The sequence below is a fragment of the Oryctolagus cuniculus genome, chromosome 9 (genome assembly GCF_964237555.1).
Source record: "Oryctolagus cuniculus chromosome 9, mOryCun1.1, whole genome shotgun sequence".
Classification (NCBI taxonomy): Eukaryota; Metazoa; Chordata; class Mammalia; order Lagomorpha; family Leporidae; genus Oryctolagus; species Oryctolagus cuniculus.
Genome location: NC_091440.1, coordinates 58,937,467 through 59,079,410, shown reverse-complemented (window position 1 = coordinate 59,079,410; position 141,944 = coordinate 58,937,467). Strand labels below are relative to the sequence as shown.

The 141,944-nt window shown below is 36.7% G+C and overlaps 1 long non-coding RNA gene across 1 annotated transcript; it reads left to right on the top strand.

The window, feature by feature from the left end:
* Positions 1-59,322: 59,322 nt before the first annotated feature.
* LOC103349072 (uncharacterized) lies at positions 59,323-132,497 on the top strand. Its single transcript, XR_007920956.2, has 5 exons — positions 59,323-59,433; positions 69,578-69,683; positions 81,221-81,278; positions 104,891-104,980; positions 130,816-132,497. It is a non-coding gene; the product is annotated as an uncharacterized lncRNA (long non-coding RNA).
* The last annotated feature ends 9,447 nt before the right edge of the window (positions 132,498-141,944 follow it).

Below are 141,944 nucleotides of genomic sequence, written 5' to 3'. Positions count from 1 at the left end.
ATCTCTACCATCCCCAAAGACTACTTCATTCTTTTATGTCTCAAGTCAAAATTTATGTGGAACCACTGTGGAAACTCATAAGACACCATGGACCGCAGAGGCATTAATATGCTACTGACATCAGCTGTAAATCTTCGTCTCATCTACTGCTGACAGTGCTATCTCAGAGATTTCAAAGAGCCCCAAAGAAGTAGACTCCTGAGTAAAAAACAGCTGTCTTAGCATCAACCTAGGTGATGTAGAGGTAGCATGGCCCTGCAGGGAAGGCATTTTGAGAGCTTATCTACTGCTGATTTCAGTTCCAGGTGAAGTTTATGCTGTCTTACTTCCTACCAGATTTCCAGCACTTGTTTGTACTTTTAAGACTTATCACGATACATGATCTACTTGTTCTATTACAAAGGTCAGTCTAAAGCTACAACACTCTTGGGGGCACTTTGTTGTTGATTTTTAGATTGGGTATTTCCCCATAGTTACACTGAGATCATGGAGACTTTTCATCTGACAACAATTAGGACATGTCTGGAACCTTGAAGTAGAAGCCCAGAGAGCTGCAACTTGATCTCCAGTTCGTATCCCTAAAACCCCACCCTGATTGAGTTGGTCTCAATGTGTACCACAGTGAGATGCAATGATACAGGAAAGGTGGTGGGTGAATGCATCGCCCAATACAGCTGTTTCCCTCATGCAAGCTGATGTGGAGAAAATTTGTCTTAACCATATCCTCTGTAGTTTGATTTCCAAGAAGAAAAATATACTAGGTTCTAAAATAGGGCTATTTGGGGAAAATAATAGTATATTTAATTTTAGGAGGTTAAACAGGCTATTATAAGCCTGACTGAGTGCAACAACAAACAAGGAGCAATGGTCCTCCTTGCCCTATGGAAAGTCTGTGTGTCTGACTTCATTTACAAATCCCTCCCACACTTTACAGAATGTTCTAAAGGGGAACAGTCAGGATTATTTTTCTTGATTATGTGCTTTTGATGAGATTGCCACTCAAAGCATTCATCCAAACCACTTGACCAGTTGTGTGGTAGTTCTTTGAATGTCAAAGAGATCTGAAGGAGAGGAATTAGTATTCTTTAAAAAAATAATACTTTAATCAAATTAAATGAGAAAGACATTTTGGCAACTGTATCTACTTCTGAAATTTATATTTAAAGGGTGTACTGTGTAATCAGAATTCTAACAAGGAGTCAACATCATTCTCCCAGAGAAAAAATGACTTTTTAAAATTTGTTTGCTGAAGCTGAACAGTCTTGAAAGAAGATGAAAAGGTAGCCAATAAATTCAGTGTCTTTCTGAGAGACTCAGCAAATACTGAATATCACTATCCTAACAAATCTTAATGAAAAGCTAAATCTACCTGTGAACAGAGGGAATTGATTGGGAATAAATTTAACTTCATAAAGACTAAAATCAAGTGGTCATACAGTACTGTTTTGTCAAGTTTGGAAAAGCTTTCTCATTAACAAAGAAGAGAACTCTTTGAACTTTATCTTCACCGCTGCACCAGGTTTCTGAAAAGCTTTTGTTACCAGCCTCATGACCTGGTGACAACAACTAGACAAAAGGCAGGGGTAATTGAGGCTCTGAGCCAAACACATCTCACCTTTTGCACAGGAGCTGGTGGGATAAGTGAAAATGGTCCCAGGAGTCGTCCCTCACTAGCCGCCCTGGAAGAATTAATTATAGTGTCTGGCTTGAGGATGTCTTTGGGAAGGGAAAGTGCATTCTTTCATACCTTTGTGGTCTCAGAATCATATTAGTGCTTAAAATGCCACGTGGAGAACTTTGTAGTGCTCCATCTTAGAAAAAAATATGTGCACTGACCTACAAACATTTTTTAAACAAATAATTTAGCACCTTCTCTTGGCTTTAAGAGTAAATTGTTGTGATCCAGTGGTTGATGGGAAGCCACATGAAGTTCAGAGGCGTGTGTGTACTTCCGCATTCAAGCTACTGTGGAATTGAACTGTCTGCATTTATGTTTTGTCAATATCGTGATTGCCTTCAAAACAAGATAAATGCATTTTTATTGACCCACACTTCAAAAATAATTATCTGGGCATTAGGGTAATTCTTTTTACCTTTGTCACATATAACTTTATATTATCTGGGAGTTATCAAATGAAAATTAAATGGACAAAAATGAAAATCAGGAATGGGCATTTGGCATCATGGATAAGACACTGCTTGGTTACCTACATATGTTATTGGAGTGCCCAGGTTTAAATTCCAGCCGTGCTCTTGATTTCAGCCTTTCACTGATGTACACCCTGGGAGACAACAGTGGTGACTCATGTGGTTGGGTTCTTGCCATCCAGATGGGAAACTCAGATTGAGTTCCAAGCTCTTGGCTTTGGCCTAGCTATGAAAGGCAATTGGGGAGTGAACAGCCACCTGGGAAATCTTTGTCTCTCTCTGCCTTTCAAATCAATTAATGAGTATTTTTTTTCTTTAAAAAAATTTTTTTTTATAAAAATCAAGTGTAGCTTGCAAATAGCATAGCATGCATGGGCTAGCAAGTTGTATATCTGTCTTATGCTCAGCTTGTGGCAAGTTGAGAAATGAGAAATAAATAAGGATAAAATAACACATTTACTGAAAACAAGTTTGAGTCCATTAGCTAATGGATTTTTCCAGTAACAATCCCCAGGATTAGATATATCCCCATCCCACACTTCTAGATATCTGGAACAAAGCTTAGACACAAAGTATTTCTCCCTAAAGGATGAGAGGTAATTCTGAACTGAGATATTTCCTACATTGTTATTCTTTCCAAATATACATATCAAAAAGTCAGGCCACTTCTCTAGGAGTAGCTCCATTGCAGGGATTGAAAGAGGTCAAGGAAGTGCTTAGAGAAATGAACCTGAAGCAAAGTGGGTTCTTATTACAATTCATATTTTGAGTTATTATTTATATGTCAAAATATTTGTGGGAGTATGTTAATTTCTTTCTTAAGAGAGAACATTCCTCTGAGAACCTAAATTCAAATGAGGTTTCCCCAGGAAATGACATGAAGACAGTGACTGTATTTAAGGAGGTAAACTATGAAATCAATACATGTCAAATCAGAGTGGAAAGATGCAAATTTACCATAAGGAGACATAATTATAACATGAATCGAATATTTCAATACAAATAAGGAAGGAATGCATCTATGAGTAGGAGGCTCAGCTAAAGAAAGGGGAGGAAGGGGAGAGAGGGAGAAAGGGAGAGATCGAGAGAGGGAGAGGAAGGAACATGCCTGATCCTCTTTGCTGGGTTTATTGAAGCTCTGTCCTGGTTAAGGAAACAGCTGAATCAGAAACTCGGGTCTCCTTCATGAGGACTGTCTCTGGTTCTGTTAACTGCTTGATTTCTCTGACTTTCCTTGCCCTGATCCATTGCTTGTTGAGCCAACCTTACTGCAGTGTGGCTGCCTATGTCAGGCTGCTGAGGGACATAATGTTCTGTCCATGAAGTTTCGAAATTGTTCAGTACCTTTGCGAAGAATTTCTCTGTGCCATCTTTCCTACATAGGGTCAATCAATGTGATTCATGTTAATGCCAGAATCTGGATCTGTGTGTTGGTTACATTTTCCTTGGATATTATTAAGTTGTCACTCTAGCTTTCTAAATCAGTTCTTGTGAGCCTGGTGGAGGTGATTCTAACTCTGAGAGTTAGATTCACTATTGGTATGCTGGCCAAGTAAAACTTCCATACCTACAAGGCTCGAGGAGAAAATGATAGCAATATAAGTCACATGATTGGAACAGAGATTAGACCATGGAAAACGACATGTAAAATATTAAATTATACAATGATTGCAGGAATGTGTAATTACATGTGTAATTACATGAGCATAATTCTGTAAAATTTACTAAAACTTTTGAAACATTCACAAAATGTTGTTGCTATAACAAATAAGAGAAGCATAAGGAAGTACGATCTGGTCATGCAAATTGTGGAACACAAGAACATCAATTAAAAATTCAAAGACCTGGAGATCACTCCCAGGTGTCTCAGAATTATTGGGAAGCCTAAAAAGACATAACTCTATACTAATAGAAGTTTAATGCACAGCCACACTCTCTAATGATTTCAGTTTTTAAGAAAACATTCTAAATTTATTAGAGGATACTTCAGTTTTCTTCTGATTGGAAACAACTGTGAATAGAAAAGTATAAGGATAATTCAGAAAGTTCATGGAAAATGGAATTAAAGGATAACTTTATTTTAGTGCCAATTTTCTTTTGAAGATTTTATTTATTTTAGAGGTAGAATTACAGACAGAAAGAGGGAGAGACAGAGAGAAAGGTCTTCCATCGGCTGGTTCACTCCTCAATTGGCCACATTGACTGGAGTTTGGCTAATCTGAAGCCAGGAGCCAGGAGCTTCTTCTGGGTCTCCTATGCCTAAGTGCAGGAGCTGGAGCACTGGGCCATCTTTCACTGCTTTTGAGCTGGATCAGAAGAGGAGCAGCTGGGACACAAAAAAGCGTCCATATGGGATGCTGGCACCACAGGCAGAAGCTTAGCCTACTTCACCACAGCATTGGGCCCACCAATCTTTTTTTTAAAGCCATGAATAGAGAGGTCTTCAAAAGGTCACAGAAAATCCATGTTATGAAAAGACCATGTGGATTTGCATTTTTTCCACCAACAACCTTGTATTTTATTGGTTTTTAAAAAAGATTTGTTGGGGCCGGTGCTGTGGCCTAGCAGGTGAAGCTAGGCCACCTGCAGTGCTGGCATCCTATATGGGCTTCAGTTCGAGTCCCAGCTGCTCCACTTCTGATCCAGCTCTCTGCCATGGCCTGGGAAAGCTGTAGAAGATGGCCCAAGTCCTTTGGCCCATGTACTTTTGTGGGAGACCCAGAAGAATCTCCTGGCTTCAGTCTGTTCCAGCTCTGGCTGTTGTGGCTATCTGGGGAGTGAACCAGTGGATGGAAGAACTCTTTCCCTGTCTCTACCTCTGTAACTCTGCCTTTCAAATAAGTGAATAAATATTTAAAACAAACAACAACAACAAAAGATTTACTGATTTACTTGAACGGCAAAGTTAGAGGAAGACAAGGAGAGACACAGAGAGAGAAGTCCTTCATCTGCCTGTTCATTCCCCAAATGACAACAACACTGAAAGCTGGTTTGGTTGGAACCTAGGAGCCAGGAGTTTCTTTCAGGTCTGCCACAGGGGTGTAGGGGCTACGCTTTGGACCATTTTCTGCTGCTTTACCAGGCAAATTAGCAGGGAGTTGTATTGGAAGTGGAGTAGCCAGAACTCGAACCAGTACTTGTATGGGATCCCAGCTCCACAGCCCATCGGCTTTACCCACAATGCCCTAATACTGGCCACAACTCTTTTATTTTAATTCTGTTTTTTGATGAACTTTTAAAAGTATTCTCAAAGGCATGGCAACAAGGTAACAGTATCATTGAGAGATGATATCAGGTTATAGATTATAAAGAAGGCATAATAAGGAAGAAAAATTGTAGTGAGATTAAAATCCACAAATAATAAAATTTAGTTGTGATAGCAATTTTGTATATTTCTATAAATTGCACATAAATGATATTAATGAAGAACCTGATATTTATTGAACTGTTATGGCAGGCACCATAATTTTTAACGTTCTATATCTCATTTAATCTTAAGAACCTCATGAGTTAAATGTTATGACTAACTTTATAAACAAGGGAATGGAGGCAAAGAAATACTGTCATTTGACCAAAGTAACTAATAAATGGGGCTGTTATTTGGATCCAAGTCTCTAACTCAAGAATTTAGAAGTTGAGCATTATATTTTGTTAAAAATATTAATAAAGGTAACAAACCAATGTTTGTTCTTTTGTGGTAAAGTAACAAATTCACTTCTCATGGGAAAAATTTAACATAGAAGACAGATTAAAACCTGGATTTTAGGCCATGCTTTGAAACATAGAAGCTATGCAATTTAGTAGATAAAAGAAAATAGTATTTTCATTGTTTTGTAAAGTGCAGGCAATTTGTCAGAGTCTTTTCAAGAAAAAGCAAAATTTAGGAAATAAATTACACCAGATAATTTTAAGTCATAACTATCCTTGAAAACTCTACATAAAAGGTCACTAAGATGATGTAAAAGAATAAGCAAACAAAAATTGTAATAGTTTCTTACAATTCTGTAGTGCTTCATAGTTTTCAGTGTTTTTAAGTATGAATTACTTCAGAAAGGTCACGGAAAACAAAATTAAAATTAAAAGACAAGTTTATTTGGGCTTGAAGTATTTGAAATCCATGCAGAGGTCTTTACAAAGTTCATGGAAAATGTGTGTCAAAACACCATGCATGAATTTAAAAATATCATTCCATCTACATAAACTTGTCTTTTACTCTCATTTTCCATGTTTTTCTTTTAAAAATTTACTAGTGTGTATTTTCTAAGTACATTCTACTGAGGTCGATACTTGAATGTATTATTTCTATTTAATTCTGAGAACACTGATACTGAGAGAGATTAAATGACTTGTATAAGCTCATATAACCCTTAAGAGGCAGACTTAAGGCTATTGCTCATAGATCAATTTTCACATAAAAGTGATGAATTATTGAATCATTGCTTTTCAAAAATCCACATTCAGTGCAGGAAAAAAAGTTGGGCTTTGATGTGAAATGTCAGGCAAAATAATTATATCTGAACATATTAAATAGAAAGCATAGATAACTTCAAAAATGTTATTTTGTTTGAAAAGCAGGCACACATACACTTAGAAAGGGAGGGGAGGGAAGGCGATGTGGGGAGAGGGGGAGAGAGAAACAGAATATCTTTCATCCACTGCTTCATTCTCCAAATGCTCACATCAGTTAGGACTGGGCCAGGCCAAAGCCAAGGATCATAAACCCAATCCAGATATCTCACATGAATAGCAGGAATTCAAGTACTTCAACTACCACCACTGCCTCCCATGGTGTGCATGAATAGGGAGCTGCAATCCGGAGTGGAGCTGGGGCATGAACCCAGGCACTCCAATCCTGTATGTAGTCCTCCTAAATGATGTTTTAATGTCTAGCATAAATACCTCCTGCCCAAACATAGATAGTTGAGAGGACTTGGAAAAAGGTTAATTATCTCCTTTTATAAAAAAACTTTATTTAATAAACATAAATTTCAAAAGTACAACTTTTGGATTATAGTGGTTTTTCTCCCCATAACCACCCTCCCACCCGCAAACCATCCCATCTCTTACTCCCTCTCCGATCCCATTCTACATTAAGATTCATTTTCAATTATCTTTAAATGTAAAAGAACAACTTAGTATATAATAAGTAAAGATTTCAACAGTTTAAACCCACACAGACACACAAAGTATAAAGTACTGTTTGAGTAGTAGTTTTACCGTTAATTCGCATAATACAATACATTAAGGGCAGAGGTTCTACATGGGGAGCAGGTGCATAGTGACTCCTGTTGTTGATTTAATAATTGACACTCTTATTTATGACGTCAGTAATCACCTGAGGCTCTTGTCATGAGCTGCCAAGGTCTATGGAAGCCTCTTGAGTTCACAAACTCCAATCTTATTTAGACAAGGCCATATTAAAAGTAGAAATTCTCTCCTCCCTTCAGAGAAAGTTACCTCCTTCTTTGATAGCCTGTTTTTTTCTGCTGGGATCTCACTCACAGAGATCTTTCATTTAGGTCATTTTTTTTTTTTTTTTTTTTTTTTTTTTTTGCCACAGTGTCTTGGCTTTCCATGCCTGTGAAATTCTCATGGGCTTTTTAGCCAGATCCAAATGCTTTAAGGGCTGATTCTGTGGCCAGAGCACTGTGTAGGGCATTTGCCATTCTATGAGTCTGCTGTGTATCCCACTTCCCATGTTGGATCATTCTCTACTTTTTAATTCTATCAGTTATTATTTGCAGACACTGGTCTTATTTATGTGATCTCTTTGACACTTAATCCTATCTTTATCACCAATGATTAATTTAAACTGATCACTTTAACTAGCAAAATGGCATTGGTCCATGCCAACTCAATGGGATTTGGAGTCCCCTGGCATGTTTCTAGCTCTACCATCAGGGGTAAGTCCGAGTGAGCATGTGCTGAACTGTACACCTCCTCCCTCTTTTATTCCTACTGTTATTTTTAACAGGGATCAATTTTCAGTTGGATTAAAATTCCTAAGAATAATTGTGTGTTAATTAAAGAGTTCAACCAATGGTCTTAGGTAGAACAAGAAAATACTAAAAAGAATAAAATAGTAAGCTATTTTTCTTCGACAGACAGGACAAGGGCTGATCAAGTCATTGTTTTTCATAGTGTCAGTTTCGCTTCTACAGGTCTCCTTTTCAGGGAGAACATATGATATTTTTTCCCTTTGGGACTGGCTTATTTCATTCAGCATGATGTTTTCCAGATTCCTCCATTTAGTTGCAAAGGACAGGATTTCATTTTTTTTTAATGCTGTGTAGTATTCTATGGAGTACATATCCCATAATTTCTTTATCCAGTCTTCTGTTGATGGGCATTTAGGTTGATTCCATGTCTTAGCTATTGTGAATTGAACTGCAATAAACATTGAAGAACAGACAGCTATTTTATTTGCCAATTTAATTTCCTTTGGGTAAATTCCAAGGAGTGGTATGGCTGGGTTGAATGGTAGGGTTATATTCAGGTTTCTGAGGAATCTCCAGACTGACTTCCATAGTGGCTTTACCAATTTGCATTCCCACCAACAGTTGGTTAATGTCCCTCTTCCCCCACATCCTTGCCAGCATCTGCTGTTAGTTGATTTCTGTATGTAAGCCATTTTAACCAGGGTGAGATGAAACCTTATTGTGGTTTTGATTTACATTTCCATGATGGCTAGTGATCCTGAACATTTCTGCATTTGTCTGTTGGCCATTTGGATTTCCTCTTTTGAAAAATGTCTATTGAGGTCCTTGGCCCATCTCTTAAGTGGGTTGTTTGTTTTGTTGTTGTTGAGTTTCTTGATCTCTTGGTAGATTATGGGCATTAATCCTTTGTCAGTTTCATAATTTGCAAATATTTTTTCCCATTCTGTTGGTTGCTTCTTCACATTCCTGACTGTTTCTATTGCAGTACAGAAACTACTCAATTTGATGTAATCAATTGTTAATTTTGGCTTTGACTTCCTGTGCCTCTTGGGTCTATTCCAAGAAATCTTTGCCTGTTCCTATATCTTCCGGGGTTTCTCCAGTGTTCTCTAATAATTGGATGTTGTCGGGTCGTAGATTTGCCAAACTCATCTATGAGTTCCAGTAGTCTCTCAGTGGAGCTTTTGGATCCCCTAAATAAAGAATCACAGCATTTGCAAAGAGGGATAGTTTGACTTCTTCCTCCCAATTTGTGTCCCTTTAATTTCTTTTGCTTGCCTAACGGATCTGGCTAAAACTACTAGTAATATATTGAGTAGCAATGGTGAGAGTGCACATCCCTGTCTGGTACCGGATCTCATTGGAAATGCTTCCAACTTTTCCCCATTCAATAGGATGCTGGCCGTGGGTTCTTCATAAATTATTTTGATTGTATTGAGGAATGTTCCTACTATACTCAATTTGCTTAGAGTTTTCATCATGAAAGGGTGTTGTATTTTATCAAATGCTTTCTCTGCATCTATTGAGATAATCATATGGTTTTTCTCTTGCAGTTTGTTAATGTGTTATATCACATTGATTGATTTGCAAACACTGAACCATCCCTGCATACAAGGGATAAATCCCACTTGGTCTGGGTGGATGATCTTTCTGATGTGTTGTTGAATTGTATTGGCCAGAATTTTATGAGGATTTTTGTGTCCATGTTCATCAGGGAAATTGGTCTATAATTCCCTTTCTTTGCTGCATCTTTTTCAGGTTTGGTAGTTAAGGTGATGCTGGATTCATAGATAGAATTTGGGAGGGTTCCCTCTCTTTCAATTGTTTTGAATAGTTTGAGAATTGGAGTTAGTTCTTCTTTTAATGTCTGGTAGAATTCAGCAGTGAATCCATCTGGTCCTGGGCTTTTCTTTGTTGGGAGGGCCTTTATTACTGATTCAATTTCTGATTTGGTTATGTGTCTGTTTAGGTTTTCTATGTTTTCATGGTTCAATTTACGTAAATTGTGTGTGTGTGCCCAGGAATCTATCCATTTCTGATAGATTTCCCAGTTTGTTGGCATACAACTCTTTGTAGTAATTTCTGATGTCTCTTTTTATTTCTGTGGTGTCTGTTGTTACGTTTCCTTTTTCATCTCTAGTTTTATTGAATTGGGTCTTCTTTATTCTTTTTTAGTTAGTTGGGCCAATGGTGTGTCAATTTTGTTTATTTTTTCAAAAAACCAGCTCTTCGTTTGACTGATCTTTTGTAATTTTTTTTGGATTCAATTCTGTTGATTTCTTCTCTAATTTTAATTATTTCTCTTCTACTAGTTTTGGGTTTGGTTTGCTGTAGTTTTCCTAGATCCCTGAGATACACTGATAGCTCATTTATTTGGTACCTTCCCAATTTCTTGATGTAGGCAAAAGGCTGATTATCTTCTTAATGACTCAGACACTGGAGTCATCTCATTGTTACTGTATATTATGTTTTTTTTTATATTTTGAAGACAAGTTACTTCCTTAAGATCATTTTTTATTCATAAGCTCATGTGGTCTGTCCATGGGGAAAGTGAGGAATTCAGAGACACTTTACTTTTCTAGAAAACTTTTAATATATAGTGATATAGCATTGTATGGTCAGGAGTTTTGGCTTGTTAGATCCCAACTCCCCCACAAAGTATTGTATTTTGAAACAAATTACATAATTTCTCTGAGTCTCACATATGGTAACAGAGGTACAAAATACTAACATAGATTGCCATGGGGATTGGTTAGCACAATGTAAACAAAGTGCTTAGTTCAGTAACCATTATTAAAATATAGTCAATAAAAGTGTGGTATTAGACACTTAACTAGATACATCACTATATTCCACAGAAATCGGTGGGGTGTTCAACACAGCTCACAGAGCTTCTTTATTCCTGTGGGCTCTAGGATATATTTGGATTCTTGCCTATTGAAACATGTTCATGTGGATATCTCAAAGACATTTCTAATTCAATATTACCAAGACTAAACTCATTTTCCTTTCCTCTAAACCTGCTGTTTGTCCTCTGTTGTGTAATTAAATGAATTACACCCCAAATGATTGCACAAATCAGATGTTTGGTTGTAGCAAAGCATCCTTCATTTCTTCACTAACAGTGTTTGTTTATCTATAGATCTACTTTAAAGTTTGATGGTCTCCCGAGTCTCTTCACCGTGCTCTCACCTTGGTTGAAGGATTGCCATTTCTTTCTTAAATTATAGAAATATTCTGCACCTGATCATATTGCATCCCATCTATGTTATTTTCAAAGAGATTCTCCCAATATAAAATTTCGTAATGTCTTTCTCTTCCTCATTAATAGCTGCTTGTAGCTAGCCGAGTAAAAACTATGGTTTCGTAAGCCCAGTATACAAAGGCTTCTAATCTGTTCTATTTTTATCTCTCCAATTTCATGTTTCTTCTTTGCCTCTTTTTCACCATGCCATGCTTATTGGTGATTCTGTGCAGTGTTCCCATTGTTCACCTTCCGTTTTCTGGAAAATCCTCTCCTGATCCTACAATAATAGTTCAAGTATCACATCTTCATAGACTTCTTGTCCAGCTGACCTCCCAGTTCTTATAGGTCTCTTCTATAGTGCTGACTGTAACACATTGTCTACATTTGGCCTCCATGAGTAGATTGTGAACAATATAAAAGTGAGGGTTTATTCCTATGTGGATCCAAATTAGTACTTGATATCTGGCAAATCATGAACAAATGTATATTCAGTAAGCATATTTTTAAAGTCTGTTTCATTAAGTGGCTGCTACTTCTGGGCTGGTTAGATTAATACAATTGTTTTAAGAAAAATGATTGTCCAGGGGCCGGTGCTGTGGTAAAGCTGCCGCCTTCAGTGCCAGCATCCCATATAGGTGCCGGTTTCGATCTAGCTCTCTGCTATGGCCTGGGAAGGCAGTGGAAGATGGCCCAAGTCCTTGGGCGCCTGCATTCACATGGGAGACCTGGAAGAAGTTTCTGGCTCCTGGCTTCAGATTGGTGCAGCTTTGGCCATTGTGGCCAATTAGAAAGTGAACCAGTGGATGGAAGACCTCTCTCTCTCTGTCTCTCTATCTCTCTCTGTGTAACTCTGACTTTCAAATAAATAAATAAATCTTTTAAAAAGGTTGTCCAGTAATATTTTAAAATAGATTTATTGCTATCATAATAAACATGTAGAAAAGTTTACTATTTGAAAAGTTTTTTTTTGATTAAAAATTTTATTAATATAAAGAGAACAGATTTCATGGGCAGGTTCTCCCTGCTTCAATCCCACTCCTTTCTTTTTTTCTTTAATTTTTGCAAAGATATAATTTCAATCCCCTCTATAATCATAGGTTTAATTCACCACTGACCATAATATTTAACAAGTAAAAAGTAGGAAGACCACATTTCCACAGCAGTATAAAAAAAGGGCTAAATCAACAATCATATCACAAGATATGTGTGTGTGTGTGTGTGTGTGTGTGTGTGGATACCATTATAACAATTAACACAATCAAGATAATGAATGTATTCATTCCCCTCACAAGTTTTCTTGTAACCCTTTGTAATCTATCCACTCCTCTGGCCCTCCGTAAGACCTATCCATTGCTAGGCTCTCAATGATTATTGCTAATATAGATTTGTTTGTATTTTATAGAATTTAATATAAATTGACTCATAACACGCACAGGTCTTCAAAACATTCATGAAAAACATGATGTCAAAGTTTTTCCTACCAAAATAGTATAGTTTAATTCTGTTTCCCACAAATTAAAAAAAAATACCCTTCTATATTCTTTGTGCTTTTTTACCCCATGGAGCATAATAATTTTAGGATTCAGTCTTGTTTTTTTTTTCTTTTTTACAATTTTTTATGTTACATGATATCGAATACACACACATACACTATCTGTTTATCCATTTAACTATTGATGGATATTTCAGTTATTTCTACTTTTTTGGCTATTAAAAAGGAAGTAGGTGTGAACATTTGTGTGTAAATCTTTATATGAATATGAACTTTTATTTTTAAAATAGATACGTTCATTTTTAAAATACTTAGGGATGGAATGACTGGTTCAGATGATAGTTGTGTGCCTAACAATTTGAAAAATTGTCAAACTATTTTCAAAGTGGTTATACTGTTTGTTTAACATGTAACAACCACAGCAGTGTCTGACAGTTCAGTTCTTCTACATTCTGGCTGACACTAGAAATGGTGAGTATTTTAATCTTAGACATTCTGGTAGGTTTCTCATTTTAAAAGTACTAAGTAAAATTTTAATTTGCATGTCTCTAGTGACTGAAGTTGTACACATTTTCTTTCTTTCTTTTCTTTTCTTTTTTTCTTTTTTTCTTTTTTTTTTTTTTTGACAGGCAGAGTGGACAGTGAGAGAGAGAGACAGAGAAAAAGTTCTTCCTTTGCTGTTGGTTCACCCTCCAATGGCCGCCACGGCTGGCGTACCGTGCCGACCCGAAGCCAGGAGTCAGGTGCTTCTCCTGGTCTCCCATGGGGTGCAGGGCCCAAGCACTTGGGCCATCCTACTCTGCACTCCCGGGCCACAGCAGAGAGCTGGCCTGGAAGAGGGGCAACCGGGACAGAATCCAGCACCCTGACCAGGACTAGAACCTGGTGTGCCGGCACTGCAGGCAGAGGATTAGCCTAGTGAGCCACGGCACTGGCCTGTACACATTTTCAATATGCTTCTGTGCTACTGATAATTTCTTTGGTGAAGTAGTGGTTTAAATATTTTGTCCATTTTGCCGGCGCCACGGCTCACTAGGCTAATCCTCCACCTTGCGGCGCCGGCACACCGGGTTCTAGTCCCGGTTGGGGCTCCGGATTCTGTCCCGGTTGCCCCTCTTCCAGGCCAGCTCTCTGCTGTGGCCCGGGAGTGCAGTGGAGGATGGCCCAAGTGCTTGGGCCCTGCACCCCATGGGATACCAGGAGAAGCACCTGACTCCTGGCTTCGGATCAGCGTGGTGCACTGGCCGCAGCGCGCCGTCCGCGGCGGCCATTGGAGGGTGAACCAACGGCAAAGGAAGACCTTTCTCTCTGTCTCTCTCTCTCACTGTCCACTCTGCCTGTCAAAAAATAAAATAAAATAAAAAATAAAATAAAAAAATAAAAATAAATATTTTGCCCATTTAAAAAATTTTTTACTGAACTTCCAGGATTATTTATATATTCTGGTTGCAAGTCTTAATCAAATATATGATTCGCAAATCTTTTCTCCCAAATTGTAGAAAGTATGGACCAAATTATTTTTAATATGGATATTCTATTTTTAAAGCACAACTTATTGAAAATACTATCCTTTTAAAAAAGACTTATTTACTTATTTGAAAGGCCGAGTTACTGAGGGAGGAGGGTGGGTAGGCAGAGTGACAGAGATTTTCCATCTATTGGTTCATTACCCAAGCAGCCACAATGGCCAGAACAGGGCTGGTTTGAAGTCAGGAGCCAGGAACTTCTGGGCCTCCCATGGGGGTGCAGGTGCCCAGGCACTTGGGCCAACTAATGCTGCCTTCCCAGGCACGTTAACAGAGAGCAAGATGGGAAGCAGAGCAGCCGGGACTCAAACTGGAACCCATGTGGCTAACTGCTGTGCCACAGGGCCAGTCCCATCTTATCTTTTTCTCCATTCAGTTGTCTTTCCATGTCTAAGATCAACAGTAATTTCTGTACATTCAGCTAATTTTACAGTCCCAGGATAAATCCTACTTGGTTATGATATATTTTCCTTCCAAGTTTTAAAGTCAATTTACTAAAATTTGTTAATTTTTTGTATATATATCTGTATGATATTAGCAGTTTTTGTTTATGAGACTTTAAACAACAAACTTTATATCGCTAGTGGATTCAAAGCTATTTAGGTGATCTGTTGCTCCCTGATTGAGTTTTGTTTCTACCTTCCAAATAATTTTTTCAACAGCATCTACAGTGTCAAATTTACTATCATAAAATTATATATTCCTTGATTTTCCTTTTGATATGAATAGAATTTGCAGTCACACATCAACTTTTTTATTGCTGATGCTGGAAACTTACATGCTCCCCTTCCTTTTAGTGATAACGTTGGCAGATTCTTCTCAATTTTATTGATCTTCTGATAACACCAACTTGTAGTTTTGTTTTTTTTTTTTCTGCAATTTTTTTTCTTTTTTCCACTAAATCCTGCTCTGATTTTTCATATTTGCTTTCTCTGCTAGGTGGGTTTTAATTTGCTTTACTTTTCCTAGATTATTTTTAAGATTTATTTATTTATTTATTATTATTTTTTTACCTGGCAGGGGAGACACCAAGATTTATTTATTTTAAATGGAGAGGAAGGGGGTGTGGAATCTTCCATTCCCTAGTTCATCGCCAAATACTCGCAATAGCAAGGGCTGAGCAAGGGCAAAACCAGGAGCTGGGAACTCCATTGGGGTATCCCATATGGATGACAGGAACCCAAGTACTTAGCAAATGCTGCCTCCTAGGATACACTTTACCAGGGAGTTGGATGGGACGTGGAGTAGCTTGGGCTCGAACTTGTACTATGATATGAGTTGACAGAGTTGCAAACGGCAGCTTAACCAGCTATGCCTCAACACCAATCCCTTTTCCATATTTTTTTTAACTTTTATTTAATGAATATAAATTTCCAAAGTACAGCTTATGGATTACAATGGCTTCCCCCCCCCCATAACTTCCCTCCCATCCACAACCCTCCCCTTTCCCTCTCCCTCCCCACTTCCATTCACATCAAGATTCATTTTCAATTCTCTTTATATACAGAAGATCAGTTTAGCATATATTAAGTAAAGATTTCAACAGTTTGTACCCACATAGTAACACAAAGTGAAAAATACTGTTTGAGTACTAGTTATAGCATTAAATCACAATGTACAGCACATTAAGGACAGAGATCCTACATGGGGAGTAAGTGCACAGTGACTCCTGTTGTTGACTTAACAAATTGACACTCTTGTTTATGGCATCAGTAATCACCCTAGGCTCTTGTCATGAACTGCCAAGGCTATGGAAGCCTTTTGAGTTCACCGATTCTGATCATATTTAGACAAGGTTGTAGTCCAAGTGGAAGTTGTCTCCTCCCTTCAGAGAAAGGTACCTCCTTCTTTGATGACCCGTTCTTTCCACTGGGATCTCACTCACGGAGATCTTTCATTTTTAAAGTGGAAAAAGACTTTTGGATTTAAATCTGTCTTCTTTCTAATGTGATCATTTAGTTCCTGCTTTGACAATGAGATGAATCATTTTTGAGCACTTTGCTCAGTCCTCCATGAATTATGAAGTTTGTACTCTGTTTGTGATAAGGCATGATTTCCATAATTGTGTGGTCCCCAGGAAGTATTTCCTCTAACCCATGTGTGGGTTTTCTCGTCTTGTGCAGTCTTTACATACAGAGTGGCTCAATACTTTCAAGGGAATGCTCAGAAGATCTTCAGGGTGCCGCAGGTTGGTCTCTTCTGTTTGGTCTTGACTTTGTGAGATCTCCACATGGTTTATCCTGATTCCCAGTTGCCTCTTGTCTTCTGCCTCAGGCCTTCCTGTCCGCACCATGGCCCAGAAACTCTGTTCCAATAGTAAATTGGAACTATCGTAAGACTCACTTCATTTATTTTCCTTCTCTCAGGGCAATGTCATCCATCAGTAATTTTAAAATAATGCTAATGGAAGAAAATCAGTACTGGTAAACTCATTTATTGTAGCATTTTGCAATATAAACTAACATGAAGAAGAAGAAAAAAACTGTAATATTCCAGTAATAATAGCTTAACTTTTTAAAAAATAGGTATGAAAATTCACTTTTATAAATGAAAATAATATATTGTTTATATTGTATTATAACTCCTCTATTATTTGGTATCTGGAGTATTTTATATGAATCAATAATTTCCTCCAGTATGATTTTAATAGTTCCATAGTAGTTCATTTACAGGCATGCCAAGAAATTATGTTCCATAATTATACATCATTATGTGTCATAATTTGACACATTTACTTATTGTTCAGTATTTACGTTACATCCAATTTTTACCACCATAAATAGTGCTGTGTGGACTTTTTGGCAGATAAATCTTTTTTTTTTTTTTAGATAAATCATTTTTGCTATTCATCATGATTTCCTTAGAAATAATTCCAAAAGGTAGAATAACTGATTTAAGGGATGTGTACATTTTAACATCCTCGAATATTTGTGGCAAAATGTCATGCAAGTAGTATACAAGGAGAACATTAAACTACCTTTCCATCTCCCCAGGATATCCTGGGTCCCAAGATGGTATATGGTTTTTACTTTTTTTTTTTTCTTGACAGGCAGAGTGGACAGTGAGAGAGAGAGACAGAGAGAAAGGTCTTCCTTTGCCGTTGGTTCACCCCAGGCCTTTATGTCAGGGATATTATTCCTCTGTCCCTCACCACAGCATGCCTTTCATTCTTCCTAGAATATATTCATACCACACTTGTGCCTCTCTGTCTCCCGTGTTTTCCTGTTTGTATGTGGGTGTGTTTGTGTGTCTGTCTGTCTGTCTCTCTCTCTCCCCTGTCTTGATGAGTCTTTTTCTTTTCCCTTAAATCTTATTTCCTATTTGTTTCCCTAATCTAAATTTAATTATTGGTTTCAAACCTAGTTACTCATCTTTTTTCATATAGTGCTAGATCTTCAATAAGGTGGAACACATACATTTCTATATCATTAACCACCATTAACCTATTCAGAGCTTCAGAGAATTAAGAAATTCAAATGCAGTTCAGAATACAAAATGAAATAAATGCTATGTCGAAAGGAAGATAATTCAGTTGCAGGTGTTCTTGCTTTTGACTCAAATTTCCTAGAAATGGCTGCAAGATATTTGGCACATCTAAAGCATCTGATAGGTATGACAGCACAAATACATAGACTCAAAGATCAACCTAAAGTAAGACAATACTAATATCAGGAGTAAAAACACAAATGTGGCTTCAGCATTTAGATAGAATCTTGTTTACACTCTTCTTTTTCCCATGGGCCAAAATGAATTATATAAAGTAAATGTGTAGAGATCCATTACTGGTTATGCAGGATCTGCCTTCTTTCGTCCATCTTTATTCATGTTAATTTTTGAGTGTTGTTATGTATCCCATGATAATCATGAGAGATGTCTTCGTGTCTCTGTAGGTGTTTATTCTGCACAAATGCTTATTCTTCAGTCAAAATTAGTTTTTGTGTGATTCCTCCTCCTGTACCTTTTTCTTTGGCATCTGCTGACATCTCTTTTTCAATGGTAGGAAGTCTGCCCTTCTATCAAGACTGGTTCATCTGCAAGTTATTGACTCAAATAGAAGACCTAAGGGCATGCCTACGGAGTTTATTTTTTGGTGATTCTTGTTTTCCAAATAGATGTCATAGGCTATTATGTTATATTGTTTCAACAATAACCAGATAACTTAGATTAAACCACTGATAGATCAAACCACTGACAAAGAGAAAACAAGTTATTGCAGGCTTGCCTATCTGATCATTCATATTTTTGTCTGACTTCAATTTTATTCATGAAGCATTTCTACATATTTTAACTTAATTTAGAACTCTTTTTAAAAAAGTAAAATTAGAATGCTGGAAGATGCAGACTTCTAAACTTTCAAAATAAAGTTATATCCAAATTTTATATTTCTTAGGAAAACTACAGAATACCAATTTGCATAAGTCTAGGTAACCTTATTGCCTTATTTTATCATGAAACTATTAAAAATATTTTGTTAAATCTCAAGCTCAAATTCTGCACATTCTGTTGCAGTCTGGTCTGTGAGACTGGCTGGCTGCACAGTGTCTGTTCTTTCAACTCTTTGTAACCAACAAGTGTCCCTGAGGTCACTGCAATGTGTTTGTTTCCACTTTTATATGTAGCTTGTGCCACACTAGGGTAGAATAGCATCGATGCTTGGGTTTCTTCAATCATTCTGTGGGGACGTGAAACTCGTACATGTTTCACATTCTCTCCACGTTTTACCAAAGAAAGCATCTTCTGGCCTGATTTCCTCAGTCCACCTACATATACTTCTCTCTGTTTTAATATTTCTGGAAAATGAATCAAGATAATATCTTTTTCAGGATTTATTTAAAGCATTTTAATTTAAGAAACTTATTAATAGATTCTCAGAGTCACAGCAAATGTGTAATAACTACTACAACACAATTCTCATCTTAATGTGATACATTAAGATACAGAGAACCGATTCAATGTAGTTCATAGATACAATCCTGAGAATACAATACTTATTCCCCCCTTCCTTCCATCCTTCCTCCTCCTCTCCACTCGTTCCTTCCCTCCTTTTTACTTTTTTGAGATAACAATTTTAATTGACATTATAGTCAAAGGCTTAATGCACTGCTGAATAAAGAGTTCAACAATAACAAAGCAAAAGAACCCTAGCTGTGTGGGAATATAAGCAAGGGCTATAAACAATGAAAATGTGAAAATATCACCATTTTACTCACATACAGTAAACTTTAAAACACAATCAAAGATTATTCAAACTATATTAATATATCATTTTTAACCATTGGCTTGACAAAGTTATAAAACAAAGTTTGACTAAGCCATATTTGCAGCAATACTGGTATACATAGACATTTTTTGGTTAACTTTTTTTAGCTTCAATATAAATGGGAGAATATAGTGTTTTTCTTTGCATTTTATCATTTCTATTTCTATTTCATAGTAGCATCAGAAAATATATAAATAAGTAACAATTAGTTACAGGGAAAAAAGAGGATTAAAAGATGAGAAAGTAAAGTACAGTTAAAGAATATAAAGTTTTTTATGAATTACAAAGTTTAACCTGAATTTGCAGTTGATTTTTATTTTAAATTAGCATGTTAAGAAATTGGTGAATAGAAATTGTTGATATGACAAACATTAAAAACTGCAATTTTATAATTTTTATGAAATATGATAACTAAGATTTATATACTTATATATTAGTTATTCTAAGTACTCAGCTTGTTAGATACAATAAATCTATGAGATATGGATTATAAGTGTCCCTATTTTATGGGTGAACAGGAGATTTTTGAGAGGTCTATTAACTTGCCCAAGACTGCATAGCTTATATTTAATGGAGCTTGTATTTAAAACCCAGACAATCCAGTTCCAGAGACTGTACTTCCAATTACTAAGCATCCTAACACATGTGTAGCATCTACTGTCAGTAACAGAAGAGTTGCTTTTCTAAGCCATTTCTTATTCTTTTAGTTGGTGATAAAAGATGGTGCTGTGTCATTTTTAGATTCAAACATAACTTTATTTTCATTGGGATAATTTTAAGGAATTGACTTTTATTTTTAATAAATTTAAGAGGAAAGCTATGAAGCCTAAATATTATTTATAAAAGGAATTCACTTTTATTTTAATAAATTTAAAGATATGAAACCTAAATATTACCAAGCAATTCCAGTGTTTGCATCAAACTTTATTTAAAGAATAATGACCTTTTTTTCTACTCTCAAAGCTATAATGATTAAAAATCCATTAACAGCTGTTTTTCATTAGAACATAAAGCAATTCAAGAAAGGAATTTCATTTATATACTGTTTTTTATTGCTAGAAATATATTAGTTCCTGATCTCAACTTACATATTGATCTCAACTTCCATACTGAAGTGAAACAAAAGTGGCCTACATTATGAAAACAATGCTTCCTAAGCAGTTAATAACATTATTACAAATTATGTTTTGAAAATTACTTCTACATGAAAAGTACCTGCATTAAATAAAAAATGGAGCTATTGATTTTTCCAAGAAGAATTGTCATTAAAGCACTTATTTTCAACCATTGCAAAAATGTATCTAGTCCTAATGTGGAAATATTTTTGTAATTAGATTACATTTAATAAGTGAAAAATTATACTTTTAAAGGTAAGCAATAGTTGTGTATATATATATATATATGTATATGTTTGTGTGTGTGTATATGCATTGGGTTAGGTTATTATAAAGCACACACATTTCCCATCAAATTCAATTTTGTGGAACTATTCTTTATATATAAAGTAAAGAAGATTTTTGGGAACACAAAATGTTAGACTTTATTTTTTCATCAAGAACAATGGAATTTAGGGTGAGTGAAATTTCAAGGTGATACAAGACATGAGAAATCATTTCCTAAGCGTTGAAAGGAATTAGGAAAGAGATAAGAAAGAGACCTATAAAATTATGGATAGGTCAGCTTAAGCCAGTCAACTCACCATTACTATGGTAGAAAAATTAGTGAATGCTAAATGAGATAAGAGCTGAATCATTAAAACAAATGAAAGGAAAATACATTTTTTACACACAACATTCTGTAATTAACCTATGGAACTTTGTGTGATTATAAATTATGGCAGTAAATTACTGAGAGTGACTGAAAATAAGACACATGGAAAACAGTATCTGAGTAGTTCTTGAATTAACTGAAAAGCAAAGTGCAATAAGCTGACCAGCTAAGGTCAGGAATGAGATTTCTTGTCTTCCTTTTTTGTATGTTATATTATACAATTAGGGACCCAACATTTTTTGAGAATCAGGCTGTTATGGAGATGAAAGGCCACATAGAAAGCTGCTGATCAATTTTTAATATATATATAAAAGAAACCATTAGCTTTAAGAAAATTACCAACAGGAAAGAGTTTTCAGTTCAGCAGGATAATGTGGAGAATATACTCACAGCCTTAGAAGCATTTTTTTTCTTTCTAATGAGCAGCAAAGGTGAGACTCTTAAAGATATGAGGGATCACTCAATACCTAAGAGAAGGGTAGCTTCAGAGTTGAATATATCTCTTCTAAATGTCTTTCACAATTTTTTAGCTAACATCTTGCTGGATATCAGAAATGCTATATGTGATTAAAAGATTATGTTACAAAAAAGTGATTATTTAAGCAAAGAAAGGTGTTTCTTTAGAGAAGAGAAGTATTTTCTTCCAAAAAAAAGTTCATTGTTTTTGTCAAAGGATGTGTGGTTATTTTTAAAATGAGAAGTTATATCTTTGGGTCCCTGTGTCTACTGATTTTAGTATTTATATTTAGTTCATTCTTGTGTGAATGTATGTGTGTGTGTGTGAGTATACTAGTACTTCCTATATATCAGGTTTTGTGCTATGTCCTGGGAGAAATCAGTAAACAAGATGTACTTTGTCCTTAATTTCAAGGAACACACAGAGAAGGGAACTAAGTAATTGTGCAAAATATGCCAAAAGGAGTAAGTGTGCCATGGTATCCTGTCTCAAAATTAAGGACCCGATTTGAGAGAAACTATAAGCAGTTGACAGTTGTGGAGACAGTTGTTGAAAGAAACTAGAGGTAAACAGCACTCTGGCCTCAGAATCAGCCCTTAAGGCATTTGGATCTGGCTAAAAAGCCCATGAGAGCTTCACAGGCATGGAAAGCCAAGACAATGTGGCAAAAAAAATGACCTAAATGAAAGATCTCTGTGAGTGAGATCCCTGTGGAAAGAACGGGCCATCAAAGAAGGCAGTACTTTTCTCTGAAGGGAGGAGAGAACTTCCACTTTGACTACGACCTTGTCAAAATAAGATTGGAAGTGGCGAACTCAAGAGGCTTCTATACCTTGGCAGCTCATGACAAGAGCCTTGGTTGATTACTGGCATCATGAATAAGAGTATCAATTGTTAAACCAACAATGGGAGTCACTGTGCACCTGTTCCCCAGGTAGGACCTCTGCCCTTAATGTGTTATACTATGTGAATTAACAGTAAAACTACTAAACAGTACTCTATACTTTGTGTGTCTTTGTGGGTGCAGTCTGTTGAAATCTTAGTATATACTAAGTTGATCTTCTGTATATAAAGATAATTGAAAATCAATCTTGATGAAGAATGGGATGGGAGAAGGAGTGGGAGATGGGATGGTTTTGGGTGGGAGGGAGGTTATGGGAGGAAAAGTTGCTATAATTCAAAAGTTGTACTTTAGAAATTTATATTAATTAAATAAAAGTTGAAAAAAAAGAAAGAAACTAGAGGCAAGAGAGAACATGAAATGAATAGGAAGCTGAAATAGTTAGTGTTTGCAATGTAGGCTTGGAGATGGAATGGCAGAGAGAAACTGGAAAGGAAGATGGTGGCCCTGTAGTTCAGAGCCTTGCATTAGAATTTATCCTAATAGCAGGTTTTGAGCAATAGAAATTTATTAATTCTTTACCATGGTAGGAAATTTTAAGATGATGCAATTACAAAACTCTATAAAATAGACAACCAGTCAAGACATAGTAAATATGAAGCATAATAATTATTTAAGAACATGTACCAGACTATGTGCTCTGATCATAAAATCAAAATATAAAGTGTTATGCATTTGTAAATTTAATAACTTCTCAAAGAGCTCTTGGATAATGTAAGAAATCTTAGTGAAAAACAGGAAATACTTAGACTTGCATATACATGCAACTATTGCATATTAAAAATTGTAAGTCTTGGTTAAAATGGTACAGAAAGGGTAAGTTCTTATGTTAGAAAATGAAAGCTGAGCTCTGGTGGGGAGTAATAACAGGAGACTAAGACCTAGTGAATGAGTGGAGCCTATGAACTAGGACTGTGAAAAAAAAAAAACAAAACTGAGGGTGTGTGGGAGAACTCACAGTGTGGCTGAGACGTGAGTAGTCTCTGTGGGAGACGTCACAAGCTCGGGCAGCTCTGGCTACCTGGTGAGAGACATTGCAGGGGAATCTGAACTTACACTGAGAACTGTATATATCCTTTTTGTGGTCCTTGAGACAGAACAGACGAATATTATACCCACTAGGGCTAACGCTCAGGCACTGATTGCTATCAAGGAGACGAGTTCAGCTGAGAGGAATTACTTCCCTTCTGATTAAAAAAAAAGAGAGAGAGAAAAGATTTAACATGCCAAACCTGGAAGTGTCACCTTAGGCACAACCTTAAACCTGAAGAACTGAACAGAGCTCTCTGGCTACACCCAACACAAGCCTCTAGAGATTCACCAAAAGCAGACAGTCCACTTAATCTAGAGTCATAGTATAACAAGAAAAGCTTCCAAGGAAAAAAAAAAAAAAAGAAGAAACCAAAGATTATCTCCACAATGCCAAACAACAAACACAACAACTGAGGACACAAGAATAAGGAAGACAACATGATGCTTCCAAAAGAACATGACACTCCAATACAAGATTATGAAGACAATGAGATAGAAGAAATGCAAGAAATAGAATTCAAAAAATTCATGATAAGAATATTTAGAAGTAATCAAAAACAAATGCATGAAGTACTGAAATCCATGACAGAAAATCTCTCTTGTGAAAATGTAATCTTAGGGAGGAATCAAAATGAAATGATGAATTTAATAGAACATAAAAAACACAGTTGAGAGCCTTAAAAATAGAATCAATGAGGCAAAAGAGAGAATATTGGATTTAGAACACAGAGGATAGGAAAGTATACAGCAAAACCAAAGAAAAGAAGAAATTAGAAATCTAAAAAATATTGTTGGGAATCTACAGGATACTATTAAAAAAACCAACATTCAGGTTCTAGGAGTTCCTGAAGGCATGGAGAAAGAGAGAAAGGATTAGAATGCCTTTTTAGTGAGATACTAGAAGAAAAATTCCTGGGTTTGGAGAAAGAAAAAGACATCCAAGTACAGGATGAACACAGAACTCCAAATAAACATGACCAGAAGAGATCCTCTCCGTGACACATTGCAATCAACCTCACCACAGTGAAACATAAAGAAAATATTCTAAAATGTGCAAGAGAGAAATGCCACATTACTCTCAGAGGATCTCCAATCAGGCTCACAGCAGACTTCTCATCAGAAACCCTACAGGCTAGGAGGGAATGGCGAGATATAGCCCAGGTACTAAGAGAAAAAATCTGCCATCCCAGAATATTATATCCTGCAAAGTTCTCATTTGTGAATGAAGGTGAAATAAAGACCTTTCTTAGCAAACAGAAATGGAAAGAATTTGTCTCCAGTCATCCAGCCCTGCAAAAGATGCTTAAAGATGTGTTACACACAGAAACACAGTCATCAATATGAAAGAAGTTTAAGGAAGAAAATCTCTCCATAAAAGATCACAGGAAGTTCAAAGCAAACATTAGAAATATCTTTGGGAAAATGGCAGGGCAAAGTCACTATTTATCAATAGTCACATTGAATATAAATGCCCTCAACTCTCCAGTTAAAAGACACAGACTGGCTGAATGGATTAAAAATCAAAGCCCATCTATTTGCTGCTTACAAGAAACACATCTTTCCAACAAAGGCGCATGCAGACTAAAAGTGAAAGATTGGAAAAAGGTATTCCATGCCAACAGAAACCAAAAAAGAGCTGGCATAGCCAACTTAATATCAGACAAAATGAACTTTAACACAAAAATTGTTAAGAGAGACAAAGAGGGGCAAATATAATGATTAAGGGATCCATTCAACAGGAAGATTTTAACTGTTATAGATGTATATGCACCTAATTACTGGGCACCAGGTTATTTAAAAGAGATATTAAGGGACTTAAAGGAAGACTTAGATGCCCATACAATAGTATTGGGGGTCTTCAATACTCCACTTTCAGAAATAGACAGATCAACAGGACAGAAGATCAACAAGGAAACAGCAGATTTAATCGACACTATAGACCAAATGGATCTAACAGATATCTACAGAACCTTTCACCCTACACGTGAAGAATACACATTTTTCTCAGAAGACATGGAGCTTACTCTAGGATTGACCACATATTAGGCCATAAAGCAAATCTCAGCAAATTCAAAAGAATCAAAATCATACAATGAAACTTCTCAGATCACAATAGAATGAGCTGGAAATTAGCAACTCAAGAATCCCTAGAGCATATGAAAACACGTGGAGACTGAACAACATGCTCCTAAATGAACAGTGGGTCATAGAAGAAATCAAAAGAGAAATGAAAAACTTTCTGAAAGCAAATGAAGATAACAACACAGCATATCAAAACTTATGGGATACAGCAAAAGCAGTGTAAGAGGAAAGGTTATAACAATAGGTGCCTACATCAAGAAATTGGAGAGGCACCAAATAAATGAGCTTTCTTTCTTTCTTTTCTTTTTTTTTTTTTTGACAGGCAGAGTGGACAGTAAGAGAGAGAGACAGAGAGAAAGGTCTTCCTTTGCCATTGGTTCACCCTCCAGTGGCCAGCGCATCGCGCTGATCCGATGGCAGGAGCCAGGTACTTTTCCTGGTCTCCCATGGGATGCAGGGCCCAAGCACTTGGGCCATCCTCCACTGCACTCCTGGGCCACAGCAGAGAGTTGGCCTGGAAGAGGGGCAACCGGGACAGAATCCGGCGCCCCGACCAGGACTAGAACCTGGTGTGCCGGTGCCGCTAGGCGGAGGATTAGCCTAGTGAGCTGCGGCGCCAGCCAATAATGAGCTTTCAATGCATCTCAAGGATCTAGAAAAACTGCAGCAAACCAGACCCAAAACCAGTATGACAAGAGAAATAATTGAAATTAGAGAAGATATCAATGGAATTGAATCCAAAAAAAATTACAAAAGATCAGCAAAAGGAAGAGCTGTTTTTTTTTTTTTTGAAAAAATAAACAAAATTGACACACCATTGACCCAACTTACCAAAAAAAGGAGAAAGAAGACCCAAATCAATAAAATTAGAGATGAAAAAGGGAATTTAACAACTGACCCTGCAGAAATAAAGTCATTAAAAATTACTGCAAAGAGTTGTATGCCAGCAAACAGGGAAATCTCTCAGAAATGATAGATGCCAGGACCCACACAATTTACATAAATTGAATCATGAAGACATAGAAAACCTATACAGACCCATAACTGTCACAAATTGAATCAGTAATAAAGGCCCTCGCAACAAAGAAAAGCCCAGGACAAGATATATTCACTGCTGAATTCTAGTACACATTTAAAGATGAACTACCTCAAATTCTTCCCGAATTATTCAAAACAATTTAAAAATAGGGGGGCCTCCCAAATTCTTTATTAAGCCAGCATCACCTTAATCCCTAAGCCTGAAAATGATGCAATAGAGAAAGAGAATTGCAGGCCAATTTCCCTGATGAACATAGAAGCAAAAATCCTCAATAAAATTCTGGCCAATAGAATTTAACAACATATCAGAAAGATCATCCACCCAGACCAAGTGGGATTTATCCTTGGTATGCAGGGATTGGTCAAGTGTTCACAAATCAATCAATATGATACAACACATTAACAAACTGCAGAAGAAAAACTATATGATTACCTCAATAGATGCAGAGAAAGCATTTGATAAAATACAACACCCTTTCATGATGAAAACTCTAAGCAAATTGGGTATAGAATGAACATTCCTCAATACAATCAAAGCAATTTGAAAAACCCACAGCCAGCATCCTTTTAATGGGGAAAAGATGGAAGCAATTCCAATGAGATCTTGTACCAGACAAGGATGCACACTCCCACCATTGCTATTCAATATATTACTGGTAGTTTTAGCCCGATCCATTAGGCAAGAAAAAGAAATTAAAGGAACACAAATTGGAAAGGAAGAAGTCAAACTGTCCCTCTTTGCAGATGATATTATTCTTTATTTAGGGAATCCAAAGAACTTTGCTAAGAGATTATTGGAATTCATAGAAAAGTTTGGGAAAGTAGCAGGATATAAAATCAATGTACAAAAATCTACAGCCTTTGTATACACAGAAAATGCCACAGCTGAGAAAGAACTTCTAAGATCAATCCCATTCACAATAGCTACAAAAACAATCAAATACCTTGGAATATGCTTAACCAAGTATGTCAAAGAACTCTATGCTGAGAATTACAAAATCTTAAAGAAAGAAATAGAAGAGGATACCAAAAAATGGAAAAACCTTCCATGCTCATGGATTGGAAGGATCAATATCATCAAAATGTCCATTCTCCCAAAAGCAATTTATAGATTCAATGCAATACCAATCAAAGTACCAAAGACATTCTACTCAGACCTGGAAAAAATGATGCTGAAATTCATATGGAGGCACAGGAGACCTCGAATAGCTAAAGCAATATGGTAAAATAAAAGCAAAGCTGGAGGCATAACAATACCAGATTTCAAGACATACTTCAGGGCAGTAATAGTCAAAACAGCATGGTACTGGTACAGAAACAGATGGATAAACCAATGAAACAGAATAGAAACACCAGAAATCAATCCAAACATCTACAGCCAACTTATATTTGATCAAGGATTTAAAACTAATTCCTGGAGCAAGAACAGTCTATTCAACAAATAGCATTGGGAATACTGGATCTCCACATGCAGAAGTGTGAAGCAAGACCCCTATCTTACACCTTACCAAAAATCCACTCAACATGAAGTAAAGCTCTAAATCTATGACACGACACCATCAAATTACTAGAGAAAATTGGAGACACGCTGCAAGATATAGGCACAGGCAAAGATTTATTGGAAAAGACCCCAGAGGCACAGGCAGTCAAAGCCAAAATTAATCCACTGCGCCGTTCCCTAGATACAATTCTAAGAATGTATTTCCTTTCTCCCTCTCTCACTTCTCCAATTCCTCCCTTCCCCTATTTCCTTTGTATCCTCTCTTCCTCTTTCTTTCCTTTCCTGTTTTCTTTAGATTTTGAAATAACACTTTAAATTTATATTACATTCAAGTGCTTCACAAACTTCTTAATAAAGAATTCAACAAGTAAAAATCAAAAATACTCTAGTTTAAAATAAATATAGGCAAGGACTATAAACAAGTCAGACAGAAAGATGGGCATTCCCTCCACATATAGCAAATTTAAAAGTAATCACAGATCATCAATACTATAGTATTATAATACTCTTTTTTTTTTTTGACAGGCAGAGTGGACAGTGAGAGAGAGAGAGACAGAGAGAAAGGTCTTCTTTTTTGCCGTTGGTTCACCCTCCAGTGGCCGCTGCGGCCGGCGCGCTGCAGCCGGCGCACCGCGCTGATCCAAAGGCAGGAGCCAGGTACATATCCTGGTCTTCCATGGGTGCAGGGCCCAAGTACTTGGGCCATGCTCAACTACACTCCCTGGCCACAGCTGAGAGCTGGCCTGGAACAGGGGCAACTGGGACAGAATCTGGCGCCCCGATCGGGACTAGAACCCGGTATGCTGGCGCCACAAGGCGGAGGATCATCCTAGTGAGCTGCGGCGCCGGCCTATAATACTCTTAACCATTGGTTTGACAAAGGTGTATAAAACAGAGTTTGCCAAAACTATTTTTGCAGCAATACAGATACACAGTATCTTTTTATTTTGGGATTTGTTTTTCCATTTTTAATTTTGGCTCCAACATGTAAGGGATAATGTGCAATATTTGTTTCTTTGTGTAAGGCTTATTTCACTCAATGTGGTATCTTCCATTTGCATCCATTTTGCTATAATTGGTAAAATTTCATTTTTTTTTTGACAGAGAGAGAGAGACAGAGACAGAGACAGAGAGAAAGGTCTTCCTTCCATTGGTTCACCCCTCAAATGGCCGCGCTGCGCTGATCCGAAGCCAGGAGCCAGATGCTTCCTTCTGGTCTCCCATGCGGGTGCAGGGCCCAAACACTTAAGCCATCCTCCACTGCCTTTCCGGGCCACAGCAGAGAGCTAGACTGGAAGAGGAGCAACCAGGACAGAACTGACACCCCAACCGGAAACAGAACCTAGGATGCCGGCGCCACAGGCGGAGGATTAGCCTAGTGAGCTCTGGTGCAGGCCAAAATTTCATTCTTTTCTATGGCTGAATAATAATCCATTGTGTATATATGTCACATTTCCTTTATCTAATTAACTGATGATGGATACCTTCATAAATTGCATATTTTGGCTATTGTGAACAGTGCTGCTATAAATATGATAGTACAGATATCAATTTTTTTCACCAAGAAACATTTTATGTAAGATATACCTTGCCCTGACTGTTGATGAGGAACTTAATATGTTATCCCTCTTACTATTTTTTTTGTTTGTTCTACTTAATACTTTTGGTTGAATACTGTAATCAATACACAATTCTTCTTAAGTGCTGAAACTTAACTGAAAAGTGATCGCTGTTAAATATAAGAGTGGGAATAAGAGAGGGAAGAGATGTGCAATTCGGACATGCTCAAGCTGACTTACCTCAAATGGTAGAGTTAGAAACATACCAGGGGATTCCAATTCAATCCCATAAGGTGGCATGTACCAATGCTATCTCACTAGTCCCAGTGATCAATTTCTGTTCACAATTGATCATAATGATAAGAATAAGAACCAAAGGGATCACATAAACAAGAATAGTGTCTGCAAATACTAGCTGATGGAATAAAAAAGGGAGAGAACGATCCAACATGGGAAGTGAGATACAGAACAGACCCATAGAATGGCAGATGTCCTAAACAGCACTCTGGCCTCAGAATCAGCCCTTAAGGCATGCGGATCCAGCTGAAATGCCCATGAGAGTATTTCAGGCATGGAAAGCCAAGACACTCTGGGGAACAAAACAAAAAAAAAAACCTAAATGAAAGATCCCCGCGAGTGAGATCCCAGTGGAAAGAACAGGTCATCAAAGAAGGAGGTACCTTTCTCTGAAGGGAGGAGACAACTTCCACTTTGACCATGGCCTTGTCTGAATATGATCATAGTCGGTGAACTCAGGGGGCTTCCATAGCCTTGGCAGCTCATGACAAGAGCCTAGGGTGATTACTGATGCCATAAACAGGAGTGTCAATTTGTTCAGTCAACAACAGGAGTCACTCTGCACTTACTCCTCATGTAGGATCTCTGTCTTTAGTGTGCTGTACATTGAGATTTAATGCTATAACTAGTACTCAAACAGTATTTTTCACTTTATGCTTCTGTGTGGGAGCAAACTGTTGAAATCTTTACTTAATTGATCTTCTGTATATAAAGAGAATCGAAAATGAATCTTGATGTGAATGGAAGGGGAGAGGGAGTGGGAAAGGGGAGGGTTGTGGGTGGGAGGGACGTTATGGGGGGGAAGCCATTGTAATCCATAAGCTGTACTTTGGAAATTTATATTCATTAAATAAAAGCTAAAAAAAATAAAAACTTTATGCATTTCATATATACAAATTTGAGAAATAGTGATTCTTCCCATCTTGCCCTCCCTTCCACCTGTACTCCCAACCTTCTTCCTCTTCCCTCTCCTATTCTCTTTCTTATTTTTTACTAAGATCTATTTTCAATTAACTTTATACACATGAGATTAATTCTACACTAAATAAAGTGTTTAACACCTAGTATGAAAAAATAAACTGTTTTTCAGCAGTTGAGACAAGGGCAATTCAAAGTTATCGCATTGCAAAGTGTCAATTGCACTTCTGGAGATTATCTTTAGGTACTCTATTAGTTACCATCGATCAGGGATAACATATGGTTTTTGTCTTTTGGGAATGGCTTATTTCACTGAGTATGATGTTTTTCAGTTGCATCCACTTTGTTGAAAATGACAGACATGTCATATATTTTGGGTACATACTCAGAAGTGGAATTGCTGGATTGTATGGCAAATCTATTTCTGGTTTTTAAGAAATTTCCATACTCTTTTACACAGTGGCTAGACTATTTGCATTCACATCAACAGTGGCTAAGTGTTCCCCTTTTTCCACATCCTCACTACAATTTGTTATTCTTTTTTGAATTTGAGCCATTCTAACAGAGGTGAAGTAGTATCTCTTTGTGGTTTTGATTTACATTTCCCTGATGGTTAGTGATGTGGAGCATCTTTTCCATATACTTGTTGGCCATTTTTTTTTTCTTAAGAGAGTGTTAACTGTTATTTGCTTATCTCTTAACTGGATTGGTTGCTTTTTTTAAAGTTGCTTATATATTCTGGATATTAATCCTTTGTCAGATGGATAGTTCACCAATTTTTTCCCTTATATATAGAAAGAAAATTATTTGAAATTATCATCATAGTTAATTATAAATACATAGAGAAACTTAGTGTGGTAAAGGAATTCCTTGTCACTCTTCAGAAAATAGTATAGCATGGTAGAAATGTATATAATATATGTATATATGTATAGTACATATATATGTATGTGAAGTATATAGACTATAAAATATCCTCTATGGTATGAACCTGGAACAGCTGAACTTCCGTGGCTCAAATAGTGTCTCTGACATTTTGCTGACTGTGTAGATTTATAAGAATTAATGAATGTTTCCCTGCTTCCATTGTATATATAAAGGAGAAAGTGCTTCATGAATCATTTTGATGATATATAGTACCATCATGAATATGTACTATATGTATATATATATATATACATATAGTGAGACTTGCATGTAATTGAAATAAATATATTTGTGTTACTATTATTTTTGAATCATGTTTTTTTAGAAAGGAAGCTGAATTGGAATTGGAGCAGCTAGTACTTGAACTGGCACCCATAGGGGATGCCTGCAATTCAGCTTTATGCACTCTGCCACAGTGAGTGAGTGTTAAGTTATAATGTTTTGCTTATTTAACTGTGAACTAGAGAAAATACTAAAAATATTAATATCCATGAACTTGGTATTAGGAACCTAAGTTCCAGATGTTTGGAACATTTCATAGTCTTTTAAAGCATGGAACTTTGGATATAGCCTTGATCAGAAGGAAGAGTCATAATTTTTGCAATTTCTAAAGTATTAAAAGGAGGTGATGCTGATTTTTTCTGGCTTGTAAAGCTCCTCTCTCTGCATAAGGTTCTAGTTATTCTAATGAGTCAGAATAAATGATTAGGTTCTTAATCATCTGTAAGTATGCTTCATTTCTTTGTTTTATACATTGCCCAACTAAAGTTCCCGAACAAATTGATATTATATAAATATTTTCAATTATAAATTTGCCGATTCTGATTGCAATATTCATAGATGCATAGCTTAGAACTGTAAGTTCATATTTCTTGTCAATATGAAGATTAAATATAGATAACCCCTCTCAAGTAAAAAGTCAGAAACCTTTTAAATTCCTTTTATTAAAAATATTTTATTTGAAAGTTCGATATATTGAGAAAGACAATTATCTTCTATCCAATGATTCACTCACCTAATGCTGGCAACAGTCAAGTCTCAGCCAAGCCAAAACCAGAAGTCAGCAACTCTTGAGTCTTCCGCATGGGTGGCGGGAACCTATGTCTGCTTAGGTCATCATCTACTGCCTCACAGAGTGTTAACAGGAAGCTGGAATGGTGAGCAGAGGTGGCCCTCAAAGCAAAGCACTCAGATGTGGAATGGGAGGATCCCAAGTGGTGTCTTAATTACTGTGCCAAAGGTCTGCCCCTCAACTTCCTAATGAATGTGAGTTGAGTGAACTGGTTCTGTGAGCACGGAGATAAGCACTATGCTGGTAGCGTGGAATAAAACCACTGTTACTGCAAAGGACGGAATTCCTGTGAGGATGGATATTTAGGAAATTTCTGAATGTGTTTCCTAGGAACCACTTTAATCTATATGTGTGGTTTAAAAGGAAGAGGCAAATTCTTGCTTTGCATTAAGGAAACTCTACAGATTTTGACTATTTTCCTTCCATATCATTCAAAAGAACCAATATCAATTTCATTGTTGTAACTGCAAAAAAGAACTAAGAAAATCACTGTTCAATTATTCTTTTTACCTGTCTCTTCAATACATTTTCTGGAATGACAGTCAACACAAAAGATTTATTTTAAAAGTTAATATTTCTCTGATTTTCAAGTGCTCATAGACTGCATGTGGAAATTTATTATCCACAGTGGAATTTGTCTTCATGTAAACAATTGAGAAAGTTTGCAAAAATAACTAGATTTCGATAAGGCAACAAATGTAAGCAATTCATTAGGGAAGCTGATTGTTGCAGTGAATGCGATGTATTTTGGGAATAGCAACCTATTTGTTAATTTACCCAAATAGCATATCTATGGATCAAAGATTTATTAAAGAAATGACTGAGATGTAAGTTTTCTTGAAAACATAATTTTCTGTATATTAGATGTATATTTTGTAAGATAGTACAAGTAACAAGAACTTGGTGACTACAAGTATAAAGACTATACTGCCAATGAAAATCAATCATCGAGAACATAATATTTATAAAAACTTGATAACAAAGATGCAACTACAGCAACTGCCCTGTGATAATGAAATGAACAGATTATCATGCAAAACATAATGAATGCCTTGTTTCCAATCAGCTTTTATAAACAAACAATGATGGATCCATCATCCAAAATTAGCAAAAACATCAGCAAGCAATGATGATTTAATTAAAATAGGCAGAATATATAAATGCAGCAAAAAATGAATGCTGAACATAAAATAACATACCAGCAAAGTGTTTTGAAATAAGAATCTTGAAGCAGAATTCAACATCAATTGAGCACTACTCTTCAACTAATAAATTGAAGCATAATGTTGTTTCATTTATTACAATTACTGACTTCACATTTCAGTTCGAATGAAAACAATGATTATAATAATAATTCAAACTTTGACGAATAGTGGCACAAACATTCAGAAAACTATGTTTGGAGAGGTTTCTACTAACTTCATTTGAATTATTTATATAAAAGTATTCATTGACTTAGTCTAATACAGCCATACTATGGATAAAAAGCACTGTTATGTTTCATGAAAATAAGAGCATTATTAGATCATTACAGGTTTCCATGCACACAGAATAGAACTGATTATTGGTGCATAATGTTAGAATTCTAAATATTTAGAATTCAGTTGGCCAACTATTTTCATATCATTTTGAGAATATTTGTGTGTATCTTTTATTTAAATTTCACTTTGCTTTTGGAAAATATAGTACTTTTGACTCTGCAATATTAAAATTTGATTCAAATACACATTCCTAATAGCATTTTAAAAATTATATGAAGCCTAAAACTACTTTAAAGATCTTTATTTTTGTAGAACTTATAGGGTTTTTAAAAAAGCTATTTACTTATTCATTTGAAAATGGCAAAGAGGGGCAAGAATGCAGAGATAGAATTTTTGTCTACTGGTTTATTCCCCCTAAATGGTTGCAAAGGCTGGGCCAAGATGTAGCCAGAAGCCAGGGACTCCATCCTGTTCTCCAGCTTGGGTAGCAGGAACTCATGTGCTTAAGCCATCATCTATTGCTTCCTAGGTCCATTAATAGGGTGTTGAATTGGAAGTGGAGTAGTTGAGACTTGAAATGACATTCTGATATGGGAGGTTGCTATGCCAGGCGGTAGCTTAACCCACTGTGCTAAGAAATTTGCCATAGAATTCATGTTTTGAACCAGATTTCCTTTTTAGGATATTACAGGGATAAAAACATGGATAGAAGAGCCTTATGATCATAATATATTTATAAAATATACCTTTGATGCTTTTAATTATAATTTATTGTAATATAGAATGATCTTTTATTTTAATGAGCATGTATTCTTATTGAATTCAACATTATTGATAAAGTAATGTGAAGCTGCAAAGAATGTTGAATGTTAGAATCTAAAGAATTCAGAAATATGAAAATAGATCTACCATATAACCTAGCAATCCCACTTCTGGGAATTTACCCAAACAAATGAAATCAGCATATGAAAGAGTTATCTGTACTCCCGTGTTTATTGAAGCTCAATTCATAGCAGCTCAGATATGGAATCAACCCAGATGTCCATCAAGTGCTGACTGGATACAGAAATTGTGGTATAGATAGATATAGATATAGAGATATATAAATATAATGTGGAATACTACTCTGCCATAAAAAATGAAATCCCATCTTTTGCAACAAAATGGATGCAACTGGAACCTGTGAAACTTAGTGAAATAAGCCAGTTCCAAAAAGACAAACACCATATATTTTTCCTGATCTGTGGTAATTAACAGAGTACAAAAAAAAGTAATGTATGTGAAAAAATTGACATTCTGAGGTTCATTGATTGTTTACAGCCCTTGTCTCTACTCTTGGGGAACAAGTACTATTTGTTGAATTCTTTAGTTAGTGTAGGATTAATGAGTATAAAATAAACAAAGTAGATCATTGTCAAAATTAAACCAAACAAGAAAGGAAGAAAGAGGAAGGGTGGGGACAAGTGTGGGAGAAAGTATAGGTGAGAAGTATCACTATGCTCCTAAAGCTGTATATATGTCATACGTGGAAATTTGTTCACCAAATAAATACATTTCAAAAAAGACTCTAAGCCAAAATGTAAAGGCCAAATTTATTCAGAAAATCAGAATTTGTTATATATGACATTTGTTATATATGACATTTCAAAAAGTTTATGGGAATAGAAGTAAAAGGTTGATGGTGGTACAAACCTTGTTTTTGGAAGTCTTCCATAATTTGGCTGTAATACATATTTTCCATGAATTTTTGGAATGCTTCTCATAATTTTAAACAGGAAACATATCAGGCATTTTTAGAAGGTCAGTTATGTTTTAACAGTCTTAAAAATTAATATATGCATGTTTTATCCTTATTTAAATAGTAGTTATTTTGTGTTGCCTTTGCTAAAAAACTGAGGTAATTAAAAATCATGGAAACTGGGAAACACTTTTGCTTAAAATTATCATTTGCAGCCATTCTTATATTCTCCCAGAACTACACATCCTTAGTAGGAAAGACTCCTCCTTTTGTGGTTGGTGCTTGCTCTTTGCAGATACTCAGTACCTGAGAAGAATGAAATCTGATCTAGGAACTAGAAGATAAAGGAATATCCAAAAGGTATAACTTTTACTAGATTGATACACATGAAAGAAGGTAGAGCTTCTAGGCTTTGATGAATACTTCCAAGGGGTAGAGAATACATAGAGAAGAAAACCCTATGAAGAACAGTTTGCATAGAGTTCTAGGTCTCACAAAGTCGGTTTCCATTTCCAATTCAGATCCTGATGTTTTCCATTTCACTTCCTCTGCTCTAATTTATGTGCCGCTGTCTGTGGGCTGAAGATCCTACTGTGGACTGTGAAACTGATCTATTCTCCCTCTTAATTACAGCATCTGACATTGTGCTTTGTCTTAATTCTGTGATTTTGGTTTAGGCTGCCATTTTTAATTGCGGTATTTGACATCAATTCTTTCTTCTGCTCTTCAGATTTTTGTAAAAAGTTTATTTATTTGAAAGGCAGAGTTTCAGAGAGAGAGGGAGAGAGAAAATCTTCCAACTCCCTAAAAGGTTCACAATGGTAGTGGCTAAAACCAGAAGCCGTGAGCCAGCAGCTTCTTCCAGGTAGCAGGGTTCCAAGCACTTGGGCCATCCTCTGCTGCTTTCCCAGATATGTTAGTAGGGAGTTGGATCAAAACTGGAGCAGCCAGGACTCAAAGCAGTGCCCTCATAGGATTCCAGCATCACATGCAGTAGCTTAACCTGCTATGCCACCATGCCAGCCTCTGGACTGTGTTTTGCTTATCTTTAATCTTGTGTATAGATTTGGAAAGCAGGCATTTTAAAATTTTAACTATTTTTCCCAATGTAACAAACATTTAATATTAACAGTTCTTCAGTGATGGTTCATCTATTTGAAACTCAAGAATAAAATAGCATATTCTGACTTAACAAAAAAGTACTTATTTATTTATTTGAAAGGAGGGTTAACAAAGAGACAGGGAAAGACAGAGAGAGATGTCTTACATCTTAAAACTCTCCAAATGACCACAATGGCTAGGGTGGGCTAGGCTGAAGCCAGGAGTCTAGAACTCCATCCAGGTCTCCCACAAATTGGCAGGGGCCCAAGCACTTGACTGTCTTCTGCCTTTTGAGAGACATTAGTAGAGAACTGTATCAGTATTAGGATAGCGAGGAGTTGAGTAAGACCTTCAATATGGGATGGTAGTGTCTTAAGAGGTGGTTTAACCCAATATGCCACAATATTGGTCCCGCTTTCTGACTTTTATTTTAATGTACTCTCTTTCTCTCACCTTCAGCTCATCAATCTTAACAGAATCTCAGCTTGGAATTATGTTTTTGTCACTGTGTTTGTTACAGGTTTTTCTTATGACCATAATTAATTGCATTGTGTTGCAAATTCCAAATAGTACTATAGACTTCCTATGCCTATGGTACTGAAAAATGATTTTGAAATGCATTTTTTGTTAGTGTTTTTAAGACAATATTTACTTTTGCTTATGTTGTGGGATGAATTATAGTTTTCCCATCTATCATTATTTTAATGATGACTCATGGTTCATCATGAAAGAAAGCTATAAAATTTTTGATCCTTTCATAGGGACACTCTGCCCAATACTTAGATATCAAGAGTGGATATCAATCAGAATAACTGACGCCTATACTTTAATTTCTAAAGTGTGTTATTGTGTCATATTTTATTTGATTTTGTTGCAAGATACTATATTGTTTCATATATTTCACTGTAGTGGATAGCAATGTGTTGGGTCTCATTTAATTCCAAGACTGAGATATTAGTTTGCTTTTCATCTTGCTCAATGTATACTTGCTTATTAGTTGACATTTTATGAGTTATTCCTTGAAGATAGTCTAGAATTCACAGCTTTTGTTCTATATTTTAGAATATAGAAATATTTTTTTCTAGCATGTTTCTGATGTAGTGATTTGGAAACTTGATTGTTTATTGCCTATTTCTCTGGCTTTGAGAATTGGTAGAATTTGTGAAAATATATACAGGATAGAAATGTAAATGTAACATAATACAATGTTGTATACAATAACAAAATACAATATAATACCATATAATAAGCAATAATACCATACAATACAGTATGACACAATAATCATGCTCAAGGAACTAAAGGATAGGTGTTAGTTTTTCTGGTTGGTACCCAACATTGACAGCTGAGACTTGGGCATAGCATCCCAATGGGATGAATAAATGCTTTCCTATATTTGTTCTACAATGAAAACATGATACCTCCTTACTAGAATAGTAAAAAGGATAAAAATGTCAATATTGGTCAGAATGTGGAGTAATATAACCACTTTGGGATATTATTTGATAGTATGTATCATAAAGCTAAGCTTAACTTTTTTATAACACAACACTCTAATGCATAAGTATGTATCTGATTGAAATGCATATATATGTTTATGAAAAGACATATACTAGATGGGCCAGTGCCATGGCTCACTTGGTTAATCCTCCACCTCTGGCGCCAGCATCTCACATGGCCACCAGGTTCTAGTCCAGGTTGCTCCTCTTCCACTCCAATTCTCTGCTGTGGCCCGGAAAGGCAGTGGAGGATGGCCCAAGTGTTTGGGCCCCTAAACCCGCTTGGGAGACCAGGAGGAAGCTCCTTGCTTCAGCTTGGTGTAGCTCCAGCCATAGTGGCCATTTCGGGGTGAACCAACAGAAGGAAGACCTTTCTCTCTGTCTCTCTCTCACTGTCTATAACTCTACCTGTCAAATTAAAAAAAAAAAAGACGTAAAGACATATACTAGAATGTTCATGATCATACTATGTGTAATAGCTTAAAACTGGAAATTACAAAAAGTACATTATTAGGAGCAAGGGTAGATAGATTGTGATGTGTTCACATAGTAGAATATTATAGAGAAGTATAAATAAAGGAACGATATTTTTGGAAGCAATATTGCAATATGGATGAATTTTACAAGCAGTATTAAGCAAAATAATCCAAAAATTAAAGAATGCATATGGCATTGTTCCATTTATACAAAGTTCAAAAAAGCAGCACAACTAATCTATGGTGTTAGAATTGAGGGAAGTGTTTCTGATTTGGGGGAAGAAGTGTTAGTAACACTTATTTACTCTGATACAACAATCACTCTTGGTGATGTCTATTATGCTGCCACGTGGAAGATTATCAGAGGATCTTAGAGCTGAAAGAGATTGTGAAGTCCTCCATTTCAGTGTCATGGTTTTGAGACAACTAGAACTAAGGTGTCAAATGGTTCACACAGGTGATGGAATAGTATTTCAACCCACTTGAGGCCTCTAGGAGTCCTACTTTACAGAATAATTGTGGAAGTGGCTGATTGACTTGATATGGAAACCTGACTTTAATCTGGTCCTAGTGAAGTTCAGTGTCACTGAGAGGATAACTGCTTAGAGTATTAGAGTTTCTCTAAGGTTGATGTGCTGATAAACAGACTGAATACATACACATGCAGTCTCCATTCTGTCAACACAGTATAAGCAGTGAAGGCTGTCTGTGCTTGAGGACCTTTCCAATCACTGTTATTTTGAAACTGGGCTGACTGTCAACAGCAAAACAAATCATAATGTAAGAATAGGAAGAGGTATATGTGTTCTAGATCTTAATGGGGATGCTTCCAACTTTCCATGTTCAATAAGATGCTGGCCGTGTATTTGCCATAAATTGCCTTGATTGTGTTGAGGAATGTTCCTTCCATCCAATTTGCTTAAGGTTTTCATCATGAAAGGATGTTGTATTTTATCAACTGCTTTCTAAGCATTTTTTTTTGTAAAATTTGGGAAAAAGAACTGACAAAATGGACAATTTCCCTGAAAACCCAAATCTGTTTTTATTGTATAAAAATACATGGATGTGAACAACAGAGTTGGAAACTGGGTTTGGTTATTCTAGGCAACAACTTGGAGAAAAATATCTCTCAACAAATATAGTAGAAAAAAAACCTGTTCCAAATGAGCAAACAGTTCAACTGCTACACAAGATGTTCTTAAAAGCAGAATTATTGATAGCAGGTGTTGTGCAAAGGAACAGCACATAGTTCTCTAGGGATGGTACAGTGGTGATGTTAAATGACCGATTTATTTCCTCAAGTCAATTTCCTTAACCATTCTGAAAAATTCTTTAAAAAGCGATCGTGAGTTCACATTTTTGTCTCTTAATTCAATAGATGTATTTTTCTCTTTCATGAGTAGATTATAAATTACCTGTAGCAACAAGTGAATAGGCAGTTTTGGTTATAAGAATTTGTTGAAGAACTCAAATGATTTAAAATTGATATATAATGGTAGTATATTTTCATGTGAAACTATCAAAAATATATTCTTTCAATCATATTACTGGTGGCCTATTTAAATATATATTCATTTCAAATAAGAGTCTAGGAAACTTTGTGATTCATTGTGTTTGATTAATCAGTACTATTTGAGTTCTTTGATTTTTGGGAAATCTTATGTTAGGACTCTGAGGACAGAGTGCTGTTTAGGACATCTGCCAGTCTATGGGTCTGCTGTGTATCTCACTTCCCATGTTGGATCGTTCTCTCCCTTTTTTATTCCATCAGCTAGTATTTGCAGACACTCTTCTTGTTTATGTGATCCCTTTTCTTCTTAGTCCTATCAGTATGATCAACTGTGAACAGAAATTGATCAAAAAGGGGAACACTTAGCCACTGTTGATGTGAATGCAAATAGTCTAGCCACTGTGTAAAAGAGTATGGAAATTTCTTGAAAACCAGAAATAGATTTGCCGTACAATCCAGCAATCCCACTTCTGAGTATGTACCCAAAATATATGACATGTCTGTCATTTTCAACAAAGTGGATGCAACTGAAAAACATCATACTCAGTGAAATAAGCCATTCCCAAAAGACAAAAACCAACAGTTTGCTCCCACACAGAAACATAAAGTGAAAAATACTGTTTGAGTACTAGTTATAGCATTAAATCTCAATGTACAGCACACTAAGGACAAAGAACCTACATGAGGAGTAAGTGCACAGTGACTCCTGTTGTTGACTTAACAAATTGACACTCCTGTTTATGGCATCAGTAATCACCCTAGGCTCTTGTCATGAGCTGCCAAGGCTATGGAAGCCCCCTGAGTTCACCGACTATGATCATATTCAGACAAGGCCATGGTCAAAGTGGAAGTTCTCTCCACCCTTCAGAGAAAGGTACCTCCTTCTTTGATGACCCGTTCTTTCCACTGGGATCTCACTCGCGGGGATCTTTCATTTAGGTTTTTTTTCCCCAGAGTGTCTTGGCTTTCCATGCCTGAAATACTCTCATGGGCATTTCAGCTGGATCCGCATGCCTTAAGGGCTGATTCTGAGGCCAGAGTGCTGTTTAGGACATCTGCCATTCTATGGGTCTGTTCTGTATCTCACTTCCCATGTTGGATCGTTCTCTCCCTTTTTTATTCCATCAGCTAGTATTTGCAGACACTATTCTTGTTTATGTGATCCCTTTTGTTGTTAGTCCTATCAGTATGATCAACTGTGAACAGAAATTGATCACTGGGACTAGTGAGATGGCATTGGTACATGCCACCTCGATGGGATTGAATTGGAATCCCCTGGTATGTTTCTAACTCTACCATTTGAGGTAAGTCAGCTTGAGCATGTCCGAATTGCTCATCTCTTCCCTCTCTTATTCCCACTCTTATATTTAACAGCGATCACTTTTCAGTTAAGTTTCAGCACTTAAGAAGAATTGTGTATTGATTATAGTATTCAACCAAAAGTATTAAGTAGAACAAACAAAAAAAAATTGTAAGAGGCATAACATATTAAGTTGCTCATCAACAGTCAGGGTGAGGGCTGATCAAGTCACCATTTCTCCTAGTGTTCATTTCACTTTAACAGGTTTCCTTTTTAGTGCTCAGTTAATTGTCACCTATCAGGGAGAAAAGTGGTATTTGTCCCTTTGGGATTGGCTTATTTCACTCAGCATAATGCTTATGTTAGTTTAATACAAACCTTTCCCCCTAAAGCCAGAAAGCTATACTTTACTAACTGTAAAGAAATAATAAAGGACTAAAATATGTTTTGCAATAGAGAATTAAGAATGTTCCAAAGACTTGCCAACACATTCTCTGTTATCCTTAAGCCAAATAGAAGTCAGAGATCAAATACTTGAAACTGATCAGTATTGGAAAACAATCAAAGCAGAAAGAAACTGGAAATCTTGTTTTAAGGGCTAGAGGCAAAAAAAGTAAAAATATTTTTTGAAAAGTAGAAATATTGACACGTATAAGATGAAATTTTAGGTGAGTTATGTTCAGTTACAAATCAGAAAATACAAAGAAAAAACAATCCTTTTTCCCATATAGTAAAGCTTATTTCAGATAAAGGAAAACAAAAATATCGCAAATTGAGCTTTGGGTCCTTCGGAAGAACTTGGAAAAATATAAACAATATTCTCCTTTTCATTATATTCATGTTTACTATGTTGCCCACTAATAAGAACAATAGTTAACCATGTTAATTGCATTGTGAGTAATATTTACCTTTGATCTAAGGAATACTACACTAACTGTCTCTGCCCAAATAAATTCTTATCACATTTTACATAATAGTATAAAAAGTAGAAGGTTTAACTTCACAGAAACAAAAATTCAACATGTTCAATGAAGTTGATGCTCAGTGACAGCGCAATGCAGCAACTTATATGGGTATTACATTAGGAATTTATGGCTACAAGTCCTTATTTGTAGGAGGTTTCATTAGTTTATACTAAACAGTAAATGACACCACACATAGGAAAAGGGCTTAGTACTTGGTTGTTTCTCAACCAAAGATTTCTATTACAAAAGATCTTTTAGGCAACTTGTTGATAATTACACACTAGGGGAGGCAGAAAGGCTGATATTATTCTAGGTAAAGCCAAATGGCGAGTTTCTGGTAAGAAATATTTTTGTGAGAGCAACTAGTCAACTTATCACAGTCACCAATCAAATGATATTCTAAATTTTGCTTTGGATTGTGAAAGAATTGCTTATGTAAGAGCAACTGACCAGCCAAGATCATTCAAACTTATGTAAAATATGAAAAAAAAAATTTTCCGAGAGCTAGCAGAGAACAGCTATGGCAGCAAGAATGTTAATGAGACCATAGTATGGATAAATAAAAAATATTCACTTTTTTTATTCCCACTTAACATGTCACTTAGTCTTTTCACAAGCAGCCCAAGTTGAAATACAAGGTAGAAAGTCATGAGTTAGGGTATTGCACGATCTTAAAGAGATTGGAGAGACAAATCAATGTACAAATATGGTGGCTGAGACAGCCAGGAAATAGGAGCCTAAGATTCTGGGGGAAAGAAAGCAACAGAGAAGTTAGCTTCTGCAGTGTTTTCCCAAAGCATTTGTAGTTTTATAAACTAAACTAGATGAGTGGCTGGTGTTATGGAGTGGTAGGCTAAGCTTCCACCTGCAGCATTGGCATCCTGTATGGTTACCAGTTCATGTCCTGGCTACTTCTCTTCTGATCCAGCTTGAGTCTTATGGCCTGGGAAAATGGTGAAGGATGTCTCAAGTGCTTGGGCCACTGCAGCTATGTAGGAGAACCAGAGGAAGCTCCTGGTTCCTGGCTTTGGATTGGACCAGCTCTGGCTGTTGTGGCCATTTGGGGAGTGGACCAGTGGATGGAGGACCTTTCTCTTTGTCTCTCCCACTCTCTGTGGTTCTGTATCTCAAATAAAATAAAACTGAACCAGTTGATAGAAAATAAGAACAAAAAAATCATTGACCAAGAGATCAAGAAAATAAATGAAGCATTTGGAATTCTCCCAGTAGTGAAGAAGCAAAAACAATTACTGTAGTTCAGCGTCTACTCAAGAAGAAGAACCTTGGTAAATATCCCTGATTTTAATTAAATTCTAGAAGAACTTCATCCTAGAAATAAGATCAAACAAAAAGTAAAATTATATAACTCAAACAGCTTCAAATTAGTTCAATCCATGATTGGATCAACATAATATTCCTATCTTCTAATTACTTCCTAGATAAAAGCAAGTTCCCTGTGGAGCAAAACATTATCACACTCAAAGTCTACTATTATTTATCTATTATCTATCTGTCTGTCTATCTCATCTGGAATTCAACAAAAATTGACATGCTATTAGATAGTTTCATATCAAGAAATACAAAAACAACTGGAAAAAACTCAGAAATAGAGCAGTATATTAGAGTTATCAGAATAGGACATGAAAGAAACTGCCATTAATGTTTCTAACAATTTATGAAAACACAGCAAATTTCAATAGAGAACTTAAATTTGTGAATACAAATCAAATGAAAATTCTATACATGAGTGATACCATAACTCAAATTTAAAAATTGGATAGATTAAGCACTTCATTAGACAAAACAGGAGAAAAGATTGATGAAATAAAAATTAGAAGCAGAGTACTTGAAAAAAAGAATCTTCTTAATTTATTTTATCTAACTCCATTGAGATATAATTCATGTATCTTTTCATTTTATTTTTGTGTATAGCTCTTGTCTAAATTCCCACTAAACTGGGATCTTTTTTGCTTTTTACTTGTTAAACTTTTATCTTATGGATCATTAAGCCCTTGACCATATTGTAAATTAAAAATGTTGTCTCAAAAACAAAGAAAGGGAGGAGGAAGGAGACAGAAGAGGGAGAAAACAGCATCACTGTGTTCTTAGAATTCTATCTATGAACCATATTGAATCTGTTAAAAACTAAAAAAGCTAAAAATAAAAATTAAAAAAAACAAAACCTAAAAATACATGGGCATAGAACCAAAAAATTAAAGTGTGCTTTATTATAACAGCTAATGATTTTAAACATTTTATCATGTGTTCATCACAGTTTTGGCAAAGCATTATTCAAAATTTTGGTCTTTTTAAAGAATTTTTATATAGTCAATATACAATTCATTTACATATATAATTTAGAAATAAATTCTTCCCAATTACATTTTGACTTCTCACTCATTTAGCAATTTGTATCCAAAAAAACAAAAGGCTTTAATTTTGGCAGGGTCCAATTTGTCAACTTTTAATGGTTTGTACTTTTAGGGCTATATCTTTTTTTTTTTTTGACAGGCAGAGTGGACAGTGAGAGAGAGACAGAGAGAAAGGTCTTCCTTTTTTTTCCCATTGGTTCACCCCCCACAATGGCTGCCGGCTGAAACTTCTATCAGCTCTCCTGGTTCTCAAGCCTTCGGTTTCAGATGGGAACTACATCAACTCTCCCAGGTCTCAAGCAGATCTTGTGACTTTGCTTCCATAAGCCTGTAAGCTAATTCTTTATAATATCTCTGCCTCTCTCTCTTTCTTATTGCTTCTGTTTCTCTGGAGAACCTCCCAGAATGGTAAATAGTTATCTTTTAATTCATTACAATTCATTTTAGAAAATATTTTCACCCCACAAGTTTATTTGGCAGCTTAATACTCCAACTTTTTTATTTTTGAAGGTACTTTTCATATTCATGGCTCTGTGTTAAAATAAACATATTGAAAAAATGGTAACAATGAATCAAGGATTTCCTACTTACTCAAATTTGCCCTATTGGTTTAATCCATGTATTACTCATGTTGTTCATTTTCTTTACTTCTACATTTTGGTAACTTCTCTGTAACAGTGGAGTTCTATGGTACAGAAACACATTTAACATTATGTCATTCCAACTAAACACACCCAGAGTGAAGCAATGATGCTCCTTCCCTCAGCTTACCACACAGGCACAAAATGAATTGCAAAGAGTAGAGTTAAAAATTGTACAATTTGTGATTCTTTTTCTTCTTCTTTTTTTAAAGCTGAATGTATACTCCAAACAATAAATGCAATTAAGCCTGAAATAGTAAATGTCTGTTGACCAAGGCAATAGAAAAAATGTGTGAATAATGTTTTCCTGACAATTAATAAAGAAGTGAAATGTATTGTTCAGCTGGCCATGTAATTGTTTGAGATGGCTTTTATTTGCAAAATTATTCATAGAGAAATAATGCTTAATGAATAGTTAAAAGAACTGGTCTATAGAAGAAAGTTAAAACATTGCTTTATAGAAAAAAAAATGGCAAGGAATAGAACCAAACATGACTTCAAAATTTTCCCAGTAGCAAAATGATTAGATTTCTGAGTACATTCTCTCTGAGGTTATTTACTGTGCATTACTCTATATATTAGACTTTCATACAGCACTTGTAAACTGCAAGATTACATATATCAAATGTATGCTAGAATTTATGGGTGAATATAAGGCTTTTATGAGTGATAAATTGTTCATGGTGACCTTTGAATTAAATGATAATCTTAGAAATTAAATTTCCACAATCACCCTGTAAGCCAAGTCAGTATTGTATTGTTTTTTAATTTATTGAAGGGATCATCCCAAATGCCACTTCATTTTTGAAACCATCATTTCTAATTTTTTTTCTCTAGTCAGGGCAAAACTTCTTCAAAGCTTATTGGCAATTTGATCAACCATCTGAAAATTTATCTCTTTACTCTCTACTTGGAAGGTTGATTAGATTGTGAGGTCATTCTAAGGCTGGGCTAGATTTTTTTTTATTCCATGCAACTCCCAGCCCAGTGATTGAAACATGTCAGATATTAAAAATATTTTGCAATGAATTGTTATATTTTCTTTACTTTTAAAGATTTGTTCTTAAATTACAAATTCAAAGTTACAGAGAGAGAGAGGCAGACAGAGAGAGCTTCTATCTGCTGATTTACTCCCCAGATAACCCCCTCACCAAAGCCAGGACCCAAGAGCTTCAATGGGGTTTCCCAAGTGGATGGCAGGGGCCAACCACTTGGACCATATTCTGTTGCTTTTCCCAAGCCATTAGCAGGGAGGTGAATTGAAAGTGGAGTAACCTGGATACAAACTGATGCTAGTGTGGCAGTCAGTGGTTATACCTGCTATACCAGGATGCTGGACCCAAAGTCTATTTTTCAAATGGTCAATATGAAGACTTCCATATAAATATAAAAGTGTACCAAAACTAAGTTCATTAATAGAGAATCAATGGAAGATTAAAACTATTTTAAAGAGCATTTGAGAAGCCAGATAGGTGTCTGTGTATAATTAATACGGTAATTTATTAATATTTCTGTTTTAAATTTTAAAGTTATTTGCTTATAGTGTAAGGTGATAACCTTTGTGTTTTTTAATTATTTGAAAGACAGTTACAGAGAGAAAGGCAGAGACAAAGTGAAAGACAGAGAGAGAGAGAGAGAGAGAGAGAGCGAGCTTCCTTCTACTGGTTCATTCCTCAAAAAGCCTCAATGACCCCAGGCAGACCAGGCTAAAGCTAAGATTTTGGAACTCCACCTGGGTCTCCCACATGGGTGGCAGGGTTCTGAGTACTAGTACCTTTCACTAGTTTCTTAGAAACATCAGCAAGGAGCTGAATTGGAAGCAGACAAGACTCAAGCCAGTGCTCACATAGGATGCTGTCATTTCTTGCATGTTAACTCACTGTGCCGCAATGCCAGCCCTCTACCATAACCTTTAGAGTTATTTCTGCCACACAATGGTTCTGTTCTTTTCTTCTGGTCAAAAGTTTACAAGTTAGCCAAGTCAACATATTATACATCACTTATTCAGAGACTTTTAATCAGGTTTTAATAGTGATTTGATCTCTAGATGATGTTTAAGTGACTTCACTCCTGAATGTTACTGATAAGTTGTGTGGGTCAGACGTTTGGTGCAGTGGTTACGAAGCCAAGCCCCATGCCCACATCCTATAATGGAATGCCTGGGTTCAAGTCTAAGCCCTGCTTCTAATTATTGCTTACTGCTAATGTGCACCTTGGAAGGCAGCAGGTAATAGCTTAAATAGTTAGATGCATGCCACCAATGTGGGAGACCTTGATTGAGTTTCTGGCTTTGGACTTTGGCCTGGCCTACCTTTGGCTGTTAAGGGAATTGGGAGAGAATGAGCAAATCAGAGAGCTCTGTCTCTCTCTTGATGGTCTTCATACAAATAAAATAAATGAAAATTACAGAAAAAAGGTATTCTTCCAAATTTTAAATTTTATTGTGACTTTTATATGAGTAAAATACAATACTTCAGTATAACAATTTATGATAGAATTTACTAAATAGACGTGGATCTGCTATTATCTTGGAAAACACAGTTATGTGTACAAAATAAGCATTTACCACCATTGGCAGATTACTGAGGACCCACTGTAATGCTTCAATTGTTTGATTTCTCATCCTTATTTTAAATATGCTATGTAAATTTGTGATAAAGAATATTTAATTACCTTAGAATATTTAGTGACAATACAATTAATAGTCATAAAGCAGATAATGCACAATGAAAACCTTGAACTCAAAGTCAACTTGGGATTAGAAAACAAAAACTTAAGTAATTTGGAGGTGGTTATTTACCATAATGAACAATTAATGGTATTATTAATCATTTTGAATAAGAGATAAGATTATATGCTATAAGTTGATTTTAGTGCTTACATAAAGAAAATAGGATGTTGGAGAAATAATTGTGTAGAAATGTCATCCATTGCAACCACCTTCCTTTTATGGGTGAGGAAACTGAGGCCCAGTCACACAGCTTATTATCATGAATGACTATATGAATAATGAAGTAATATGCATTTTTGTGGCATTATCCCTTAAGGTATGGCAATGTCCCATATTTAACTGAGTGAGTTGGTGAGTCACTAGATATTCACAGGATAAGCACTGTGTAAGTTTTTTAAACAGGCAGTACAACCAGTGGCCTGAACAGAAATGACTCATAAAACATAATCAACTTCACTGTATGTGGTTTTCTATCTATCCAAGCATCCGGATATTACAAACTAGAAGTATTTTGAGGGAGTTGAAATGGGTTACTGAGAAAATGTGTAGAACACCGTGATTTACACTGAAATAAAATTTTATTGCCATCCAAACATGTTTTCCAAGGGCAGTAAATAATCTTGATGAATCTATCTCCTGTATTCTTGCAAAACAAAAGCTTACCAGGAGATATTTCTCTTTGTAGGTAACAGGACTCTTTTCTGACTCTTTTCTATTAGTACAAGTGTGATATTTTACAAACCTGGCAAATAGACCAGAATTTTGGTCTACAGAAAATGACCTGAGATGACAAAACTGGGGAGGAAAGTATGAGCATACTCGAACAAATTCTATGTGCAGCAGTCTTCCAAAGGTTCATGAGTAGTGCCTATTATGGAAAAAGCATGCATGGGTTTCAAAATTATTTTGCATCAAAATAAAATTGTCTTTTAATTCTGCCTCCTCCACCTTGAATGCTTTGAAGAACTTGTGCATTATCTGTTCCCCACCCTCCCACCTGCAAAATGCATACATACCTGAAGAAAAGTTACCTCTGTCTGGATTCCTGTGGCAGTTAACATTTTTGTTAAAAATAAAAGAAGCCCTAACAATTGATAATGCAGACCTGAGCAGTAGGAGATCTATTTTGAAATGGCTATTTGGCTTAAAGTATATAATGTAGAACTACTTCAAAATAATAGTTCTATGATCCAAATAAGAGCAATTACTTTCAGGTTGAATTCCATAGATCAGCTTTGGTGGACTCATCAGAGTGTTTGCTATAGTATAGAACTGATGATGAATTAGCATCGGGATTCATTTCTGAAGACATAGTTTTCCTTATTAAAAAAATCTACTGACAGGCTGCTGGGAAGCTGACAGAATTGACATAGATGTCAGAAAGCAAGGTTTGGAAAACAGGCAGGAACCAAGAAAGACTGAATAACAGAGCCATGTTTGTGGTTTAGAATATGGTTGGGATCTACCTCTGGCATCAAGGCTAATGGACTTCCTTTATTGCCAACACTATATTCTGATGCCATTGCTTCTACTGTCTCTGGTAATAACTTCCCAATGATCCTTGTGTTTTTTGAGATTGAGTCATTCAAATTCATATATCAAGGGTTGGACTTGAGTTGGTTCAGTACCTGTGTACATTTGCTAAATGTGCCTCAATTTCCTGCAAGTTTGAATAATGAAGTACTAACCCAAATTGGAAGAACATTTGAAAACTACAGAGAAAGGAGGGGAGGGGAAAGTTAAAATTCTCCATCACACTGTCCCTACACCAAATGTATTGAATCAGATTCTGGAAGAAACTATGAGCTCTGTATTTTAAAACAAAAGCAATACGTTCTACTATAAAGTGAAATATGTGTATCTGTAAAGCATGATTCTATGTAGAATCGTGCAACAAAAACCACAGGGTTTATGAGAAAAGTGGGATTAGAAACACAGCATTCAAAAACTGCATGGATGGTACATTTAAAAAGAGATAGGAAGCTAATGGTCACAGAAATACAGTTTGACATATAGTAAATGGCTAAGAAATACATAAATCATGCAGTACAAATGGCCTTTTATCCTGAAAGATACTTGACGTTTGTGGAACGGAGCTCTTGGAGAGTTGTATCTTCTGTTGTTGGTGAGTAATGCAAAAATTTGTCTGAAATTGAGTGGAACATTGTAATAACAGATATGCATGTTTTAGCTCCTAACATATGATGAAGCGAAGTAGCTGGAAGAACTTTCAAGTGTGTGCTTCTGTGTGTTTTGCATATTCCAGTGTGGCTCAGTTCATCTGGGTGCAGGTTTTTGAATTCACCTGTGTTTCTCCAGATGAAATCGCCCAGAAGCAGAAGTGAAATTTGCATTATGCTCAGATGGTTTCCTAATATGCCAATAAGATTGGAACAAATTCACACTTCAAAACAACCATTATAAAAGCATGCACTCCTCTTTGATTTTTATGCAAATGAAAACGTCAAGACCTTTATGGTTTTAGACTTTCCATGACTATTCCATATTCTCTTCCTGTTGCCCTCTCTGATTTAGTATTAATGCTTTCGCATTCTCTCTCATTTTGTTTGTGAAAGTATGGGAGGAAGAATGTTTTTTCCATTTGAACTTCTCCGTAACTCCTCTAGACTTTGGAATCTAGGCATTGCTCCTATCCAAAAAAGCCCCCTTCCCCAGGCTCACCAACTTAGTACCTGACTTATTAATTTTTTCTCTGCCTCACCACCGGACAGTCATCTTTAGCCATTTTCCACACCGGACAGTCATCTTTAGCCATTTTCCACTTCTTTGGTAATGTCTCAGTGGACACCTTGATCTCTTGAGTCTCGCTCAGTTAAAAACTACTGATTTTGATCTCTTCACAGCAGCCACTCCCAGTCTCCTCATCACTCAAGTCTTTCTTCATGAATCTCTGCTCCACATTAGCAAACCTAAATCTAGTGTGTGTCCTTTTTCGTCTGTTTTTCTATATTTCTCAGTTGAAATTTAGCATGAAAATGAGCCCTATATTTACCTATATTTACTAGCATTTTTATACTAGGCTGATCTCCTTTGGCCATGTGCGACATGTAATATGATCCTCTGGACCCATACTTGTTCACATTATTGTCTTGCTTTACCAACTGTACATAAGAATCGAATGTTGGAATTCAACAAATACTAGCAATGCTGCAGTTACATTTTCTTCAAATGAAAAAACACAGGAATGTCCTTTAATACAAAGACTTTTCTTCTGTATTTCAGCCCTGGCTGCCGTGTTTTTAACTTCTTATTCTGTTGGAGAGATTAAAGACAGAGGATCATTATGAGTCTTCTAAGAAACCAAAGAACTGCAGTTAGATTAAAAGCTATTTATTCAGCACTTTGTATTTTCTTTGGTCCTTATTTTCAGATTGAACATAAGGTATCTGCAGCACAGATTGCTTTCAGAAAGATGAATATGACTAAAAATCATACTTGCATTCATTCAATAAACATTTTTTTCAAATGCCTCTATTATTTAGAGTTTCTGCTAGCCAGGACATGTACAAGTGAATGAGAAAAAGTTTTTGGCTTTAAGGAGCTGTACTGGAATTTGGGTGTACTGCTCATAAACCATCTTCCATGACTACAGTACTCAATTCTCCCAGTGCTGAGTGTTCAATGTGGAGGCCATCTGGGACCCCTGGCATTAAGGACATCCCTAGTCAAAATATCCAGCAATAAGAAAATCATTAGTGATGGAAAGGCCCCTAGGCAGTGGCAGTCTGTCTCAGATCTGTGTCTCCCATAGTGTAGTCCATGTTGCAGCCATCCTCACTTTCCAGTTGATTTTATCACCTGCCTCTCCCTTGAAGGTTATTGCAGCAGTAAGCAGCCCCTACCTGACCTGTTTGCCCACTGCTCCCTTGCAGTATATTTTAATAAATCTGATTCTGCTCGGTACTCTCTGTGTTCTGCTGGTGAATTCCTTCACTATGCACAGTACTTGACTAGTGGGTCACATCCCTCTCCATTGACAGCTCTTGGTTAAGTCTCTAGGTCTTGGCCATTGGTAAAGAAAGCCACCATCCCAAACCATGATGTCCACTTCCCAGAGAAAGCTCCACATCCAATGACCAAAGCAGAGATTTATTTCTTTTGTTTCATTTTGGGACAGCTCTGAAAGGTCATCCAATTCCAGAGCTGCTCTGTAGGATTTCTAGAGACTTGTCATTGCATAAATTTACAGGTCAGCCTCTCTGTGTCCATTATATTTCCTTTCTTCTTCTATCATAGTTGATTCTGAGAACATAAAAGCAGTCTCGGGTAAAATTCCTATATGCACATCGCTTTCCCAGAGTCTGATCTTCAGGGAAAGTGCCTGTAGTGAGAGAATTACGTCAACTTGGAAGGACAACCAAAGATATTAGTAAATTGCAATACTATTTTGAAAATTGAATGAAATTGACATTTTGAGGTTTGATTATTTTTATAGTGCTTATCTATGCTTCTGAGCAATAGTGGTTATTCTACTTACTACTTGTTGAATCCTTTATTTAGTGGAGGATTAAGCTTTTGATTGTAAAGTAAATTGAAAAAATATCATTGCAAAAATCAAAGAAAAATAAGAGAAGAAGAAAGAGGCAGGGTGGGAACAAGGAAGGGAGGAATGCAAAGTGGGAAGTATCCTTATGTTCTTAGAACTATATAATGAAATATATAAAAATTTTGCCTTTATATAAAATAAATAAATAAGTAAATAAATAAAATTACCCAGGTAGAAATAAGCTCTTACGACTAGGAAAAAGGCACTTAGCCCAGACTCAGGTTAAAGTGGGTTTAGAAAAAGTATCTTCTGAAGGTAGGTTTTACATGGCAATAGGCACTGTGGGGAAGGAAATGTCAGGACAGACAGCAATAGGAACAAAGGAAAAGATATGTGAAGGGACTTGGCACATTCCAGAAACTTCCAAAGGTCAATGTAACTCGAATCTATGGGCAAGAGAGAACGGGAGGAGAGCAGATGGTGAAGTGGTTGACCAGTTCCTGAGGCCCTGAATCTCATGCTGAAAAACTTGCATTTTATACTGAGAATATTTGAACTATTGAAATTTCTAGTGAAAGAGTTAAAATTATATTGGCAGCAATGTGGGCCTGGGTTATAATAAGATGAGGGTGGAGACAAGAAGATGTTATGGAAACTCAGGTAAAAAAGTGAAGATCAAAGCATAAGATAATAGTGATGAGTGGATTTGGGCACTAATGGAAAGGATAAGGATGAGCAGACACATTCTATAATGATGGTAGGAAACATAAAAAAGAAGAGTTTGAGAGACAAATTTATGTTAATTTCAGTTTTGGATGCACTGAATTTGTAGAATGCATGGAACATACAATTGGATACAAAAGAAAAATGGGGAAAAAAAAGTGGGAGAGAGAGAGAGATTGGGCATACAGTGTTATGTTTGACACTGAGTTGGTTTGCTGGAAACATTGGAAAGAAAGGAGAAATAAAAGGAGAAACGTGAATTTGGGAGGAAATTCCTGTGTTTAAAGTAAGACTGAAGGGAGGGGGGCACAGGCCCAGCTTCTGGAATTGGTACCATTGTTATGGTTGCTATTTATTTCAAAACATATTTAAGGTATACATTTTGAGGTTTTCAAATGTTTTATACCTATTTTTCCACTTGGTTGTTGTTCACAATTATGTTTCTTGGGGTGATTGCATCTATATTATAAGTGGAAACACTAACTTAAAGATAGATTTTTGCCTCTCTTATTACACTGTAAGCTGATGGTTAGGACAGGTCATTTATTTGAAAGAAGACTGGAAAGTAAAAAACCAGAGAGTATTCAAATTAGTCTACAATTTAATTTTTCCTGTTTTAGGAGAGCAAGATTTTAGTTACCATTGCACTTGTTAGTTTGAAAATATTTAAGCCATTCCCATACAGAACATTTTAAACATCCCAAACTTTCCTTTATTTATTCTTTTTCCTTTTCTAATGTTTTTTAGCCTCTCTTTTTGATTTAATGTTAAAAATTATTGACAAAAGTTTACATAATTAAATTGTAAATATTATAAATACTGTTCAAGTCAAAGCATTTTAAGAAATGTATTCATAAAATAGATTTATAATCTTACTTGAGAGTAAATGTGTCATTGTATAATATTTAGCTGCATTCTCAAAAGTAAGTGTTTTATCTAATATTGTTCTTATAATGAATATATATATAGTACATCACATATTACAAACAAGTTGCAGTTTTTAAATTATTTTTCCTTTAGCCTTTTTCTTTATTTAGGAAAAGCTGTTTTTCTGTGCCTTTCAGAAAGTGCAGGTATTTAATTAAATGTAGATTGTATGGTACATTAGTGACCATCAAACATTATGTCTTTCAGCAGGCAATTAAAAAGGGAAAAATATTCTAAATGAATTTTTAAATACCTTCTTCCAATCATTAAACACTGTTACTATGGCCATATTTTGTAAGTGTAAAACACTGGAGTTCTTACAAGCATGCTCGTCACAGTCATTTTTATTGATGATCTATCTGAGCTTCATTTCCTAGCTGAGAAACCTTGTCGGTCAATTTATTCCAACATTACACCATTTGGTTGAGTGGTTATTAATCCTGTAATTGTTCACGGCATGCCAGGAATAATTCAGTTAATTATTACAATATGTCTTACTTTGCTATGCTTCCCCCTGTCAAAATACCTTTTGCATATATTGGAGGAAAAATCAGATGCTTGTTTCAATTCTAGACATAAAAATCAATTAATAGCTAAAAATATAAAAGACAGACACTTCTGTTTGCCCCACATAAGATATCTGCTGACCTAAATGCAGTTTGATGAATTATAGTCTCCAAGTTTTAATTGATCCATCACCTCTACTTTCTGAAAGAATCATCTTAACTGAATATTAGTTTCAATTAAGTGCCATAGTGTAACAGTTCACCCTCGGTCATACTAAAAAGAATTTCATTTTTTCCAATCCAGTATATGGTGACAGTGCTAATGTCCATGGTCCCATTACAGTCATGAAATTAAATATTTTGTATTTAGGTAAAAAGCTATGATGTATATAATAACTTTTAGATACATAATTAAATTTGGTTTAAGGTATTTGTGATTGGATATGCCACATTGGGTTCTGGAATGTTAAAACCTGTCAAAAACATAATAATATATGGATTATTAAATTCTAATACAATAGGTTATTTTGAGTCATTATAGAAATGGAAACTGCAATACTCATTATGCAACACTGCATTGCATTAAATCCAGTTCCGCCGAGGCTCTTCATAGAGAATGGAGTAACCATTCCATTACAGTTAGCTTCTTTAACTAGCTTCTAATTTATAGGAAGGAAATGACCAAGTATTTCTTAAACAAACTAATACCCTTCAGTCAGATCAAAGGAAAGATAGTATTCATTGACATTCCTGAAAGGCCTCTGAGGTAAATTGAAGGTAAACATGTTTCATCACGTGATGGTGATGGAAAAGTGTGGAAGCAAAAGAGACGTCCTGTTTCATGTGGGAAAATTCCCAATGAAATTATGGGATTATCTGAGGATCACTTATTTGGTGTCTGTTTGATGCTACATTACTGTACATTGGTTTTTGAATTTAGGCAATCCTGTAAATCTTAACTATAAGAGGGCATTTCAGTGTTTACTTTGTGGGTTAAAGATGAGATCAAGTAGTATATGAGAACAATTTTTTTAAAAAACAGTTAAAACACTGTATGTACATAAAGGATAATATTATTAGTTTATACCTATTTAGAATTATAAACTACCATTACCATATATTTGCAATTAGCTGATCTGTTAAAAGGCAGAGTTATGGAGGGGAGAGAGAGAGAAAGAGAGAGAGAGAGATCTCTTCCATCTGCTGGTTCACGCCTCAAATGCCTGCAATAACTAGGGCTGAGTCAGGCCACAGTAGGGAGCCAGGAAATCCATCCTGGTTTCCTTGTGGGAGGTGGAGTCCAAGTACATGGGCCACCATCTGCTGCTTCCCAGGCGCATTAGCAGGGAGCTGGATCAGAAACAGTAGTTGGGACTTGAGCTGACAATCTGACATGAAATGCAGGAGTCTCTGGCAGCAACTTAACCCCCTATGCCACAGTATCCACCTCTAATAGTTTTATCATCTTTTGATTTTTTTTCTGAACTACTTCATAGATTAATATATTTTAGTATATTGTTGATATAAATGAATGTGATACAATACACAATATATTTGGGCTTTGTCAGCCCTTCTTGGCATAGTTTCTAAACTTTTGGTATTTTTTTTTTTTTGACAGGCAGAGTTAGATAATGAGAGAGAGAGAGACAGAGAGAAAGGTCTTCGTTTTCCGTTGGTTCAGCCCCTAAATGACTGCTAAGGCCTGCACGCAGTGCTAATCTGAAGCCAGGAGCCAGGTGCTTCCTCCTGGTCTCCCATGCGGGTACAGGGCCCAAGCACTTGGGCCCTCCTCCACTGCTGTCCTGGACCACAGGAGAGAGCTGGACTGGAAGAGGAGCAACGGGGACAGAATCCGGCGCCCCAACCAGGACTAGAACCCTCGGTACAGGTGCCGCAGGCTGAGGATTAGCCTGGTGAGCCGCAGCGCAGGCCAAACTCTTGGTATTTTCTGAGTGCATCTTTGCTATGCTGATGAGGTACTTCCTGGAGCATTCCCTAGTAGCTTGGCAATGGAGGGCTGGTCATCAGAAAGACCATCATTGTGATTACGTGGTTGGAACTTTGTTCTAGAATTCAGTCATGTGGCCAGTGATTGGATTAGTCGAGCCTGCCTAGTGAAATCCAAAGAAAACTCCAGATTTGAGGTACAGGGGAGTGTACTTGTTGGCAAACCCACTCCCATGACTTCTTGGGAAGATAGCATGGGAGCTCTGAGTTTGGGACTCTCCAGTTCTTCCTGTGTCTTTTCCTCATTCTGGTAACATACTTGATAATAAAACTATACCATAAGCATAGTACCTGAAATTGTGTGAATTATTAAACTCAAGAGAAAACCCTGAATGTATAGCTGGCCAGGCTTTAGTGTGGATGGGCCTTGAGACTTGTGCTTGGCATTTAAGGTGAGAGAAGTTCTGTGGGAGACTGAGGCCTTAAACCTGTGGATTCTGACACAGGGTATTAGTACCAGGATTATATTATAGTATACCTGCTTGGAATAGGAATAGAACATTAGTGATATGGAAAAGAAACAGCCCATTTCCTGTAAATATGAAAATGTGATTGTAAACTAAAATAGGGAAATAAAATTCATAAGACCATTGAAGATAACATTTTAATATTTGAAATAATCTAAACTCCAAGTTGTACAATCTACATTGATTTTTTAAAATGTCAGTTGAAGCCACTTAATTGGATATTCTTAAGTTTGTAAATGCAGATATAATTTTAGTTGACTATTTTTATCTTTTCAAAGTTTTTATGCCTTTGAGACAGGGAGAGAGACAGAGGTGGAGGGAGGAAAGGAGGGAGAGAGGGAGGGAGGGAGGGAGGGAGATTCCACCTGCTGGTTCACTCCCTAAATGCCTGTAATGCCTGTGTTTTGGAACAGAATCCAGGTCTCTCATGTGGGTGTCAGGAGCCCAATTACTTGAGCTATCACTATTGTCTCCCAGGGTCTACCTTAGCAGGAAACAGGAAGCAGGAGCTAACCCAGGTGCTCCAATATGGGACATAGACATACTAACTGGTATCTTAATCACTAAGTCAAATACCTGCTCCAACTCACTGACTTTACTAAATCTATGTGTCAGAATTGTAAAGGGAAATGTGGTAGAATAGTAAAAATCTAGGAATACTATAAGAATAGCTTTAAAATACCACAAGCATTCTTTTAAATGCAGGCTGAAATTTAAATAAAACAAACATTTCCAAGTCAAAAAAAGAAACACCCTGTTGATATCCTATTGGAGGAAGGGGTGAGAATGTGGGAGGAGGTTGGTTTAGGTACTGTGTGTGCTGAGGTTTTAATGCCCACAGAGAGCCAAGGGGAAAGGTGTGGAGACCGTATATTTAAGAGTTGGAAATGAGGCAACTCTGCTTAAAATTGGATCCTCTGAAAGACTTCGTGCTCATCTAGCATCTGTACTAGAAAGAAAAAAGTGCCACTTATTTTGGTAGGCTGATAGACTTTGTAATCTGTCATCTCACTGAATATATGAACATATATTAATGGATTTACAAAATTATTATGTGAACTCTGAGGTCAAAAATTAAGATTGCCAAGAATGAACAGAACTGTGGAGTTGGCTTTGTTCTTGAAAATATTTTCCTCATAAGGTGGAAAATGGCGTAGAACACTCTTAGCCATGATTCTCCGGTACACAGGTGATTATGAGTCAGCCTTGGCACTGCGGAACTCCACTTCAGGAATGGAACCTGGTTTGAACTTTGGTGCTGGGAAGAGAGGAGAGAAATTTTCCCTGAAAATCTGTATCTCAAAACTGGATCTCAGGTGGGTTTGCAACTGAAATCAATACCAAGTGGCAAGTTTAATAAACTCAAGACAGATAACTGCCAGATGAAGACAAATGAACAAAGAAAACCCCAAAATTAAGCAAAAACAACAACAAAAATTTTTTTGGGACCAGCATTGTGGCACAGCAGGTCAAGCCGCTGCTTGAAATGCTTGCATTCATTATCAGGGTATCGGTTCCAGTCCTGGCTACTCAACTATACATCTGTATTCCTGTTAATAGACCTGGTAAAGCAGTAGATGATGGCCCAAGTAGTGTACCCCTGTTACCCTTGTGGTACACCAGTATGGAGTTCCTGGCTCTTGATTTCAGCCTAGCCCAAACCTGGTTGTTGTGGACATTTGTGGAGTAAACGATGAGATGTAAGCGCTCTCTCTCTCTCTCTCTCTCTCTCGTCTTTTCCTCTCTCTTTGTCACTCTGCTTTGCTAATAAATAAATCTTAGAATAAAATATCTGATGAAATTAACATTTCATCTCTGGACCCCAGTGGTTTTCATGTGTAAAGTTTAAGCCATATAAAACTTCAAAGTGAATAATTGTAAAACATTCAAGGGAATAGTCATTGTGGCATAAAAATATTTTTCCATAGAAAATTAGAATGTTAAAACAAAATCCTCCAAAATGAAAAAACAAAGATAGAAAAGAAAATCTGACCACCAACTCAGGAGAGGCCAAGTACGTTTGCAATCTCTCTCTTAGGTCTAAGTAATTCCCCTAGAATTAATAACTTTGGGAATGTATTTTGTATCATATAAAATTTATATTTTTTAAAGATTTTTATTTGAGAGATATAGTTACAGAGAAAGGGAGAGACGAAGAGAGCAGTCTTCCATCTGCTGATTCACTTCCCAAATGGCCACCAAGGACAGAGCTGGGCTGATTTGGAGCCAGGAGCCAGGAGCCTCGTCTTGGTCTTCCACTCAGGTGCAGGGGCCCAAGTGCTTGGGCCATCTTCTACTGCTTTCCTACGGCGTAACAGAAAGCTGGATCAGAAGAGGAGCAGTTGGGACTAGAACAAGCGCCCACATGGGATGCAGACAGATGCTTAGCCCACTACACCACAGTGCCAGCTCCAAGATTTATATTTACATGATTTATATAATACAGCAATCTTGTAAACAGGTATTTTTGTAAAGTTGGACGTCAGCTGTGGTATCCCTGTGGGAACTAGTTGACGCCAAAGCAAAAATGTCTCTGCATGCACAAGACCTCAAGTCAGGCTGCACAGTTTTTATATTCAGAACTGATGGATTCACAGTCACAAATCACAAATTCACGAGAAAGATACACACCAAGTAAGAGCTGAAGCATCAAACTGCAGGAAGAGACCACACAAAACTTTATATTTGAGACATCTAAAACAATATATGAAAAATGATTGAATCCTGGTGAATGACTCTAGTAAGTTGGTAAACTTGGAAGCTTCAGATTTCATTCTGTTTTACATAGACATGAGATTAGCAAAAATTAATGCTTGCAGAAAGCCTTTATGGGAACTCTAGAAAGAAGGAACAGCAATACTGAAACATGTTAAGAAAACTGTTTCATTTCATTCACATCAGTCCCTCCAGCAACCAGGTATAGTTTGCTACAACTGGGAGAAAAACCCCAACTTGCAACGTGTCCCTTGGGAGGTAAAAAAAAGAAGTATGAAGCATATGCTCAATGTTCCAACTTCTTGGTGGGCTGCCTGAGAGGCTGGCTTCTGTGTTGGCAGAAATGGAATACTGACAAGGACCCAGCATGATTTGAATACCTGGAGCTATGGAGAAGAACAAAAGCCAGTCTGGCAGATAATTGCAGTGCTAGAGAACTGGCAATATTGGGGACAGAAGCTGTCAATGATCAGTGTGACTGGGGATATATACCCAGCTTGTGAGTTATCCCTTAAGAGGAAAAGAGAAAAGCAGTTTATATATATAGTCCTCTGCTTTTTTGTTGAAGATCCTCAGTTTCTCCTGCCTGATTGGAAGGTTGATTCAATTAGCATCTTTTGGATGCCCAGGAGCTGCCAAAAACCGAACAGAACCCAGTGGTTTAGGGTAACTTCAAAAAGCTTGGAGTACCACAGGCAACAAGAAGAGGAACAGCCACAAGCTTCTGAAAAAAAATTAGTGAATTTCTGCAATTGGTACATTACTACATGCAGAAACCCAAGTAAGTAGCATCCCCGTAAAAGATCTAAAAGATCACAGACCCTGTAGCCAGGCCGATTGTGAAGATCATTCTAAGACGCTAGTGAAGACTTGAGGGGGTGATCATTTCCTCAGATAGAGAAATCGCAACAACAACCACATTAGTAAGGCACACAAATAAACAGGAGACCTAGGCCCCTCACTCTCAACAAAGAAAAACCAAAACTAAATTATAAGGAAGCAATAACTACAAGAACCACATCATCACTGTCACTACTTCTGCTCAGTATATTAACAGAAGTTTTATTGACAGCAATAAAAATAGTCACCTAAATTGGAGAGGAAAAAGTAAAATGATCTGTTTGCAGATTAGACAAAGCTGTTTATATTTAAAGACATCTAGCAATGTTGCAAAACAGAAAATCAACATCCAAAAATCACTTGTGCTTGATATACTAAAAATGAACAGTATGTAAAGGAAGTTAAGAAAGCATTCCCATTTTCAATTGACATAGTATAAAAAAGAAGAAAGTATATGGAAATACCTAAATCCAGCAGGTGAAAAATTTCTACACTGAAATCTAAAACATTCCTAAAAGAAATCAAAGACAGTATAATTAAATGAAAAGAAATACCATGTTCATGTATTGGAAGATATAATACGGTTGAAATGTTCATTCTGCCCAAAGCAATCTGCAGATTCAATGCAATCAAAATCCTAATGATATTTTTGCAGAAATTGGAAGAACATCTCAAAATTCATATGGAATGTCATAGGATCACATGTAGCCAAAATGATCTTAAGAAAGAGAAACAATACTGGAGCCTTCATACATTCTGGTTTCAAAACATATTACAAAACCAGTGTAATCAAACAGCCTGATATTGGCATAAAGGCAGAGATATGTAGATCAATTGAACAGAATTGAGGCCAGAATTAAAACCTCATGTATACAATAAAATGATCTTTGATAAGGGAGCCAGGACTACAAAATTGGTTAAAGATAATTTCTTCAATAAATGGTGTTGGGATAACTGGAGATCCACAGGCTCAAGAATGAAATTGGACTCTATTTCATATCACATGAAAAATTTAACTCCATAAGGACTGAAGCACTGATTGTAAGATCTGAAATTGTAGAACTCCTAGAAGAAAACATAAGGGGTAATGTGTATGATATTGGATTTGGCGATGATGTTGGATAAGACACCAAAGCACATGTGAAAATAAAAAACAAACAAATGACAAACTTAAAAACCTCTTTGCAATAAATAAACATTAATGAACTCTGTGCAGCCAAGGAATACTTGGTGCAACCACAGAGTTGGATAAAACATTTACAAAATATCTATTTGATAAAGTTCTTTGTTGTTGTTTTAAAGATTTATTTATTTGAAAGGCAGAGTTACAGAGAGGCAGAGACATAGAGACAGAGAGATTGTCTACCTGCTGGTTCACTCACAAAATGGCAGCAATGGCTGGAGCTGTTTCTATCTGAAGCCAGGATCCAGAAGCTTCTTCTGGGTCTCCCATGTGGATGGAAGGGCACAAGGACTTAGCCATCTTCCACTGTTTTCCCAGCCCATTTACAGGGAGCTGTATCGGAAGTGGAGCAGATAGGACTCAAACAGGCTCCTGTTTGAATACTACAGATGGAGGCTTTACCCACTATGCCACAATGCCCTGATTAAAAATTAATATTCAGAAAATATAGTCTTTTCATCTCCATCACTATCAGATTGCAACCAAAAAATATCGAATTAAACTGGCCAAAGAAATTGAATAGGCATTTTGATAAGTATATGAAATGATTGTCTAAGTTACTATTTATTCAGAAAATCAAAATCAACACCACAATGAAATATCACCTTACCCATTAAAATCTGAGGTAAATATTGTAAGAATGATTGCATTTTAATAAAAAATGAAAATTTCGGGAGCTGGCAAGATGTAGAGCAGTTGGAAGCCTGCTATGCTATTTGTGATATAAAAGTTATTTGTAAAATTGTGCAGTTCCGGAAAACAATATGGAAGTTCAAAAAACCAAAAAAAGAATTGTCACATGAACCAGCAATCTCACTTCTCCATATATATTCTAAACGATTTGAAAACTACATCACAAAGAGAAATCTACTCACACATGTTTATTATGGGTTTGTTCACTGTGGTAAGAAATAGAAGCGATCTGAATACCAGCAACAGGAAAATGAATAAAGAAAATGTGTGTACATGGACAATGGTGTATTATCCAGCTTCAAGAAAAAGAAAACTGGCATGTGCTGAAACATGGATGACTCTAAGGACATTATGCTGAGTGAAATAAGCCAGTCACAGAAAGCCAAATACCAGATGAACCACTTACATGATGCCTCTAAAGTAATCAAAGTCTTAAAAACAAAAAGTACATGGTCGATGCCAGGAACTGGAGGAAGAAGAAAATTACGTTGTTCAAAGGACACAGAATTTCAGATGAGAGTGATAAAGTTCTAGGGATCTTCTGCATAGTAATGTGGATATACATATCACTATTTCATTATACACTTAAAATTGTTAAGACAGTAAGTTCTGTATTTCTTTAAAGATTTATTTATTTATTTGAAAGAGTTACACAGAGAGAGAAGGAGAGGTTGAGAGAGAGAGTGGTCTTCCATCTGCTGGTTCATTTCTCAGCTGGCCACAATGGCCAGAATTGCGCCCATCCGAAGCCAGGAGCCAGGAGTTTCTTATGGATCTCCCATGTAGGTGCAGGTGCCTAAGAACTTGGGCCATCTTCTACTGCTTTCCCAGGCTACCGCAGAGAGCTGGATTGGAAGTGGAACCACCAGTTCTCAAACTGGTGCCCATATGGGATGCTGGCACTGCAGGCGGCAGCTTTACCTGCTATGCCACGGCTCCAGCCCCAAGTTCTGTATTTCTCCAACTATGAAATAAACACACGCTTAAGGATCTAAACAGCACTCTGGCCTCAGAATGAGCCCCTAAGGCATGCAGATCTGGCTGAAAAGCCCATGAGAGTATTTCAGGCATGGGAAGCCAAGACACTCTGGGGAAAAAAAAATAAAAAATAAAAACAAAACCCTAAATGAAAGATCTCCGCGAGTGATATCCCAGTGGAAAGAATGGGTCATCAAAGAAGGAGGTACCTTTCTCTGAAGGGAGGAGAAAATTTCCACTTTGACCATGGCCTTGTCTAAATATGATCAGAGTCAGTGAACTCAGAGGGCTTCCATAGCCTTGGCAGCTCATGACAAGAGCCTGGGTTGATTACTGATGCCATAAACAAGAGTGTCAATTTGTTAAGTCAACAACAGGAGTCACTGTGCACTTACTCCTCATGTAGGATCTCTGTCCTTAGTGTGCTGTACATTGAGATTTAATGCTATAACTAGTACTCAAACAGTATTTTTCACTTTATGTTTCTGTGTGGGAGCAAACTGTTGAAATCTTTACTTAATGTATGCTAAACTGATCTTCTGTATATAAAGAGAATCGAAAATGAATCTTGATGTGAATGGAAGGGGAGATGGAGTGGGAAAGGGGAGGGTTGCGGGTGGGAGGGGCGTTATGGGGGGGAAGCCATTGTAATCCATAAGCCATACTTTGGAAATTTATATTCATTAAATAAAAGTTAAAAAAGGATCTAATAAAAGGAATAATAAAGAAAATTTAAAATCTAAAATAATTAAAAGGATTAGTAGAAGGACCATACAGAGCTTCCTGAATTAAGGAATATTGTAATTAAAATTCAAGATGCAAAGGATGGGTTATACAGAAGATAATATTGAGCTGGGGAGCAGATTACTGAACTGGAAAACACATTGTGGGATTATATAGATAATAGAAAAATGACATGCCTAGAGATAATCTGAACAGTTCAGACACATGGAAGTGAGAATGAAATGCCTAACATCTAGTATGAGTTCCTGAAGGAGCAATAGAAAGAATGAGAAAAATGCAAGTTTCCCTCCCTCTCTCCCTCTCTCCCCCCTCTCCTCTCTCTCTCTCTCTTTCCCCCTCTTTCTCTCTCTGTTTTCTTTCTTTCTTTTTTAAACAACAGTGAGTTGTCTCAAACAGCACTCCCTTTGTACTTACCTGATTCTTCCTGTTTGTTATCTTTGAGCTATCTATCTGTGGATTATCTTTTAAATTGACTATAATGCCTGTCTCTTTTCTCATTTAATGTGTTATATGAAATCTTCAACATGTGATTATTTTTATGACTGTATAGTGTCTTAATTTTATGAAATTTGTAAATTAGTTATATATACTATTGATGTATACTTTGATACTATTGCTTTGGAAAATTTCTTGGTATTTATATACTTAAGTAGAATATATTAATATCCTATGTACATGTGCGCACCAAAGACATGTCCAAGAATGTTAAAAAAACCCACTATTTGTTGTAGCCTATGACCAATAATAACTCATATGTCAACAAAGGCAGAATCAAAAAATAAGTAGTGTTATAATAAAAAAATATATAGACATACTTAGCAATGATAATTATAACAAGAAATACAATATGAACAGATGATATAATCATAAGGTTGACTGAAAGAAACCTAAACAACAAGCTACATATGTACTTCAACATATATAAAACACAAAAATAGGTAGACAAACTATGGTGTTAGAAGTAATTAGCTATTGAGAATTATAGTTAACATTTTGGGAGAGGGGAGTAATAACTGGAATGAAGGATATGCAAAGACTCTAGGATGAAAGCAGGGTTCTGGTTTTTGCCATGGTTTGTTATCTATGTGTGTCTTCACTGACCCAGCAATTAGAAAGCTGTAAATATATGCATTTCTCAATATATATGGCATTCAAGGAAATATTATACATATTTGTGTATTGAATAATCCTCAAAAAAGTTCATGAAAAATGCATGAAAGTGATCGTCCGTTATTCCCCAAATGACAGAAACAGCCAGGGCTGGGCCACGTGAATGCTGGGAGCCAGTAACTCTATCTGAGTTTCCCATGTGAGTGGCAGGAAACCAACTGCTTGGCCCATCATCTGTTGCCTCCCGAGTTGCACAATGAGAGAAAGCTCCCCTTGCACCATTTTGAAGTACTGTTATGTGTCACACTAGCACGTTAAAACATTAAAACTAATCTTCAGAGGAGAAAGTTTAATCATTTGCACCAAGAAAAGATAAATTATAAAATCTATAATAAAGTACATGTATTAAAAGGTAAAAGAATACAGAGATTTATCTAGATATTCAGAGCATTGTATATTTGCCCTAATTGGCAAAGTTTTTTTTTCTGTCATCATAAAGGAACATTTAAATTCATTATTAACAAGCATAATGTGAAAATACTTATTTTTAAATAAAGATAAATTAATTTGCTCTTATTTTAGAAATGCCATCATTACTTGGGCATATACATGCTAACTTGAGAGCTGGTTTAATGAAAGAAGATATCTAAGGCCATTGCAAAAGAATAATGCTGACACCTTTTAAAACTTTAGAAACATAAAGCTATAGGAGACCGCTGGCTTCTTTGTCTTACAAACAGAGCACATGTTCATAGACTAGAGTCTTATAAACCTGAAGGCATCAACTGCAGTTGTCACTAACTCCAACGTGATACTTGTTTTCAATCATTTCTAACCCGAGAGGCCTGGGTGATACAAACCCAATTTAAAGGTTAACAAAATTGTCTTCCCCTTTCTATATCGCAGCCAATAATCTGTCTCATAAAAAGGGGAGATCTTTACTGCCTCTCTGATCTGGAAGCATTTACTTTTGTTTTGACTTTTCAAAAACAGTGTAAAAATGGTTGTTCCAAAGATTTAGATGTGTACCTGATGCTCAGTTTATAGAATCAGTTTGTGTTTCATTTTGTCTAACTTGGACTGCATTTTTGTTCTTTGATGCGAGAGAAACTACAAGTGATTTGGTAAGCATGAAGTTAATAGGTCTGGGTAGGTAATGAGATAGAAGCAATAGTTCTTTCCTGGAGGTGGCATGGCAGAAGACCCTGGGCATAGGTTTTGAAGATACAGGGACCCAACATCCAGACTCTTGCAGATGACCCAGCCTTACCTTATCTTTCTGTAAAATGGGGGCATGATTATGAGTCCTATGATGCCATTTTGAGAATTAAATCAAAGAATGAAACACATGAAATATTTGCATCATATGTGTGAACTTTCTTCATCCATAGATAGTGATTTGGTCAGCTTCCACTTGGCAAAGATGCAGTGTTGACCTTTTCCTCGTTTTCCTTCGTCTGAGGGAGATATGGGGTACAATATCCTGGATTTCGGCCTACCAAGTTTTTATGGTTGCTGAAATAAATTATAGAGATGGTTTGGCTCTATCTTGAAGACAGAACACTAAGAAATTGGGTCCATTGCTGTCGTTTTCCTTTCAGATTCCTCTCATCTGTCACAACACAGTAGTTATGAAAAATGAAACCATAAATTCAATTTAGAGGGCAATTTGCAGCTAATCTTTGGAGTAATTCCAGTGTGAATAATGCAGCAATTTGGATGCATGGTCAGTCAATTCAGCCCTGATTTATTAGTATTTATGAAATCTTTCTTTCATTAATGATAATTACTAAACAAGAGAAATAATTTCTCCAAAATTATCTAATTTCATATCAGGCTTTCAGTTATGAAAAACGGTTTCATTGTTTGCCAAAATTATGATTTTAAAGGCTTTTATTATTTAAGTATGTAAGATATGTTTAGAATTTGAACAAAAACTCTTCCTAGCCCTTGGGTGAACTGCTCAGCCCCAGGTTATATCTGTCTTTTTTTTTTCTGATAAGACTCCCATTAGAGTTAACATTTGGAATATCTCAGCAGAAGGACCCTGGGATTTGATATTGATTTCCAACAGTCCTTACTCCTTGAAGGATGTATTAAAATCTAGCTGCAAAAGAATGACATTTTTGTTCATGTCTAAGACTGGAATTTATCTGAGATTTTTTTTCCCTGGTTATTAAAACTCCACATTTTGACACATCCAATATGCTCTGAGTCAGTGCACTTACAGCGTGTGTTTAAATAGAGGATAACATGCATTAAAATCTATAAAGAACAGTTCTCAGAAAGTGTTTACATTCATTTCCTTTTCTGAATTTCATTGAATAGGTTTTAACTGCCTTGTGTTGAACTAAAGAAACAGGTATTTCAAAGCAAAGCAAAACAAAACAAAAAGATGTAATTCCTTTTCTTTAATTTTTTTCTGTACTCTAAAAGAACTTTATTTCCTAATCATCATCCCTTCTCTGTTTCATGGTAAAGTCAGAGCTGTGAATTGTTAGATTTTGTATTATTTCATTAAGTGAGGAAAGTGCTTGCAGTCCTATGTGCACAAAATCCCCTTCAGTTCTGGTATTCATTAAAATGCAATAAAGAAGTGGTGAATGATGGCCCTACGGCTGTAGTGGTGAACTGTGTCATTGCTGGTGCAGATCTTACTGGAATGGCAGAGCATACACTCAAAAGTTGCCATTCATAGTATCTGGACAATTGCTTTGCAAATTTAATGGTACTCCATTATGTACAACGCTAGCTGCCTTGCAAACGGATCAATATAGCCATGCAGGTTGTCCCAGAAATTATGCATTTGTATTTTAAATATATAGTAGGTATTAAGTAAACCTGGAATATAATTTAGGATTGAAAGAGAGTAAGCATATTAACGTATTCACTGTTTGTCTTCATGTGACATAGGTTGACAGTGCTAGGTTCGAATGATTCCTGTTAAGAAAAAAAAAAAAAAAAAAAAAAAAAAAAAAAGAGAGAGATGTTCCAGGCACAGATGCACTGGCTAAGCTCATTAGCACAAGGTTGATATGCTTCTCCCACCGTGGAAATCATGCTCTTGAATATAGTTTTGGCATTCTCCATCTGAAACAATGGAAGATCCTTAAACTTGAACTCTCTGCACATTTGTTTGTTTGTTATATTCCTTCAATTCATTTCTGGTTGTTGTCTCTTGACTTTCTAAAACGCAGTCTGAGGTGGAGGTTAAACCTGGAGCAGTGAGGAGAGGATGCAAGTGTTTGTTCAGCAGTGCTTTAGCCTCAGTTTCGGCCATTTCTCACCTGCCACGAGTTAAAGGTCAGTTCTTTTAACACATGACATTGGGAGGATATGCGGCCCTATCTTCATTTTCTCCTCCGAATAGCAACAGCGTTCAAAAATTCCTCACACAATGGTATCTTTGTTTTTCTCACTTCTATACTGTGAAAATGATATGAAATTCTACCAGAAAACATTTTTAAGTGCTGACTTAATTATAGCTAATTATTTGCATGAGTGTTTTAAATCTTAATTTATAAATTGTTTCTCTGTTTAGAAAGGAGACACAGTTTTACTGTTGTTTTATTTTAATTTCTGTTATCCACAAGAAAATGACAAGTGACTGAACACTTAAAGTGTTTATTTTTTCTTTAATTTTTAAAATTTATTTCCTTTTATTTATTTGGAAGCAGAAATTCAGAGACAGATATCTTCCATCCACTGGAAATGCCCTGAACAGCAATGGCTGAGCTAGGCCTAAGCTATGAGCAGGAAATTCAGTTCATGTCTCTCACATGGGTGGCAGAGACCCAAATTCTTGAACCATCACTTGCTGCCTCCTAGGGTACACATTAGTGGGGTACTGAATTTTAGAGTGGAATCTAGCCTAAAACCCAGGCACTCGGGTCAGATGTTGTGGTGAAATGGGTTAAGTGGTCACCTGCAATTCCAGCATCCTTTTTGGGCACTGGTTCAAGTCTTGGCTTCTTCACTTCTGATCCAGCTCCCTGCTATTGCACCTGGGGAGGCAGCAGAAAATGGTCCAAGTGCTTGGGCTCCTTCCCCTTTGTGGGAGACCTGGAAGAAGCTCCTGGCTCCTGGCTCCTGGCCCCTGGCTTCTGTCTGACCCAGGCCTGGTTGTTGTGTTCATATGGAGAGTGAACCTGCAGATGGAAGATGTCTCTCCCCGTCTCTCTGTAAATCTGCCCTTCAAATAAATTAATTAAATGTTTTTAAAAAGGTGGTACTCCTGTATGGGATGCAGTCATGAATGCCTGTCCCTAGCAGTATTTCCATTTCTATTATGTCACAAGAAAAAAAAAAGCTCTTCTAAGACTCTCAGTTACACAGGGCTCAACCAAATATAGCACTCTGAGACTAGAGATCTCCCATCAGGTTGGGGAATGTTTAGAGAGATTTCCTGGCCAATCAGAGCTCTCATGACGATATAAATTTGGTTCAGGTCCCTGAGAGGGGCCTTCTGTTCCTGGTGCCTTTGACAAACTGGTTAAGTCATTGTTTGCTTTAGCCCATGTGTTATTTGCATTAACTTAAATCCTTGGGTATCTGCATAACTTGGTTTCCTTATCTGGAATTCTGTAGGCTCGTTTTATTGTTTTTTATTTTATTTTATTTTATTTTTTCAAAGTACAACTTCAGATAACTACTCTGTTAATTTTGTTAGGTCTTTGTAAAGTGACAACGGTTGCTTGCTTGGCCTACTTAAAGTGGCGATACTTTTGCCTATTCAATCTCTATGTTTATTCAAGGAAGACAAATGTCCTCACGTTGAACCATAGGCTTGATTTTCTTGAGTCTTTTAGCTAAAATACGTCATATTTGAATTTTATTGAGAAAATACTTACTGTTTGTGCCTCCCCCAACTATCATTCACTTTTTGCCAAAGCTAATTGGTTCATGATTGGTATTTTTGTAACCTTTGTTATTGCAACTTTGTCAGTGTACCTATTATATGTGTTTAATTTTCTGATTTACTTCTTAAATTTTGTTGAGCTTGCAAATGAGGTCTTGTTCATTCTGGGACACTGGTAACTTTGATAGTTTGATACATGGCAGGGAATCAGTATGTGTTTATACAATTATATTTTTTCAGCTTTATTGTGGTACTATAGACAAAACTGTAAACATTTTAAAGAGTACAATTTGATGTGTATACACTATAAAATACTACAATAAAGGAAACACTTCCATCACTTCACAATTACCTTTTCTTTGGTGATGGGGGTGCAGGTCTCAAGAATGGTTAAAATATGTTCTTTTAACCAATTTAGATACAGTGCTTTTTTATTTTTTAACTTTTATTTAGTAAATATAAATTTCCAAAGTACAGCTTATGGATTACAATGGCTTTTTCCCCCCCATAACTTCCTCCTGCCCGCACCCCTCCCATCTCCCGCTCCCTCTCCCATTCCATTCACATCAAGATTCATTTTCAATTCTCTTTATATACAGAAGATCAATTTAGCATACATTAAATAAAGATTTCAACAGTTTGCACCCACACAGAAACATAAAGTGAAAAATACTGTTTGAGTACTAGTTATAGTATTAATTCACATTGGACAACACATTAAGGACAGAGATCACACATGAGGAGTAAGTGCACAGTGACTCCTGTTGTTGACTTAACAAATTGACACTCTTGTTTATGGCATCAGTAATCTCCCTAGGCTCTAGACATGATTTGCCAAGGCTATGGAAGCCTTTTGAGTTTGCCGACTTCGATCTTATTTAGACAAGGTCATAGTCAAAGTGGAGGTTCACTCTTCCCTTCAGAGAAAGGTACCTCTTTCTTTGATGGCCCGTTCTTTCTACTGGGATCTCACTCACAGAGATTTATTTTTTTTTTTTATTTTATTTTATTTTTTTTTTGGCCAGAGTGTCTTGGCTTTCCATGCCTAAAATACTCTCCTGGACTCTTCAGCCAGATCCGAATGCCTTAAGAGCTGATTCTAAGGCCAGAGTGCTGTTTAAGACATCTGCCATTCTATGAGTCTGCTGTGTATTCTGCTTCCCATGTTGGATCTTTCTCTCCCTTTTTGATTCTATCAGTTAGTATTAGCAGACACTAGTCTTGTTTATGTGCTCCCTTTGACTCTTAAACCTATCAGTGTGATCAGTTGTGAACTGAAATTGATCACTTAGACTAGTGAGATGGCATTGATACATGCCACCTTGATGGAATTGAATTGGAATCCCCTGGCACATTTCTAACTAGTGTTAAGTGTAGTCATGGTGTTTGTACAGTTAGGTGTCAGTTTTGTTTGCCTAACAGCTCCCAAGTGATGTCCATGCTGACTATTTCTACTCAATGTATCTTAGGTCAATTAGGAAAAGCAATGTCCCCTAGGAGCTTATGACAAATACTCAATGGCAAACCTCATCTTGGATCTTCTGAATCAGAAAGGTGTTTTTCTAAAATCACCAAGTTAGTCCTTGTTGATTTAGAAGGGGACAGAGATTTGAAACAATGATTGGGGTCCTCTTTGAGATGCCCACATTTCATATCTAATTGCCTGTGTTTGAATCTCACCTCTTCTTCTGATTCAACTCCCTGCTGAAGTACATTCTGGGGGATAACAAGTGATAGCTCAAGTGCTTGGGTACTTGCCATCCACATGGGAATCCTGGTTTGGGTCCTGGAGTTGTAGGCATTTTTGGAGTAAACCAGCAAATGGAAGCTAACTCTCTCTCTCTCACTCCATTTTGGATAAAGCAAAAATACATAAATAATTTTTAAAAAGATTTATTTATTTAGTTTACAGTCAGAGTTACACAGAGAGAGAAGGAGAGGGAGAGAGGGAGAGAGAGAGAGAGAGAGAGAGGTCTTCTATCTGCTGGTTCACTCCCCAGTTGGCCGCAACTTCTAGATCTGTGCCAATGCAAAGCCAGGAGCCAGGAGCTTCCTTCTAGTCTTCCCACGTCGGTTCAGGAGCCCAAGGACTTGGGCCATCTTTCACTGCTTTCCCAGGCCATAGCAGACAGCTGGATTGGAAGTGGAGCAGCCACTTCCAATGGAAGTGGATCTCAAACCAGCACCTAAATGGGATGCTGGCCCTGCAAGTGTCAGCTTTACCTGCTACACCACAGTGCCGGCCCCTTTAAATAAAATTTAAACTGGTTTAGCAAAATGTAGATCTGTATGTAAGTCGTTTATAAGCGTGATTCTTGGGCCAGCGACATTGACGATAACTGGGAATGTCCTGAAAAGGCTAGTTCTCAGGCCTAATCCTAAAAATACTGAATAAGACTTTGGTAAGGATGCAATGGAAGCTGTAACTCTTTAGATGATTCTGATGTATACTGAAGAGTGAGTGTCATTGTGCAAAGCATTGTCTAAAAATCAACTTACAACTGATCTAAACTGTGATTAATGGAAAGTAGATTCATGGCATGATGAATTAGATGAATGACTCAAATATGTCTTAACTTCACATAGCAACTTAGAATTGGCCAGTGAAATCAAAGATCTAAATTTAAGAATGGAAATGAATATATATACATATGTATATATTTTTAAACATATTTCTGTTTGACTCAGATAATCTTATTATCATAAAGGAATATTAGAATCTATTAATTTAACCTGTGAGAAGAAGGCTAATGACAGAGCTAAATGATTTGTCCCAGATCAGAGAAGTAATATTGCCCAGAATGGTGTTTTTTTCCTAGTTCCCCTCTTTGTCAGCAGAGGTCCTAAGATAATGTTTTTGTTCCCAGCCCGTTTTCTTTTTCTTGAGTGGAGCAGTTGCTTCCCTAACACCATCACAAATAAATAAATCTTTGGAAAAAAAAACCCAAATAGTTGGAATTTGGAGACTTTGTTTAGCAATATCCTTATTTCATAGATGAGGACTCCAAGGTGTTGAGAAATAGTATAAATATTTAAAAATATTATATGCTTAGGATTTTCTTAGCAAATAAAAATGACATGGTTACACACACACACACACATACATATATATAAAATACATATAAATATTTTTTTCCAGATTCCCTTGTTCTTTCTCCATAAAGGCATTAGTGGACAGCTTCTTATTTCCTTTATGGTACAGTCATTTGTTTTCATTCAGAGGACAATAAAACCTATTCCCTCTGAAGTCAAAGGCTTACAGTTGTCCTCTTACCAGAGACAATTTGTTTACTTGACGAAAATAAAAATCTTGACTTTCTCCCTTCCTCCTCCCCTTCCCCACAGTGGAGGGAGATGTTTAGAAGTACACCCAGGAGAGCAAGTACAAAGGCAGGCTTGAGAGTGGGAGGATAAAATGGCTGTTGGCATATCAATTCTAATGGGTGGGATGACGTAGTCACAAAGAGAAGTGGAGAAAAGGTGACAATAGGATATTTCTGGTTGATAACCTTGAAGATTTCCTTTTGCCTAAATCTGAGCTTTCTATTGGTCGTATAGGCTACATTTCAGTGATATGACAGAGAAGTCTGGATCTTGTCCTTCAGCTACAGGGCAAGAAGGCACATCCATGTTTTCTGGATCCTAAAAATTGGAGGAAATTACCATATTGCATGCCTGATTTTCTCATGGTTCAAAATATCAGAGTAGAAACTTTATTCAGTCCTGTCTACATGTGTTTTAATTGAATAACCAAAATATAAGATAAAATGTTGAATAAATAAAAATGACACACTAAGACCTGCAATTATTTTAATTTATAAACAGATAGTATGTTCTTTCCTCCTTGAATAAAAGGACAAGGACTGTACTTTTGCTTGTACTTTTCATGCAAAAACTATGTTCATATGGCAGACGTTCGTGATTTCTGAGTTTGGTATCCTGGTCTTACCTGATGCAGTGGGAATTTGCCAGCTCTTTGATGCAACCTAAGGATAGGTCTTTTTGTATTTTTATAACTCTTAGTCTCTTAATTGCTTCACCCACTAATTTGACAGCATTTTTTTTACAGCTCATCTTTTTGGGTGTTTTTCAAAGCATTCATAATAGTTATTATAAAGCAAAACCCTTCTATTTGATACTCATGTTTCATCAGCTTATATTTTATTAAATTTCATAATTAAAACATCAAATTACATGTCCGTGAATAGGTCTTAGAACAAAGATAATTGATGCTTAGTAATCACAGAACTCAAGTGGAAAGTACACATGAACACTGGTGTATTTGAAAGGCATGAAAGAAAGATGATTATGATTAATTTTATTCATTTATATTTACTTGAGACTTAATGACAATTCTTGAATATTTTTAGTACCATTCTCATATAAAAGCTTTTACATGCCAAATTCTAGATATGCTAATTTTTAAAAGGACCTCATGGTTGATTTTCTGTTTAATTCTCACAAACTTATGAATACATAGGTTGGAAATATGGACTCTTTTAAAAATACCTTTTAAAATTTTAAAATATGTTTCTGAAATGTTTTTTCTGAGTTTTTGTCTTAAGACATGTATGATTTTCATTATGTCCTAAGGTAATCTAAGGAATTATCTGTTAATCATTTCCATGTACTGACAAATTAATTGCCTTGTACCAAAGTCACACATTAAAACATTTTCTCTGACACTGATTTGAATCCCCCTCAATCTTAGGTTACACTCAGGTTCACTGGTTTAAAAAACGTTTCTTCAGTTTTAAATCATGTAACTACAGAGATAATATCTACTACATAGAAATGTTAAAGTTATTAATTATTTCTAAATATGTTACAGGCCTTAGTGATGAAAATTAGAAATTTTAATTGTCTAACCCTTCACATTTTGGAGATAATATTTCAGTAAATACTAGATTGGTTAAGTTTAAATGGTGAATAACGGAAAAGGGAAATAAGTTTTCAAAACCATACATGGGGGCAGACATTGTGGCATCAAGGGTTAAGCCACTGCCTGTGGTGCCAGCATCCCCTAACAGTGCCAACTGGAGTCCTGGCTGCTCCATTTCCAATCCAACTCCCTGCTGATGTACCTGGGAGGGCAGCAAAGGATGGCTCAAGTCCTTGGGTCTCTGCACTCACATGGGAGACCTGAAAGAAGCTCCTGACTTTGCAAGGCCCAGCTGTGGCCTTTGCAGCCATTTGGGGAGTGAACCGGTGGATAGAAGACCTTTGTCTCTGTCTCTCTCATTCTCTGTAATGCTGCCTTTTAAATAAATAAAATAAATCTTTTTTAAAATAATTCATGAGTTCTAGTCTAAATTGCTTAAAGAAAAAGATTATAGATTTGCTCATTTTTAAGAAAACTGTTACAGAACTGTTAACAGGTGACTTACAACCAAGTGAGGAGCACAGGGGAATTCCTGGTGCACGATCTCCTCTTTTAGTTTCTCTGACCTGTGAAGTCTAGTGGAAGACTGTTCCACTCAGTTTGGCACTGCCTAAAATAATACAAAATAGAAGCTCAGAACTGATCCATTGACCTCATTGTGATAACAGGAAAGGAAAATAGGTCGTTGGGATGAACTTGGGAAGAATATAATCTACAAAAAAAAAAAAAAAATCCAATCTGCATTATATGCAAAAGAGATGGCAGTAGGAATGCATTCAGGGAGGAGATCCTAATTATTTGAGGTCAAAGTTGTTGGAGGAAGAGAGAAAGTTGTTAATCATTAAGGTTACTGATTATCTAAAAGCTATACATCCTATTAGCATCTCTTTAAACACAGATTTGGAGAAGGATTTTGAAATTTAGGTAATGTAGGCTGTTGGGTGTTGTGTGTTATGTTCTCCCTTAAAATACTTATAATTCAGTCTAAGAGTTTTGCTGATAGGTTGTGAGGCTAAGTGTTGTGTAGTCTATATGTGAAGAAATAATAATATATATTCCTAATATTTGCATATATGTTGCTATAAATGAAATTATGTCATTTGTTTCTAAGATTTTCAGATGCTTATACCAATAACATCCCTCTGTGATAATTACCATATTCTGGGTAAAAGTAGGCAGTTGCTAAATCATGACAGTTTTCTTTAGGTGCAGAAAATTTCAAGTTTGGATATTTAAACTAAAATGATATGATAGCCACAATATGTTTTTATTTTTGTTGTCATAGGTAAGCACAAAAGAATGGAAATTAATAAAGATACTTTAGTTTGCAGTCGCTTTCAGTTATCATTTGATACGTTTTTGTCCATCAAAGGCTTTTACACACAAATTCTCCAGTTTTCAAACTTGAATTCTGTGAATGCCTGAGGTCTAGGTGGAAAAAGGGTTTATGGATATGAGGAATTTTTCTTAGATCAGCTTTGCTGATCCACCAAAATCACAGTGAATCCACAGTTGAGAAGGAGACTATTGTAGAGTTGAAGGAAGAATTTTGGGTACACAGGAAGCGAGTTGGGAGGAGGGATGGCACCCAGGCACTGAAGGAGAAAGAGAAAATTGATGTTGGTGCTGTAATTGCACCAGTCAAGATGGTGGAAGCAATAATAAGAGAGGCAGCAATTGCTTAAGAATTATATGCGGTGGCTGGGCACTTGGTGCAGTGATCATAGTGCTACTTGGGACAACCGTATCAGAAACTGGCCTATCAAGGCTCAAGTCTCAGCTCTGCTTCTGATCCAGCTCCCTGCTACATGTACCCTGGGAGGCAACATGTGACTGCTGAAGTGAATGGGTCCCTGCCACCCATATGGGAGACCCAGATTGAGTCTGGGCTCCTGACTTTGGCCTAGGGCAGACGCAGATATTATGAGCATTTTGGAGAATTAACCAGCTGATAGAAGATCTCTCTTGGTCTCTTTGCCTTTCAAATGAATAAATACTAGAATAAAAAGAATTATTATGTCCAGGTAGAATCTGAAAAGCTGGCAGCACATGTTGGCAGAGTTTTAGGAGAAAAGAAGGACATGAGAAATTTAAGGAGGAAAAGTGACAGTAGAGGAAAGAAAAGGGAGATTCTCTCGTAATGTCATCTTTGGTATATACTGCTCCGACCTTACACTGTATCCTAGGTCTCCATTATTATTTTCATTACTGGAAGCGACTGCTGATAACAGTGTCGTTGTGATGCAAACATTTAACAACCAAGTTTTAATGCAACGATTCTTCAATACCACTGCTGGATTCTTTGTGTAGAAACAAGGACTATTACAGAATTAAGACACTTAAATTGTTTGTAGACATTCTTCCCTTCAGGCCTCCATTACTCAAGAATTCTATTTCTGCGAAAAAAAGGATAGGAAATCATTTTTCTGGGGTAGGCATCTGTCTCACACTGGAGGACCTGGGTTCTATCCCTGCTTTTAACTCCTGACTCAAATACCATGCTAATACATACCCTAGGAGACAGCAGTGATAGCTCAGGTAAGTTGGGCTGCTGCCCTTAGATGCAAGACTTCGATTGAGTTCCCAGCTACCAGGACTCTGGGCATCTGGGGATTTAACTAGTGGATAGTAATTCCCTCTGTCTGTCTTGCTGTGTCTCAAAACAATTTAATAAAAAACACTTTTTAAATTTTAAATCTGGTTCTAACAGTGAGAAAAATCTGACTTTCTGTTTGAAAGGTGAATTTCTCTTTGACCACAGTCTAGTATATAGTGAGCTACCCATCAAAGGGGGATAATAGTCTTTCCCCTGTTTTCAAATAAATAATTTTAGGAAGAATCAATTAGCAAATATAAATCATTCATTCAACTATTTTCTATGAGTACCTAGGTAAACCATTGCCAATAAATATCAAAATTTGCAAGTTTCCTCCAAGTCTGATTGATTTTACACATCCTGTATTTTTGGAAATTAATAGCAACTTCCTTGGAATGGGAGGGGGCTTGCGCAGAAGGAGAAGCTGAGAAGACTCTACAAAGCAGTTTGTTTTTTTTTAACAATCCTGGACCCACACTTCCTTTTCTTGATATTTGCAAAATGGTTAGACCCAGTTCCCTTGAAAAATGTTGCACTGGTGTCCCAGGAATACAATATTTCATTAAAAGTTAAAGAAGGATACAAAAAAATGCTATTCTTATACTCTCTATAATTACCTATCACTGTTCAAGACAGACTTTGGCAAAGGTAATGACTTCAGTTTTCTTTTTACTTCTTTAAAGAAACTTCTTGTCAAAAATGAAATGGGAGAAAGAGATCTGATTGCAAAGGTTACTCATGCTTGTCTTGTTTGTGGAAAAACAGTGTTAATCTATTGGAGAGGCGAAATGCCTGTTAAGAGATGTATCCAAACACATCAGGCGATATTAAAGGAAAGTATCAGAATCAAATGTCCAAAGAAATTCACACAATAATTTTGGCTATTTCATCATCCATTTTTTTCTCCTGTAATATTTTACAGAATGCTTCTCTCCTTTTTCCTGTATACCTGCACCCACAGAGAATTTTTTAGGGCATCAAGCTTTTTGTCATGATCATGAGGCTTGTACATTTAGAAGGCAATTGCTACATCCTCTGAAGTCAGATTTTTCCTTGTCATAACTCTGTGGTAGACATTATTTAGCATTCATGTTCAGCAAACTGTGAACTTGATTTGTTTTCACATTAAACACAATACCTGGCACAAAGATCACAGTTATGAATCCTTTGGTAAATGGATAAAAATGTTATTTACCTGAATTCTGAAAATATTCACATGATATGAACAAATTTAAATGCATGTGCAAGGAAAGGATTTTTGCCCTTACAACTATAATTTTGTTGGCTTAATGATAAGTGTTTATTGATAATGCTGTCAATGACACAGTCTTCAGAATAAAGAATGAAGCACAGACTTCCTTACAAGAGAAAGATGGATAATAAGCTTCTGGGAATTACATATTGTAGAAAGATGGAATAAATGTTTGTATGAATAGGAAAACTATTTCTCTTGTTTAGACAGGTTAAAATAAAATTTGCTTCATGGTGAAGACACAGTCATTGCTTGAAGCAGAATGCATAATACCCTTGTTTTATGGTTGTCAGGAAATAGTTCTGGTTTCTTCTCTTTTTTTTTTTCCATCTTTTTATCTCATTTGCATTTTTAAAATAATTCTTCATTTCTGGAGCTCAAATTGATTTATTTAAGTAGCTTACCAAATCCTCGACTATACTTGTATTGTTTGACATGCATTTTTTTTTTAAATTTTTCATCTTAGCAGAAGTACACCATCGTGGTTCTTAACAGGATATTGGGTTAACTTAGCATTTCATGTTTACTTTTATATGAAAGAAGGTTAACCTTTTTTTGCTATTGCTCTGCTTAAAAAATTGCTGTGCTTAAAGTAAAAATCTTTCGTTTGTGACTTTCCAATTTTGTGTATATATACACTAAATAGATTTTGAGCAGGTAATGGGTATTGAACTGTGATTTGTGCATACTTCATACCCTGTTGATTTTAAGATAAATAAAGATTTCATTTCCTCATTTTATATGTAAGATAATTATCTGATTTCTAAAAATAAGCAAGAGAAAGAAAAAAAAATATGCACAGCATTTTTTTATACTGGTGTTTTCATGTTAATAATGATAGCATTCCAAACAGTTCTTGTATAAGACCTTAGAGCAACTAGCCTGCAGAAACATACTGGGTATTGCTTATTGTTGTGGTGTAAAACAAGGCAAGGCCCAGGATGCCAAGGCCCATGCTTAGCATTTTTTTTCTTTTTAGTGCCCAGTAGGTTGGGCAAATTAAGTGCCTAGCAAATGTATGGTAAGAAGAAAGAATGTATCCTGAAATAAATACTTCTACAGGGAAATGCACTCTAGTTTGAAATTTTGACATTTCTTTTCCTTGATAGTTATATGTTTATATGAAGTTTCCTTAGGAATAAGAAAATACTAGTTACCCTTTTTGAATGTCTACACTAGGCAGTGTGCTAAGTGTCATGTATAATTTCCTTAATCTTTTAATTATATGAGGCCAATTTTATTCCATTTTCAGGACAAAAGAAAAAAAAAGAGACTATGTCAAGTCAGAAGTATTTTCTCCATTTGAGATGGTAAAGTATTGCTCTGTTTGAAGTTAGTTGAAAGACATTGTTTATGCTTTCTAGTTCTGTAAAACCACTTTGCAGCTAATCTGTGCCTGATCATGCCATGTTGTCTTAGGAAACTGACTTATTAACTGATGTTTTTAAAATAAGTGGAATATAAAATGAAATAAAAATGCATATATTAGGAATTAAGCAAAGGTACAATAACATCATTTTTTCTCTTATCATTTTAAAATACCAAATGAAAAAATGTAAGGTGTGATACACCAAAAGCCAAGAAAACCACTTTACTCATATTATCTATTAATGCAATTTCAAGGCAACTGGCACCAGGGTGTCTGCTTTCCCAAAGAGCAATATTACTATTTAATCTGTTATTATAAATTTAAGAGTAAACATTAATAGTTTATGCTATTTGATTAAAATGGAAATTGCCCCCAAATCTTCAGAGATTGTCACCCATTCCTTGTTTATAGATGCATGAAACTAGAACATTTTCCTTTGAATATAAAAACAGTCTTTTCTTAGAAATCACATCACTGACTCATAGAAAGCTTTGTCAAAGCTATCAGGAGGAGTAGCTTGAAAAGAGGCACCAAAAGATATCTTCATATCAATTAGTAGTGTCATTAAACTACCTGTTTAATAAAAAGTGAGGGTGATTAGAGCAGGAAAAGGCAGGCAGATAGGGAAGAGGATAATCCCATTGATTTGAAACTTTAGCTGCACTATTCTCTTGATCTACCCATTGGTTATTTTTAAATATAATCCATGCCTTACAGAAACAAGAATGAAAAAAAAAATCAAGTAGTAAAAAGATATCATTATTTGCTATTTTGGTGATAAAATAACCATTTTTAAGTACCAGAATATCACTCAAATCCGCTTACTCCCAGCCTGCAGAAACACATTTCTCCACAACCAAGCCTTCTACAGAAACATGGGACCTACCGCCGGCCTCTCAAGGGCCTGCTGCTCCATCATGTTTACCAGGGCTTCTATTTCCAACTAGTATTAGACCCAGAGAGCATTTTTATACATCAGTTACAGAAGGATTGTGGCAACTGTCTCAGTGATAGAAACCTAGAGTCATTTTAAAAGAAGTGTATAAATAAATCTAAAATAATAAAAGAATATTAGGGAAATTCTAGTTTAATAACTTACAGAAATGTACTATCCACTGTGCTTTGTATATAAAGGAAGAAGTATTTCCTCTCAACAGAAAGGCCTATTTCCAGTGAGATTTCTACCTTTCACTTAGGTTTAATATTTTCAAAGCAGTGCCTTTGGTTTCTTCTCCACATAAACAACAATAGTTCTTCCTATCTATAAAAAAGAAGGAAGGTGGAGAAAGGGAAGTAGAGAAGCAGACAGACTGGTAGGCAGCCAGAGGAGTCCTTTTCCCTCTGTAGCAGCTCTCTTCTTGATAGCAGCTCTGAAGGTCTATGAGAATTGCCTTCACGTTTCATTATTTCTCTCTTTCTTAATGCCCTACATTTGTATTTCTTCTACATATTGTTGACTTGTAATTTCTAGTGAGTCGCATAGTAACTATACAGAGTGGTATTTTAATTCTATAGCCTAAAAAATAGGTCCAGGGAGGTTAAATATCTTCTTCAAGATCACCCAGCTAGTAAATAGCAGGCTGAGTTTAAAACTGAGATGGTTGAACACTAAAATATGTTTCAGACTCTCCATATTTCTGTGTCTTGCTTCGTCTTCACTCATTGAACTGATTTTGAAACCTACCATGACCTGTTGTCTACTCCAGATAAGAATTTTGAAAGCTGCCACTTACTGAATGCAGGTCTCATTACACTCTATGTGTTTTATACACATAGAGTCTTTCCAACACTGAGTCAAGTTAGGGCCAATCTGAAACCCATAGGTGTTCAGACAGGCAAATATGCCCCCCAACCATATTCTTCAAATATTTGTTCAAATGTGATGATGATCCCAGAATAGGGAATAGAAATGTAAATGGAATAATAATAATGTGGCACAGCTCCCTTTGAAAATAACATGTCTGCAATTTCTTTAAAAAAAAATTGAAGCAACGCCTTTTCAATGTGGAGTGGCCCTGGTCAAGATTGGATGGAATTTGCCATGTTCACCATATCTTTTTTAGCTCACTAGATTAAAATGTTTCTTCTAACTGTTAATCACCCTTAAAGAGGTTTTTAGCACTGTACCTGTGTTTATCTAATTTGGAGTATGCCCTCTGACCCCTTGATTATTGATACCTGGATATGGGACCCAACTGCCTGACCTTTGAACTCTCACTGATAACAATTTTGTTAATTTCATTTAGAGGCATCATGCCAGTATTTAAGCCCAGATGTAAGTCTAAACTCCATGCCCTTTTCAAAGTAATATGCCATTGCCACACCTTTCCTAACAGTTCTTACTCCAGCATTTGACACGCCTGGAAGGCACCTTTTGTTATTGCTTGGGCTGCTCAACTACCATGGTCTACTCTGGCACTCTTGATCGTCTTTCCAACTTTGGCATTTGTGATACAATACTGAGCTATTTTATTTGATTCTCTAACACAAGTCCTCTTTGGTCTTAAAATTGTTGGTATCATATTTTAAGACAGATGTTATTTGAGGGATTAAATTTGAGGTTAAAGGTTAATTATACTCCTTATACTGTTTTTGCATTTTTCCTGCAAAATCTTTCCACTGCCTCAGTTTCCCTCCATGCAGTGGTCTCCACATTAAACAATAATGATGTATACATTTATTTGAAAGAGTGACAGAAAGAAAGAGGGAGAGACAAAGAGATATTTTCCAGGCCGGTGCCTTGGCTAGGCTAATCTTCCGCCTGCGGTGCCGGCACCCTGGGGTTCTAGTCCAGGTGGGGACGCCAGATTCTGTCCCGTTCGCTCCTCTTCCTGTTCAGCTCTCTGCTATGGCCTGGGAATGCAGTGGAGGATGGCCCAAGTCCTTGGGCCCTGCACCCGCATGGGAGACCAGGAGAAGCACCTGGGTCCTGGCTTTGGATCAGTGTGGTGCACTGGCCGCAGCGTGCCGGACACAGCGGCCATTGTGGGGTGAACCAACGGAAAAGGAAGACTTTTCTCTCTGTCTCTCTCTCTCTCTCACTGTCCACTCAGCCTGTCAAAAGAAAAAAAAAGAGAGAGAGAGAGATTTTCTATCTGCTGTTTCACTTTCCAAATGGCTGCAACAAGCAGTGCTGGACCAGGCTACAGCCAGGAGCCAGGAACTTCGTATGTGTCACCAAGATGAGTGGCAGGATTCCAAGCACTTGGGTCATCATCTGGGTACATTAACGAGAAGCTGAATTGGAAGTGGAGCAGCCAGACTTGAGCTAGTACTCTATAATGAGATGTGATGTCACAAGAAACAGCTTAAACTACTGTGCCACAGGGCCGTCCCCTCTAGATTTTTATTTCTGTCACTAAACTTTCTTCAAATTTCCGATCATGCACTTCGGGCTGCTGGTGGGTATTCCACGTAACCACCCTACTAAGGTGTCATCCTTTACTTGATAGCAGACATACCCTCTCAGCAGAAGCCACGTTCCTCTCCATTACCATTTTACCATTCCCAGTATAAACCACATTTTAGTGATTGCTGCTTCCCATGGTTTTCTTTTAATCATGGGTGTGTTGTCTGTCATCTGTGCTTCCATAAAACTGATTTCTCACCTCTAAATACCAAGACTCCCAGGGGAGGTTCTAATGGATCTCTCCATATCCAGCCCCTCCCTCTACCAACACATTTCCTGTGTTCCCTTATGAACAGTATTTTGAAAGTCAAATTTGCATCTATCACCCCTCCATTTACAAAAACCCTAGTATATTCCTCTTTAGTAGACTATGGTCTTTTTTCCTTGACAATTCATAAACAGCCCTAAAGTTACTACTGCTTCAGCTTTTCTTACATTTTGTTCTTCAAAGAACATTTCGCTCTACTTGAATTGTTAATTTGCCAAGAGACTAGCTCTTAGCATCTCTCAATGGCCTTGGACACAACTCTTTAGCTGCCTAATGTTAGCCATTTTCAAGACAAAATTCCAACAGTACTTCTTCCTGAAACCTTTTCAGATACTACCATCAGGAAAGAATCTTACTGCTTTTCCAGATTATCCCAACTGTTGCCATATCCTTATGTAGTCAGTGAATTTAGCCACAACTCAGTCATTTCCAGCTGCCTTTTAGGTCAATACCCATCACAGCAGCAGGCGGAATTGATCAGGTAGGTATCTCCATCTATCATTAAGACAGCCAAAATGACTCGATCATTCATGACAAGTCATGATCCCGTCACTTTGATAGTGAAGACAGACCCTGTCACAATGTTGTCCTCTTCTAGTATTTGCGCTGAGTTTAGTTTTTAAGTAAGGAAGAAAAAAAAAAAAAAAGGCGAATTGTAGCTATCACTGTTCTGCTTGATATGTAATGTTTTAAACTGTGTCACATACATTTTTGGGCATAATTACAAGTCACTAAATTTTATTGGCATAAAGAGATAACTTCACAGTTTAAAAAGACAGATTTATTTTTGGTTGCTGAATCAAATGCAATTAAAGTTCCAGGATGTTTACATTTTATTAGTAACAAATTGATAGCACATGGATTTCTGTTTCTTCCAAAGTCAGCAACCCTGCTTTCACTCTGTTTTGCTCTATTATCAGAGGGGTTTTTTGATACACATATAAGCAGACGTTTTCTTATGGTGTAGCAGAACTGAGATGCTCAAATGTTTTAACAAATCAGGTTTTCCAGTTAATTTGGGTTTATTCAAATCCAAGATATTGAATGTCTTTGATTACTCAGGAGTATTTCTAGATATGAGACATCCTAAGATTGTATTTCAGCATATTCATCTGCGTATTACAAAGTTTTCATAAATTTCAACTTCTGAGTTTTAGAAAACTGCTAATCTCAATTTAAGCCAGCAAACTTCTAAATTATGAATTTTGTTATGAAAATATTTAAAGTAAGAATATAATAAATAATAATTAATATGTATTGAATTTCTGGCATATACTAGGTATTATGAGGTATTATGCTGAGTATAAGTAGGGTTGCAAAATTTAGTGAATAAAAATATAGAACATCTAGTTATACTCAAATTTCAAGTGATAATGGTTGCTTTATTATAAATATGTCTCAAATAGTATTTGAGGGATGTTTATTCTAAAATATTATGAGCTGTATTTCGCCTGTCAATCCAAAAGGGATTGCACCATTTGTTTTGTATAGTAAATGTATAAGGTAGTAATTGTAATTAATATCACATTACAGACAGGCAATTTAGGCTAGAGAATTTAAAAAAAATTCCCCCAAGGTCACAGAGGTTAAAAGGGAAAGAAGTATTTTTGTCCAGGTCTGCTTAACTTCAGCACTAAAGATTTCATTCTTATTCATCCAAACTACATTTTTAATGTTGGGATTTCTCGGTGAGAAATGAGATAGCTATTTGAAAACCTTTTGATTATTCTCAAATTGCCATCTAAAGTGTGAACACCTTCACTTTGCATCAGTTGTCTGTGTCCCTGAGCATTCACCAACACTAGCTCAATAAATGTTGCATAACATTCATTTATTGTGTGCTTATTTAATTTTTAATGAAATTATACCCTTTTACATGGCTGAGTGCAGTCTTTGATGACGTTTGAATTCATGTTCTTCAAGACTAAACATTTGAAAGCCCTCAGGTCTGATGCTCCTGCAACCTGATTTTCAAAGTTGAGTGTGCGTCAGAATCACCTGCAGAGCTTGTACAATAGAGATTTCTGACCACTTCCAGAGTTTCTGACGGGGTTCACCCGCAGCGAGGCTGGATAATTTCCATTTTCAGTAAGTTCCCAGGCGTTGATGCTTCTGCCAGTTTTAGAGAATACATTGAGAATCACTTGTCTACAGGAAGATCCAAGACTCATAGTATAAAGAGCTCTGACTATATTTGCCATTCAGTGTTTAGCGCCCTAGCTCCCGGAGTCAAGGTTATAACACAAAGCTATACTGGAGAATCGCTTTAATATGCAGATCTGAGTATCCAGTTTGATACAGGACCTGCTACTATGATCAGTTTTAAATTAAGCAATAAAAAGATTGTTTCAGTGACTATGGCAATAATAGATAATATACACACCAGTTATTTAGAGTAATGAGTAGCCGTTGAATGTTTCTCTTTCTGCTGCACAAAATCCAATGTTTATTAGGAGTAGGGCACAGTTTTCACTTTCTCAGAACAGCTGTCATTAAAAAAATAGTATTTAATGGACACTTAGGTGAACTCAGCAGTAGAGTGGGTATTGGTTAGCAATGAGTTAGTTCTGTGGATTGTTTGACTCTCAAGGAATTCCAGACCTAAAAAATCTCTCTCTCTGAAATGCAATTCTGAAGGAAGGGCCCATGCCTGTTATGTTCATCTTTATCAGTCAGTGTTCAATGAGTGTATATTCAATGAATAGTGGGGGGATCCACGTTTCCTAAGGCTTTGAGGAGAAGGATTGCTCCAGATTTTACATATTCCACAATGGGAGAATCATTAAGAGGTAAGTTCCTCCATGTAGGAGGTATAGCCAGCCTTGAATAATCGCCTGGGTAATCTTCCACAAGAAGAATCAATGTCATTGTGTCAGTGAAAGGTGTTATAATACCAATTTTGAGGCTAGTGGCCTAAGACAAAAACAGTTCTTTGTAGGCACAGGTGGATGATTTTTGAAGAAAAAAAAATTGGGATGTATTAAAAGTTTTTGATTTGAATTTTAGGTCAAAATAGCAAGAATATTAATTGGTAGTAATATCATAAAGTCTCAAATAAATGATACTCTTTATTTGGAAATACCCATCAAACTACTGAGGAGTAACTTCAGAAGAGACATCTGTTAAATATTATCTGAAGATAGGAGAGCTACTTTCATCTACTCAGTACCGTATGTGCACATATGACCTCTGACTGATTAAAATAAAACAAGACATGTACATGAGGTTTCTACAGTGACATGCTTAAATACCCCTAATCATTTTGCAGGTTATGTTAAAAATTGAGGAGTGTCTTTTAATGGGTTAGATAAGAAAAGATAAATATTTCTTTAAGAGTCTTCATAGCATCAGCATTCTCTTCATCATTTGAGCCCCATGTACCCGCCTTGCAGACCTTGACCTCCAATGGTTTCCCACACTGACAAGTCCCTCTGTGTGGAACACTGTGATGTATTCCTTGCTTACCTGTTAGTTTTGTTTCCTTGCATATTCCCATGCCATTTATAGCTCAAAACATACTGCATATCTTATAATTTCTTGGACATGCAATGCTTTTTCTTAAAATTGAGACTTTGCATATGCTGTTGATTCTGCCAGTCTTCCACTTCACATTTACCTATCCCTATTCATGTTTTACCTTTTAAATTGGCGTTTTCTTTACTTGGTCTATCCTGACTTTCTCACCTATTAAATCTGGGTTATATGAAGTGCTCTCATGCTGCCCTAGCAACCTGTGTTCACTTGCCTGATATTATTGCATTATACATACCTGTTTCTTTGCTTCCTTATACATTCATCCTGGAAGTTTCTTGAATTCAAAAACAGAGTTTCTGTCAGTATTATTTATTGGATTCTAGATGGATTCAGTCAGCATAGATGCTGGCCACATCAAAGGTGACTGAATTTCCAAATGCACAAAGCCAGCAGAGCTGAGTATCCACAAGCATTTCCCAAATTAGTGTGAGAGGGGAAAAACATAGGAAAAAATTAGAATGGAAAGAGCCAGCGGGTAGTGCTTAAAAGCTATTGTTTGACTTTTTCTTTTAAAGATAAATATTCTTTTTTTTAATTTTTTGACAGGCAGAGTGGACAGTGAGAGAGAGAAACAGAGAGAAAGGTCTTCCTTTGCCGTTGGTTCACCCTCCAGTGGCCGCTGTGGCCTGTGCGCTGCAGCCGGCGCACCGTGCTGATCTGATGGCAGGAGCCAGGTACTTCTCCTGGTCTCCCATGGGGTGCAGGGCCCAAGTACTTGGGCCATCCTCCACTGCACTCCCTGGCCACAGCAGAGAGCTGGCCTGGAAGAGGGGCAACCGGGACAGAATCTGGCGACCTGACTGGGACTAGAACCTGGTGTGCCGGTGCCACAAGACGGAGGATTAGCCAAGTGAGCTGCGGCGCCGGCCGGTAAATATTCTTATTGTGAAAAATATTTGATCTCATTCATGAAAGAGATTCCATGAGTGCTATCAAGAGACACCTATTTTTTTTAAGAGGACACGAGTTAAACTCCAGCGAGACAGCCAGGACCTGTATCTACAGACTACATCATGCTACTTTGGCTGAAACACTATAGTCATTGTCCAGGTATGGCTGGCTCTCACCAGGACTTGAGAATGAGTGAGGCTCTGGTTATGTCTCTGTTATTGCCACTTCAGAGACGTGATGATCTCTACACCCCCGCACCCACTCCCACCCAGCCGTCCATAGTGCTGCCCTCTTAGCATCACTCTCTTCCTAAAAGAAGTCTTCGGCACAAGTATCTAATTAGCCCAACTGAACTTGCATATCTGCATCCCAGCTGCAAGAGTGGCTGCAAAGTGACTTCAAACTGAGGAAGCAGAACTCATTGGGTGAAACATTAGATAACATAGAAGTATTCAGAAGGCTCTAATAAGACAAATGTCCTCTCTAGCACCCTAAGAACATACATTGGAACTGGAGGGAAACTTAAGTAGATTTTTGAGATTCATTTTTTTTTTTTTTTTTACTTTGAACTCTGTCACATCCATCAGTTTTTACTCCTGGCTTTCAGATGGCCTAAAATGCCTTTAAATTTGGGGTAGGCAGCTACAGAGATGATTATATCATTTTTATGGCTTCTGGCATCTCATTGCTGATAATATTCCTTCCAATGATGTTCGTCAGAACACATACAAGTAATTATTTAGCTTCTATTCCATGCTGTCTTGAAATGCCCTGATAACCAAAGTTTTTTTGTTTGATTTAGTTTGAACAAGTGTTGCTGACATTTTAAAAGTGAACAAGTTGACACTGAAATTGCATCAAATGATGGTAAATAGCAGAAGTTCACATTTGGTCACCCTTAGCACTTGATGGCAATGTCTGAACCTAGGATTGTGAGAATAAAAGGGCCAAAATTAAGGGTTGACATGGGAAAGGCAACATTTGGTGGTAATTTTAGCCTTCAGAGCCTCTCAAGAAGTCATGAGGATGCCCACTTAAAAGGTGAAATTAGAAAATAAAGAAGAAAATTGACTATGTTTGATTTTTACATGGCTTTCTCAAGCAGTTTTATGTGTATCAGAAGCAGTAGGGTCCCCAGTGCTGTTGAAGCCACAGCTGGATTACTATCAGCATGCTTACTGTTAAATGTTTGCTCTAATATAGCATTCTCCATATTACCTCCCTTCTCCCTATGCTGCCGACATTCTCATAAGACTATAAATCCAAACAGAAATTATCTGGCCAGACTCTTCCTTTTGAAATGCAGAGAATAAAGGCTAAGAGGTAAAAGCAAACAGAAAATCATTTTCAGATCTATCAACAGAACCAGATATTCTAGTTTGACAATGGAATCCCTCATTTGCCTTAACTTTACTGCCAATTATATTTTGATTCTGTTTCCTTCTTTAGTTTCTAGAGAGGGGTATATCATATTTATTGTTCTTTAATGTTTAATATTTCAAATTTTAAAAATAATTACTTATAACCATGATAGAAAATGGCCATATGATAAATATTTCTTTCAAGATTTATTTCAAAGGCAGAGATGGGGAGACGAGAGAGAAAGAAAATGAGAGAGGGAAAGAGGTATCTTCCATCTGCATGAGTCTAGGCCAGGCCAAAACCATGAGCTAGGAACTCCATTCTGGTTTTTCATAAAGGTGGCAAGATCCCAAGTATTTTGGGGATCTTCCACTCCCTTCCCAGGTGCTTTAGTAAGAAGCTGGATCAGAAGCAGAGTAGCCAGGGCTCAAGCAGGCACTCCAATATGTGTGCCCCACAAGTGAGAGACCTGGGCTGAGTTCCCAGCTCCTGGCATCAGCCTGGCCCAGGCCTGGCTGTTGTGGTATTTTCCTGACACTCTCCCTGTATCTCTGCCTTTCAGAATAAGTGAAAATAATAACTCAACAATAGAAGACTATAAAGAAACCATTACAAACTATAAAGAAACCATTACAACTGCAACTATGATGAGTCTTTCAGAATTATATGAAGTAGGACCATTGCCTTATCATCTTTCTTGCATTTTCTCTCATACTCGCTGTCTCTCCTGCACACAATATACATACACACACATGCACGTGCCATCTTCTACAGAAATCCATAATGCTAGTCATGATAACAGTTAGGGAAATAGGATATTAAGGAATCTGAGAAAGGCAACTTGATGTAAGGCATGAATTTTATATCCAAGGAAATTTTATATATATTACTTGGATGATGAATATTTGGCCATGAGCTTGACAGCAGATTGCTTCATTTATTTATTTATTTATTTGACAGGTAGAGTTACAGACAGTGAGAGAGAGAGACAGACAGAAAAGTCTTCCTTTCGTTGGTTCACCCTCAAATGGCCCGGCTGGAGCTACACTAATCCGAAGTCAGGAGCCAGGTGCTTCTCCTGATCTGCCGCATGCAGGGCCCAACCACTTGGGCCATCCTCCACTGCCTTCCCAGGCCACAGCAGAGAGCTGGACTGGAAGAGGAGCAACCAGGACTAGAACCCCGTGACCACATGGGATGCCAGTGCTGCAGGCAAAGGATTAACCAAGTGAGCCGCTGACAGCAGATTGCTTTTAAAAACGGGGATTATTAGCTCAGCACTGTACAAACTTTAATGAGGAAGCCATCTAAAGAATCAGAAGGACTTGTTCATATGGGGAGAGTGGTTAACAAACCAATCAGAGGAAGCAGACTAAGCTAAGTAGTCATAAGTGTGAAAGGCCTGAAAAAAATCAGTTAACTTTGAGTATATTATAGACTAATTCACTCTAGGTGATTTCCTCTTCTACTTCCAAGGCATAGAATTTCAAGTGTTTCTGAAGGTTTTCCAGCCTGTCCATTTCCCATACCTACCATACTATCACTTAGATTTCAAAACTATGTTTTATTTCATGTAATAAACATATGAGGACAGTTCAAAGGGTTTGTGGAAAAATGAAATCAAATCAAAATAGTTTACCTGGGTGTTAATGTTTTGAAATCCACAGATATAAGAGGTTTTCAAAAATTTATGGGGGGGGGGGGTTGTTCTAGCACAGTAGGTGAAGCTGTTGCTTGGGACATCTGAATCCTGTGTTGAAGAACTTGTGATGGAGTCTCACCCCTGCTTCTGCTAAAATGCTGAAAAGACAGCAGATGATGGTACAACTACTTGGGTCCTTGTTGTCCACATGGGACCCCTGTGGAGTCCCTGGCTCCTGGTTGCAGCCTGGCACATTCCGGCTGCTGTATGCATATTGGGGTAGAACCAGGGGTTGGAAAATTTCTCTATCTCTCCCTCTTTTACTCTGCCTTTCAAATAAAGAAAAATAAATTTTTGGCAGACACTGTGGCATAGTAGGTTAAACCTTTGCCTGGGGTGCTGGCATCCCATATGAACGCTGGCTCAAATCTCAGCCGCTCCACTTTCGATCCCGCCCCCTGCTAATGGCCTGGGAAAGCAGCAGAGGATGGTTCTAGTGCTTAGGCCCCTGGACCCATGTGGGAGACCCAGAAGAAGATGAAAGATTTCTCTCTCTCTCTCACTCTGCCATCCAAATAAGAAAAAAAAATAATAAAAAAGTCTAATGATCACACACACACAAAAAAAACTTAAGTGTTTTTACTAGTAGTCCTGTAAGAGTGATTTTCATTAAATTCCGATGTTTTTTATAATTTGTTCTTTTAAGAGCAATAAAATTAGAAAAATAAGGTACTTTTATTTAGTCTTTATTAAAGCAACACCAAAATAGCTTTAAAGCTTTAAAAAGATAGGAAAATTATGCTTATTGCATATTGTAAAATATAGCAGCACTAAAGAAAGTCAGTTGTCTTTGAGAGCAATATGTCTTTTGGACTTGATTATTTCAATGCCATTCTATTTGAATTTTTAAAGTGTTCCAATTTCTTAATGAAAAACTATTTTAGATATTTGGTTTTATGCTGCTAGGAGGCCAGACATTTTATTAATACTCTATTAAAGTCACTGTTCAGTAAATTATAGAAGAATGAGACAATTCTTTGAGTTTCTTCTGATGAACACGGTACTCTGATTACCACTTATAATGTATTTCTTTTCCTTTAGTAAAAAAACCAAATTTATTTATTTGAAAGTCAGAGTCAGAGTCAGAGTCAGAGAGAGAGAAGGCTCTTCCATCCACTGGGTCACTCAACAAATGGCTATAACAGCCAAGGTTGTAATGTGCTGAAGCCAGGAGCCAGAAGCTTCTTTTGGGATCTCTCCCATGTGGGTACAGGGCCCCAAGTCCTTGGGACATCTATTGCTGCTTTCCCAGACCATCAGCTGGGAGCTGCATTGGAAATGGAGCAGCTGGGGCTTGAACTGGAGCCCATATGGGATACTCACATTGCAGGAGGCAGCTTCACCTGCTACAACACAAGGCTAACCTCTTGATGGATGTGTTTCTCTTACTCAAAGCTTTTGTCACCCGAGGAAATCCCCATTAATCTACTTAAAACCTCAACAAGTTATTTGTTTGTTTGTTTATTTGTTTTTGGAAGCAGTGAGGCGGAGCTACATTACATGTATTGGTATTTAAGTTTGGACTTTAGGCTAAGTTGCTTACTCACAACTCAGATACTTTGTATTCTCATTTTGTTTTACTTAAAATCATTTTAAAGAATAAAAGGATATTGTAAAAATACAAATTATTGATAGGAACATTTTGCAACAAAGGAACAGTCTATTAAACCACCTCCCATGGCTGAAACAAGCATTTCTAATAGTTGCAGTTCTTGTGATTGCTTCTGTGGTTATAAATACATAATCAATATTTGATCATCTATCGGTACTCTTAAGAAAGATGAAAATTTAGCTTATTAGCACTCACCATTCTTCTCTCCATCCACTTCCTTTCCCAGTATGAAATTTTACGTTATTAAATTTAGCCTGCCATTAACATAGTAATTATATTTAAAATGTACACAAACTTATGCTTCTTGTTCCAGCAAGTAAAGCCATTTCTCTTGGCTTATTATTGCCTAGATGAAGATATTAGTACTCTCATTCTTTATATTACCTATCACAAACTATCAATATACATCAGTAATAATTTTAAAATTATTAATTTGGCAACATAGAGTTCTATTATCTTTTTGTTTGTAAACTGATTCTAAAAGTTGAAAAACCATGATTTTTTATGCATCTATTTTAAAAAAAATATTTATTTGAGAGGTAGTGTGCAGACAGAAAGAAGGGCAGACAGAGAGAGAGGTCTTTCACCTGCTGATTTACTCCCCAGATGGCCGCAATGGCCAGAGCTTAGCCGATCCAAAGCCAGGAGCCAGAAAATTGTTCCAGGTCTCCCATGTGGATGTAGGGACCCAAGCACTTGGGCCATCTTCCACTGCTTTCCCAGGCTATAAGCATAGAGTTGGATTGGAAGAGGAACAGCCAAGACAGAACTGGCACTCATATGCGATGCCAGCAAAGAGCCAGATCAGAAGTGGAATAGCTGGGACAAGAACTGGTGCCATATGGGATGCCAGCGCCACAGGCAAAGGCTTAGCCCATACACTACAGTGCCAGCCCTTTTTTATTCATCTTATGAATCAGGAAACACTGTTCCCTACAAAGCTCATTGGTAAGCATGATTAAATTCCCTTTTCTGCTTATACAACATCTAGGCTCCTGTGAATCATGAGGAAATTATTTCCAACATCAAGTTCAAATAGATTCATTTTTCTCATGCCATCAATTGATCAAAATTGTTGTGCTAATCTGTTTAGTTTGGTTAACACTGAGTGAAATTAATTTCTCATTTCATTCTTTTGGTGTTTTCTTTAAGAAATTACAGGTTTCTACTTTGGGATCTGTGGAGTGGACTGCATTGTACCTTCTCTTGAGAATATTTTTGCTCATAAGCTCTGACTTCTTGTTCTAATTGGACCAGCATCTTTGTAGACCAGCTGTATAGGCATCTTTTTGTAGATTCTTTTTCATCAAATTGTTTCTTGACTCCTGTATCTGTCTTCTTCCTCATAACAAGATAAGACAGATAAATTATATATTTTATAATGTTTCTTTATTATAATCATATATTTGATTAATAGTAGAATTATGGTTTACAATTATGAGGATTTTTAAGGCATTCAGTGTTGCTGATTTCAAATTTGATGATATTGTTAGTCAATCCTCTTCATTATTTTCAAATCAAAATAGAAGTGTTTTAATCTTTTGTCTTTTGGTACACTGAGCCTGGAACTGGTTATTTTCACATTCTTTTGGCCATTTCACTTTGAAAACTTGTGTTAATACTGCTGATAAATATTTTTCTAATTTTTGTTTTTTAATTTTCCACCCACTATTTTCCCTGCTCTCTCTCTGTAGCATCTGTTCATTAGGTGTTGGATTTTCATTGATCCTCTGGCTTTTCTGTTTCTTCTGACTCTCTTTTAATTTACAGTAGCCTGGTCTCATTTTCTGATGGTTCATTTTTTTTTTTTACTATAACATCTTTCTGTATGTTCCTGGGGACAGCAAAGAAATGATTATTATTTCTTTTAGGTTTTTTTTTTTTGTGTGTGTGTGTGTGTGTGTGTGTTCCATGAGCTGTTTGCTTCTTCAGGTTGAGTTCTTTGTTTTATTGTTGTTTGCTGCTTGATCATCTCCTATGGGCTCCTACCTCCCCCATATAGCTGATAATCAAAGTTTTCATTTGATTTTTACGATTCTAGAATTGGATTCTGAGCAGTGGCCTGGGTTTTCTCTTCTGTTCAGTGTGTTTGCCAATATAAAAAATCTCATTCTGGATCATTAGATTTTAAGTTCTAAGTTTCTAGTTCTATGAAGGAACTAGAAAGTCAATTAAAAACACCAAAAGGCAGAGAGAAAGAGGCATACATACATACATACATACAGATCCTTCCCCCTCCCCATCCAATGTCTTATTCCCTAAATGCCAGCTATGACTGTGGCTGGGCCTGGCTGAAGCTGGAAGGTAGGAACTTAATCCACGTCTCCCTTGTGGGTGGCACAGAGCCATCTATGGGAGTCATCATCTGCTTTCTCCCAGGGCCTTCATTAGCAGGAAACTGTAATTGGGAGCCAGAGCTGGGAGTTGAACGTAGGCACATTAATGTGATATGTAAGCATCCCAAATGAAGTCTAAAATGCTAGGTGAAGCACCCATCCCAAGATTGTCGGTGTTATGGTTTTACTTGGGGATTAGTAGATGTAGGTAGACAATTTATTATGAATGTGCTTTTTCTAACTGAAATTTATAGTGAGGGGTTATCTCCTGTTTTCCTTCTTATTTGAGTACTTCTCAACTTAGACTTACTATAAACAGTGCATAAGGAAATGTCTGACAAATTGTGTATTCTGTTATTGAGAAAGATGCCTATATTTTCAGAATTCTTGTTTCCATAAACTAAGTTGGCTTGGTAGTGAAGAGAATAAATCTTAAAGTGGGTGGGGGCAAAGATATTCTTTGATATTCTCTTTGAATGATTTAAACTACTTCCAAAGCAGAGAGATAGGATACAAGTTTTCTCAATTCTCAGGTGGTATGTCTGGTTAGAGATCTGTCCTTACATCTGGGAGTAAAGCATGTTGTACAAAGCGAAGTGAATTACTTTATATCATTTGCCTGGCCACATGACCCTTTAAAGGGTAAGCAAGTTTTATTCACATGCAAAAAACATTTAACTGAATTGTATTTATAGGAATTAATTTCAGATTGATTAAACCACTAAATATGAAAATTCAAAATCTAAAAATGTTGAAATACTTGACAATAAAATATATTTTATAAGCTGTAGACTGCAAGAAAAAATACAAAACAATTTCTATTATTAAGCTATATTGTAATATATGTTATAGAGGTCTTGTCAATAAAACAAGAAATTACAAATGAAAACTGAATATTTACCAAAGTAGATCATGTTTATTTCAGCCTTGTTTTAGTAAAACTTGCAAGTGACACAAATGTCCAACAATGGCATTAGAATACTTTGTTAAATATTTATGCAGGTCAACTAGTGCTACACATACTTTCATGAGTAAAATCATCCAAATGTGTTGAGCATGAAAAAAGATAATTAATGATTATTGTCTGAAAATTAGAATAAAACGTGTGAGGAGATCCAGGATGTATGCTGATTGACAATTCTATTTTTAGTGTTTATTTTCAAGCTATGATTTTATTTTCAAATCTTAATTGTTTTGATTAGTTAAAAATAATTAATTTTATCTGGATGTTAGCATTTAAGCTTCTGCATCCAAATGAGATTTGAACCAGCCCTAGCCCTCTGGACAGGCAACACATTTTTGTATTGCAAATTATGCAGAAAAAGTGACAAGTTACGTGGGCAGGTTCTGTTATTATTGTCATTTTTCAATTAAAAAATAGAGATTCATATTTAAAACAAGGAAATAGAGAGTGTCTGATACTGGCTATTCAGATCTTGGATTGGCTGTATGTCAAAAGACCAGCTTCTGTGAGGACAGGTCCTAAATGATGCTTTCTAAATTTTCCTTTGATGAACGCTGAAGAGTAATGAAAAGTATTCTTTAATTCCAACAACCTTGTTAAAATCTTCTCAATCAGACAAGCAATATAGAAATGAATATGTTAATCTCTTTTTGGTGTATAGTTTAAATTTGATCCTTAATTGTTTTGTGATTTGTTCAAACACGGTAGATGGCTCTTGTAATGAGTGAGTTGACACCTGGGCTCTAGTAAGTTGTTAGAGTTGAAAAAGAGTCCTCCAAACTAAGTTACACATTATGTGCCAAAGCTACAAATTAATGTTGGATATATTTATCTTCTTCAAACTTGTTTCACTACATTGTTTAAGGAAAATCATTGTGGTGATTTTAGAGATGTATTGATAAGCATTGTATATTAGACATGATTCTTTTTACACTAAGCTCATTTTCTTTTAAATAATCAGAGACACTTTGACCAAGAGAAACATTACCACAAAACAGTATTGTAATAATTTTTCAAATGTTTAAGTGAATTGTTTATTCACCATTCTTACCTGCAGTCTCTGAATTAGAATTGTGTGGGAGTAAAGATTAGAAATTTGTATTTTAAAATAAAATCTTACTCTCTCTTTCAAATAGAAAATAAAAAGTACATTTAAAAAATATTGAAGTTTTTAACAAGATTTCCCTAGATGAGTTTGAATATAATATAAACCATACTCAAATTTGGGAACAAAGGGGTTAAATGATTTGCATCAGCCCTTATATTTAGATTTCTGCTTTATATTTCAGTTTTACTTGCATATTGATTTTATGTTGATTATCTGATTTATTTGCATTGCTTGATTACAAGATATATCATTCCTTACATTGATTTGTTCTACTGTACCTTATATATAGAAGATTAATTTAGTTTTGTGAGCAATTATAAACCCTAACTCATCAGGACTCAATATACATCTATAGTTACATGCAGTGTGTTCTTTCACAACCCATACCCAGTGATCAGCACTTACTATTTTTATTTCCCTAGTAAAATATGCTTTATTACTTAAGAAACTGAATCAGGATCTAGATAAGTGCAGCTGAACCAGATGGAGCTGAGCTATTTAGACCCAAGAATATTAAAAAAAAAAAAAAATTACAGTTTGTTAGACCAAAGGAGTATCAAAAAGTTTAGTGAGATTCATTGGAAATTGTCCTTCGTGACAGGAAACTATAAACTTAAAGGGTACATTCCTAACTCTGTCCTTTGTTAAATCCTTGTTAGGGGCTAATTTTGTCCATGTTTTTTTCAAATTTCTCTTTCTGTTTTCCAGCTCTCCTGATTTGTACTCTTAATGAATTCTGTACTTTTATTACCTGCTCGATAAAATAATAGGGCTTGATTTTTACCTTAATTTGTTTTCTACAGCTTCAAGGATTATTCCCATCTATAAACATCCTGTATAATTAAAAAGGTTTGTGTTCACTTTACTCACACAGTAACTACCATATAAACAAAGAGATGGCCTTTTCAGACATTTTCTGTATTGGAAGGAAAAATTTAGCAATGGAACCTACTATATTTTGCTACTTTATCTTTGCTATTTTAATTTTTTTTTCTGTAGAGCTTTCCAAATCATGTGTTAATTCATTAAAACATTCAAGTAGTAAATGAACTATGTCTTTTGTATAAAGGTTGTACTTTTGCTATTGTTTTATATATCTTTCATCATAAGCATTAACATATTTAGAAGCATTTTATATTTTAAGCCTATTTTACAGTCAAATAACTGGCTATGATTTTTCCTTGTAGAAACTCTCAGTAGAAGATTGGTAGAACAGGCCAGCACCCCGGCTCACTAGGCTAATCCTCTGCCTGTGGCACCGGCACACCGGGTTCTTGTCCCAGTCGGGTGCCAGATTCTGTCCCGGTTGCTCTTCTTCCAGTCCAGCTCTCTGCTGTGGCCTGGGAAGGCAGTGGAGGATGGCCCAAGTCCTTGGGCCCTGCACCCGCTTGGGAGACCAGAAGGAGGCACCTGGCTCCTGGGTTGAGATCGACGCAGCGTGCTGGCCGTGGCAGCCATTTGGGGGGTGAACCAACAGAAGGAAGACCTTTCTCTCTCTCTCTCTCTCTCTCTCTCACTGTCTAACTCTGCCTGAAAAAGAAGAAGAAGAAGAAGAAGAAGAAGAAGAAGAAGAAGAAGAAGAAGAAGAAGAAGAAGAAGAAGATGATATTGGTAGAGGATCTAAAAAAGTATTTCCCAACTTGGAAGAGTACAATTAATTCATCATTCAGCATCGATTTTCTGAGGGTTTACCATTTGCCAGGCACTGTTCTAGGTGCTGGAATTTTAACAGTCAAAAAAAAAAAAAAGTTACAATCTATATGTATAGGAAGTGCAAAATAATCTAGTTAGACAATAGTGTGAGATGCAGTGATATTCACTATGTAGGAAAAATAAAGCAGATAAAAGGGATGTGGCATGCTGTAGGGAGATTAAAGTAGGAAGAAAGTTTCAAGGAAGCCTTTAGAGGGAAGATAATGTTGGAATAAAAGCCTCAGGAAAGTGAGCGAACTGAGCAGGCAGGTACTTGAGCAGAAGACACTCCAGGCAGAGAGACAGCAGGTGCAAAGAATTTGGAGTGGGAAGATGCTGGGCTTGTTTTAGCAGCACAGAGTTGGACAGTATCCTTTAAAAAAGGCATGAAATAGACCCTATGAATAAGAAAGAGAGGGATGTCAAAGGAATTATCATGACTTTTTGCCAACTCAAGCAGAAATAAATTGCAATAATTGAATTGGGGAAAGCTGCAGAATATACAGGATTTGGCAGAAATTTCAAAATTAGGTGTGTTCAAATCATAATTATAATTAAGTGGAGTAGGTAGTTTTAAATTGAGATTACAATCCTATTCCTATTCGCTATATGGTTGTTGGAATGTAGTTCCCGTTAGAATGTGAGTCTAATCAGAGTCATCCAAGGGTGAACCACAGGCTTACTGTTTAGAATATCTAAGCAGTTCTCAAGGTTTCTAGGTATGACCTGGAGATATTTTGAAGGGACTCTTTTCATATCCATTTACTTTTAATGGCACTAACATAGAAGCTTTTCCTGAAGAGCTATACGATAGTTGTTCAGGAGAGTGAATCCAAAAGACTCCTAATACTCTGTAAGACCCAGTAGTGAATGGCTTCTGAGCTGCCTGCCTTAATTAGGTTTTGTGTTTGCTATGGAGGTCCTGTGCTTGGCTCACCTTGGAAAGACCATCTCCCCCACTGCTTCAGATTTTTGGACCAACTAAGAATTTCTCATAAGATTTTGATGCTGATATCAGTGGCATCAAGCAATATCCTTAAAGTGTGTTGGCCACCAGCAGCCTTAGTTTATAACCCCACCTTGTATGCTGCTACATCGCTGGGTTTCTGGCCCTTCCTGCATGAGTTATAATAATAATAAAAAATATAACATATTTGACTTTCTCATAAGAATATTTTTTCTTTAGACATTTTCTACTCATATGCAAATATTAGTCTTTATAAGTTTTGGCTTCACAAATATCAACTGTCTCTTGATAAATGAAGGAATTAGTACATGGCGATTTCAAGAGATTAAAAGGAAACTGTTGAGAATAAAGTTCCATAGGGAATGGAATCTGGTAGCTACAACAGTACAAATGTGGAACATGACAGTGGCATGATATACAACCTCACAGTCAGAGCTGGGATAGATGAACTCCTATTATTTTCCATTTTCTCTTTGCCAGAGTTTGAATCTCAGGAAAGCTGCACAAAATTGATTGTATTCATTGGTCGGCCCTAGGCTCATTCATTGGTTACATGACTGACATCTGCCAAGCAGAACATACTTAATGTAATAATGTTATTGGAAAAAGTATGGATAGCGACAGGCATTTGGCACAGCAGTGAAAATGCTGGGATGCTTGAATACTGTATCTGAGAGTCTGGGTTCAAGTACAGCTCTGTTTCATATTGTAGCTTCCTGCTAATATATACCATGGGAGGTAGCAAATTATGACTCGCATAGTCGGGTCCCTGGCACCCACATGGGAGACCTGTACTGAATTCCTGATTCCTGGCTTTAGTCTGTCCCATCCTGGGCTCCTGGGCTGTTGTACACATCTGGGGAATGAACCTACAGATAGAAAATTTCTCTCCATCTATCTCTGTCTTTTTTTCTCTGCCTTTCAAATAAACAAATAAAAAAAAAATTTAGAAAGTTAAAAGTGAAGGATAAAGGTGAAAAGCAAATATCACAAATATCTACTACAAGAGATATTTCAAGTCAGAGAAGAGAAAACATTTAGTTTTACATACATTTGTAAACATATATTTTATAATTTTTTGCAAAAAAAACCTTAATTTCATTTTCCACACTTTTTCAAATACTCCTGTATTATCAAAGGCAGCTTGAAAAGATAATCTATTAAATCATTGAGTTAGAAGTCTATCTTATGCAAATTACTAAAAGTAAAGAATTAAGCATAAGAAGTAAATTTATAAAAATTTCTGGAAAAGGAAAGGCGTTCAGTACAAAGCTCAAGTCAATGTAAAGTTTAAAAATGAAAGTAGAGTTGGCAGATTGTATTGCTTTTAAAATAAGGAGAATTTTATTTGTCGAAGTACCAGAATAATTACAAGATGTGACATAAGGTTGGAAAAACTCATATTATTTTAGCAAACAAGGAGTTAATGCTCCTAGTAGCTTCTACAAATCAATATGGAAAAGGTGAACATCCTAATAGAAATATGGGCAAAGAACTTTAAGTGACATTTTAAAAAGGAAGAAATGTAAATGGCCAAAGAATATGTGAGAATACATTCAATCTCCCTAACATTCAAAGATATAAAATGAAAATCACAATGAGATGCCATTTTCACCTACTAAATTGTCAATGACATTAAAATCATTTTACCAAGTATTTAGAAGTGTACAGTGAAAGAGATGCTCCCTTGATAAATGGTTAGAGGCATTCTGGGAAAATGGTAAGTACATGTCTTTTTCCACTGAGATTTTAATAGCAATGATTTTGTTGTAGTTCTTTTTGTTGTTGCTGAAAGCATAAGAAACTAACTCTGGTAGACTTCAGAAAAAGAAAGTATTGTTGAGAGGATTTTTGTTATCTCATGGAATCTAAACTGGTACTGAATAGTCAAACCTAGATAATTAAAAAAATCCAGGCATCTCAGGGTATCCTCTCTCTCTAGAACACTGTCATTGTCACTGTGTTCGGCTACAGTAAAGTGCTTAATGAGATCCCTGGGAGGCAGTTTGCGGACAGTGTTGGAGGACTCCACATGGAAGCCCTGTCATGTGTGATGAAGTGTGCTTCTGGAGAACTGAGCCAGCTCCAATGTCACTTTTATGTAAACTAAAATAGTTATAGGGAAGGGGAAGAAATCGAGTGAGAGTGATCAACAGTACTGCCACTGGTTGTATTAACTCACTTCTGAGAATGAACTAACTGGTATTTAAAGCTTGCCACATGTTAAGGATTACATGTACCAGAAATCAGTAAGCTCCTTTCCTGCACTATATATAATTGTTATTTAAATGACATATCTTAATTTTTTCTCAATCAGTTTGTTAGATGTTTTTAGCATGCTTTTCTGTTCAGCACAATTACACATGCAATTTATAGATAACATTATGCATGCTTTATATTCTGTGGATATTAAGTATATAATTTTCTGAATGAAAAAAATATTGGTTAGAGGTTTGCTTTGCTTGTATATGATAAGAAAAATTTTGAGTGCAGAAAGAGAAATTTGAAATTTCTATTTTTTAGAAAAAAATGTACAAATTACAGACAATTCTGTAATAAAAAAGTCACTTTAAAGTTTTAGCCTCTAGTTAACACTCAGTTACTTATTCAAGTATATTTGTGTAGAAAGCTAAAGTATGTTATAACATAGTTTATTTATGATGAATTCCCTGTATTTCAAATGTAAAGTGATATGGCAGAGAAATATTAGAAAAGAAGGATGCAATCATTTATATATAAACTGATAGATAGGCATAAAGCATAATCATCAAGATCATGGACAACCAAAAGTGAATTATTAAAGGCACCTTCTAGTCTTTGAGGGCATTAATTTCTAGCATGAGTAGGATTTGTGATGGCAATTATGGAATATTAAAGATAAGCTCTTCAAAAGTTAAGGATTTATGAAGTCTTCTTATACCTGGAGGCAGCTGTTGACTTTGATTTCTAAAATGGTTTCAATGGAAGCCATAGACGTAGCCTTGGAGTGGGCAGAGGAAGCTGCCAAAGCAGAAAAGTGAGGTTATGAATTTAAACTAATGGATAGGAGGATAACAGATTCAACAGACGACATTTTTAAAGGCAAGAAAATGCCTTCTATACGAGGTCGGATCTTCAGATACACAGACATTCTTTTGATTAGAAAAGAATTATGAGTGTAATGAGAAAGTAAAAGCAAGAAGTTCATCACACATCAAGGAGTTTCTGATATTCAAGGGATTCTGTTGAATTCTTATATAGATGTTCAACTTAAAAATATCAACAGTGGCCAAACAACAAACAGGTTACAGTGAAAATGTCAAGATATCCTAAGTTGAGCAAATTCACGCAATTATAAGAGAGGCTTTAGGCCACTTATCAATTATACATTTAAAATACTGGTGGATAAGGATTGCTGCTGACACATCTTTGTATCCCCCAAAGCATTGAGAACAGTGACTTGCATATTGCAAATACTCAGCAAATATTTGTTGAGAGAAGACTTCTACATGGAATGCAAAGTAGGTGTGAGACGTGCTCTTTACATTTATAGAACTTACACTTTTCAGAGACAGACAAAACTAACAAACATCGACTAGCTGAACAACATTTATAAAATGCTAACCATATGATGTTTAGATAATAGTAACATAAAAGGCAGGATGTTTTATGATTGTGTTGAGTCAATAATCAAACAGAATTCAAAAGAAAGATCAATGTGATTTTCAGGTTATACAGAAGATGTTGAGAGGAAGATATTGATTTGAGCTTTGGAAAATGGAGAAATTTTAGAATGGTGATGTGAGAAAACATGGTAAGGTAAGTAAAATGCTGCTTTAAAATTACGAACCTAAAAATAAATAATAAAAAATTGCCATCAATCTTCATGGCATTGCACTGAACACAAAGGAAACAAAGAAACAATGAATCCATATAGAATGTTCTATTCTGAACTTATTGCATCAATTCCATATGAAGCTGCTCTTTAAAGGCAGCATAATTTATTCTTGCATGATAGAACTGGTAACTGTCACACTGCTAGATCTGTTAGAAGGAAATATGTCTTTTGGTTCAGTTAATTCAATTCCACATTTATTTATTAAGCACTTATCTGAGCAAAGCACTATAGAATCACCCATGTACAAGCAATTAAAATTTAACTGGTTCAGGGAATATTTGCTACATCATTTCACTTTAAAAAGAGTAAAATATTGCCATATCCTTCCTTGATCTTCTTATAAAAGTGTCTTAAATTAGAGGTTAGATTAGAATAAATGATGCTACCCAAGTAGATTATCTGAATCTGCATTTTCAAACTGGGTTTAGAGAAATGCCATTAAGAAAACTTTCTTTTAGGACTATTTTACCACTTACAGTTACACTGTAATTCCATATCTATTAACTGATTTTTCAGTTACATATTCAAGTGGCTTGGACAGGTAGATTTTTCTTATTTTCTCTATCAGAAAGCTGAAATTGATAGAACTACTTGATTTTCCAAAAGTTTCTACTGATTTGCTGATTGAGAATCATACCTGAACATAACATACTTAGAAGAAAAACCAAATGTGTTTTCTATCATACAGTGCTACAACAGAAGTGGCTATGTTGTCATGCTGTTCAGCATGGAATTTAGTTCACAGAAGTTTTTCTACTGTTTCTAGCTAGGCTGAGGAATGGTTTGTAAGAAAATTTCACTAAAGATGTTCCTTTAATTGCTCAATAATTGTCATGATTTCAAGTTCACAGAGATACTAGTGTACTGGATAAAATGAAAGAGGAAAATCATAAATTTTTAAAGTTTGATCAGTGTAGTAGAAGGTAATGTTTCTAGGGAACTTCTTGCTCTTTCTCAAGGGATAACTAGCAATATCGTAGACAAGTTTGGTGTCTAACTTGTGGGGGAACACAGTACTCCCATCTAAAGGGTAAAGAAAGAACAGGAAGCTGATAAACAAGTATAATATACAGGTCAGCCTTCTCTCCTCTCTCACACAACAGAAAAGTATTTCTTTAGACTGAAGTTGCAAAAGCCCTGCTGTAGTCAATCAAGATAATTCAGAAAAAGGAAACTGACACTTAAAAAATTGTGTCCATTTCGATATGTTTTGGATAGTTACATAATCAATATAACTGCTTCCGTGTTCCTCTGAGTCCTAAGTCATCTGCGATTTGGAAATTAGTGAGTTGTCAAATCTATGTATTTCCCTTCATAAATATTTTCTTTCATATATTGGCACTTGGAGAAGTAAATAAAAGAACATTATTTTCTCACATGATTTCTCCTCAATCATTACTGTTATTACTATTTCCAAGTAACAAATAATGTTGTGGACTGAAGTTTCTAAGATTGAGTATGTGATTCATCTTTTTTCAATTAAGAGTGAATTCATTGAATTGATGCCTGGTCAAGGAAGAGTGAGTCATGCGACAGAAAATAAATGTAACACAGATATGTCTTGTCCGTATCTTACTCGTTTTTTGGTTTTCTGTTGATATCTGAGAAGCAAAGTTGGTTTGGTCAGATCACTTTGGCTATGGTGCATGAAAATGCACCAGTTAAGATCAGAGTACTTGGGAATCATCATACTACTCATGTTAATTTTCATCTATTTAATATCTATAAGATTTGAGGGTAAAAGAACATATGAGATTAAAATCAAGGTAAGACCCATTTCATGGAGAATCCTCCAGTCATATGAGTATAAATGCATGTGACCTTATCCAGAAGGTGGTAGAGAATACTACTTGGATTTCATCAATGTGTCTGGTGTGGTCAGCTCTGTTTATAGATAATTGAATGGTTTTGTTGGAGATGCTTTGTGGATCAGGGTTCATGTAGAAGATTCTTGTTGCAGGTTTTGAAATGGTAAGTGTTTTAACAGAGTAGGGATAATAGTGATGAGGACATGGGAAGTTAAAAATCAGCAAATTGACAAAACTTGATGATGAATTGCATTGAAGATTTGGGGGATTAACCAGAGAGAAGAGAGGATGAGTTTGGTTTCTGTTTGGAAACCTCTTAGAGTAATACTGCTTCACGGAAACAGTTAGCGGAGACCTGACATCGGATCTTTCATGGCATTTTGAATAATCCAAGCCTCAGATGTTTTAAACTAGGTGGTGAGTCTAGCTTGGATTCTGTGTGTTTAGAAATATTTTTAGGGACTTTAGCACTAGGGATGATGTTACAAAAATCACATGTTGAAGACATACATAGAAGGGAATGTAAGCATAATTATGCTGAAAAATTTGTGATCTATAAATATTATGCTCATGGGCCTTACCAGTTTTATTGACTGCTCCATCCCCAGCACCTAAAAAATCACTACCTCTGTTATTGCACCAGAAAATATTTGTTGAGCTGATATCCTAAATGAGTATATTGTGTATAGCAAACTTTTCTGACCAAAATATACAGTGTGCCTACTACAGCAATTAACTTTTACTCAATTCATTCATGTAAACAACAAATGTTATTGAGCAATGCATCTTATGCTAGTCTTTACATCACTGCTGGATGCATTGATCTCAAAATCTATAGCTGGAACAAAAAAGTTATTTCCCCCACATTTCCAACTCACTGTGGTGGGCCAGGAACATGACAACCACAATAATTGTTTCTGTTCAAAAAGGGGAACAATAGGAATCCTACAATAGTCATTGATCCACTCTGAAATCCCACTGGGTAGATACGATGAGGCTCTTCATTGTGTGTGGGCTCCAGTTCTGGTCCTGAAACTAACTCCTCGTGTGTTGTTCTCCAACACTTTGACCTCACCCTATTCAGAAAAGCATCTCCTTCATGCTTCTTCATAACCTCTGAGGGAGGTGTTAAAGAGCTCTCTTTGTTGGCTGAGCTATACTCTCAGTCCACCTCTTGTCCTAAGAAAATTGGAGAAGAGCAATTGCTTTAACAGACACAATCCATTTTCATCTGATTTTACAACACCTTTTGTAATGCATCTCTCTTAAAAGTAGTTTGTTTTTTTTTCCTTTTAAAATGTTTATTTATTTATTTGAAACTCAGAGTTGGAGAGAGTAGCACAGGGAGAGAGAGAACTATATTATGGTTCAGTCCCCAAATGGCTGCAATAGCCCCAGCTGGATAAGTCCAAAGCCAGGAGCCAGGAGTTTCATCCGGGTATCCCACATGGAGGCAGGTTCCAAACACTTGGGAAGTCGTCACTGTTTTCCCCAGACCATTTGCAGTGAGCTGGATCAGAAGTAGAGCATCTGGGAAACAAACTGGTGCCCCTATTTGATGCTGGTGTTGTAGGCTGAGGCTTTACTTGCTAGGCCATCATGCTGGCCCCTATAAATTTTTTTTTGTTTTATTTATTTATTTTTTAAAGTATTTGGTTCAATTTACTAACATGCCCCAGTATGTCTACAGACCCAGAGATATTTTACAATTGTCGGAAAACTCTAGATTATGTCCTTGGTCTCTTTTACTGATGTACTTTATTGAAAGAAAATATAAAAGATCTTTGTTATTAACGCATATTTCCTTATTGTGAAAGATCTAAAAAGTATTGGAGGGCTAGTTAATTCCTTCAGACCTCTTGGCAGAGGGTATGTCAGTCTTGCCTTAAACTGTTCTTTCTTCCCAGCTCTCTCTCAATTTGAGGATCATTTACAAGCCAGAGAAGCTAAAGATCAGAATCAGTTACATCTCTAAACCTTGAAAGTCTGGAGATATTTATATCCCTTGTTTTCTTAATCTTTTCTTGTGAATAGGCCAACTCTTTCCTGAGTTCATCTGTTTTCTGGAAACAATTCCTGATTGTACTATCAGATCTCAAAGTTTCCTTGTCCATAAATCATCATCATCATACAGTATCCAAAGTGAATATGTCCATTATCATCAAGTATATTTTCTTCCTTCTGTTTCACTGTGGCTGATGGCTTTGCTAAACAGTTTGCCATGCATTTACCTGTCATTTTTTTAGTCTGAAATAAGGTTCCAGGCTTCCTGCCCATGGGGTTCAAGACTTTGGATATATATTTTAGATTCTTTTTTTGCCATTACACTTCTTCTAGTTATTCATTTCTTTAAGTTGTAGCTATAGGAATGTTATGAATCCAATAGTCTCCTAGCCTCATTGTTTACAATAATACACATTAGCCTCTCATTCACTGTGGATTGACTGAAGCAGCTCTATCCTAGCCTATGGGTCAGGTTTTGCTTTACACCCTAAGATATCTCATTGGAGCTTCAAGAGTGAAGGAGCAGCTCTTGTCTGAGCATGCTGCTACCATCAGTGTGGATGGAAGAGGTCAGGAGCCCTGGCAGAAACTTGTAAGACTATAAAAGATTCCACCCAAATTTGGCACTCTCTTCTTTTCACCCCTACTCCATTTGCCAAATTGAGCATCAATCAGGTAGGGTTGCATACTCCTCCTTGGTGCAGGATGGCAAGGGAATGTGGATATTGCTATACTGTAATACTATCCTCCGTACGAAGCTACAATATATAGATTGGGATCTACATGTGATCCAAATGAATCAATGTTTTTATGGATTTAGAAGCATTTATGTTTCAAAAAGCAGTGCCATTAGAAAATCAACACAAAGAGTTCCTTTTTTCTGGGAATTTGTACAAATATATTTCTAAAACAATAAAAGAATAATTCATCATATTCTTTTCATAAAATGTAATTCACTGGGTGCTCTATTTTTAATCAACTGTTTAAAAAATATGACCCTGAATTAAGGTGTATTCAAGGTCTCTTAGACATTGTAAAACTCATAATTAAATTTAAAGTTTAGTTGCCTGGTTTAATATTTATTCTCAATTGAATGAGATTAATTACCTTTCAAAAGAAGTTTTAGAAAAGACTGTTTTAAGTTGTACATGTCCATAAATGTACCATATTTGCTATGGAACAAAAAGCATAATTTGAAACAGATTTTAAGAAATAATACTTACTCTAAAATATCAGATAAAGGTTTAGGTTAATTTTGGTGCATCACCTAAGAGAAAAGTGGAGTATTCAAGAATCAATTTAACATGGAAGAGAGATGACTCTGTCATTAAAAATCAATCAAAAGTAAACTTTCGAAGTGCAAGAAAGAGATCTTCCTATATATCAAAATGAAAAATGGCTTTTATCAGTAGCTTTACTTGAAAATTTTAATAAATGCACTAAAATAAATATGATTTAATGAAGGAGAGAATAATCTGTTGCCATGGGGAAAAAGAAAAAAATACTCTTTGATAGAAGAATGATAGGAAATTTAGATTAAAAGAAAATTTTCAAGAGAAAAAAAAGGATTTCAGTGTTGAAAGTAGACAACTTGGGAAGAAAGCCATGGATATCAATAACAATATATTAGCTACCATACACTAAAAATTACAAATTGCACAAGTAAAACAAGAGTCATATCTTCAAATTGACCACAGTGGAGAGAATTCTTTGCTCCAACATTCATAAGTGTTAGAATATCTGTCAGATTTCAAGCTGAACACTGGCATGCACAGCAAGGATCAGTCCCAGTCCGGCAGTGTTGTTTCATACAGTATCCAAAGTGAATATGTCACATTCCCTGCTCTGGTTACTATTCATGTAAGTGGAATGAGTTATATCTCAAAGTACTTTTTTCTTATTTTCCTGTTCATGATCTCTTTGTTCAGCTTGATGCATCCATCTGCCTCCAAGAATATTAGGAAGATTCTGTTATGAATACAAGGAAAGGGAGAGAAATATTCAGTTTCTGGCATTAAAATGCTATTTGCAGGGCTATAGAAAGGCAAGGAACTTGGGAGCTCATTTTAACTAGAAATTGCCTAAATTTCTTCATATTCTTATACAACTTTATCAAATGCATGCATATTTTACTGTTAGAATTTTCGAAGAGGATAAACCAGGAATGGCACAGATCTGCTTCTCCCAGCTCATGTTGGTGGAGAGAACCTCGGGTGGAGTGAGGAAGATGGCCCATTAGACCCCTTCTGAGAGTGTTTGCCTTGATGGATTTAAGGTGCTTTCTCTTTTTTAAAAGATTTATTGATCGATTTAAAAGGCAGATTTAGAGAGAGAGAGAGAGAGGGAGAGAGAGAGAAAGGGAGGGAGGCATCCATTGATTCACTCCCCAAATGATCACAACAAGGCCTAGGCAAGGCAGGAACTTCATTAAGACTCCCATGTGGATGCAGGGGTCTAAGTACGTGGACCATCCCCTGCTGCTTTCCCCGGGCACATTAGCAGAGAGTTGGATCAGAATTGGAGCAGTTGAAACTCAAACCAATGCCCATGTAGGATGCCAATGTCCACAGGTGGCAACTTAACCTGCTGTCCCACAATGCCAGCCCCAAGAGGTCTTCTTGATATTTGATGAGGCTGAGGGGAATATATGGGGAAGAGTGAGTCTTTGTTCCCATTTGCTTTGGGAACCATCCCTACATGTCCTGTGAGGTGTTGTCCTTGTGGTAAAATGGGCAATTCTTGCTGGGAAGGCAGAAGGAATCAGGAAACAAGGCTTTGGACCAGTAAAGTCCACCTCAGCCTTTTAATTTATAAAGACACCAGGTGGGAGGTGCAAAAGTCCACCAGTGTGCTGGATGGAGTACACTCTACAGGGAGGAGAGGTCACTGTATTAGTTGAAAAGACCCTGAAGCTAAAAGCTATCTGCTGTACACCCTGGGCCAGGGGCCAGATGTAAGTTGTTCCCAGACTTCAGAGGTATGCAGAGCCAGAAAGAGCTGAAGAGATGAAGACTTCCCTGGAAGTAGGGGTTGAGCCCCAAGAACTCACCATAGTCTTCCAATACCGAATGCAGAATTGTGACAGCCTTCAGAGCTCTTAGTAACTCCTCTGGAAAATGGCTTCATGGTAGCTGAACAGACAGCTAGCAGAGAAAATCAGGAAGGCTCAAGTGCTGCTCACATGAGAGATCTTCAAAAAGTTCATGGAAAATGCCTGTTATGAATAAATATGCATGGGTTTAAAAAAAAAAAAAGTTGCACCAAGGTAAGCGTCATTTAATTCTATTTCCATACAAACTTTTTAAAGTGTAAGTTCCCTCCAACATATACTCACATACCATCATAGCGAAGATGAGGAAGCATTAATCAAAAGAAAAAGTGATTAATTACCTGCAGACCTTCTATTATTACATTGGAACATTTTATTTTTTTAAACCTCTACTACCCTAAATATATTCCCTCTGTGAATTCATAGGATGCCTTCTGTAAGGGAAGTTGAGATCAATTATGTAGTAATTTAAAAAAATAACTGTATTTTGCTTATATATATATATATATATATATATATCAGTATTTGTGAGGTATTCATGACCCCACAAATTAAAAATATCCAATGTAATGTAAGTGACATTTAATTTAATCATGCCAAAAATCAAGTAAGACTCTCTCACGGGCTGTCATGGAAGGCCATACAAATTTACCTGATTGTTATTGTAGGTATCTGTGTGTTCCTTATTTGCTTAGTCATGGCTGGTCCCAGGTAACCCAGGAGCATTTAAAACTCCAGTTATAAAATTGGAGACCCAGGGGTGAATGTGACCTGCAAATGTGTTCTCTTTGATCTTCACAGTGTTAACCCCTTGAACCAACATTTATAAATGCAGAGATTGTAGAAAGGGCAACACAGAGCTGCAACTATATACCCTGCCCCTTGTAACCCAGGAAGAAGTCCTCTATTTTCTGTAGATTTTTATTAATTCAATTTTTTAAAAATCCTACTCAAGTTACTCAGTTTTATTACTTGTCTGGCTCCTTATCTCCCATGAAGTTACAAATCTAAGCTCAAAGCGTGGGGTGACAATGAAGGCTCAAAGGCCTACGGGTACCATACAGTGATATTTATTTAGGGTTTTCATTCTTACTTCTTAGACGTATTTTCTAAAGATGGAACATTTTATTCCATGTATTTGCATTGGGGTTTGTCTAATTAACTCAGCTTCACGTTCTAAGAAATGCTCACTTGAATGCAGAAGGGATTAGGTCTGGAATGCAGATAATTTTAGGTAGTACTGTTGCCTTATTTGTCATTTTTCATTCTATAACTACAGAATTTGCAAAGTAAAATACATATTTTTTTCAAACAAAAGAATATAATATGACCAGTAGAAGATTTATTGATTTATGAGTCCACGGACAAATCAAATCTCAGTATCAGACTGACAGATTCCTACTCTGGGAGAATCTGAAACTAGAATCTTCGGTGGTTTCAGATCTAAATGCTAGAGTTCCTCTCTATCTTCACTGTGTTTTTATGCAGAATGATTACCTCCCCAAAAGTAGAAACTCTCCTCACAGTTTGTGATACCAGTCCTTGTGATTTCAAAGGCAGGGAAGTGATTGGCTGAGCACAGATAAGCTGTGTACTTCAAAAAATTATGTCAGCCAGGTTTGGGAGATTTGTGTACATATCTCAATTCCTTCTAAAACTGTGGAATATGGACAGCTGAGTTTTTAGGATAATGGAAGAATGCTAGGCAGACAATACTATAGAGGTCTAGCAAAATAACCAAGTAGTACATGTTTCTTAACTAAACAGGTAAGTGAAAGACCATTACATTCTTTTGTAGCTAGAAAGATATGTGCCAAAATCTCACTTTCTCTCATTTAAGGGATAGCGTAAGCTCTGGACAGGTTCTTTATTTGTAGAACAGGGAAGAGATTACCTTACTTCATGGTATTGTCAGTAAGTTAAATGACAGATTTAAAATATCTACTACAATGTTATTGCCTGATAAATGTCCATTCCTTTTCTTTTTTTATATTTATTTACTTATTTTTATTGGAGTTACATACACATACAAAAGCATAGAGAGTGAAAGAGAGAGAGAGAGAGAGAGAGGGAGAGAGAGAGAGAGCAAGCTCCAATCCTCTGTTGGTTCACTCCCCAAATGGCTGCAATAGCCAGGCCTGGGCCATGCTGAAGCCAGGATCCTAGAACTCCATCCAGGTCTCCCACTCCACTGCTTTCCCAGGTGCATTAACAGAGAGCTGTTTTGGAAAGGGAGCATCCAGAACTCAAACTGACCACCATATGGCATAACCCACTGCACCACAATGCTAATTGTTTTGCTATCATAAATTGGTAGCTTATATGATTTTGGAACTGTGAAATATTGGAATTTTAAGTACAACCATTTTTTAAACTGTTCAATTCATTGTATTAGAATTGGAGAGGTATTGGAATTAAAGATGATTACCCAAGGATCTATTAGAAGGCGGTAAGGATCTATTAGAAGGCGGTAAGGATCTATTAGAAGGCGGTAAGGGCTATGGAAAAAAAACAGCAGGGGAGGAAAATAGAGAGTGAAGTAGTTCAGGATGGCATCATTAAGAAATGGTGTGATCATTGTAGGCCTCACAGAAGAAGTGACATTTGCATAAGACATTAAATGGAGGCTGAGAAGTTATACTTGTAGGTATCTGGGATCAGAGTATCCATGTCTGAGAGAATAACAGTATAAATTCTTTGAGTTTGAAGGTGTCATGCATTTTATAAAAACATCAAAGATACCATTTTGGTTGTGAATGTATAGATAAGGGAAAGATCGTGGAATATAAGGTCAGAGATATAAATGCATATATGCCCTTGTAAGTCATTTGATTTCCTTTCTTAATAGGAAAGTTTTTTTATGAGAAATGATGTTATAATCTCATTGGTATTTTTACAAGAACTCTATCAAATCAGGTTAAGAATAAATTAAAAGGGAAGAAGGATGAAGATATAGAGACCACAGGGGAGATGATGGTAAATTGAACCAGGCATTTGCAGTGAAGGGAGAGAGTAATGAATTTATTTATATGTATTTTGAAAATAGAACCAACAGTTCTCCTGAGGAACAGAGTGTGGGGAGTGGGAAAGAATGTGTCAACGATGGAATGCTAAAGGATTTTACATTCAGCAATTAATGGATATAATAGGAGCCCTCTACTGATAACAGGAAGACTGTGTGAAAAGCAAATGTCTTGGGAGGAAAATCGGGAATTCTGTTTTGGTTGTTGTTAAATTTGAGATGTCTATTTTCTACCTGTGTTGGCATAGAAATCTGGAATTAAGCAGATGAATCTCAAGAGGGGACATAAGTTTAGTAGTAATTGGCAAATAAGTGGCATTTAAATTTATGAGATTGGGTAGGAGCCAAAAATCCATGAATGCAGGTGGTGAAGAGGACAAAGCAACCTAGGGATATGCCAACATTAAACACTTGGAGAAAGAAAATGAACCGATAGGCATAAGTGTACAGAAAATCAAGTAAAGAGTATATCAAGAAAGAATTGAGAACTGTGTTAAGTGCTACTGATCAGTCAAGTAATGGGGGCAATAGACATTGACCATCAAATTTAGCAAAAGTCAAATCATGACTTGCTTTAACAAAAATACTATTGGTGGGAATATGGGGACACAATCTTAATGGAATAGGTTGGAAAAAGAAGAATTGAAGGCAATCAATTTAGACATTTAGTGGAGTGTTGCTGTAAAAGGGAGTGTTCTTGAAATCTTTTGTTTAGCATAGGGTTAACTATATGATAACTAAGTATACTGAAAATAGATTATTGAAAAAAAAATTAAGAATGGGAATCTGAGAGGGAGGGGGAAGAAAGTTGGAATGTGGGTGGTAGGGGAGGAAGTCTCACTATGTTCCTAAGTCTGTATAAATAAAATAGTTGGAACTTGTATAACTTAAATGATTTTTTAAAAGGGAGTTGCAAAGAAACAGGGTAGTGGCAGATATAAGGAGGACCATTTTTGTAAACTGAAAGAAGTGATTCAATAAAGGTACAACTTTAAGCTTCATAATAGAAATGAGACTTCTGAGTCTTGATCTTTCATAGGCAAGAAGAGATAGATACAGTGCTCATGGATTGGAATTGTCATGGATGTGTAGAGGAGTGTACATGAGAGTACTTTAAAAAGTTCATGGAAAAATGGAATTCACAGATAAGTTTACTTTGGTGCAGAAAATTTTGAAGTGCATGAATGGCTTTTTTATAATATTCTTTTTTCAAGAACTTTTGAAGATCCTTAATGTACTTAATCTTCCCTAGATAAATGGCTAATTATGCTGAATGTTGGAGTTTATAGAACTTTTTTGATTGATTTTATATATATTCAGGAAAACAAAATAGAAAGATTGTCAGCTGAAAGTAAACATAAGAAATCATTTTTCAGGAGAACAAGAAGGAAAATGAATGGAATAGAAGTATGTTATTATGGATTTAAAGTATCAATTGTGATTTTCTGTGGTGATGTTCAATATAGAGTAATGTTTAAAGGCACTATGGAGGTTTGCAGCAGCCCATGTACACTAAGGAAGCACTGTATTAATTTTCTGTGGCTGCTACAACAAATTAATGTAAACTGGGTGGCTTTTATAACAGCAAAATTTGTTTCCTCACAGGTCTAAAGGCCAGAAATCCAAAATCAAGATGTCAGCAGGGCTCATTTTCTCTAACAGCTGTTAAGAGAGAATATTTTGCTACCTCTTCCAGTTTCTGGCAGCTAACGGAAATTCTTGACCAGGGTCACGTTTATTCCTTCTCTGCTGTCTAACGTATATTCACATCACTTGAATCTCTGCCTCTGTAATCATAGTGTCTTCCTGTGTGGTTCTTCCAAGGAACCCTTGACAATGGATGAAAGGTCTGCTTGCATAATCTAGGATGATTTCCTGTTTTAATATATTTACATCTGAAATCATTATTTGTTTCAAGTAAGATAATATTTATACATTCTGGGAATTGGGACACAGTCATTTCATTGCAGAGGGTACCACTATCTACCATGAGGTACATGGTTTTTAAAATATTTTATTTCATTTAAGTTGTAAAGTTTCATGAATTTCATATTTACAGATTTAGGAACATCCCCTCTATTATTCCTCCCACCCAAGCTCCAACCCTTCTTCCTCCTCCCTTTTACATTCCCACTCTTAATTTTTATAAATTTTTCAATTTACTTAATGATCATCTAGTTAACTCTACACTAAATAAAAGAGTTCAACAAGTAATATGAAGAAAAAACCCCACTGTTCTTCAATAAAAGAGACAAGGGCTGTAAACAATCATTGATTCTCAAAATGTTTCAATTCTAAACATTACATTTTAGGTACTCTCTTAGTTACCATGGATCAGGGAAAGCATATGGTATCTGTTTTTTGGGACTGACTAGCTATTTCATTAAGTATAATGGTTTCCAGTTGCATCCTCTTGTTTCAAAAAAGAGGATTTGTTTTGTTTTACAGCTGAGTAATATTCCATATATATATATATATATATACACACACACACACACACACCAAAATATCTTTATCCAGTCAACAGTTAATGGACATCTGGGTTGATCCTATATCTTAGCTATTGTGAATTGTGCTGCAATGAACATGAGGGAAACAGATAACTCTTTCAGATGCCGATTCTTTTAGTTAGGGTAAATTCCCAGGAGGGGGTTGACAGGATCATATGGTAGGTCTATATTCAAATTTCTAAGATATCTCCATATGTCCTTCACAGTGGCTGGGCCAGTTTACATTCCCACCAATAGTGGATTAGGGTACCTTTTCCCCCACATCTTTACCAGCATTTGTTGTTTGTTTATTTCTGTATGAGAGCCATTCTAACTGGGGTGAGGTGAAACCACATTGTGGTTTAGATTTGTGTTTCCCTGACTGCTAGTGATCCTGAGCATTTTTCAAGTGGCTGTTGGCCATTAGAATTTCCTCTCTTGGAGAGTTTCCCCACTGTTCTCTAATAATTTGATGATATTGGGTCAGAGTTAGGTCTTTGGTCCATTTTGAGTATATTTTTGTGCAAGGTATAAGGTAGGGGTCTAGTTTCATACTTCTGAATGTGGAAATCTCATTTCTTCAACACCATTTGTTGAAGACTGTCCTTGCTGTAGGTTTGACTTTAGCTCCCCTATCAAAGATAAATTGGTTGTAGACGTGTGGATTGATTTCTGGAGTTTCTATTCTGTTCTATTAGTCTATATTTTTTTGGTGGTACCAGGCTGATTTGATTATAACTTCCCTGTAGTATTTCTTGAAATCAGGTATTGTGATGTTTCCAGATTTGTTTTTGTTATATATATTGCTTCAGCTATTCAGAGTCTCTTGTATTTCCATATGAATTTAAGAATAATTTTTCTAGATCTTTGAAGAATGTTGTTGGCATTTTGATTGGGATCACATTGAGTCTGTAAATTGCTTTTGTTGGTATAGACATTTTGATGATATTGATTATTCCAATCTATGAATATGGAAGATTTTTCCATTTTTAGTATTTTCTATTTCTTTCTTTAATGTTTTATAATTTTCATTGTAGAGATCTTTGATATCCTTGATTAAGTTTATCCCAAGGTATTTAATTTTTTGATAACTATTGTGAATGGGATTGATCTTAAAAAATTCTTTTCAGAAGTAGTATTGTCTGTGTATTCAAAAGTTATTGATTTTTGTGTGTTGATTTTATATCCTGCCACTTTACAAAACTGTTCTATGAATTCCAATAGTCTCTCAATGGAGTCTTTTGGATCCCCTAAATGTAGAGTCAAGTCATCTGCAAATAGGGACAGTTTGACTTCCTCGTTTCCAATTTGTTACCTTTGATTTCTCTTTCTTGCCTAATGGCTCTGGCTAAAACTTCCAGGACTATATTAAATAGCAATGGTGAGTGGTTGTCCTTACCTGATTCCAGATCTTAGAGATAATGCTTCCAGCTTTTCCCCATTCAATAGGATGCTGGCCATATGTTTGTCATAAATTTCCTTGATTGTGTTGAGGAATGTTCATTCCTTCTGTACCCAGTTTGCCTGGGTTTTCATCCTGAAAAAATGCTATACTTTATCAAGTGCTTTCTCTGCATCTATGGAGACAACCATAGGGTTCTTGTTCCTCAGTTTGTTAATGTGATGTATTACGTTAATGGATTTGTGAATGTTTAAAAATCCCTGCATACCAAGGACAAATCCCACTTGGTCTAGGTTAATGATCTTTCTGATATGTTGTTAGATTCAATTAGCTAGTGTTTTGTTGAGGATTTTTGCATCTGTGTTAATCAGGGATATTGGTGTATGTTTCTCTGTCTCTGTTGCATCTTTTTCTGATTTAGGAATTAAGGTGATGCAGGCTTCATAGAAGGAGTTTGGGAAGTTCCCTCCCTTTCTATTGTTTTGAATAGCTTGAGGAGGATTAGAATTAGTTCTTCTTTAAATGTCTGGTAGAATTCATCATTGAAGCTGTCGATCCTGGGCTTTTCTTTGTTACGAGTGTCTTTATTACTCATTCAATTTCTGTCTTGGTTTTCCAGCTATTTAGATTTTCTATATCTTAATTACTCAATTTTGGTGTATTGTATGTGTGTAGGAATCTATCCATTTTTTTCTAGGTTTCCAAATTTGTTGCCATAAAGCTCATTGCAGTAATTCCCTGATGATTCCTTTTTTTTTTTTTTTAGACAGGCAGAGTGGATAGTGAGAGAGAGACAGAGAGAAAGGTCTTCCTTTTGCCGTTGGTTCACCTTCCAATGGCCGCCACGGCTGGCGCGCTGTGGCCGGCGCACCGCGCTGATCCAATGGCAGGAGCCAGGTGCTTATCCTGGTCTCCCGTGGGGTGCAGGGCCCAAGCACTTGGGCCATCCTCCACTGCACTCCCTGGCTACAGCAGAGAGCTGGCCTGGAAGAGGGGCAACCAGGACAGAATCCAGCGCCCTGACTGGGACTAGAACCCGGTGTGCCAGCGCCACTAAGTGGAGGATTAGCCTATTGAGCCACGGCGCCAGCCACCTGATGATTCTTTTTATTTCTGTTGTATCTGTTGTTAAATTCCCTTTGTCATTTCTGACTTTATTGATTTTGGTCTTCTCCCTCTTTTTTTGTTTTTGGTTAGTTGGGACAATGGTGTATCAATTTTGTTTATTTTTTTTTTTTTTCAAAAAATCAGCTCTTCATTTCACTAATCTTTTGTTTTCTTTCGGTTTAAGTTTTGTTTATTTCTTCTCTAATTTTAATTATTTCTTTCCTCCTACTAATTTGGAGTTTGGTTTTTGCTATTTTTCTATGTCCTTGAGATGCATTGATAACTGATTTATTTGGTACCTTTCCAATTTCTTCATGTAGGTACCAGTTGCTATAAACTTCCCTCTTACATTGCTTTTGCTGAAACTCATTAGTTTTGATATTATGTATTGTCATCTTCATTCATTTCAGGAAACTTTTTGATTTCTTCCTTTACCCACTGTTTATTCTGGAACCAGTTGTTTGGTCTCCACATGTTTGCATATGATTTAGAGATTCTTGAGTTGGTGATTTCCATATCATTCCACTGTGGTCAGGGAAGATGCATGGTATGATTTCAATGTTTATACATTTTCTGAGACTTGTTTTGTGGCCTAGCATATGGTCTATCCTAAAGAAAGTTCCATGCACTGATGAGAAGAATGTGTATTCTGCAACTGTGGTTTTAAAAGTTCTTTATAAGTCAGTTTGGTTCATTTATTTGGTCCATAATGTTGGTTAGCTCTGTTGTTTCTTTGCTGATTTTTTGTCTAGTTGATCTGTCCAAAGAAAGCAGGGTTTTGGGGCCGACACTGTGGCGTATTGGGTAAAGCTGCTGCCTGCAGTGCCAGCATCCCATATGGGAGCCAGTTCAAGACCTGGCTGCTCCACTTCCCATCCAGCTCTATGCTATGGCCTGGGAAAGCAGTGAAAAATGGCCCACACCCTTGGGTTCCTGCACCTGCTTGGGAAACCTGGAGGAAGCTCCTGGCTGCTGGCTTTGGATTGGCTCAGCTTGGGCCATTATGGCCAATTGGGGAGTGAACTAGCGGATGGAAGACCTTTCTCTCTCTCTCTCTCTCTCTCTCTCTCTCTGCCTCTCCTCTCTGTGTAACTGACTTTCAAAATAAATAAATAAATCTTTAAACCTCTTAACATTTCTTTTAAGTAGCCAGGAGCCCTGTAATTGTGTGCATATACAATTATTATAATTACATCTTCCTGTTGAATTGATCTCTTAATCACTACATAGTGCCGTTCATCTCTTTTAACAGTTTTTGTGTTAAAGTCTATTTTGTCTAATATTAGGATGGCAACACTTGCCCATTTTTGCTTTATGTTAGCATGGAATATCTTTTTCCATCCTTTTACTTTCAGTCTGCATGTATCTTTGTTGGTGAGATGTGTGTCTTGTAGGCAGCAAATAGATGGGTCTTTTTTTTTTTTAAATTCATTCAGCCAGTCTGTGCCTTTTAACTGGAGAGTTGAGTCCATTTACATTCAAAGTGACCATTGATAAGTTCCGACTTGGCCCTGCCAATTTTTCTATAAGTATTCCTATTGTTTGCTTTGGATTTCTTATGTTCTTTTACTGGGGGATTTTCTGTCTTCTCATTCTTTTGTAATGATGTCTATCTTTTTGTGTTTCTCTGTGTAGTACATTCTTAAGGCTGGATAAGTATTGACAAATTCTTTCAATTTCTGTTTGTTATTGAAGGTCTTTATTTTACTTCATTCATAAATGAGAGCTTTGCAGGGTACAGTATTTCTGGGTTGAGATTTTTTTCTCTTAAAACTTGGAATATATCTCACGATTCTCTTTTAGCCTCTAGGGTTTATGATGATAAGTCAGCTCTGAGTATAATTATAGATCCTCTAAGTAACCTGGCGTTTCTGTCATGTACATTTTATAATATTTTCTTTATGTTTTACTATGGAAAGTTTGACTGCAGTATGTCATGGTGAAGATATTTTCTGGCCATGTCTGTTAGGAGTTCTTTTTTATTTATTTGACAGGTAGAGTTATAGACAGTGAGAGGGGAAGATAGAGAGAATGGTCTTCCTTCCGTTGGTTCACTCCCCAAATGGCTGTCAAGGCTGGCGCTGCATTTATCTGAATCCAGGAGCCAGGTGCTTCTTCCTGGTCTGCCATGTGGGTGCAGGGGTCCAAGCACTTGGGCCATCCTCCACTGCCCTCCTGGGCCACAGCAGAGAGCTGGTTTGGAAGTGGAACAGCCGGGACTAGAACTGGTGCCCATATGGGCTGCTGGCGCCACAGGCGGAGGATTAACCACGTGAACCATGTCTCCAGGCCAGGAGTTCTTTATGCTTCCTGTACTTGGACATCCCTTTCTTTCTCCAAATTGGGGAAGTTTTCTGTAATTATTTCACTATTTAGACCTTCCAGTACATTCTATCTATCCACACCTTCAGGAATTCCTAAGACTCATATAGTGGGTCATTTGATAGTATCTCATAAATATCTCACTCTGTTTTTTCTGTTTTTCTCATTTCTTGTTATTTTTTTTAAATCTGACTATAAGATTTCCAAAATTTGTCTTCTATTTCTGTATTCTTTCTTCTGCCTCACCATGTCTGCATTTAAGGCTTTCTACCACATTTTTTATTTGATATACTAAATTCTTCATTTTTAATATTCATTTTGTTTCTTCTTTAAAGTATAAATTTCATGGGAAAATTTTCATTCACATCATGTATGGTTTTCTTTAGTTTGTGGAGTTGCTTTGGATTGCTTTTGAGCAATCCTATGATTAATTTTTGAATTTCATTTACAGCATTTCCTCCATTCTAATATTGGAATGCTGTTGTGTTCCTTGGGTGGGGAGGAGTGTCGTAGTATCTTCTGTTACTTATTTCTTGAATTTCTGCACTTATTTTTATGTATTTGTGCAGTTGATTTTTAGTTTTTCCTCTGATGGCGTTTATTCTTGAGTTATGCCTCTGTGACTTTGTGGAATGTCTATACCTGTCCCAGATACCCAAGGAACCCTGAGTGTGATTGCCCAGAACCTTCTCATGTAGGCAATGAGTCCCCATGGTCTCAACATGCAAAGCTCCCACAGTCGCTAGGTGCAGAGCTTTCACTCTGTCCTGCCAGTCTTTCGGGTCAATAGAGCGCGAGATGTTCTCCAAGCATACTCTGCCTAGGTGTCTTGATCCTGGGAGGCTGGACATGCCTTACAGTCTTGCGTGGGTATCCAGCCACTTCTCAGCCAGCCTCAAAGTCAGTGGGTACTGTGGATTTTTCCCTCCACTAGAACATCTGGATCATACACCTACATAAGAGCCACTGGCTGAATGTTGCTGTCTCACTGCCACTGCTACCAGTAATGCCGAGAAGGTGTGCTGTCTCAACCAGTTGCTGTGGATGGGCACAGTGGCTTCTGAAGCTGCCGTCCAAACCCAAAATGGTGGCAACCCTTTCTCAGCCAGGCAATGTGCACTGTTGTGGGGAAGTTGGGGCAAGATAACCGTGCCTTCTGTATTTCCACTGGGCCCTTGGGCAACTAATAGCCCCCAGGGCTTCAATCTGGACTCAGACCATACTCTCCCTTCGGCTGTATCACCAGGGTTTGCTGCAGTCGGCTCTCACCCCCATCTCCAAACTGCTGCCAAGCCAGCTCTCAGAAGCTGCAGTCATAGGTTGTGTTTGTGCTGTGTATCCACTTGCTCCACACGCGTCCACAGTGTTCTTCTTCTTGTAGGATTGCTTCTGCTGTTGTGCTGTTCACTCTCTAAGTTTCCCCTGAGAGTGTATATCAATGCTTTTTTTAAAAAAGAAAAAAGCTATTTATCTCTAACCTAGTGCAGTATGTCATTCCTTAATCTGCCATCTTGGAATCTCCTGAGGTACATTTGTTGAGGTTGGATGCAGTCATTCCCATGACTGGATATGTTAAACTATGCAAGGGAAAAATTGCATCAACTGGGATGAGTGACATGAAAGCCATCTTGAGAGAAAAGATTAGACATCTAGTTGAGGGTGAAGAATCGTTGGACTGACAGAAGAATAAATGGCCTATAATGATACAGGTGAGGTGGGGTATACCAATTTGAGCAATATGTTAAAGAAGGATAAATGAGCAAATACTGACCATAGCATGAATTGAAATAATCTCTAATACGAGTTGGTGTTTTCTTTTCCTTTATTGTTTCATCCCAACCACCATGAATGTTCCATTTCTCCTAGTTGTTACTATAGCTTTGGATGTCAAGAAGTGTACCCATAGGGAACTGACAGCTCTAGCCTTTAGGAGCTTAGAAGCATAAGTTAGATTGGATCTGTCCTTTAAAATATTTGTGCAACTGTAGACATTTTCACCTGCCTCTCAATGACCTTGTCCTTTAGGAAAGTGATGACTACTATCTCATCTGGATGATGTCTCAGGAGACTGTTCCCTAGGGTCTTTAGTTTCTTTTTTCCTGCTTTTTATAGTTTATCAAAACAAAACTCCACTGCAGTCTGAATGCTGTTTAAGAACTTTATGAAAACTTACTCTTTAACATTACAACTTTCCCTCTTCCTATCTTATCACTGTCTCTTTGTTTCCTTCCCAATTAAGTTTCTCTGGTAGATGCTGAAGTCAGATGAACTTATCTTTCTAAAAAAGAGCTGCAATATTTGGGAGATCTTCAAAAACTTCATGGAAAATGAACATTGTTAAAAAAATTACACATGGATTTCAAAATTTGCTCCAAAGTAAACTTTAAATTTTATTTTCCATGAACTTTTTAAAAAAGATTTATTTATGTATTTGGAAGAGTTACACAGAGAGAGGAGAGGCAGAGAAAGAGGTAGAGACAGAGAAGTCTTCCATCTGCTGGTTCACTCCCCAGATGGCAACAATGGCCAGAGCTGCGCCAATCGGAAGCCAGGAGCCAGGAGCCAGGAGTTTCTTCCAGGTCTCCCACGTGGGTGCAGGAGCCCAAGGTCTTAGGCCATCTTCTACTGCTTTCCCAGGCCATAGCAGAGAGCTGGATTGGAAGAGGAGCAGCCGGGACTAGAACCGGTGCCCATATGGGATGCCGGTGCTTTAGGCCAGGGCTTTAACCCACTGCGCCACAGCGCTGGCCCCTTCCATGAACTTTTTGAAGTATCCTCTTAGGAAATTAGTCTGACATTCATTTCATCATTCAACTCTGAGCTTAATTATTCCAAATCTGCATTTATTTAGTAAACAAACATTTACAGAGCATTCACTATGTGTCAGTTCTAGGATTATGAACACCAAATAAGCATAATTTCTCTCCCTTATGCTGCCTGATGCAGGAGTCAGCAAACTGCCCCTTGAGTGAAATACAGCTCATAGCCTGTTTTTATATATCCTTATACTGAAATTTAATATTTTTGAACAGTTATAAAAAAGGCAAAAGGTAAAATATTTATCACAGTCCGTAAAAGTCCATAAAAGTATACTCATAAAAGTATACACTGGTCCTATTTAGAAAAAAAAGTTTGCTAATCCTTGGTCTAGTGAAGAAATACATAGGGAGAACAACACCAACCTTGGACACTGCTATAATTGTTTTAGAATTTTGCCTGGACAATGTGAGTCTCTCTTCTAATACAAGATTTTCTTTTGAAAATAAAGCATACTCTGATCTCAGATATAAGGTATGGGTAGTTCTGATTCCATCATACTTAGTTCATTAGTGCCTGAGTCTCATGCATCCAGACTTTCAATATCCCTTGTCCCAGAGTCTCATTTATAGTTGGGTCCATGACCTACAGAGTCCAGTTAGACACAGTCCTGGAATTTAAGCTGAATGAAAATGAAACTTAGTTGATCTGCACCATTATTTCTAAGAGGAACTGTCAGGAAGATAAATTCCCTCTGAAAAGTGGAGACAAAAATGAAAATGAAACTATGTGCTGAAGATATTATTTGAGTACTAGATCCAGTTGAATCTGGAACTAAATCTTATTGCTTGATTTATTTATTGTCTTATAAAATTATCTGTTAAGCTGGTTCAGATTTAGTTTCTGGTACTGTTTTAAAACATTTCCACTAACAACAAATTAAATGAGAAAATGTATGTTAAGTAACTGGTATATAAAGGTGATGAAGAAATCCTCTTCTTTAAAAAAAAATCAGAATATAGTGTGCAGTGAGAAGTATAGCATATTTACATTTAGAATAGTTACCAAAAGTAATCTAATCCAGCCCCCTTGTCTTACTGATGTGGAAATTGTAGGGCCCCAGAAAGTTGAAAATAAATTGAAAAAAAAAATTTCAAACTGAAAAATCACAATGACGTGATAATTACTAGTGCAATGTGTTTGATTTTGTATTGTTTACAGTTATGTGCAGCATCTAGTACATCTCTGAGAGCCAGGGAATTCTTCCTAGAAGAGATACTGATTTCACTGAGTTTTGAAGAGCAGTGTCTTTTTGCCCAGTTTAAAGAGGTAGGGTCCTACAGAAAGTGAAGTTATTCTATTCAGAGGGATTGAATGATGTGAAGGTCAAGACGTGAAGGAGAACATATGACTTTCTGAGAACTGCAAAGAGTTAAGTGGCAAGAATTCAGCAGTGAAGGATGAGATTGCAGAAGTAACCCACATTCAAATCATGACTTTCTTTGCTTATTGTAGAATAGAATATAGAATGTGCAAAGAGTTGCAGAGATTAAATTTATTTTCTAGAAATATGCTTAGTAGCTGATTTTCTGTTAATTCAGGAGAACAATATGAGTGTCTAAGTTAATACTGATGTGGGGGCATGAGGGTGGAGCAAGAGTGGAAATTGATATAGAATTTAGAAAAAGAGGAATATAGGAGGTAAAGGGGCAACAGATGCTGACTAATTCCATTTGAGAAGTGAAATTGATGAAACTGCAGAATGGACATAGGGTTGCCCAATGGCATAGATGCTGGTTCAGTCCTTTGATTACAGAGAACAGGAAGGAGAAACCTGGTTTGATTTTTATTTATTTATTTATTTATTTTGTGGAATGTTGGCATGTGAGAAAGGTGAGATGCACTTTTGACATTTTGAGTTTGAATTGCTCATGATCAAATTATTGTTTACTATTAAATAATAAGCTCTGAAATGAAGAAGGGAGATGGAGGCTGATGAAACAGAGCTTACAATAACTATCATGTTGAAAGTTGAAAACATACTGGATTGTGATTGCATAGGATAAAAAGCTGCCTCTGCTGATTTACTCCTGGTCTTTCCATAAAATTGTATATACTGAGAAAAAATATTATTATAAATACAGAATATAACAATGAGTCTTGAACAAGTCATCAATATAGTTTATTTCTACTTCAGATACTCCTGTTATGTCCTACAATCCTTGTAAAGGACTGAATATCTACAAGAAATTTTCATTGGGATTTCAAATTCTTTAAGCTCCATAACAATATTTTCCTCCTCTTTCTGAAAAAAAAATGAGGAAATAATATATCATTATGGAGGAGTCCTAGACTGGAAATCAGTAGAAACAAGTTTCTAAGTCCTGCTCCAAAGGGTTGTGTTCCTCTAAGAATGCCATCTAACATTACTGGAATCAGTTCACCCAGTTACAAAATAAGAAAGTTAAAGCAAACAATATGTAGGTGTTCCCTCTGCTCAGACATTCTAAAAGCCTAAGTATTTATGCATCTGCGAGTAACCTGCCTTTCCTTAATTTCATCCTAGTGCCACTGTTGGCATTAAGAGATGTGATAAACAGTTCTACCAATTTCATAGTTAGTGCTTTTCCAAGAAGAGTAGAGATACATAGAAATTTCCGACAACTCTAGAACAGACAAAAATCAAGCTGGGATGTGTAATGGTTAATCACTCTAATAGATCGTGTTGAGCTGCCCTCACTTATTTTCTCAGCCAGGAATTTCAGAGACATGGCCAGGAAGACCGCAGCCCCCACTGATGTCATGCTCTTCTGCTTCCAGTGGCTCCACACAGAATATTTAGTGTTAAAAATCTCAGTGAGCCTGCCTTGATATTTAATGTTATGTAAATTTTTGCTACCATTATTGCAAATTATTCAGAATATCAGAAGTGAGATTTGTGTCTTTGCAGACATATTTTTCAATTTAACCAAAACGTAAATGTTCATGATGTTTTAGTCTGAATAATTACATAATTGTGTATACAGAGCATATTAATTTAAACCAAAGTAATTCAATTATAAAATGTATTTTTATCATGAAAAACTGACAACATAATGGATAGAAATTGTTTAAGGGAATGAACACATTATCAAATAAAAAATGATTGACTTTCAGGAGTCACAGAACCTCAAAAATATAAAACATTATAGAAAAATGTGTCATTCAATTTTGAAAGTAATAGACAAGCAGATTCAGTTTGAATGTATTCTCCTAATGTGTCTAATCGTCTCCTTAATAAAAGAAAATAACATGTTAAACAAAATATCTGTAAACTCTCAAAAGGCAATGGAACTTGAGTAATAGGTATCGCAGATCTATACTTATTTCTACTTGTTTCTATGCCTGGACAGAGCTATAGACACAAAGGGGTTGTAGTGAGGCACATGCTATAGTTTTTGTTTGTTTCCATATTTAATAATTTTAAAACATTTAAAATAATACAGAAAAGTATACAACACAGTATACAGGAAAGTATAAAGATGCATTAAATGAGCTATAGTATTTAATGAAATCTTACTCTAAAAAATGTTTACAAAGGCTTAGCTCTGAGAGTGATCACATGCGTTGGACATCGCCTAAGGAATATAAGCAAAGAGTCGTGTGAAGGGCCTCCTTCCTAAAGCAAAGGGTTTAGCATGAAAAATAATTTCAGAAGGTTCACTGTTAGGCCCTGGAAGGAAAAGGAAGGAAATGGAAGAACAAATTTTGGAATCTCTTCTAAGAGTAAAGTGAGGTACAGCAGTGTGTGCTTGATTTTACTAGAATAAATAGCAAATAACAGAGGACTGTGATCTCCTTTCATCTATATATGCCTTCTCTGTTAATACTTTTTATAGCCTTTTGCTTGTCTTATAAATTGGACTGAAGTGAGGACTGCCATAAAGCCATAGTTCATTCATTCACATTTCCAAGTTCTTTAGTATATTACTTGTGTCTCCTTTGGTATGTAGCATAATCTGGCTTCCATTATCATAATCTTATCTATTTTTTCCTTTCCTTATGGTATAGACTTATTAATTATTCCTTAAATGTATATTAACTATAATTGTTCTCATGAGTGCCTTTTTTTTACTTGAAATTATGACTATTTTTAAAGCAAAAACAAAATAAGATATAAGTTACCTTGAGTATGTTTGTAAGGGTAAAACGAGAAGGGTAAGGAATTTGTTTTGTTTCTTTCTTTCTTTTCTTTTTTTTTTTTTTTTTTTTTTTTTGACAGGCAGAGTGGACAGTGAGAGAGAGAGACAGAGAGAAAGGTCTTCCTTTTGCCGTTGGTTCACCCTCCAATGGCCGCTGCGGTCGGCGCGCTGCGGCCGGCGCACTGTGCTGATCTGATGGCAGGAGCCAGGTGCTTCTCCTGGTCTCCCATGGGGTGCAGGGCCCGAGCACTTGGGCCATCCTCCACTGCACTCCCTGGCCACAGCAGAGAGCTGGCCTGGAAGAGGGGCAACCTGGACAGAATCCGGCGCCCTGACCGGGACTAGAACCTGGTGTGCCGGCGCTGCAAGGCGGAGGATTATCCTAGTGAGCCGTGGCACCGGCAGGAATTTGTTTTGTTTCATAAGTACATTTCATAAAGTATACAAATAATTTTTATTACAAATTATTCAACATGAATAGGTCCATGTTCAGTCCAATTTATAAGACCGGCAAAAGGCTATAATAAGGATTAACAGAGAAGGCATATATAGATGAAATGAGATCACAGTCCTCTGTTATTTCCTATTTATTCTAGTAAAACCAAGCACACTTGCTGCACCACACATTCACTTTACTCGTAGAAGGGATCCTCAAATTTGTTCTTCCATTTCCTTCTTTTTCCTTCCAGTTTTTTATCATTTTTATCAATATCAATTAAGAAAAACATTCTGAAATAATTTTTAGCAACATGTCTTCTGGTAGTAGCATTCATACAACTAAAATATAACAGAATGAAAAACTTTAATATCTATATACAGTAAGTACTCTACTAAAGTCAGTGTGGAATATTTTTTGAAATGAGCAGTAAATTATTCATGCAGTTAATTTATTATATGCCTTCCTAAAATAATTTTATGGATATTCATAGCTCTTTTAAATCTATGACTTCCTATATTTTATTGAAATATCAGTATTATCTCTCCACTTTATGAAGAAAATTGAGGTATAGTCAGAATAAGGAAACATAAAAGGTACTGAGATAGGTGGCTAAGTAAGTTCTGAAATTCTTGTATAACTGTTATTTTCTGATATTATCAGAAATTGGATTTTCACAATTAATATTTCCATTATAACTACTCATTTAATTAAAATATAGTTTATTTTGAAATGTTTGAATTTTGCCTCTTTGTCATAGTAGGTCAGTATAAATTGCTATGGACTTATTGCTGCATTTCCTTTCAATCAAGAAAATAAAAAGTATTCCTATTTGTCTTGGTCCTTTGAAAAAATACGTAATTGTTTGGCTAATTTACACTACTTTGTTTCCTGTAAGATTCTAGAAGGTCCTCAAAGTAATAGGAACTGTTATTGCAGCGTAAGTCATAATCGAAAACGCTGTTGTCTTAGAAACGGACTTTCCTTTCTTCCCAGAGTGGCTCACAGGCTGCCGGCAGCATCCAGCGCCAGCCTGGGGTTGGAGAGCACTTTGTCAGCCACAAGAACAATCCATTCTTGCAGTTTATATCATCATGTTTTGTATTTCAGAGGAAATATAAAGGCAATGTTTTTTTTAAAACATGAAGGTAAAAGATAACACCGTTAATTTTCTTTTAGCCTTTTAACAGCTTGTTCCTGTCCATGAGATGCAGCCTCAGACATGGTAGATTCCAAGGGACACACTTGAGAGCATTTCTGAGTACTGCAGTGATATGAGGATATCATGACTGAAGTGCTTCTCCGCAAACCTGTGGCAAAGTTGAATGAAAACGACCAGAGAATCTAAAACCAAATAGAGAAGGAGCATTGAAGTCACAGCGAATTTCAGCTGTGGTATGCTTTTAAAACAAACAAGCAAAGAACCAAAAAGCAAACCCCAAAGGTGTCAAGTATACGAAACATGTCACAAACCACAGGAAACACGTTGGTGGTGGTGTGTTGTTTTTATGGAATCTCTACATTGACGTGATCTGTATGGTGTTAAGATACTCATTAGTTGAGCACTTATATTTTGAGCATCTTCCAATTGCTATTTGCTGTTATCTGAAAGTTGTTTTCATGAAACAACAACAACAAAGTGAAACCTCTGCCCCAGGAGATTTCTACTCTGGTGGGAAGGGAGGCAGGATACTCAGTAAAGAAATAAATGGTGTGTCATCTTGTGTTGAGCTACTGCAATGACAAGGCAGCAGTGAAGGAGTTAAACCCAAGAAATAAGATTTGTGCCTGTGTGTGTGTGTGTGTGTGTGTGTGAGAGAGAGAGAGAGAGAGAGAGAGAGAGAGAGAGAGAGACTTGGTATTGTCACTTTAATTAGCATGGTTAGTGGGCAACCAAGAGGAAGCATCTGCCTCCTGGCTTTGGATCTGCACAGTTCCAACCCTAGTGGCCATTTGGGAAGTGAACCAATTGAAGGAAGACCTTTCTCTCTGTCTCTGTCTCTCACTGTCTAACTCTGCCTGTCAAAAAAAATAGCATGGTTAGGAAACCTTGATAAAGAAACATTTGAGTAGAGAACTGATGAAGATGAGAAATAATTCTGCAAGGAAGACAAAGTTTTTATCTGTGTGGCAACAAAACTCTGATCATTCTTAAACTGCTAAGAATTCAATGAAAATTCAGATAGTAAAATCACTACAATCATTAAGATTTTTTCCTGTAGAATTATTATAGCATTTATATTGCTACATAGTGGGTCAACTCTAAAGGCAAAGCATTTCAGGAAATACATGCTGAATTGATTAAATATCAAAGTATACTTAGACAATGTCAAAGGCTTATTGCCTAGTGCATAAAAACATGTTAAACTCCATTTTTCCACGCAGAAAGGTACGTGCAGATGCCTTTGTAGCTCTTTTATTTCCTGCATTTTATTTTCTCAGAGGATGGGAAGTACAATATACTTTTAGTTGTACAGTGCTTGAATTTCTTGTGTGCAGTAAATACACGGAAGGACATTAGCAAACCAAAAAAGAGTACCAGGATCTTGCTTTTGAGTCCTAGCTTTGTCTTTAATCATTTCCATGGATATTGGTTTCACTGACCCTTACATTAATCATTTCTTAGTGAAAAAGAGATGCGCAAGACTATTGCCCCTATTTTGTAAATAAAAAAAAAAAGGATGATAGGAAGGTTAAAAGATTTGCCTCAGGCAATTCTAACTATAAGGCTCTAGTAAAGCCCTTCAAAGAAGCTATTTGTCTTAAATGACAGTTCAGAGTTTTAACCACTCTGCTGCAGAGTAAACTAAGTCTGAAACAGCGTTTGTAATAGAAAGAGAACAGGACTGGGAATCAGGAGATCTCAATTCTACTTGCATTTGCACCACTAACTAGCTTCGTGGTCTTTTGAATTAATATTTTTTTCATTTTAAGTTGGGAGGCCATTGGATACACTTATTTATCAAAAAGCTTTTAATGAGAGCCTTTTCAGACCAGGCCTGGCAATGGGCACCGGTGGACTTACGTATCATGCTCTAAAAGAATGCATATACCTACTAGTGGAGCGAGTTCTCAAATCAACGAAGTAAGGAGAGGGCTGCATGCTCTGTGCTGTGGGAAGACGAAGAGGGTCACCCAGCCCAAACAAAAGTCAGGATGGGAGAGATGGCATCAAAAGATACTTGATTAAAGAACCCTCAGCTGAAGCCAATTCTATTGACCTGGGGGAACTTGACATAGCTAATAGCAAAGGCCTGGGGGCAAGAAATAAGATTTGAGATGCATGATTATTTCAGTGTGACTGAATGATGGAGGGCATATAGGAGAAGGATGGGAGAGGAAAGCAGATTTTCAAGTACAAATCAAGGAAAGAAGAATGCCTGTTTTCCACACAAAGCAGTTTCAGTTCGAATTTCATTGCAAAGGGACAATTTGGGATATATCACAATATGGAACTTACCTACGGTGTATGAAATTTACAAGAATCTGTGAAGGCAGAGGAAAGGATTTATCTGAAGTTGATGAGTTATGAGGATGTAACAACAGTCAGAAAAATTATGAAGGTCTAAAAATGGGGAATGTAGGACAGACTACAAAAGGTTAATTCAAGCTATTTTCTAAATTAGTGACTGCATGTGTGAAAGGAAAGAATAGAATAGTTCGGGGTGGTATCAACTAAAAAATAAAGATTTTAAGGTCAACTGATAATGAAAAAGAAAGGGCTCTAGAGCCATTTTTTTTCCATGTCTGTGTCATTGAGCAAGAGTGTGAGGTAAGATCCATTTGACCAAAGCACACTAAAATCCTGAAGATTGTATTTGAAGGTAGAGACTCTGAGATAATCGACCCTCAGAGTTCAATGTCATCACAGACACAGATTCCATTCATCTACAATTATATTAAAGGTAATTCAGAGAAGGGCAGTTTCCAGAGATATATCTAAAGAACAGCATTCTAAAGTACAGAAGAAGCTTCCCTATTCTCAGTATGTGGTCTTGAGAGGCCAGAGTATTTCTGCTCCTTCCTCCCTGCTCCCCACACTCTACCCTTCAGCACTGCACTGGACCTGCTACCCTGGAATCACCTGGATTGGTTGCCCACCATCAATTAACTAATATGAGCCAATAATAATTAAGCAAACTAGGATTTGGTCCTGTAGCTGGGCAGAGAGTCAGTCTCTCCTGAGCCTAGTGTAAGAAGATAAAGGTAAAAGGAAGACAGATGTGAGAAGGCAGAAAAAGAAGAAGTCAGTGTTCTGTGCACTGAAGCAGGGGAAGCCAGGATTTATGACACAGCTCCTCTCCGAGATAAGAACACCTAGCTTGAAAATATATGAAAATGAGAGGTGAACATGAATGACCAAAATAGATGGGGTAAAATTGTGTGTGTGGCAGGGAAAAGGGGACACAGAAAAAAGAGGGAAGGGAGCGTTAAAGGAAATATTAAACGAAATATCTAGAGAGTATTTCATCTGAATCAAACATGAGAACAGTCCATTCACTTTCCTCCTCCACTGAATATATGTGTGTGTGTGTGTGTGTGTGTGTGTGTGCCTCTTGTTGTGGCAAGAGGCTTTTCTACAACTTAAATGCTTTGATTTTCCTTCCCTGTCGCTTTCTTCCTTATGTCCTTACAACACAGGGGAAATAGTGTTTCTGGTTTTTAATCCTAAGCAGCATGAAGAGATTTCTAAGTGTGAAGTGGATCCAAGGGAAAAATAACCCTCTTCAATATAGATGTTATTGCCATTAAATTACTACCTTAAGTAGATGTACATATAGGAGACACAGTTAATTTCACAAGAAGATGGGAAGGACCATAAGGTAATGAACTTTATTGAGAGTGCTTTTAATACCATTATGCACATTTGAGAAGCTTTCTGAGCAGAGAAGACCACTGAGTTGATAAAAGAAGCATTTAGTTATCAAATGCCTTTTGTGCTTCCCTGCTCACTGGTGGATTTGCTTTAGAAATGAATGTTACTCACTCGGTAGATTCAGACATGTTTCTTTGACTGTTCTCAGAAATAAAGTCTGTGTGTGTGTGTGTGTGTGTGTGTTCAGGGGATGAATAGTGTTGTGAATTAACTAAGGAGTATAATAGGCAACCTGTCCTGGATATGTGAATTGTATAATTTAAGATTGTCCTAGGGCATCTGTAAATTATGCATAGGTTTTGTTTTCTTATTTTACATTTTTGGAGGGGAGAAAGATACTTGATTCTGCAATTTGTACACCTTTAGCATTATCTAAATCTCTTTCACTATTGATTCCAGCACATCCGTAAGGAACCATGCCATCTGCTAAATCCTTTTAGAGTGCTCATTCTTCCTCAAACCTCATTGTCTTTTAAATCGGTTTCCCATCACGTATTGTACTACTTCATTAGGCCCTGGCTTTACTTGGCAGAACAATGGTAGAGACCCACTCAGCAATGGTTTAATAATGTACTTATTTATTTTGGAAACTTTATACCTCATTGTTTAAAACTGTATGAAGGTAGAACTCAGTGTGCAATGTGATTGGTATGAGTTACATTGATACTGATTTTTCACTTTTGTCCAGTGTTTCAGACAAGTGGCACCTTCTGTGCCTATGCACTCTGGTAGAACACAAGCAATATATTTTTCAAAGATAATCTCCAATCCACTGATTGCCACACTGTAAGCCCTGTCTCCTCTTTGGAAGGATATGCAACTAAACAACAGATGGTGAAAAAAAAAAAAAAAACTGAAAATCTGGAGAAGAAATTCAATATAATGATTCTATTTGCTTAGGTCACTTTGTTTTATAAATCAACAATCCAGAGCACTATAATTAGTATCAGCGCAGGGCATTGTGTTTAGTCGTTTCCTGTTTAAAAACCTGGCATCATTAATACATTACTTTTAAGTCCTTTTTAATTGCTACACTTGAAGACACGGGGTATATGTTTTAATTGTCTCCTTTTAAACCTAAGCCAAAGTTTAACAAGTTGATATCCAGGCCCTATAGATATTTACATTTCCCAATGATTTCAGCTTTTACTTGTCCTCTAGGTGGCAGAAGAAGTTCGCAGTTTCCGGTCTTGTGCTTTGCAAAGGCTACTGAGTACTCAGCTCATTGCTGCAGCAGCTGAGGCTGATATAAATGTGTAAACAAGCAGAAGCTATATGTGACACACACCACCGTTATTAAAGCATAAGCAACAACTTCAAGCCAAGTTTTTGGCTTCCCATGGCCTGGTGAAGCCAATGCTCAGCCGATTGGTTGAAATAAAGAAAGAAATCCCGAAACAATGGCTGTTTCCTAGGGTTAGGCTTTGTGTGATTTTGTATCATTGTCCAGGACCAGTGTGCTAAAGGAATACAGTTGGCAACTCACACACATCCATTGCTGCTTGGGAGGACTCCTATTGCTCCCACCTGACTGCTGTGGGTGTTGTCGTCCGGATCCTGTAGCAAGAGGAGCAATGGGAGACATAAAATCAGAGTAGCTCGACATGTAAAAGCTGAATCTGTTAGGAAAGCAGGTGGCTTCGAGGATTCAGAACACTAAGAGGTTAGTTATTTGAAGTCGAGTAGGAATGGAATCTGACAGTAAAACATTATATGTGTGCACATAAAAAAATAACAAAGTTGATAGAATAACCATCTAGGAAATACATGAGTTCTTAAAACGTATGGAATATAAACAACCAGTAAAGTTGAGGAGGTGGTGGGGTCACTCAAAGAAAAGTACTTACATTTGTAGGCTATGAATTGATAGTTTTTGGATAGAGGGTGTGCATTTAATAAGACCATTGCATTCCAAAATAAATAAAGCATGTACTTAGGAAAGTATAGAACACAAGAAACACAGAAAAGAATGAGTGTGTGTTCCCCTAGACAGGGGGGTGACACGGCAGCTGCATTTTTCTGGAAAGGCAATAATCTAAGGTTGTATTCTAAGTTGATTCACCTACATCTGCCATCCCAGCCGGCACCTGGTGTAGGGTGAATGACACACAATACTCCCCAAATGTCACTGTCCAGCCGTGTCCACCAATTAAAACTAATAAACATTCCTCCCCACGCGGAAGATGTGCCGCCAGCCCCTTGAGCAGCAGGGCAGGCGATGGCAGAGCATAATAGCAGCAGTGGCAGCCGCAGCAGCCAGAGCTCTGGGCAGCAGGTGCACTTGGCTGGGAACGAGGAAGGGCACAGTGTGGTGCTGGCATTGCCTGCTCACATATTATGCAGGCAGAGCTGAGTTGTTTACAAATTGATAGCAGAGGGGATTTGGGTGGATAGAGAGCCACACACACTGCATTCAGTGCTCAGAGAAGCCTGAGCAGGGTTGCCTGCTGGCTGGTTGGGTGCCAGTCACTGTGGAAGAAGAAGTAAAAATAAAATAAAATAAAATAAAATAAAATAAAATAAAATAAAATAAAATAAAATAAAATAAAATACAAAATAAAACACTCCTGTTGTCCCCACACACATACCTCACCAGGGAGCACAGGCCCAGTCACAAGCATGCAAATGTACGTGGTGGAGAACCCACGGATCTTTGATGTCGAGGGCCAGAAATTGTTTTTCTCACTGAATCTTTCTCTTGTAGGTCACATGGATATGTATGACCTCGGGCACAGTGATCTGGGCATAGCTTGAAAACTAGGAGAAGGAGAAGATAGAAAATTTTAAAAGGGCCTTAAAGGATAAGACAATAAAACAAGAAGGGAGGGGGCCTTCTAAAAGGTCTCAGCACCTGGGGAGGGGGGCTTTATGCTGGCACACCCTGGAAAGGAGCTGGGGAATCCTGGGAGTGTGAAGAGAGGAAGTGGGAGAGGGAGGGGAAAGGTGTGTGTATATGTGTTTCTGTATGCATGTATTGGGGGTCAAGGCTCAGAAGTGTCAGGCTTCCTTGAGGTGCAGTGGACGGGGCAGTGCAGAGGTTAATGCATTCCCAGTGTCGTTAATCCTGGATGATGCTCACTCTCAATGGAGAAGCACCGTGGTGACTTACTGCCCTTGGTTTATGGGTTATTTCTACCAAAGGCAGGAAGGAAGTGTCCTTTTTCCATCTTGTCAGCAGTGCAGCAACCTGTGTCAGTCTTTGTTTTCACCTCTGTTGGTTTCAACTACGCTGTCTGTTGGTGTCAGTGCTGTCAATTTAAAATCATGCTTCTCCCTGTAAGTGCTGTTATGATACAGGACACCTGAAGGTGTCATTTTCCTGTGGCTAATTAACCTTGGGCCCAAAGGCACACCGGGACAGCCTCTTAATTATATTTGTGTATAACCCTGAAAACACAGGGTGATGAGGGGCCACTAGCACTGCTGTCATCGCCCCATTCCACCTGTCTGCCCCACAATCTAGGGCATTGTCAGACAATGATTTCTGTCCTTGACATGGCTTGTTCTGCATTCTGAGTTCAAATGGCAAAGCTTTGAGTATCTGAGACCTGTTGACACTTACATTTGCAGAATTTATTTTATAAGTTTAAAAAAATCAAGCAAGCTCCTTTTCCTCTCCCTGCCATGCTTGCTTGACAAAAAGCCAAAAAAAATAGATGTAATGATTTTGAGTGTGGCAGTGGAATCAGTGGAGAGTATGTTTCTGCTGCCACTGCTTTCATAGTACCTAAAAATGAGCCAATTCCCTAATTGATACTCCAGTCTGTCTCTTTTCCATGATTTGAGTGAATTGAGCCAAAGCTTTTTTCACAGTGTCAGCTGCCAAAATAACATTTGACTCTAGCATGCTGGGTCTTGAGCTACAGGGATGGAGTGGATTGAGGCTGAGGATTGTGGTGGTGTAGAGGTAGGAGAGAGAGTGGTGACAGATGGTTGCATTGTCAAATCACAAAAAGTGGTAAAGAGGAGGAAGAAAGCGAATGCTAAAGATAAACAAGGGGTGAAGGCCTGGAAGTTCCAAACATAACTGGGGAACATGAGCCCAGTCTAATAACCTGTAGAGCTCTATCCAAGTTAAGGATTTGGATAGCAAGGAACCAGGAACACAAGCCACAACCAACCACTGTGGTCGTTTAAATCAGGATAAGAGGACAAAGAAAGTTAATGTGAAGGAGGAAAAAAAAACAACAACAAAGACTGAAATTGTCAAAATGCAAGTTTATCCAAACTCACTTTTTTTGGTCACACTTTTAAAGCAGATTCATCATCTCATTTACAAACAAAATGAAAATCTCATAATTTCATGCTTGCTCCAATTATGAAAAACAGAAAAAGATGAGAAAAAAGTCCACCTAGTATAAACTAATCTGCTTTTTGAATGTTCTGTATAACATCACCACCAAATCGGTATTAATTTGCTGTCCAAATACCTACATCGACGGGTTCTTTTCCAGTTATTGATAGTTTCTGAAGACTGGCAGTGCTTTCTGTGTCCATCCCAAGATAGCCTCCACAGAACTCTGCTACACAGGATATGGATTCTGGACCTAAGTAAAGCAAGTCTATCACACCATCATGTAAAAATAATTTAAGACACCTGAAAAGATAGCTCATGACCCATGAGTTCATGCACTGACTACCTAAAAATGCCGAGTGCTTTCCTAAACTCAGCAAATGCATGAAGACAGAACATAGATTCTGATCCTTATGCAATTTGTTTTCATGCTCTGGAAATAGGATTGTGTCAATGTCACATGGTATGAGATTGTAAAGAGCCACACCAGAGTCTCATGTGAAGTGCGAGGAGAACACGTGAGTGGAGAAAAGTGGGACAAACCCTGGCTCGTGTTTGAGAAGGAGGCACACTTAGGGGGATCAACAGGAGTTTGGTAGACTCAACAATGGACAGTGTGCATATCTGAGGTGGGGGGGAGGAGAAGGAGAAGTGCACCCTCTCGTCCCTTCTTGAGCAGAATTGGAAAGCTGCTCCAGGGTTATCTCTGGGGTATTTTAGCTGACATTCCACTTTTTTTGGCTTTTGAAATATATTTCAAGTGTAGGGGATCTCAGTTGACTGTCTGGCATGAAATGAGGTTTACTAGCCCTTAGGTCGGTGATATTAGCTGTGCTTAAAAAGAAGGTCTGGGAAGACAATAGAGAGAGGCATCTTATGCGTTTGTTAGTTTTGCTTGTTTTTGATTCTGGTTTGAAGGTGTTAAATTAGAATGGGAAAAATTCATACATTTTTAGTCAATGTTTTTGAGAATATGTATTTTTATGTTTTCTGGTGTCCCTTGGAAATTATACACAATAGAGTTAACAAAAATATATCTTAAACACATGCCTGTATTAATAAATTATAATGACAGAGTTAATGCTATCATGCTTCTTATAAATCAAGTTGGCTTTCCTTTAAATCGTAGTTTTCATTACATGAATTATTACTCTAAAACAGAGCCTGCTCTCACATGCTTTTGTGATTTAACCTTCAAATCTACCCCTCTCTGTGTTTTAAATGGATCATGTAGAGATAGTTATGCTGGTTAATTTAAAGAATATAGGATGTTAAACCACATATGGTTTATCCATTCCAATGAAATTCAGAAGGAGTCATGAATCACCATGGTAACATAGCACATTATGGTCCTTAGGGGGATAAAATACTGCAAACCTTTTCTAATGACTTACAAATCTCCCAAATGAATTGTCATATTGACACAACTTGGGCCACAGCAGGGAATAATTGTTCTCAACTGTTACACATCCTACAACAAAGAGGGGATCTTACACCAAAATCATTCTCCAGTAGCTTTAGCTCAAACCATACTAACTGTATTGCTGACTCTGGTCTCATTTTATAGATTAAAAAGAGGAATGCTGTCCATACCCTTACTGCTTCTGAATTAAAACAAGGTTTCTTTCTATAATGAGACAATACAAGTAACAAATGTTTAAACAATCCTAATAATCTGTACTTTCATATAACTTTTCATCTGATGCTAAGTCTGGAAACAAACATCAGAATACCTCTGAGAATCCAATCACAGTTGCTCCATTTCTTAGATAGCAAAGCTGAGGAAGTTTGTTTCTCAAATTGCAGCCCTAAATATAAGTGACGTTGTGGTGCAGTGGGTTAAGTCTTCTCTTGGGACACCTGTAACTCATGTAAGAGTGCCAGTTCAAGTCTTGGCTACTCTGCTTCCAAACCAGCATTCCTGCTCATGCAGCTAGGAGGCAGCACACATCAGTTCATGTGGGAGACTCAGATGGAGATCTGGGGTACTGCCTCTGGTCTTTTCCACCCTTGGCTGTTGTGGGCATTTGGGGGAGTGAATCGGCCATATGAAGATATCTCTCTGTTTCTCCCTTTATCTCTGTCACTCTGCCTTTCAAATCAATCTTAAAAAAAAAAAGAAGAAGCAGCCATGTACCGTCCAGATCTTTCCTCCACATATGCTTAGGAATTTTCCCAAGAATATGTTTTTCTTGGTTCTCCACGGATTTAAAGATAGCAATCACAATGAAAATTTTCAGTTTTTAGAAATCAAAGGAGATCATTAACAGTTCTCATTGAAAAATTAGATCAAAGTTGAAAAGAAGCTTTGATTTATTTGGTGCATATCAAAATTCAGTATCTTTGGGCTAGATAATGCTGTAAGAAGAAACAGGAAAGTTCTTTCCCTGGGCAATATTGGGAATATATAAAACTGGGCTTGAAAATTTCTTGTAAAGAGAAAAGGTGAAAGAATGATTGGCTTATGCACCAATGCTGCAGCCTCAAGTAATCACAATGGTTTACAGACCGTGTTTCACTAGGAGCTGATATACAGCTGTTCTGTGGCAGCCCTTGGAATTATTCTACCTCTTTAATAATGTAAGGTACTCTTGGGAACTAATTTCTGCCTTAAATAATTTAAAATGCATGCTTTGTGTTAAATGAACAATTTTAATGAGAAAACCATATCTATTTGGGGAATAACTGTTGATTCAATTTGAATGTTTTTTTGAACAAACTAGCTTTGGATTTGCAAGATTTTACTACACTGTTTTGTATGTTATGCCCCAACCTTATTTTTGGCCATAATTATTTATAGTACTTACTGATAAATTGAGAAAGTGACAAAAAAATTGAAAGAATAAACTTTAATTAGGTGACATGGTGGGAACTGTACAGGGGAGAATAACTAAACAGAATAATAAACAAACAGACTTATTTATATAAATATATTTATTTTTTAATTTTCTTTTTTTATGATTTTATTTATTTATTTGAGAGGTAGAGTTACAGACAGTGAGAGGGAGAGACAGAGAGAAAGGTCTTCCTTCAAATGGTTTACTCCCAAAATGGTTGCAATAGCTGGAGGTGGGTCTATTTGAAGCCAGGAGCCAGGAGCTTCTTTCAGGTCTCCCACTCAGGTGCAGGAGCCCAAGT